This window comes from Xyrauchen texanus, chromosome 24 (assembly GCF_025860055.1).
Source record: "Xyrauchen texanus isolate HMW12.3.18 chromosome 24, RBS_HiC_50CHRs, whole genome shotgun sequence".
NCBI lineage: Eukaryota > Metazoa > Chordata > Actinopteri > Cypriniformes > Catostomidae > Xyrauchen > Xyrauchen texanus.
Window position 1 is genome coordinate 4997969 of NC_068299.1, and position 108215 is coordinate 5106183.

General features: G+C 38.5%; 5 protein-coding genes, 2 long non-coding RNA genes and 2 other non-coding genes across 14 annotated transcripts; 6 read left to right on the top strand and 3 right to left on the bottom strand.

Moving 5' to 3' along the window:
• Positions 1–14925, top strand: LOC127617824 (KH domain-containing, RNA-binding, signal transduction-associated protein 1-like). 2 transcript variants are annotated; one of them, XR_007967379.1, is made up of 11 exons: positions 1–241; positions 1586–1707; positions 1842–1958; positions 2082–2228; positions 2368–2507; positions 3387–3627; positions 4689–4762; positions 4982–5040; positions 6088–6255; positions 8503–8556; positions 14405–14925. XR_007967379.1 is itself a non-coding variant. In XM_052089921.1 (9 exons), the coding sequence occupies exons 1-9, from the start codon at positions 121–123 to the stop codon at positions 6189–6191; spliced, it is 1125 nt and encodes a 374-aa protein (XP_051945881.1). In that variant the 5' UTR covers positions 1–120; the 3' UTR covers positions 6192–8031. The 2 variants fall into 2 exon arrangements, 1 of the variants encoding a protein (XP_051945881.1); XM_052089921.1 differs by lacking the exons at positions 8503–8556; positions 14405–14925 and having other exon boundaries at positions 6088–8031.
• Positions 14926–22984: 8059 nt separating this feature from the next.
• LOC127617835 (uncharacterized) lies at positions 22985–24936 on the bottom strand. The gene is made up of 3 exons (XR_007967382.1): positions 24817–24936; positions 24572–24651; positions 22985–24314 (listed from the first exon to the last, which is right to left on the bottom strand). It is a non-coding gene; the product is annotated as an uncharacterized LOC127617835 (long non-coding RNA).
• A 13162-nt stretch (positions 24937–38098) lies between these two features.
• On the top strand, positions 38099–66441 carry LOC127617825 (CD276 antigen-like). Of its 2 annotated transcripts, none has more exons than XM_052089922.1 (4): positions 38099–38277; positions 58392–58739; positions 62029–62301; positions 65068–66441. In XM_052089922.1, the coding sequence occupies exons 1-4, from the start codon at positions 38184–38186 to the stop codon at positions 65217–65219; spliced, it is 867 nt and encodes a 288-aa protein (XP_051945882.1). In that variant the 5' UTR covers positions 38099–38183; the 3' UTR covers positions 65220–66441. The 2 variants fall into 2 exon arrangements, with proteins under 2 accessions (XP_051945882.1, XP_051945883.1); XM_052089923.1 differs by having other exon boundaries at positions 62029–62338; positions 65068–65211.
• zbtb8os (zinc finger and BTB domain containing 8 opposite strand) lies at positions 66412–75065 on the bottom strand. Its single transcript, XM_052089934.1, has 7 exons — positions 74883–75065; positions 73846–73870; positions 73459–73580; positions 70247–70329; positions 70091–70143; positions 66936–66972; positions 66412–66560 (listed from the first exon to the last, which is right to left on the bottom strand). Exons 1-7 carry the CDS (start codon positions 75004–75006, stop codon positions 66474–66476), a joined length of 531 nt encoding a protein of 176 aa, XP_051945894.1. The 5' UTR covers positions 75007–75065; the 3' UTR covers positions 66412–66473.
• Positions 75066–75514: 449 nt separating this feature from the next.
• LOC127617826 (gastrula zinc finger protein XlCGF7.1-like) lies at positions 75515–77971 on the top strand. 3 transcript variants are annotated; one of them, XM_052089926.1, is made up of 2 exons: positions 75515–75664; positions 75939–77971. In XM_052089926.1, the coding sequence occupies exon 2, from the start codon at positions 75988–75990 to the stop codon at positions 76816–76818; it is 831 nt and encodes a 276-aa protein (XP_051945886.1). In that variant the 5' UTR covers positions 75515–75664; positions 75939–75987; the 3' UTR covers positions 76819–77971. The 3 variants fall into 3 exon arrangements, with proteins under 3 accessions (XP_051945886.1, XP_051945884.1, XP_051945885.1); XM_052089924.1 differs by having other exon boundaries at positions 75515–75660; XM_052089925.1 differs by having other exon boundaries at positions 75515–75660; positions 75958–77971.
• Positions 77972–78316: 345 nt separating this feature from the next.
• On the top strand, positions 78317–84424 carry glo1 (glyoxalase 1). The gene is made up of 6 exons (XM_052089933.1): positions 78317–78465; positions 80650–80732; positions 82305–82445; positions 83602–83666; positions 83768–83857; positions 84276–84424. Exons 1-6 carry the CDS (start codon positions 78397–78399, stop codon positions 84365–84367), a joined length of 540 nt encoding a protein of 179 aa, XP_051945893.1. The 5' UTR covers positions 78317–78396; the 3' UTR covers positions 84368–84424.
• On the bottom strand, positions 84243–98187 carry LOC127617834 (uncharacterized). 2 transcript variants are annotated; one of them, XR_007967381.1, is made up of 9 exons: positions 97655–98187; positions 94254–95179; positions 93378–94077; positions 92856–93294; positions 92337–92781; positions 92139–92259; positions 91315–91892; positions 91097–91232; positions 84243–84388 (listed from the first exon to the last, which is right to left on the bottom strand). It is a non-coding gene; the product is annotated as an uncharacterized LOC127617834 (long non-coding RNA). The 2 variants fall into 2 exon arrangements; XR_007967380.1 differs by having other exon boundaries at positions 91315–91931; positions 97655–98185.
• Positions 98188–98554: 367 nt separating this feature from the next.
• Positions 98555–98627, top strand: trnav-aac (transfer RNA valine (anticodon AAC)). The gene has a single exon. It is a non-coding gene; the product is annotated as a tRNA-Val (tRNA).
• Positions 98628–99520: 893 nt separating this feature from the next.
• trnav-aac (transfer RNA valine (anticodon AAC)) lies at positions 99521–99593 on the top strand. The gene has a single exon. It is a non-coding gene; the product is annotated as a tRNA-Val (tRNA).
• Positions 99594–108215: the final 8622 nt, after the last annotated feature.

Below are 108215 nucleotides of genomic sequence, written 5' to 3' on the forward strand. Positions count from 1 at the left end.
TCTGCGCCATCTGCCATTTTCTTTGTTCCTCGAAACTGAAACGGTGCAGCTCACGCTTTGTCTGGCACGATTCTACAACTCTTTGTTTTCTTCTGAAAGTCTCCGAAAGACGTGAACAACATGGATGTGAATCTTAAGAGGAAGAATGGCACCGGCGAAAATAAATATTTGCCGGAGTTACTGGCGGAAAAAGACAGTTTGGACTCCTCATTCACGCACGCCATGAAACTCCTGACCGCAGGTCAGTACTTCTCCATTCTTTTCCCAATATTTAACTCCAAACAAAATCTGCACTCCTGACCCCAGATCAGTTTATGCTTGTACATTACAGGAAGGATGATCGAGTGTTTGCGCGTTTGTTATAGGCCGCATGGGGTGGTTTGTCTTCTAAATCGTCTATATTCGGTTGTTCTGTATTGTATGTTGTTATTTATATTATATTGTATTATAACTAGCTTTTAACGTTCGTAAGAATTGCCCAACACGTTTTTCGTAAGCGTAATCTTTCTAGGTCAACAAAGGCGCCCGCCCTGAACGGCTTTGCGGTTAGGCCACCTCATGGCAGACTTGTGACGATTAAGTTAAAGGTAGTCTTTAGTAAATCAATTTACGTAATAAATCAAACGTTTTTAACTTTTTAAAGTAGATATTTTTGAACTATTCCGATTTCGTACCTGCGACAGTGCTAGCATGCTAGTGGGAGACTGTGGGGGAGGGGATTTCGTTTTTTTTTTATCAACTTTATCTAAATCGTATTAAATATTTAACATTACCCAAGTTCTAAAAGGAATAATACCCCTACGAATAAATATCTGTAATTTTCTCTGGCCCAGATGATTGACTTTCGTTTACAGCACACAAACACGGCCATGGCCCTGTTGGTCTATACAGTTAATTGTGACCAAGCTTTGAAGCGCAAATAAATTTAAGGCAGCATAAAAGTAATCCATACAACTCCAGTGGTTTAATCCATGTCTTCTAAAGAATCTTGCTAAATATTTTGCCTGAGAATGTCCAAAATGTATAATTTTTCACTATTTACAATCAGCTGTCTCCCTGGCAAGCATGGTTTCAAGCTTTATTGCGCACCCGCGTGTCTCTATGAAGTGCAATCAAGCTTGAAATCGTGATCGTAACTAGAGACCGCAATGGCAAAATGTAAGCAAGGAATCTGTTTCATTGTCCCCTTTGTTGTATAATTACCTGCTGCTTTGACTCCCAAGCTCAAAGAAATAAAATAATTAATTACATTTTGGACATTTCAAGGTTTATGCACACATACAAGAGTTCTTAGCTCCTTTTCAGACCTTTCATGGCACAATTGTTTGTGCCACTCGAGAACCAATTGTTAGGCATCAATAGCTATGTGCATAAAAAAAAACAACACAAATGCTCAATTGAAGTGGATAATAATTTTAATTTTTCACAAATTAAATTCACAACTTAAAATGAAAACAGTTAATGATGTCAACCTGATGCAATGTGTCTAAAGTGCCAGTATTTAGATAATTAGCTCGCTTTGGTGTGTGAATAAACTTTGAGAAAAAAATAATAATTTGGTTCACTGTTTGTTTCTCTTTTGCAGAGGTTGAGCGGGTTCAAAAAGGCGAACCAAAGAAAGATGGCGAGACCTATCTGGATCTGTTCACCGCAAAGAATGTCCGGGTGAAGGAGAGAGTGCTCATTCCTGTGAAGCAGTACCCTCGCGTAAGTGTCTCCACAGTCTGTCCAAGTATACATCTTCAATTATTCAATTGCATATTTCGTTAAGAATCCTTCTGATGACTAGTAAGAATTTACTTCTGCCCATCCATTAATCAATCATTTCTCCCTTTTATCAGTTTAATTTTGTTGGAAAGATTCTGGGACCACAGGGCAGCACCATCAAACGCTTGCAAGAAGACACAGGGGCTAAAATCTCTGTGTTGGGGAAAGGATCAATGAGAGATAAGACCAAGGTAAACAGCCAGTATAGACTGCCAAGGCAGCCTTAAGAATAACTTAATTTGAATTTCTCTTAAACGGCACTTTCACTGGAGATCAAATTGCACATTAAACCTGCTGTGAATCCACTTTTGCAGGAAGAGGATTTGAGGAAGGGTGGAGATCTCAAGTATGCACATTTGGGCATGGAGCTTCACGTGTACATTGAGGTTTTTGCTCCCATTCCTGATTGTTACCTGCGTATGGCTCATGCTATGGATGAGGTCAAGAAGTTCCTTATGCCCGTAAGTATTAAAACTAGCTTATGGTTTAAATGATTGGTCCATGACACTTTCACCATTGCACTGTGTATATATATATATTGTCCTGCATCCTTACTATAAATGTAGTGTTAAATATCAGTGTGATTGACTCTGGTTTCAGGTGGATAATATGGATGAGATGCTTCAAGATCCTTACATGGATCCAGGCTATCTGAATGGCTCACAGGATGTTCCTCCCCATGGCAGAGGAGCCCCTCCAGGCAGGGGACGAGGTGGCCCACCTCCCCCAATGGGAGCTAGGTAATGGTCTCACCTCAGAAAAATCTAGCCTATTCAAGGTTTTTTCGCCTAATGAATCAGTATAGTTTTAGCTTAAAGGGGATATACCTAATTGGTCAATACAATATATATATATATATATATATATCTCTATCTCTCCATCCATTAGTAAGGTGGCCTGGGCAGCTCATAGTATTGATCCTGACTACCACCCTTGGAGTCACAAGTTCGAATCCAGGGTGTGCTGAGTGACTCCAGCCAGGTCTCTTAAGCAACCAAATTGGCCCGGTTGCCAAAGAGGGTTGAGTTACATGGGATAACCACCTTGTGGTCGCGATAGTGGTCCGTGTGTGGATATAAGGATATAAAAAAAATAAATGCATAAGTACAGTAATCAAACCACCTCACTATGCCCTTCCGAACATAGTTTAATGCAGTGCAGGAACTACAGTGTTCATGTAATAAAAAAAATTATATATAATGCAAGTAATTTCTGCCAGAAATATTAGTACAGGTGAGACACCTGCAATCATTTAGTGGGGTTTTTTGCGTGTCAGTTTAGGAAAATGGGTTTCGGAGAAAACAAAATTAAATCGGCCTAAACTTTTCAAATAGAAAGTATGTTTAGTTTCAAGAGGAAAGGGGTTAATTTAGGAATTGAACATTTCAAACCCATAAGATGAAAATAGCCAGAACAGAGTCAATGTCACTGATTGTGGCGTGGAAGGGTTTGTTTGACAAGCGAGTGACTGGATCAGACCGTTAACTACCCCTGCTTCCTCCACTCTGTTGCTGATCAGGCCCACTGAGTGCATCATTTAAAAATGTTTAAAGAATTGCACTGTGCTGAAACTGGGGTTGTTGTGACCCTGTAAGCTTATTGCATCTGTCTCTTCTCAGGGGTCGAGGTATGCCCCCTCGTGGTGGACCCCGAGGTGGTGCTCCAAGAGGAGGACCGGGGCGGGGAGCTTCAGCAAGGGGTGCCCCTGTGGGCCGAGGTGGTCCTCCACCCTCCACACAAAGCAGAGGAGGAGCTTCCTCTCGCTCAAGACCACCAGCACCATCTCAGAGGATGGCACCAGCATCTGCTCTTTCCCACCAACACCAGTCCCTACCGAAACCTGAAGGCTACGATGAATATGTGAGTCAGTATGCTCCATGCCAACATGTGCCAGCAAATGTTTTATATACATACATACACATACATTCATACACGTACACTGGCGGACAAGAGTTTGAAATGGACAGATAGGGTTTCGTGATCAGCTGTTAACAAAATATAGTATGGATTACTGATGTGAAAAGAAAACACCCCGTCACTCTTTGATAAGTCAGTTGATCAAATCTAGATGGGTCTGCAGATCTGCCATTGCTGCAGGTGGAGGATTTTGTGAACACCTGAAGTAGTTTAAGAAGTTCTGAACTTTTTGTTTTGGTCTCAAATTGTATTAGTAATTTTTTTCATGTTATTAATGTCCTGACTATTCATCAGTTGAATGCCACTTTGGTGAATAAAAGTACCAATTTATTTCCATAAGCGCAAAATCTGTACATTCCTAACTTGTGTGTAAACATTTGTTGGCAGAAATGTGTGTACACCGATCAGCCACAACATTAAAACCACCTGCCTAATATTGTGTAGGTCGTGCCGCCAAAATGGCACCAACCCCGCATCTCGGTAGCATTCTGTTATATTCTTCTCACCACAACTGTACACCGATGTTATCGGAGTTACCATGGACTTTGTCAGTTTGAACCAGTCTGGCCAGTCTGACCTCACATGGTGTTTCCATCTGCAGAACTGCCACTCAATATGTTCTCTATTTTTGTCACCATTCTGAGTAAATTCTAGAGACTATTGTGTGTGAAATCCCAGGAGATCAGCTGTTACAGAAATAAGCAAACCAGCCTGTCTGGCCCAACAATCCATGTTCTGTACAATTGTGGTTGTGACACACTTTTGGTGGCAAAAGGGGGGTCCTACACTATATTAGGCAGGTTGTTTTAATGTTGTGGCTTGTTTTTTTGTTTTTGTTTTTTTGCTGGTTTAATTAAATTGTGAAAAGTGCTGCTTAAACTTAAGTCATCTTACTCTCCTTAAAGACTGGCTGTTTGTGTAAACAAACTTCCGTAACATACTCTGCCAAACATTCGTTAGATTTACTGCAGGATCAGCATTTAATTAAGTCTCTGCTTTCTCAGGCCTATGAACAACCATATCCAGAGACCTCCTATGAAGCGTATGAAAGCTACTACAGTCAGCCTCCTGCTCAGCCGTAAGTGCCATTTACCTCTGCCTCATTTTCTCTTGTTTGGGACCAATTCCTCTCTGTACAGTCAATACATAAGCAGTGCTACTGGTGAACAGTGTAAAATGACTATTCACTAAGGCTGGGCAATTTTATATAGAAGACTACCTAAAGAGTTAGTTATAAAATGTAATGACAATCATTTAAGTGTCACTACTTAACCGGAACCCTTTCTCTTCCTTACAGAGACACAGAGTATTATGACTATGGTCATGGAGAGGCACAGGAGACTTATCCATCTTACAGTAAGTTTGTTATGTATGTATTAAGGACTAATGCATGGCTGCCAAAGATTGAATTCATGGAAACACACGCGTACTAGAACAATATTAGTGGTTTATGAAATCCAGACATTAAGCATTGCCATGTGCCTTTTCTTTTTATACAGTTCCAACGTGACCGTTGTACCTAGTAGTTTTATGAACCAAAGTTATAATTTTACTTGAGGGGGGGTTATAATTCTGTAACATTTGTGTAATACCAAAACATTACTATCTCACAGGCAGCTACTTTTCTCATTTACCTCATTTTATTTAATTAATTATTTTTATGAAGTATGTTGCCTACATTGTTGACTTATGTTGACTTATTATGGCCTTAAGTCACTTTTTTCCCTGCCGTTATTCAATCGTGTCATGATACAATCCTATGCTGACTTTTTTTGTTATCTATATGACAATGAAAGTCCTGTCATTACTCGCCCTCAAGTTTGTATGAGCACAAAAGGAGATGGAGGTTCTGGAATTAAAGTTTGATTCAAAGACAACGTTATTGATTTGTTCATCTGCTTTGATTTGGTTTACCAATTCTCAGCTAAATGTTTAAGTGAAGTGTGTTGGAGGAACTTGGAGGAATTATTAAAATCTCACACTACCTGCAATCTTGTGCTGAATATTTGGATCTGTTGGATTTTCAACAGCAGAATATTTTATTTGTGAGTGGCTTAGGGTAACACACAGTTGGTTATTTTATTTTTTCATTATTAACATTTAATTGGGCTTGTCCCATTGGCAAGTAAATACTTTCACTTGCCCCTTTAGAAATCGACTTGTTCCAGACCAGCGTTAATGTCAAGCTATGAGATCTCATCTTTGTTCTATGACAAATGTTACTCCTCCATAAAACTTTTGTTTTACTTGGTAGTGTAGGTCACATTTCAGTCAGGGTGCTGTCTTGGAAGCAAGTAGAAATGTAGCTTTGGTTTTTGGAATGGAGCCTTTCACAGATAGATGTTAAATTAAAATTGGCTTTACTTATTCTCATGTTAAGCATCTGATTTTGTTTGTTTCTAGCTGAAGATGACTGGGATGGCGGTGCTTGGGGTAGCAGTGGTGGAAAAGCCCCACCTGCCCGCCAGAGTAAATCCTATCGGGAGCATCCATACGGCAGATACTGAGAGCTGTCCGTCACTGGTTGCTTGGGCAACAACCTCCTCTCGTAACTCCTTATAACCACCTAAAGTAATTCTAGTTGTTTTTTTTTTGTTTTTTTATAATTGTTTAAAGCGCTTTAGTATACTGAATCTACCCTTAAATGGGATGCTAAACACTCTAGAGTTCGAGATGATGCATATTTAGATTTGCAATCATTGATGTGCTTACAAGTTCTTTGCGTTGCTGTTTTCTAAATTTTTTTTTTTTCTCTGGTTTTGTTTCGTCCATGAAAAATTTATACCTGAAAGCCAGATAAATAGCTAATAATCATATGTAAAAACTGCCTGGCAATGTAGCTCACTTAGGTTTGTTCAAAATGCGCTTTTGTAAAGCATAACAAGGTTCTTAAAAGATGAGGGATGCACGGAAATATTAGTTCCATTACAAACAAATGCGCAAACATTTTTTTAAGGACAATTTCCATTGGTGTAGGATAATTTTTAATTGACATTTAGTTTTTGAAAGTCTTGTAAATATGCATTTATTTTCACTTTTACAAAAGTTATGCCACTTACGGATTAGTTTGAACTTAAACATACATCCCAGAGGTTGTAGTTTCAGTCGAATAAAAGTACAGTTTACTCAAATTATTGTACGTACATATCCCAAATATTAAAAGTTGTTCTTTTGATGTCTTTAGCTTTGCAGTTTTCAAAATATTAGCATATTTGTGTGCATTGCTTAACTAGGGAACTAAAACTGTCCAAAATTGTGTCCCTATCATTTTGTCAATAAAGCATAGTTTTCTTTTACAGCTTTCAAAACTTTGTATTTGACTTATTTTAGTGAACCATGAATGACCGTAAGTCATAATCACACCCCATACAAAACTGACAACTGTTGCTTAAATTCTGCATGCTATTTGTAACTTTTCATATTTATATACTTCAAAATATTTAGAGAACTCGCCTAATGCATAACTGTTCATTATGCAAAATATATTGTGTATAAACCGTTGCTAAATAGTGTGCAATTGGTGTACAATTATTTGCATTTACTAGATCATGAGAAAAATTCTACATAGCTCTTATTGTCTTGTACAATAATAGACGTCAGAATAAAGAAATTTGTCAAATTTGTTCGCTATAATAATATTTTTGTATGATTTACTAATATTTTAAAGGGGTCCTATCATGACAATCTAATTCACCTTTTAACAGTTCTGTGTACTAAAATAAGTCAACTTTCTTGACCTAACCATAGGCAACAATACTTTGTTTTGATATCCTTTGATTTCAGCCATCGGAAACCCAAAATAAAATGCATACTTCGCCATCTAAATCTTTATGGCACTGATTTGATGTTCAGAAGAACATTTACATAAGTCTTAAAGGCACAGCTTAGACAAACAGTTTATTTCTAAGGGTCAGTGAGAGGGTGGCAAATGGTTGAGAATTTTATTGACCTCTTAACTGCAAAACATGATTAACAGTATCTCAGGAATGAAATGATATGACCCCTTTAACAGTTAATAGTAAAGTTATCAAAGTTAACAATGATTTATACACAATACAAAGTCCTGGAGTTTTAATGTGTGTATACCTGTTTTAAAAGCTACCTCACATCAGAGTCACTAAATCCCTCTGATGTTAGAGATTGAACTCACGCTCCATGTCTGTCTTCTATTGAAAAGGATGTTGAGGTAAGACCTGCAGAGTCACCTCTAAAAGAACCAATAGATTCCCTTTATAGAAGGTAAAGTATTTGGAGATTATTACAAGAAAACAATGTAGCTGTTTGGTCTTCGGATATCTGTCCTTGGGCGTGTGAAACTTTAATAAAAAAAAAAAAAAGCAAAAGAAACTGCATGATATACATTGTGCTCAAGCAGAGTTACGCTACTTTCGCTGGCTTAATAAAGCACAAAAGTGGGGAAGGCGGCGTAAGATGTAACGCAAGCTTCAAAAAGGTAACATCAACCCTAAATTTCTCTCTTTAGCATTACTGTTTCATTCACTCATTGAGTCCAATTTCAAATGTTTCCTAATTCAAAAGCCTCCAATATTCCTTACCATGGCTAATACGTATCATATAACATTAACTTTCTAAAACCACGCTTGGTAGACTTCAGTAGAATGTGTTTTTATTAAGTGCAACGCTGAAACAATATAAATTATAGATTTTAGTCCAATATTCTGTTCTTTAAAGACACGTTTTTACTTAATTCTGTTGTACAAAATGAGACTAAAGATCCTCTTCAATCTAACAAGCTGATGACATGTAAAGAGTTGGATTGAGATTTTGTATCCTAACAATTTTTTTTGTGTTGCTCAGTGACTGACGCAAAGAAGTGGTGTCCAGACAGAGTTCACAAGGCAGCTGCTACAGGTACAATGCTACAAATTTTTTTTTTTAATGTAGTTCTAATCTTGTTAATTTATGGAAACTCAAATTTGGTTTATTTTCACCAAAATATAAGACCTTTCATGGATGGTAAGCTATGTTATAGTTAATTAAAAATGCCATTTGATTGGGATAAGGCTACGTGTGTCACCAGTTTGTGTCTGATTAGTCTTGAGGTTTTCTGGAATATTTTTGGATTGGTTTGAATCAGTCTTTAATTTAGATCTGCTGTTGAAATTGGTGATTAAACACAAACCACTGGTCAGGGAAAAAATATTTATTTTAATTGCTAGGTTTTTTTATTTTAATTGTTTTACTGCTAGGTAAAGTAATTGGGAATCATAGGATTAAACTTTAAACTTTGGCTCTCCCTGTGTATGAGGGACCGCACAGTCAAGGAATAAGGGCCGTGACAAACTGTTTCCCAAAATAATCTTAATTAATCAGACCAAAATAATTCAAATAGAAACAAAAAATAAAGTCCAAATAACCCAAATCCAGGCAAATAAGAGGTCAACAGAACAAAATTAAACTCCAATAACAGAATATGAGCGAACTGAACTGACCTCATGAATGAAAAAACTGGGACACATTTATACAAACGGACTAGTCCACATTAACACACAAGGAGAAACACAAACTTCAAATACAATTACAAAATTCATAACCAGGCCAGTTAAAGAATCACAATAAAATTAAAGGCATATCTTGAAGAAATAAACAAATATCAATTAAGAAAACCAACAAATTAGAAAAGAAAATCCACAACACATCCACCCCATTTCCCCACAGTCAATCTGCTTGTTGGTAGCGGCAAGTGGAACTAAAGCAGCGTCGAAGCATCATGCCTGTCCTTAAAACACTTGGACCACAAATGCGGAAACTCACCGACCACTATTCACAGCTCCAGCCATCCACTCCTCGGCACCACAGCGGTAACTTAAACTCAGAAAATGCAATATTAATAAAAGTATAAGCCGTACACCATAAACTAGAATGTGTGCACTCCAACTAGTCAATGATGCACTAGAACTTAAATACCTAAATATAATTACCGTAATACCTGCGATATGAATACAGACCATTAAGAGAATGAAAATAAGCTCAAACAATGTGCCGGGTAAATTAGAGCAAGCATGTACATGTGTATGTGCGTGGTATTTAACATACCGCTCATTGATGTGTGGCTGCCTCGTGGCCCATCACACTAGGTTTCATTAAAGAGCTGTGATCACTTAATTCTTAAACTCATTCAATAAATGTAATCTTTAGTAGCAGTGCTTGATAGGGATGTTGATTAATCAAATTGATTTAGTCAATTTAAACGACCAGCAATGACAAGTTGAGGCTGTCTAGTGATCTGCCACTAGAGGGCACTAGCCTGCTGCATGTCATGTCTTAGCCAAACCACAGAAGAGCTGCACAGCCATAGATCAGAGATGAAGTGGGCTCAATGTAAACTGAGTGCTTTTATATAAATGGAATGTGTTCTCCACAGATTTTCATATTAGCAAACTAGTTTTGGCAAGTCGTTTAGGACATCTACATTGTGTATGACAAGTAATTGTTCCAACAATTGTTTACAGACCGATTTTCACTTTTAATTGACTAATGCAATTCTAGAGGGTCAGAAGTTTACATACACCAAGTTTACTGTGCCTTTTAAGCAAGCAGCTTGTAAAATTCCAGAAAATGTAAATCAAAGGCATTTTGCCAGTTAGCTTCTGATAGGCTAATTGCAGTCAATTGTTGGTATACCTGTGGATGTATTTTAAGGCCTACCTTCAAACTCAGTGCCTCTTTGCTTGACAACATGGGAAAATCAAAAGAATTTAGCCAAGATCATAAAATTGTGGACCTCCACTAGTCTGGTTCATCCTTTGGAGCAATTTCCAAATGTCTGAAGGTCAACATCCATCTGTAAAAACAAAAGTGTGTAAGTTTAAACTCCATGGGACCACCCAGCCATAATACCGCACAGGCACCTTGAGATGAATTTGGTTTGCTGCAAAAAGTGCAATTTCAATCCAAAAACAAAGGACATGCTGGATTAAACTGTAGACGGGGATCTATGTCCACAGTAAAATGAGTCTTATATCAACATAACCTTAAAAGCTGCTCGGCAAGGAGGAAGCCACTGCTCAAACTGCCATAAAAGAGCCCGGCTTCAGTTTAAGTGCACATGAGGATAAAGACTTTTTGTTTCATCGGATGAGGGCATTTCTAAAAATTGAACTGTTTGGCTATAACTACCATCCGTGAAGCATGAGGGTGGCAAGATCATGTTGTGGGGGTACTTTGTTGCAGGAGGGACTGGTGCCTTTCATAAAATAGATGGCATCATGAAGGAAAATTAGGTGAATATTGAAACTACATCAGCCAGGAAGTTAAAGCTCTGTCCATTTGTAAGACCCAATGCGACAATGACCCCAAGAATACCATCAAAGTTGTGTTAAAATGGCTTAAGGACAAAGTCAAGGTATTGGAGTGGCCATCACAAAGCCATGACCTCAATCCCATAGAAAATGTGTGGGCAGAACTATGAATGTGTGTGTGAGCAAGGAGGCCTACAAACCTAACTCTGTTACACCAGTTCTGTCTGGAGGAATGGGCCAAAATTCCAGCACCTTATTGTGAGTCTTGTGGAAGGCCATCCAAAACATTTGACTGAAGATAAACAATTTAAAGGCAATGCTAACAAAGTGTAAACTTCTGACCCACTGGGAATGTGAAGAAATAATAGCTGAAATATATAATCTTCTCTACTAATATTCTGACAGTTCACATTCTTATGGTGATCCTAACTGACCTAAGACAGGGAAAGGGTTTTTTTTGTTTGTGTTTTTTTTTTTTCTTCAAAAAAATGTCGTATGGTACTTGCTAGCAGAGGCGTTTCCAGCATTGAAGGACATCCGGGGCTTAGCCCAGACAATTAAATTTTCACACTAGCAACCACTTCCCTGTAGTCCAAAGCTGGTGAGAGGGTATTCTTTGAGTTTTGCTCTGGCTGGGCCTGTTTCTACAGTTCCTAAATCTTCCACTCTAGTACTATCCTCAACATCCTCTCTCCTCCCTGAATCATCTGTGATGCAAAAGAACAGATACAGCACATAACTTATTGCAAATCAGCTTCAAACAACTAATTCAAGTGCTACATGTCAAATTGTGGACCAATACCATTGAAGAAAATGTATTGGGAAGAGCAGATCAGTGGGATTGCCCTAAGATCTGTCATGATTCTTGAATTTTCATGTACATTAACAGTCATCACAAAAGAGTTATATTATAGTGAATAAAGTGAGGTAAAAAAAAAAATATTGAATATAAGTAATTTATACTTTTTTACATAAATAGTCAAAATGATGTATAAGATCCTAAGTTAAAGCAATACATGAATGACTTTAGTCTAAGTTCATTGACACACTATGGCATCGAACTGTATATAATTCTCATCTCTATGAGAATAATTCATCTGTCAATATCCTTTCATTAGGATCATTGAGATAAACAATGTTTCACTTTTAACTTTCTAAAGTAAAGTGACTGAATTGTTACCAGTTTCCATGCCTGATTCTGGCACAGCTGCTGCTGCTCAGTCTGATGCTCATCTTTGCTACACTCTACAAAACCATTTAATCAAATCAAAGTGTATATTTCCTACAAACTAATATCACAAAACAAGTCACATACATTTTATGTTAATGCTATTGGTTATCCTTAGCAAAATCAATACCTGATAAACAAGAAAAGTACGCGCCGAACGGGTCTCGAACTGCGGTCTCCGGCGTGAGAGGCGACTGCTTTAACTCAGAGCTACCAAGCTGCGTCAATCTAAACAAGGAGGTTAGAGGCTACAACTCTTGAGGTTTAGCCTACTGTGGGTGAAAGCCAGCTAGATGATGATCTTAAGACTTTAAGGACAAAAACAAATGTGAATTCTTACCCACTGACTTCTTTCGGAAAAATCCCTAAAGCCTCATTTGCTTAATTTTTGCTGTCTTTCCTGCTAATTGCCGTTAACTCGCCACTAAGTAACGTTAGTTGATGACAACGACTGTGCAAGCTCCTCCTCTACCTGCTGCATATTCAACAGAGAGGAAGAAACGGAGTCGCCCATAGGCTACCGACAGCAAAGGAACTTATTCTATAGGCTAGATTATGCCCATGTCTATTTTTACAGGCTGTATGCAGTATGTGCAAAGCCAGTGCACAATGAAATAAGGCAACTTATGATTTCGGGGGTTTACATAGGCTTTTGTCCGGTTTCATATTTGTCAGTCAGCTATTCAAAATACATTCGGGGCTACACTCAAAACATTCGGGGCTGAAGCCCCGGCAAAATCGGCTGACGCCGCCTCTGCTTGCTAGTAAGGTGTTGTCTCGGTTGGAGATGCACTTCTGTGTGTTATGGCATTGGTTTTTGCCAAGATCTTTGTCTTTCCAGGAAAGCGCCTTTTTTGGGAGTAGACATTCTGGTGCCAGCCTTACAAGCAACACATTGAAATATTTTGAAAGCTCTCTTGATGTTTGTGAGGGCTTTTAACAAGCTTCCCATGCTCGTAAGCTGAAATCTCCGAGCTGCAACAGGAAATTTGTTGATTTATATAGTTCAAAGCCGTTTATACACAACACACTGATCTGTGGCTCTGCAGATGGAAACTATTGGACTCCATACATGAAAATCAAGCTTTTACATTTATGCATTTGGCAGACGCTTTTATCCAAAGCGACTTACAGTGCCCTTATTACAGGGACAATCCCCCCCGGAGCAACCTGGAGTTAAGTGCCTTGCTCAAGGACACAATGGTGGCGCCTGTGGGACTTGAACCGGTATCCTTCTGATTTTCAGATATGTGCTTGGACCACTACACCACCACTCAAAGCAGTAGTTGTTGCATTTTTGTGTGTGTGAAGCCGCCTGTTCGTATGACTATTTAATTAAATGACATCCTGCTGCTGTTTAATGATCACATTTGGCCATATGGAGGCTTTTTTTATATTCAAATTATTTTTGATTTCAATTGAACTATTACATTTTGCTAATGGCAGCATGCATTAATATGGTACCGAAATTAACAAGATGCGATCGCACGGTTTGACATTTCTTTGGTTCGATATTTCGTTACTACCGGTATACCGCACAACCCTAATTCATAACATGACATTTTAATGAACTGAAAATATGTATATAAGTGACTATCTTTAAGTTTAACCGTAATTCATTAACGGTAATTAAACAATTGACATTCTGACCAGCATGGCCTGAATGTTTCAATGTGTATATAACTAAGAATAGAGGAAAATGCCAATACTTGCATTAATAAGTGTATTTTAATTATATATTTAGACATTGACTACACGCAGTTTGTGAATCAGTCGATTTTAATATGTAAAGCAGAAATCTAATATTTATAGAATATATTCCCATATTTTAAGAGGTTGAAATTCATATAGACTTTAGGGTAATGACGTTTCATTGTGTGTGTGTGTGTGTGTGTGTATGCACAATTAAGTCAGCATAGGATTGCGTCACATCTTGCAGGGAAACCAGTGACTGATGACCATAATGTAAGCTACACTTAAAATATAAACTTGGTAAGAATTGAGAAAATTGTCTCACTGTGAGGTTGTTGGAAAGCATATTTCAAGCCACAAGTAGAAATGAGTAATTATCTAAGGCACTTTAATCAATGGCTAGTCTGGTGGAAGTACCAGAACATCTTAATTACAGCTTTAACATGTTGCTGGTTTATACAGATTATTTTAAATGTAATGTTTAGCCTTATTTTAATGCACTATAAATTGTTTGTATTAATCAATTCTTTCTTTCCAGGTTTTTGATGCCATTTATTGTACCAAAGAGGAAAGTGAGCGAGCAACTTTTTGTATGAACTTGCCATTTTATACTTTTGTTTTTATTTTTTTAAAGAAATGAAGATGTGTTAATGCGTTGTCTCCCCATAATTTTATTGAAGTCACATTTTATTGAACAATGTATTTTTACTTCAGAAAACAAGTGTGCACAATAAAGCATGTGTTTGATATGAAGAGCCTGTCACTCTTGTGTTTAATATAATACATTTTTTTTCCCCAAACTGAGATGTTGAAAGTAGTTCCAATAACATACCAGACAAGTTTGTCAGTTTTTACTAGTGATTTTCCGTAAACCAAATCTGTTGTAATTCTTTGTGGGTTTTTGTGGTTGTTTTTCATTGTTTTGTTGCCTCCAATGTAGGTTTTTCCATGGTGTATTTTGGGAATAGTGGTTTTCATGCAAGTGCCTGGAAAAATGTGTCAATGGTCTAAATTGTATAAGATGCTAACTAGATATAGTGAAGTGTATTCCATGCCTAAATGTATTTTTAAAATGAATATATATATATATATATATATCAGAACAACATTAAAACCACCTGCCTAGTATTGTGTGGGGTAAATTCTAGAGACTTGTGGAAATACCAGGAGATCAGCAGGAAATGCAGAAACGCTAATGATAATCTAAGCAGTCAGTCGTGTGCCAGTAGTGCATAAAATCTTGCCGTTAGGTGTCAGGAGCTTCAGTTAATGTTCAATCACAAAAAAATTGATCTCCGTGATCTGGAGCATGCCATGATTGTTGGTGCCAAAAAAGTTTTATATAAAATTTAATATTTAGGGTGAAAATACAATTTTGAATGCCAAATTATTTGATTTGTAAATTTGATTATTAAACCACTAAAGCCTGCAATAACATTAAATATGTATTCTGCATGTACTGCTGTACTGGCTTCACAGCTGCTCATACACTGGAAAAAAAAACTACATGATCATCACAAATGCTCCTGTATAGATAACAGCATAGCGCTCCAAAACGTGCAGCACACAGGTGTTTACTGTAATTTAATGTCTTAAATGAGTATCTCGCTCTTTGTTCTGTTATGCAAATTTGTAATTTGATAAATCTCAAGTTTCTTGGATTGTACTGTAAGGATTTTGTCTGAAAAGCAATGCAATATATTTGAAAAATTATTAATACACATGATTAATTTGAATAGATGCCATTTTTGATAAATGTAATTAAATTGTAGAATATGGAAATTCAGAAAAAAAAAATCACAATATACATGTAATCTTGTGTGTTATTACTTGAGTCAAAATCGTGTGTAATATATTACACCCAATGTGCTGTTTAAAACAAAACTAAATTCCATTTATTTGTAATGCCTTATTCAGAGCAGCGCCATCTTTGTTTTTGGCGCCAATGAGGTCTTTTCAATGGGTTGTACAGTTGCAAGAAGTTCTTTTTTGGAACCTTCTGCAGGCAAAACATTCAGTAGACGAAAAAGTCCAGACGACACGAGTTGTGGAAAATTACTTAAATGTGATTTATAGGAGCTTATAAACACTACACGATGAGTATGTCGTCAAAGAGATAAGTATATCCCTTACAGCATCGTTTTTATTCCTGTCAAAAATGAAAGAAATACTGTGAAAAAGGCCTATAGCAATGGGGTAAACAATAAACCACACTGTCATACATTTATATACCGGTACATTTTTCACACCCTGGGTTAGTGTTGGCAAAAGTACCAAGTCGAAACTAAAAAAAGATGTAGTAAACTGCGGTCAGGCTAGCCCCCACCTGGAAAAACATGGTCAAGCCAGCTCCTGTCGTGTTCTTTTTTGAGGAGACGAAGTCAAGTTTTCAAAGTAAAAATTGTATTTATTTCCTAGAAAGAATAAGTACAAAAATCATTCAGCCAGCTGGGGATCTAGTCTGCTTCACCCGTAAGCTCCGCTCAAAAAGCCCCCGTTTCTCCAGTCTTCCCTTCTTTTCTACCTTTCTGACCCAGGATGTATTCCTTTGTTCTCAGTTTTTTAATCTTTTGATTGGCTTATTTTTGACGACGGGGCATCTCCAATATTCTAAGAGATAAGTTCCAATCATTTGGTTGGTTCGTTTTTTGCCACAGTGGGGTTTCTGGTTTTGCCTCCTATTGGTTCTCTCTTATCAGATCCTTGCTTAAAGAATTTACAATGTGTAAACTGTTTCCAGGTTCCTCTGCCTAAAGGATTTCCTGTGTCAGAAATGCAGCTGCAGTTTATCCGTCTTCACTTTCACTTATCCTTTTAGCATTTCTGGTTTTAACATATTTTTCAAGTTAGTTACACACATCATTCATCATATGTTAGCAGGCATACATTGTCTAAAATTTGTCACACACATATATACTGATTAAGATTGTAACACACAACACTCCCAATCTGTTTTGCATCATGTACTGTATATACACTTTGTACTAGAGTAAGAGCATGTAGGAACTGATTTCAAAATAAAAGCGACCTTCCATTGAATGTCATTTCACATTCAGTCAGTCGGTCAATAATGAATGAATGAAAAAAATACGTAACTACATAATGAAATGACAGACTGACATTGAGAAACTCCCGGTTTACAAAGAACAATTTCACTTCAGAAGGATAGTGCACCACCTCAGGATGTCACTCTCACAATGTCAGGGCAGTCTGCTGTTGAATTTTAAAATGAAAGCCCTCGAAAATGTTATATGCAAGATGTGTTTTCTATAAATTCAGATATTTAAAGGAAACTCCCTGTTTCCAAAGAATAATTTCACTTATGCCTCCTGCACAATACACTACTTTCAAAGACGACGGATCGTGGTACCGTTCATATTACACAACTGCCTGTCTTGTCATTGAAGTCGTGGCATTTCTTCTGTGTTTCTTCTCAGGGTGAACACATTACAATACATTTCAATATTGACGAATCCACGACAACTCTGCCTGGACTCCAAATTACGTTTCATAACGGAGCACACCTGAGAAGTGATACAAGATACGAAAACCAATGTTTATATCTTATGCATTTCAGAATATGATGTATGTTTTTAATCATATATTTTATTGATTACAATATGAAGAAGTACCTCCTACATAACAATCTACCCATTTGCTTACCTGACAGTTCAGATGTAGCATCAAATAGGCACTGGTGCTCTTGCCAATGTTCCACTAATGTTTCCTCCATTTCTTCCGTCCAATGAGACTTTCTTGATACCGCAGCCATGCTAGTTGATGTTCTGTTGCAGGTACATCAGGACTCCTCCCACTGAAACTTCCCGTGCCCCGTTTCATGCTCTCAACTGATTTAGAATTGCAGACAGGTCCAGATATTTAGCATCCTAGATATCTCATTGACATCGGTGATGCTTCTCTCAAATCACGTCTTTGAAAGGCCATACATTGCGAACATCGCTCATGGGAGCGAGCTCTGATTTGCCTATGATTTCAGACTTTTGACAGCGATCTCCACAAAACTGTCAGCGAGCGAAAATCAGGCTTAAAATCGTGTAGTGTAAACTCGGCATTAAAGGCTAGCCCAAAACAATGGGTTGTGTGCTGGGATATTTAAAATGGACAAACAGGCTTAAGAAAATATGATGCACCATAGGACAAATTATTATTAGTGACCTATGATTTATGACCTAACAGGTGTACATTTGACCTTTGCTTCCTCTACCTCCCTCCGGCTGTTGTACATGATATGATGTGTTTGGTCAGCTATTATGACCAAATGTGTGAGAAAAAAAGTGTTTAATGTCTTTTTCCCCTCTTTTGTCTTCGAAGCAAAATGTTATTAAACTGTTTTAAACATTGTTCATTGGTTTTCTCTGGAATATGTTTCTGTTTACATGTTTTTTATTACTCATCATGGCTCTGTATTTGATACATGCGTGTCTTTAATAAGCTGCGTAAAATTACATCAGCAAGAGAAGTAGAATAACAGATTTGCAACAGCTTTAATAGACTAAAATAGGTCTCTAAAGTAGAAAGTCTTTTCATGTTTAGTTTGTAAAAACGTGTGATGGTAACATTTAAATCTTAAAGCTGTACATTCCTCATTACCAATTCATAAAACTGGGGAAATCCATTTCACACACACTGAAAACTGTTTTAACTGTTGTTAAAACAGTAAAGTGAAGACACTGATTTAGCGATCAGGCAGTGTAGCAAATGCTAGTCATATTACAAATAACAGCGATATAATTAATAATAATAATGTGACATGCGGTTACATTTCTCCCTTTCTAGGAGTCAGGAAGGAAACTAACAAGCAATGAGCAAAATTTAGATGAAACATGTATGGAGGTCATCGCTCCTGTCCCAGCCAATAACAACCATATCAGATTGTCTATTTTAGTCTATAAACACAAAAGGAAGCATTGTGTCTTCAAGAGGGGACCAGACCAAAATAATAAACAAAAGGAAGCTGATGGGAGGCACAAACTACTTACCCTTACAAATAAATAAATAGAAATTAACAGAAGTTTAGTTTCACCATCCATCTAGCCATAAACAGGAGAAAACAGTTTTAACAACAAAAATGGCACCCACTTATCTACTGCTTCCATAAATGTTAATGGGTGGAAATAAGCACACACACACACACACACAAAGGATTTTATATTTACAAGATTTAAAGGAACATTTTACAAGAATGCAATTTGCAGCACTAAACAACAAAGCTACACATGTTGGGACAGGAGGAAAGAGTCTCTCCTAGCTGACTTTCCACCTGAGCTTTTTCCACATGTTCCCCATGTAGTCCACCAATCACAGCTGCTCAGCACTTGAGCTTAATCATTGGCAGCTGATGTCAATTAATCTGGTTGGGAAAATGACATAGAGAGAACATACAAGGAAAAACATACAAACACTGTATAATCAATATACAATCAACTGTTACATCCACTGGTGTAACAAGGAAATACATTAAGAAATATGTCCTGGGACGTAACACATGCATAGGCTCTGCAATGTATGTTACTCATATCGTAAATGAACGGTCTATTTTTAATTTAGAGAACACAAGCAAAAAAAAAAAGGTTTTCTTTTTGTCCATCAAGTGCTTCATGAAGCTATACTGTACACAGTATATGTGGCTAAAGAAGTATTACCCTCTGTACTACATGACAACAATTTAAGATAATAACTTTTTTTTTAATCACTTGCCAAATCAATAGTTAAAATCCCCCCCCCCCCATCCCGTTTCTTAAGTGTGAACATCATAAAGAAACGGGATGCTAGCATATTGGAAAACAGCTAATTATTATTCTTAATTATATCTCTGTTATTTTTATTTATGGTTTATAATTTATTTTATGACTAGCATTTGCTACACTGACTGATCGCTAAATCAGTGTCATCACGCTACTACTGTTTTAATTGAGTTTTCAGTGTGTGTGAAATGGATTTCCACAGTTTTATGAATTGGTAATGAGGAATGTACAGCTTTAATAAGACTGAAATGGTTACCATCACACACGTTTAATTGTACACCATGTGAACCATCACAGACGTCGAAACAAATGGGCTCCTCTAGATGCGGTGGCCACTTCCCATAAAATTTCCTTTGGAGATATTTGATTATTCAACTCTGTTTTTACAAATGAATCGTGAGAAGACTTTGAACTTTAGAGACCTGTTTTAGTCTGTTTGTTAAAGCTGTTGCAAATCTGTTATTCTACTTCTCTTGCTGATGTAAATGTTACACACCATCTTATTAATGACACTCATGTATCAAATACAGAGCCATGATGAGTAATAAATTACATGTTAACAGAAACATATTCCAGAGAAAACCAATGAAAATGTTTTAAAACAGTTTAATAACATTTTGCTTTGAAGAGAAAAGGGGAAAAAGACATCAAACACTTTTCTAAAGACTTCTCATTTTTACATGTTTGGTTGTCACAATGTTATTTAGTGAAAGGATATCTTAAAGGCCAGGAAACTCATTGAGCCATCTTGTTTTCTTGAACAGGATAACAAAAGACCCTGTCTGGTCTGATCAAGGCTCTTGTGTAAGGACTTTCATCAGAACAATGTAAGATTTTTTGTTGTAATTTAATGCCTGATATTTGATTATGATATGCTTGACAACTTTATGCATTTTGTTTAAAAATGTAATTTTTCCTCTGTTAAAAGTAAAAATGCAACATAATTTGTGTTAAAGCTACATCTAAAATGAAACAAAATGCTTCATTGTGTTTAAGTGACATGCATACATGGAAAAATATTTATCCTCTTTGTTAAATTCTTAAAAAAAAAAATAACAAACTTAAAGACACAAGTGTTAAAGATACAACTGATGCACTGAGATCCAGCAGATGGAAAATGACTTCAATAAATCAGATGATTTGTAGAAGGAATAAAACATTTTATAAATGTTTTATACAGAGGCTTTCTTAAGGAAGACTGTGTGCCAGGGGCGTTGCTAGGATCTTGATACATTGGGGGCTTAGCCCAGTCCCCCTACCCACCCCCGCCCGCCCGCAAGCCGGCCCGCTTTTGGTAACTACTTCTTCTACTCATAGGCACATAATAATAAGCAATAATAATATAAATGGGGGGTCTGGGGGACCTCCCCCAGGAAATGTTGGCCATTAAACACTTCATTTCCTGCATTCAGGTGCATTTTTTTTTTGCATTTTAAATGATAGGTAAAAAGATAGAATGCTTTATTTGTAGAACTGTAACAGCTATTCACAGAAACACAAATAAATAATACATGAATATTAAATAATTAATAATGTATCCTGAATATTACTTGTAACATTGGATAATGGGAAAAGGTAGAGGTGACTTGTTGAGTCAGTGACATTAATCTAATTATCTATTAATCTAACCAAATTAACCTCAAAAAACATGAAGTTTAGCACTGTTTTCCGAGCTCACTCACTTTGGGATTGTAGCCGAGGCCGTTTGCTGGCCTCAGGAGGTGGAGGACTGCCGTCTTGACGGCGCTTAAAAAATTGCCGGATATCCATTTTTACATTAGACGTTTGGGCTAGTGAGTGACGGATGAATCTTGATGCAGTCTGCTGCTTCCTGCTGATTGGTCAACAAGACAGCACGCTGTATATAGCTGGTAGTAGTCAATATCGATGCACGCGCATGGAGCGCATTATGAAAGACTTCGTCTTAGGTTTAAACAACCTATGAAACTATTAATGAACAATATGAAACTAAAACGACATAAGCTTAATTTAAAATGGCTTAGGAACTATCTATTTAGAGGTGGATAAACGCAATTTAGAGGTGGATAAACCCACTTTGGAGGTGGGTAAACGCTATTTCCGAATTTTGGGAGGTGCGTAAACGGCGTTTATGTGCGTTTAGCCTCCACTACATCCCTGAATAACGTTAATTTACACATCGTGTTTCAATCGCCAAATCAGATGTATAGGCTACTTCATCTACATTCCTCACGAGAAACGGATTATGGCTCACAAAATGGATTAGCTATAGGCGAAATAGTAAGGTCCCACGTACTTTATATATACAGTACATGTTCTGCATTAATACCACAGTGAGTAACTTACAGGGTTAGTAAGTTAGACCAGGGTTTGCTTAAGAGCCTTCACCGACCTGAGCTTAATGATGAGGGAACGGCGCCAGTAGATAACTCTTCTTGCCTCCCTCGTATCGTTCATGACTCCTTATTTTACTTTTTAAAAAGTGTCTAATGTCCATAATAGCTACCACCAGAAGCCACAAACAACAATGACAGTCAAGCCCTAAACTAAAGCTGTAAGTTAACCGATGACTCTTTCAGGCTCTCTCCTCTGGTGCGCACTCTAAATACAAGCATTCTGTAACCATAGTAACTTTGATCTGCTTGAACACATTTTAAAGGGGTCATGACATGGTTTTTTTTATTGTATTATTATGTTCCCTTAGGTGCAATTATAGTATTAATATATTTTATTTTAAGAAAAACTTTTAAAATCTAGTGATTTATGACCTTTTCCCACCCTGTTTCTCATCCTCTGATTCAAACAGTCTGTTTTGGGGGCGTTTTCCATTTAAGACTTCAGTGTTAACGCCCACTGTTATGATTGGCTAACGTCAGTGCCTATGTATCAATTATTGACGCCCCAGCCAGAACAATATGCAAGTAAACTAAGTAAAAACACTGTGATTATTCATAATGAATGAAATTGCGCTTTAAAAAGTAGTTTAAAGTTTAAAATAGATTACTTACAGTTTGCGTCGTCGTTGTTCCCAGAATAGTCGGCACGGACTTATCTTTGAGCAACAGTTTTCTGGCAAAGCCAGCATCATATTGAGATTTGTTCTCAAAACAGTCATCCTTAAAATGTACAGAACAAACGCTTAAGTTAACACTGCCGTGACTGGAACGTCCGCAAAAAATAAACTGCATCCATTTTTCCCTGACGTCTGGATCTTTCGGCAGCTTATTCAGAGGTTTTGTTTGACCGCAGCCAGGAACAGCACATCTGTGTGGCATCGTAATTTTCTTGTGCACAAGTAGTCTCTGTCAGAGCTCGCTGTCCATCGACTGAACACTTGTGAGGCGACGGCGATACTGAAATGAGCGTAGCTGTCTTGCGCTTAAAGCGTAGTTATCTTGTGCTGGAGGCGGTCATATGCAAACGCTGTTACGTCACTTCTAACCGACACGTCACTTCTAACCATGAATCCAGAACGAGCTGTATTTTGAGCTTGATTAAATAAATGATTCGTTTAGAATGGGGAGGACGTCTTAAAATATTAAATTTGCAGGACGTTTTAATGATACAAAGACCTCTTATATACCAAAAGATCAAGGCAAATTTGGTTTCTCATGTCATGACCCCTTTAATCGTCTTTAATACATGATTCCGAAGGATAGATTAAAAGACCCGGTACATTTTTTTAAATAAATACAAAATTATTAAAAAATAATAATAATTATCAATAAATTCAATTTTTTTTAACGACGCACCTGCTGTGTGCCCTGTAAAGTGTACAGGCCTGCATTTCTTTCTGGGAGAGTTCAGGGAGGTCAGGGAGACCCAGGCTATTGCACATCTGAGAGTGCATGTTGAGCTCCTTATTCGCCGTTTAAAGGAACACAAATTCTTTGACAGGGTTGACATGACTAAATTTTTGGTAACATTAACCAGCTCAAAGTAGTTGCATGCCTTCTGTTAAATTACCAGAGTGGCCCTCTTGTAAAAGCTTTAGATGCATCAAGACCAGTTCGCAGTTCTGTTTAGTATTTAAACTATTTTACTGTTGTTAGCTACTGTTTTGTTCATATAAAGAATGGATTTACATCTCTACAACTTCATACAGGGATCTGTATTTTTCCCTCATTTTCAGTTTCATGCTTCCAGTGAATAAACCTACATTTGTGTGTAACTGCCTTTTTTAAATGGCTCCCCAAAGCTTTGTGTATTTTATTGTGGCCATTACAAACAGCATTTAAACAATGCTATTTTAGGTACTAATGAGATATAACCTCAAACACTCACATAAATAACATTTATAGGAAAATATGTAATTTATAAATGAATGATGACATGTTCAACTACATAACATAATTTGTATACATTGTATACTAGAATTCTTTTCTATTAGAATATATTTGTGGCAGATGACAATAGTGAGCACATGAAAACTGCTCAGAAATGTAATGAAAACCAAACTATTTGAACTTCGTAAGAAAACGGATTGAAAGTTAACCTAGGAAATTTTCAAGCCAAAAGCATAGGTAGGTAAAAGTAAACGTAATCAACCTTTTGTTTGATTGTTTTTATGATTCTCCTGTCTCTGAATATTCTTTGAATAAACAATTCAATAAATGCTATTCCCATTGTTGTTGTGGGTGGAGCAGTTTCCCTTGGCATTCCTCTGTAAATCTCATTCACATGCAGTCTGGTCACAGGTTACTCCTGAAAATATACACAACTGAACAGTTAGACAAGCATGTATGTACTGTTTGTTATTATCATAAATTAATGCTTTTCATGTCAAACTCTACTTCAGTGTTGTGTGTGTATGTATATGGACATTCAGTTCAATTAGAGGTTCATCTAATTGTCTAATCTAATCTAATAAAGACTAGTCTAAAAATACAAAGTACAAGTTTACATTTCCAGTACATATTTTAATTAATGTAGCAGACATACTGCCCATTTCTACAGATTACCTGATCCCTTCAGCCAATCTTCTCTCCTTGGGCCTAGCTGACAACACCACAATCTCATTTGTTGGACCAGGCTTAAAGCCCTGTAAAGAAACGTTGTACAAGAACTTATTTACTTTGTGTAAAAGAAATTTAGCTCATATGATCACATTTTCATAAGGAAGGATGCTGCATGGAGCCTTGAAAGTTGATGCGATTTACGTGACATAACCAGGAAGAAGTGAGACAGGTAATGTTGAAAACATCACCTGGGTTCTAGGTTTTGCATAGTGCAAGCCCTGCCACACATGAGCAATGACAGGCCAACAGCTCAACGGGTTTAGACTCTTTGAGAACAACCTGTAAAAAAAAAAAAAAAGAAAAGATATTATCAATTGTTACTGTATCTCATGTGTTTTGAGATTCAGGTAAATAATTGTATTGAGAGTGGCTGAGATTACTGAAATACATATTTAATAACAGAACTACATGGAGTCACAGTGTAGCTAATTATGCGTTTTAAACATGCCCACTGTTGCTAAGGACCACATAGCAAAACAAAATGTTATGCTAGTGCCAAGCCTGGTTATGTCAAGGAGAGTAGCGGGAGACAGATCTATATATCTAAATGATGCATGAGGTGTATCCTTCGTGGGCTCTCACAACCCACAATTCTTTGCTTCAACAGAAACGTATACAGGGTTGCCAACTCTCACGCATCTGGCGTGACACTCACGCATTCAGCCTCACCGTGAGATTGAGGCTGAATGCGTGAGTGTCACGCCAGATGCGTGAGAGTTGGCAACCCTGCGTATAAAAAACAAACAAAAAAAAATTTTCCATGTAAATATAATCAAACGTAAGTGTGGAGCGGAGGGGGGCGGGGCCGGGTCGGAATATCGCGCGCCCGGTCCTCAATCGGCCTTATGAGGCGCGCGAGGGATAAATGCGGCCGGTGACGACGGTTCGGGAGAGAGAGAGAATTACGGGCTTGTCCCTCATGTGTGTGTTTGTTTATGCTTTTGGTTTAAGTTTTCATTAAAATTATGATTTATGTTGACAAGCCGGATCTCGCCTCCTCCTTGCCCATCCTTTAACTGTGTTACAGCAAGTAATATTAATTCCCAAGTTGAAGTACCTCAGTAAATGGGTGCAGAGTATATAATATGTATAATTTTATGAATATATAATTAAAATTAAGCATTCGACTAAAAATACACCTGTAAAATCTATTGTCTTTTCTCTTTACATCATTATAACTCTCCTAAAAAGTACCTCATACATTCCCTTCCAAAGGGACTTTGTTCCCTTCTCAATCAGAGCTTGTGCTTGATAAAGAGTGGGGTGCTGTCATAGCAACCATGTTACGTTACGTTTCCGTTCATCCTATGAAGACCGTTTAATTTAGACGAGACTAAAGGAGGACACTCGGTAAACTGCAGCCTTCAAAGGACGTGACCTCCAGAGGACCATCCAAACGAGACAGCAATTGACTGCATTTATACGATAGCCGACGTTAGCTAGCTAGCCAGCTTTATCAATAGCTGCTAAATTTGGTGGATGATGACAGTAGCTATTTATAAAATAGACTACATTATAAATATGTTGACACGGTTCAGTATTGATGTGATCCCTTTGCATGAAAATCAGTCTACAGGCTTTAATAGGCAACCTAGTTTGTCCGGAAAGGGCTAATTTTTTAAGTTGCATTACAAGCCGTTCACACGTTGGCAAAAAAAAGGCAAATATTACATGGAAAATTTTTACATATTGCACATTTAAGCAAAAGCAAAAATTCGAAGAGCCTCTTTTCACAAAATCCCAGAGGAACAATGATTCTCTAGGAAATATCTACAACGTATTTGAAATAAAATGTCTTAAAATACACTGTTACATCATAAATAATTAAGTAACATTTACAAACATTCCACCTCAAAGTCCAATAATTTTTTTTAAATATTGCTTTTACATTTTACATTTACATTTGGCAGACACTTTTATCCAAAGCGACTTACAAAAGAGGAAAACATAAGCGAATCATCTTAAGGAGACAGTGGTACGAAAAGTGCCATACTACAAAGTTTCACTATCATCAGAATAGTATACAAAACAGATTTAAGTGCAACAAGAATTGTAATTTTTATTTTACTTCACAGATGGAGTTGGGAAAGTCATTCCACCAATGTGGTATGATGAAACTTTAAGTCCAGGAAAGTGTTTTGGGGCCTCTTTGTTTTGGTACAAGGCGACATTCCTTAGCCGACCGCATGCTTCTGATTTGAACGTTGCTTTGGATAAATATTTTTAGGCATGCTGGAGCAGACCCAGTGACTGTATGAATGAATGCCAGCATCAGGGCCTTGAATTTAGTACGTGCCTGAACCGGCAGCCAGTGAAGAGAGACAAAGAGTGCTGTAACATCTGCTCTCTTAGGTTCATTAAAGGCCAGACGTGCTGCTGCATTCTTGATCATTTGCAGAGGTCCATCATTTTCATTAAAATTATGATTTATGTTGACAAGCCGGATCTCGCCTCCTCCTTGCCCATCCTTTAACTGTGTTACAGCAAGTAATATTAATTCCCAAGTTGAAGTACCTCAGTAGATGGGTGCAGAGTATATAATATGTATAATTTTATTAATATATAATTAAAATTAAGCATTCGACAAAAATACACCTGTAAAATCTATTGTCGTTTCTCTTTACATCATTATAACTCTCCTAAAATGTACCTCATACATTCCCTTCCAAAGGGACTTTGTTCCCTTCTCAATCAGAGCTTGTGCTTGATAAAGAGTGGGGTGCTGTCATAGCAACCATGTTACGGTACGTTTCCGTTCATCCAATGAATACCGTTTCATTTAGACGAGACTAAAGGAGGACACTCGGTAAACTGCAGCCTTCAAGGGACGTGACCTCCAGAGGACCATCCAAACGAGACAGCAATTGACTGCATTTATACGATAGCCTATGTCGACGTTAGCTAGCTAGCCAGCTTTATCAATAGCTGTTAGCTAAACTCAGAAAAACTTCCCTTTTTCAGAACACTGTATTTTAAAATAATTTTATAAAAATCCAAATAACTTTTATTAAACAAGGTTTTCCATGCTTGTTCAATGAATCATAAACAATTAATGAACATGCACGTGTGGAACGGTCGATAAGACACTGACAGCTTAAAGACGGTAGGCAATTAAGGTCACAGTTAAAAACACTTAGGACACTAAAGAGACCTTACTAATGACTCTGAAAAACACCACAAGAAAGATGCTCAGGGTTCCTGCACATCTGCGTGAATGTGCCATAGGCATGATCAGGGGCGAAAATTTCATCAAAATGTTGGGGGGGACAATAAACATAACAATTCTCATGAGCAATTTTTGAAGGGGACACCAAGGTTTTTTTTGTTGTTGACCTGTTTGCATTTGTATTATTTTATTTCTTAAACAATTATTTTAAGAATATATCATTATATTATTTACAATACACATATTTTAATTGTATTTTAGGGGGGACAACCATCAGATGGGGGAATTTCCACCTATGGGCATGATGCATGGAGGCATGGGGACAGCAGATGTGGCCACAGCAATAAATTGTAATGTCTGTACTGTGAGACGCATAATGCCTCAAACCACAAGACTTTCGTCAGATTGTGGTACCGTTCAGGCACGTGCACACATAGACATCAAAAGGGGCTTGGGCAACTGCCCTTTTTATTCCTGGAGAGAAAGTGCCCTTTTTTCTGGGGTGTTTTTTTTTTTTTTTTTTTGAAAAATAATATATATTCCTGTTTGCACAAAATGCGCACAGCTTCCCTGTCAAGCAAATATATTTATTGAATAGTGTAATATAAATATTGGGTGAGGAGTTCTGAAGCACCCCCCCCACCCGCGTCTCTGCGCAGGGGCGCACATCGGCACATCACACACACACACACACACACACACACACACACACATGTTGTGTTTCCATGTTTTATGGGGACTTTCCATAGACATAATGGTTTTTATACTGTACAAACTTTATATTCTATCCCCTAAACCTAACCCTACCCCTAAACCTAACCCTCACAGAAAACATTCTGCATTTTTACATTTTCAAAAAACATAATTTAGTATGATTTATAAGCTGTTTTCCTCATGGGGACCGACAAAATGTCCCCACAAGGTCAAAAATTTCGGGTTTTATGGGGACATTTGGTCCCCACAAAGTGATAAATACACGCTCACACACACACACACACACACACACACACACACACACACACACACACACACACACACACACACACACACACACACACACACACGAGGCAGCAGCGGCCCCTCCCAGCAGTGTTTTTCTTGGCTTGTGTTGAGGTGAGTGGCGATGAACAAAAGATTAAACTACCAGTACCTCGAATTTACTGCTGATTAGCCAAAGACGAATATAGTTAACCTGTGTCTTGCTAGCATGCATGCCTCATGAGCTAATAGCTAATGTAATAAGTTAGCTACAGTTTAGCTAAGGCAAATATATCATGGCCATACAGTGCTACTGTACTAAATGGGGACCCTACAGGTGAATACAGTGTGTGTGTGTCTAATAACATCATCACAATCGATAAACTGATATGCAAATTAGGCGTCAACTAGATAAAATGCGCATATTTGCATCTAATTGACAGGGCAATGCAGGTAAATAGGATAAACAAAATAATTAAAGCATATCACCACAGAACATCCCCAGTTAATGACTTACATACATCAAGAGTCTTTCCCCCTGAAATTTAGAAATCTAAATGGGTGAATTTAGAAGAAATCTACAGATGCAAACAGATGGAGGATAGTAGGTTTAAAACAAACTCCATCTAAATGTGGATTTTGAAGGTTTTATTTGATGATGATGATACAGTTCTCCCTCAAATGTGAAACTAAGTCCATGTCACCATCAGTTATTGTGTATGTGTGTGTGTGTGTACATGCATAGCAATAATAATATTATATTATGTACATATTATGTATTTGATTAAAGGGGTCATGACATGAGAAACCAAATTTGCCTTGATCTTTTGGTATATAAGAGGTCTTTGTATCATTAAAACGTCCTGCAAGTTTAATATTTTAAGACGTCCTCTCCATTCTAAACGAATCATTTATTTAATCAAGCTCAAAATACAGCTCGTTCTGGATTCATGGTTAGAAGTGACGTGTCGGTTAGAAGTGACGTAACAGCGTTTGCATATGACCGCCTCCAGCACAACATAACTACGCTTATAAGCGCAAGACAACTACGCTCATTTCAGTATCGCCGTGCGCCTCACAAGTGTTCAGTCGATGGACAGCGAGCTCTGACAGAGACTACTTGTGCACAGGAAAATTACGATGCCACACAGATGTGCTGTTCCTGGCTGTGGTCAAACAAAACCTCTGAATAAGCTGCCGAAAGATCCAGACGTCAGGGAAAAATGGATGCAGTTTATTTTTTGCGGACGTCCCAGTCACGGCAGTGTTAACTTAAGCGTTTGTTCTGTACATTTTAAGGATGACTGTTTTGAGAACAAATCTCAATATGATGCTGGCTTTGCCAGAAAACTGTTGCTCAAAGATAAGTCCGTGCCGACTATTCTGGGAACAACGACGACGCAAACTGTAAGTAATCTATTTTAAACTTTAAACTACTTTTTAAAGCGCAATTTCATTCATTATGAATAATCACAGTGTTTTTACTTAGTTTACTTGCATATTGTTCTGGCTGGGGGCGTCAATAATTGATACATAGGCACTGACGTTAGCCAATCATAACAGTGGGCGTTAACACTGAAGTCTTAAATGGAAAACGCCCCCAAAACAGACTGTTTGAATCAGAGGATGAGAAACAGGGTGGGAAAAGGTCATAAATCACTAGATTTTAAAAGTTTTTCTTAAAAAAAAATATATTAATACTATAATTGCACCTAAGGGAACATAATAATACAATAAAAAAAACCATGTCATGACCCCTTTAAAACATTCAGGCAATTCAGTATTCTGATGCTTGGTTGTGTGAAGCTAAAAAGTTATTTTGCTTGTGAAACAAAAAGTATTTAAACAATTAATTTTAATCATGCCTGCAGGAAGCATAATGCCAAAAAAAAAAAGAAAGGATACAGAAAAGGAAGGAGAAGGAGTACCAGGAAACAGTAAAATTAACAAAATAGCAGCAACAGCCCTCTTCAGTTTAGAGTGAATATTTGTGTTGATTTTTGTGAAAGTGTTATGTATTCTGAAAACACCAAAATAATTAAAATTATGTAGTGCCTTGTGCAAAAATAAACAAATTATTAGTAAAACACGCCCCTCTGCTTGATGCAGTTATTTAGGTTATTCTAAATATATACTTGAAACTAGTGCACATTGTGGCATGGTTTCCTTTGCTGCTCTATACACTTAGTGAATACTAAGGAGACCATGGTTTCTGTGTGAATGATTATTTTGTAGACATCTTTTGAAAATGAAACAATTGCGTGAGTGAGGAAGATAAAATTAATTAACTTTTTAAATTAATTTTTTAAAAAGGAAGTCAGAGTTGTGTTAATATATATACTTTTTCGTTTAAAAAAAAGTAAAAAAAATACGTAATTATGAGAAGTGCCCTTTTTTTCACTTGAGCCCCTGCCCCTCAAAATGTCTGTGCACGTCCCTGGTACCGTTCATATTACACAACTGTCTGTCATGTCAATTAAGTCATAGCATTTTAAAATTACACAAGGAATCAGCGAAAGGGGTGAACACATTACAAAACATTTCAATATTGACGAATCCCCGACAACTCTGCCTGGACGCCAAATTACATTTCATAACGGAGCACACCTGAGAAGTGATACGAGATACGAAAACAAATGGATGTTTATATGTTATGCATTTCAGAATATGATGTGTATGTTTTTATCATATATTTTATTGGTTACAATATGAAAAAGTACCTCCTACTGATCTACCCATTTGCTTACCTGACTGTCCAAGAGTATTGGCAATTTCTCTCCAAATCTTCTCTTTCTCCACCCGGTTGTGGGACAGTTCAGATGTAGCATCAAATAGGCACTGGTGCTCTTGTCAATGTTCCACTAATGTTTCCTCCCTTTCTTTGGTCCAATGAGACTTTCTTGAACCGCAGCCATGCTAGTTGATGTTCTGTTGCAGGTACATCAGGACTCCTCCCACTGAAACTTCCCGTGCCCCGTTTCATGCTCTCTCATTGGCTGTAGGTCAACGCTGCAATTGTATTCAGTCAAAACGTATTTCACATTGCGCGATTTGGAATCACAGACAGGTCCGTATCAGGGGCGTTTCTAGGACTTGAGGAGTTTCTGGGCTTAGCCCGGACCCATTTAAGTGGGTGTGGCTTTAGGTGACCCCTATCTATTTTAAATAAACACACTCCCCCCTTATGTTTTTTTTTGCACTCTGGTACCTTCCTTACAATCAAAGTACAGTGTTTTCCACAGGATTTAGTGAGACTATGAGGGGTGGACCTCTGATACTCTAGGGGTCCCGGGGCATGCTCCCCCGTAAGAAAATGTTGTACATTTTAAAGATAAAATACTTCCATCTAGTGCACTTTGAGAGCAAAATAATAGGTTAGTGTTGTGCTCTTGTAAACAATTTTGTGCACTTAAAGCTGCAGTAGGCAACTTTGAAATAAATGTAATTGTGAGAAACAGCGCACCCAATTTATATGATGCTCCTCACCCCCCAGCCAGGGTTTAATTGACAGCTGTTCACAAACAGAGCCAAGGTGACTGGCTAAAATTAGCCCCCATTTCAATTATGCCCTTCACCACCAGCGATGGTTTAAATTACAGCTTTTCTCAGTCAGAGCCAAGGCCTGCCCTGCCAAAAGCAACTGGCTAAACATAGCTTAACTGACACTACCGACCCACAATTTTCTCTCAGAGCTCGAGTCTGTGGTGCTAACTAATCTCTCACAGGGCCTCATTTAACTTATACACCATGTCTCTTCCTCATCTGGGGTTTGACGTCTCTTAAAATATTTTTTGTATGCTCATTCTGAAAAGCAGGGTACAAACTAGGGTTGTCAATTTCAGCTTTTTATCTTTTAACGTTACCTCAGACTGCTAACAATAGCTAGCTAGTGAAGCCGTAAGCAGTGAGACCGTATGCCAATTATCCTAGTAACACTAATTTACGTTAATCATCATGATTGTAACTTCACAGTAATATTATCGGTTTGCTCTTGTACACATATCTTGATATATTGTGTGTGGAGTAGTGTATAAATGCAGTGGATACATTTAATGTTAGTTAACGTTACTTACCTCAAAGATTCTTCTTCTTCTTTGTTACGTTTAATGGTGGGTGGCAACCAGCATTATGGTGCATTACCGCCACCTACTATGTTGGCATGTGGGCCAGAGATTTTCCTTCCCTTGAAGAAACAAAATACCTAAAACTAATAATAGTAATAATACTAATAATATTTCCTGCCCCTAAATTCTATTTATCAGTCCAGTTTCTCTCAAATAACTGAATAACTTCCCTACTTCAATATCAAAAACATTTTTCAGACTTAATTCTTCCTGTTCAAACTTTCTACTTTCCTCCCTTATCACTTCCCGCTCTCGAGAGAATTTTTGACAGTGAAGAATTACATGCTCGACTGACTCCTCTATTTGACAGTGTTCACACACTCCTGAAGGGTGTTTATTTATTAAATGCAAAGTTTTATTAAGCCTAGTATGTCCTACCCTTAGCCTTGTCAAGATGCTCTCCTCTTTATTGTTTCTTCTGGCTATCCTTCCTGTACCCACATCTTGCTGTAATATATAGAGATGTCGCCCTGTGTTTCCTGTATTCCAACTGTTCTGCCACTCCTTAATGATATTTCGTTTGATTATTCCTTTAGCTTCAGACTTATTGAGTGGAACGTACAATACCTCCTCCTGCATCAGAGCCTGGTTTGCTAATGCATCCACATCTTCATTTCCCTTAATCCCTCTGTGTGCTGGAATCCACATAAATATTACCTGCATGTTCATATTTTTAATTCTGTACAATGTTTCATAGATCTCATTTACTATATCTTGCCTGCTGTTAGATGTAAATGACTGCAGTGACATTAATGCAGAGCATGAGTCTGTACATAAAATAACTTTTTTAATTTGTAATTCTTCTACCTTCTGTAATGCTATTACAATTGCCAACATCTCTACTGTATACACTGATAGATGATCTGAAGTCCTTCTTTTACCAGAAACATGCAATGTAGGAATACTAAAACCAAAACCTGCTTTCCCTGTATTAGGATCCTTGGATCCATCTGTATATATTTGAACATATGTTTGATATAGTGTTTGTATTCTATCTTCCACCAGTACTGCAATATTTCCAAATCCTTTTTGACCCTGCATTTTTTCCAGGAAAAATACATCTACTGACACTGGAGGAAACAACCAAGGTGGTGTCACTGATAATGGCACTGTCGGGATATATCCTCCTTGATTTAATGTCATGTCTCCAGCTATTTCCCCACATCTCCATGCAAAGCATCCCCGTTTAGCTCTTTCACTCTCCCAACATGGGAGAAGTATCTTAGTTGTAGGATGTCGATCCCCAGAATGCCCTTGTAAATTTATCCAGTAGTGCATCATTAACTGCTTACGTCTAATGTGCAACGGCAATCCCCCATCTCAACCTGAAGAGCAGCCACAGGAGTTGTTTTCACAGCCCCACAGCATAGTCTTAGAGCTTGAGCTTGCACCACATCCAACTTCTTTAATGCCGCTTTTTGCTGCCGATCCATAAGCAATGCTCCTGTAATCTAATACTGATCTTATCAATGCTATATACACATTTTTACTAGCAACCCTACTTGCCCCCATTCTGACCCTGTTATGCATCTCATCACATTTAGTATCTTTTTACACTTGGTATTTATCCTTCTAATATGTTCATTCCATGTTAACTTATCATCAAACCACATACCCAAAAACCTAAAAACTTTTACTTGCTCTATATCTTGTCCATACATCTTTACCTGAGCCTCAACCCCTCTCTTTCTAGTGAACAATACTGTCTTGGTCTTCCCAATTGCAAACTTAAATCCCCATGCAATTGACCATCTCTCCACCACATTAATTGCCTCTTGTATTTTACCTTTAATATGATTAATGTTCCTTCCCCTTTTCCATAAGGCTCCATCATCAGCAAACAGTGACTGTCCAATATCCCCCTGCACTTGTGAAAAAACATAATTAATCATTATGGAAAAGAGTATAGGGCTAATAACACTACCTTGAGGAGTACCATTCTCTACCATGTATCTTCTTGAAACAGCTGTCCCAATTCTTACTTGTATACTTCTCTCATCCAAGAATCCCTTCATCCAATTATATGTCCTACCTGCTATTCCTATCATTTTTAATTTTATCATTACTCCCTCCTTCCAAACCATATCGTAGGCTTTTTCTACATCAAAGAACACTGCCATTACAGATTCTTTATTAACTTGAGCTTTCCTTATCTCGGTTTCCAAACACATAACAGGATCCATCGTTCCTCTACCCCTCCTAAATCCACTCTGATGAGGTGATAAAATTCCTCTTCTTTCCATATAAAAGGATAATCTTTCTGTAATGATCCTTTCCATTATCTTTCCTACATGTGACGTAAGTGCTATTGGTCTATAAGTCATTGGGCTTGACAAATCTTTCCCTGGTTTCCTGATAGGAATAATTACTGCTTCTTTCCACCCTGCTGGCAATTTCCCTAAATCCCATACTTTATTATAAAACCCCAGCAACTTTGTAGATGCTAAAACACCTAGATGTTCTATCATTACATAACAGATATCATCTTTACCCGGGGATGTTAATCCAGATCCTTTTATTGCCCCTCTCATTTCTTCCATTGTAATTGGCGCATCCATTATACTGTTACTATCCTCCCTTCTTTCAAGTAAATCTCCATATGCTAATCTTGTCATTGTCCTTCCTCTCTTGCCCTCCTCCGTTAAGTTATCGGAAGTATGAATAAGAGTAAGTGCCTTCGCTATCATCTCTGCCTTCTCCTGGTCAGACACTGCTGCTTCCTCCCCCATCTTCAATATTGGATACTTCCATTCCCTTCTAATTCCTTGCATACTCTTAATCATGTTCCACACATCTCCAACAGGTGTTGCTCTACCAATTTTGTTACAGAAAGTCTGCCAGCTTTGCTTTTTTGCTTTTTGTATAATTTTCCTAACCTTTGCTTGTGTTTCTTTATATTTAATCAAATTATGAAAATTATGGGTTCTTCTTAATATTCTGATTGCTTTATTCCTTTCTTTCACTATTTTCCCACATTCATCTGTCCACCAGGGAACTGCCTTTCTTTTCATTTTCCCTTTGCTTTTGGGGATCGATTCTTTGGCAACTTGTAGTATTGTTGTTCTAATACTTTTATCAATCTCTTCTATTTCCTCATTTAGATCTATTTTGTCCATTTCTATCTCACACATATATTTAAATCTTTCCCATTTTGCACTACTAAATATCCACTTCCCCACTAATTCCCTTTGATCCTTATTTGTTTCCAATAAAACACTACACCATACTAGAAAATGATCACTACCTACCGATGAATCTTCAGATAGATCCCACTCACATATTCCCGCTAAATTCCTAGAAACTAAAGTTAAATCTAATGCTGAGATGTTCCCTGTATGCACATCTATTCTAGTCCCTCTCCCATCATTTAAACAAACCATGTTTCTCTCTTCTAGCAATTCTTCTATAACCTCACCATTTGCATCTGTTCTTATTCCTCCCCATAAAGTACTATGTGCATTAAAGTCACCACACACTACCACCTTGTTACCATCCAACCCTACTATTTGTGATATCTGCCCCAACTCTAATTTCCTACAAGGATTATAATAATTTATAATTACACACTCTCCCTCATTCGTCCATATCGCTACACTAACATATTCTTGTTCTCTCACCCCTACCCTCACTTCTCTGAATGAAATATCATTTCCAATAAATGTAGCACATCCTCCCCCTGCTCCATCTTCCCTATCACACCTTACAGAGGCATATCCATCTAACCTGAATTCTAAATTTGGTCTCAACCAAGTTTCCTGTACACAAATAATGTCAGGTTTAATGGGAAGATCATCAATATACTTTTTAAATTCCTGTCCATTGGCCATCAAGCTCCTAGCATTCCATTGTAGCAAGAGAACCATTATTACTATCCAGTCCCTACTTGTTCCTGGCTTGCTTGACTGCTTAGCTCATTCCTCACCTCCTCCCATGTCAGCTCCCTGATATCTAGGTGATGAACTGCTGCTTTTACAATTATTTGTATTCTCTCCATTTTAGATTTAACCTCCATAGTTGCATTTATCACCCCTGCTATGAAAGTGACTAACTTCTTTAGATCAACCGTTACGATCCCCTCTTTTTGCCTGGTCTGGTACTTTTGTATTTTGTGTTTCATCTCTGTTTCTTTCATCACTCTTACTAACCATTTTCACAGCTTCTGCATATGATATCTTATTTTGAATTTTAGCTCGTTGTACTTCCATTTCCCTTCTCATCACCTCACATCCACTGTAAGCCACACTATGACTACCCCCACAATTACAACACTTTGGTTGCTCGTGTTTACAATGACCATACTCATGATCTTCTCCTCTATTGCGGACACTACAATAAGTCCGGTGAATATATATATATATATATATTTATTTATTTATTTAACCGAGCGCATATATACGTGACCTCACCTAATCTTCACACACAATATCAAAGCAGTATACTAAACTTTTACGAAGTGGAGGTGACGTATTTCCTGTTTGAGAGTGGAGCTCCAATCGCCCACTGTCTGCAGCCAGACCCTTCTCCTTCTCGCCGCCGAGAGACGCTGGCTGTCATTGAAAATGAATGACTTCCGGTCGATTTGACGCTCTCGCCACCTCTGGTGTGAACGCACGGTAACTGATCGTCTTTGCAGTGGCAGACCACGTGCAACAACACCTGCACAGGATCGGTACATCGGCATTTGACAGGACATTGTCAAAGAGATTTTAACCCCCATGAAAAATTAATTTTTTAAAACTAATTCCAGGGTAGCCTAATATACAACACAAAACATAATGTTATAAATGTACACTCAATATTTAAAAAAATATATTAGGCCTATATAAAAAATTGCGAGAGGTAGGCTAGTCATATTATATGTTTTGATTTATTTATTTTCATTATTTAATTGCAATTTATTTTGGCAATCAACAAAATCCTTTTTGGCAATCTTGTCAAAAGTCTTTAAAAATCCTATAGCTTCACGTTGTGACAATTTACCCCACATAGTGTCCAGATAGTTAAATGCTAACCTTTTTCCTGATTAATAACAGTGGGAAATGGTTATATATATTTTATTTATATATTTTTGGAGCAAAGACTTTCCGGTATGTAGCTACTTATTCAGAAATAAATTTGCCTTGATAATTGTTGGCTTGAGTAAATGGAGGATTACCGGAATGCAGCCCTCCTTGTGAGAGAGATCCCTTAAATAAGCAAAACCTGCACAGAGTGAAAGTCTAGTGCGTGCTGTTGCATGCGTCTCTATCGTTCTGGAGTAGCGCGTGTTTGATTTTTACGTCGAATAATGTACGTTCATGTTGCTGTTTTCACGGGTGAATGGCGTAAAGACAGAATTATGCTGTTGATTCAACTGTTTTGGATCGTCCCGCATTGTGCAGGTGTGTAAAATATTTTACAAGTGTTTCTGCGTGTGTGAGACATTTAAAATCCGGGCTGAACAATAATTAATTCCAAACTAAACAAAAATCAAGTCCTGTATGTTTGTTTGCTCAGAGTTTGTGCATATCTAGATACAATTTCTCAATTTGGTTCTCAGAAATTTATTTTTAGCATTAGTACAGATGTTTTTGTACTATAGGCTACTTTCGTGCCAACATACCACAGAGCCATTGTGCTATTGAACAAGTAATGAATCAGTGTTTCCCGGGAATAGATTGTTTAGATTTATGTTCATTCTATACTTGCGCTTTGACACTTGCTACTCCTGTACATATTTATCAGTGTAGGTTCATTTTTTTGTTGGCTATAGACACATCGGCTATGGCTCTAAAACAGCTAAAATGAACCCTTATTGCCCAGGAAAATATAACAGGTTAACTTTTTATATGGCAATGGTGTAGTCAAGGTTCTGCCTGGTCTTACCCAAATTAGACCCAAGCCAACCCAGAACTGTTTGTGTGTGGCGCTTCTCTGTTGTTAAAAGTGCAGTATATGTTGAGCCTGCCATTTTATTAGCCGACCTGCTCTACCACAGGTGTGATTATTCCCTTCAGCTGTTCAGATGTCAAATGCACTCTGTGAAGGTTACAGTAGGATATCTCAGAATCTACACAATGTATCACAGTGTTTTTTGGGCTTGTTTTCAATGGGAGAATTTGCTTTTAGTTATCACAGTTTAGTGTAACAGAAATCTCATATTCGGTTTATGTTTCATGAGAGAAATGCGACAATTAAATAGTTCGGTATAGTCGGAGCTGGACAAATTACATTGATCTCTAAGCGCAGCCGGCTGCAGAGACAAGTCCGCAAAGTGCAAAACCGAAACTAAAAAAACATGAAATAACTTCACTGTTACACATTGAAGTGTCACCAAACACTACAATGAAGTTATTGAATATTTTTCCCCAATAAAATCCCCAACATTATGCAAAAGGACATTTCTCCAAACTAAGTGTTGTAGTATAACCAGGAGGAGACCACTGATGTGTGAATGCATTTGGTGACACTTCAATGTGTAACAGTGAAGTTATTGAATATTTTTTTTAGTTTAGGTTTTGCACTTTGCGGACTTGTCTCTCAGCCGGCTGCGCTTAGAGATCAATGTAATTTGTCCAGCTCCGACGGAGGCTTATTTTGATGAAAACGAGGTTGTAGCTCGTTGTCTACATTACTGCGGTTGGAAAGAGGTGTTGTTCGTGTTTTAAGAACGTTTCACTTATGAGTTATTGATCCGGGAAGTTCAAATCTGTGAATATATGTGCAACTTTACCGAACTGAAGTGTTCATAACATCTGTAACTATGCTATGCCAAACAAACAGCTTTTAGTCTGTGAGTAAAACAATACACCTGTTGTATTCTATTCATTCATTAACATTCATCCAGGCAATATCAGTTACAGCCAATATCGGTTACGTATAAATTATGTATATAAATCACTTCGGTCTACAGATGATGAAAAAATCTGCGACTTATATTCCGTGAAAAACGGTATCTATTCATTTAGTGGAATTTACATTTACATTTACATTGATTAATTTGGCAGAACCTTTTATCCAAAGCGACTTACAAAAGAGGAAAACATAAGCGAATCATCTTAAGGAGACAGTGGTACGAAAAGTGCCATACTACAAAGTTTCACTATCATCAGAATAGTATAAGTGCAACAAGAATTACATTTGTTATTTTTTTTTGTGGCTGGTTAAGTGCTTTTGGAAAATATGTGTTTTTAGCCATTTTTTGAAGATAGAGAGTGAGTCAGCTTCACAGATGGAGTTGGGAAGGTCATTCCACCAAGGTGGTATAATGAAACTGAAATTACGGGAAAGTGTTTTAGTGCCTCTTTGTTTTGGTACGACAAGGCAACGTTCCTTAGCCGACCGCATGCTTCTGGCGGGTGTGTAGCTCTGCATAAATGTTTTTAGGTATGCTGGAGCAGACCCAGTGACTGTTTTGTATGCCAGCATCAGGGCCTTGAATTTAGTACGTGCCTGAACCAGCAGCCAGTGGAGAGAGACAAAGAGTGCTGTAACATGTGCTCTCTTAGGCTCATTAAAGACCAGACATGCTGCTGCAATCTGGATCATTTTGAGAGGTCTAATAGCACATGCAGGAAGGCCTGCAATGAGAGCGTTACAGTAGTCCAGTCTAGTTATGACAAGTGACTGAACGAGCAGTTGTGTGGCATGTACAGAGATGAAGGGTCTTATCTTCCTGATATTGTAGAGTGTAAATCTACATGATCTTGCAGTCTTTGAGATGTGGTCTGTGAAATTTAGCTCATCAATAATCTTTCATGGCACGGCACAGTGGATGGGAAACACTGATGTAACATACAAAGAGACAACGTGATTCACCGGCATCATGCTGACAGACGAGGTAGCATAATTAAAATTACACAGTTATGATTGTTTTACTACAAACTTTGAGACTGTATATTATTATATGTATATGACTCTCCGGTGCTGGAACAGGGCTAAAACAAAGTGTGGATGTAGGCCTGACTATGCGAGATTGTAGTTTGAAGTAATCCCTTTTCTTTGCATGATACATTGACTGCATTTATACGATAGCCTATGTCGGCATTAGCTAGCTAGCCAGCTTTATCAGTAGCTGTTAGCTAAATTTGGTGGATGATGACAGTAGCTATTTATAAAATAGACTGTACATTATAAATATGTTGACACAGTTCAGTATTGATGTGATTCCATCACAACTGTCATTTTGATATATCGATGCGTTATTGTTTTATAATAATAGAATGTATATATTTTCCGTATAACCAAGTTAAGTTACACTAATGAATGGATTTTTTTGCATTATCTTGAACATTGTCTAGCATTCATTTCATGAGTTATTGTAGTTTAGCTAAAATGACACAGATCAATCCTTATGGCACTATATTTCACATGCCTTGCAGTTATGTAAGTTTACCTGTCCAAGAACAACCCCAATTCAGGGTCGGTTTTGATCCCCAAAACTGAGCGAAGGTCCCAAAACGATCATGTTTTTGTTGTTGTGTTTTTGGCTTACTCTGTGTTTGTGTAGGAGTCAGTGTTGTCCTGGGAGATTACATTTGTTGGATTACATCTCTAAGATAACTACCAATGTTGCAGACTGATTGTTATCGCTGTTGAATAGTGAAAGAGAAGTAATGGGGCAAAGCTCTCGGAGCGTGCATAAACATCACATCCTTTGTATTTTCCCAGCAAACCCGACCCGCTCCCATTGCATGAAAATAAGTCTACAGGCTTGTAGAGGCAAATTTTGCAAAATAAAATAAATACATTCTTTGCACATCCAATGTGGGTATAGGCATAGATGTTGGATGTATTCCGACACTGACTGTGTTCAACGCCTGTCTTGACTGTTTATTCTGTCTTGTGTGTTTATTCTGTATTCTATCATTAAATAATCACCAAAACGATTTCATTCGTTTTTGCTGATTTGTGCCGCAAAAATTAACGTTTGCGCTGGTTTGGTGTTTGAGATATTAAGCATTCTTTTTTGGGCTGTGTGCTGGTCATTTGTGCTATTAAAGCAAACGTTGTAACTATTTTCCTTCCTTAGATATAGCAAAAATTTATAAATTTATAAAAAAATGATTAATATTCTGAGTGTTTTGCAGTTGGTTTCATATCTCTAGGTCAAACGGTCATTGAGTTTAATGGAATTAGAATATTATAAACATTTACACCACTATATTTATTTGTACACATATAGAACAGAGTCTTGTGTCATGAAAGGGATATTTTAAGAACATTTCATATTTGTTGTGATGTCATAATATCAAATGGTTAAATTGTTTAAATGATTTATAGGGCTAATAAAATTAATTATTATGAATGACCAGCACCGGGTTGGGTCGATTTGAGCGAGATGAGGTGGAGAGTGACGTTACATAGCCCAAAAAAGAATGCTTAATATCTCAAACACCAAACCAGCACAAACGTCAATCTTTGCAGCACAAATCAGCACATCAACACACAAACAAATTAAATAGTTTTGGTCAGAGGCGGCGGCAGCCGATTTTGCCAGGGCTTCAGCCCCGAATGTTTTGAGTGTAGCCCCAAATGTATTTTGAAAAGTTGACTGACAAATATGAAACCGGACAAAAGCCTATGTAAACCTCCGAAATCATAAGTTGCCTTATTTCATTGTGCATTGGCTTTGCACATACTGCATACAGCCTGTAAAAATAGACATGGGCATAATCTAGCCTATAGAATAAGTTCCTTTGCTGTCGGTAGCCTATGGGCGACTCCGTTTCTTCCTCTCTGTTGAATATGCAGCAGGTAGAGGAGGAGCTTGCACAGTTGTTGACATCAACTAACGTTACTTAGTGGCGAGTTAACAGCAGTTAGCAGGAAAGACAGCAAAAATTAAGCAAATGAGGCTTTGGGGATTTTTCCGAAAGAAGTCAGTGGGTAAGAATTCACATTTGTTTTTGTCCTTAAAGTCTAAAGATCATCATCTAGCTGGCTTTCACCCACAGAAGGTTTAACCTCAAGAGGTCCACTACCGACTGCCATTAAATTTTGTAGCCTCCGTGTAGAGATTGACGCATCTTGGTAGCTCCTTGTTAGCGCATCTGCCTCTCACGCCGGAGACTGTGGTTCGAGTCCCATTCGGAGTGTACTTTTCTTGTTTACCAGGTGTTGTTTTCGCTAAGGATAACCAATAAGCATTAGGATAAAATGTATGTGTGACTTGTTTTGTGATATTAGTTTGTAGTAAATATACACTTTGATTTGATTAAATGGTTTTGTAGAGGGTATAAGATGAGCTACAGACTGAGGAGCAGCAGCTGTGCCAGAATCAGGCATGGAAACTGGTAACAATTCATCAGTCACTTTACTTTAGAGAAAGTTAAAAGTGAAACATTGTTTATCCCAATGATCCTAATTTACATTTACATTTATGCATTTAGCAGACGCTTTTATCCAAAGCGACTTACAGTGCATTACAGGGACAATCCCCCTGGAGCAACCTGGAGTTAACTGCCTTGCTCAAGGGCACAATGGTGGTGGCTGTGGGGCTCGAACCAGCATCCTTCTGATCACCAGATTACCAGTTATGTGCTTAGACCACTACACCACCACCAATCTAATGAAAGGATTTTGACAGATGAACATTGAGAATTATACAGTTCGATGCCATGGTGTGTCAATGAACTTAGACTAAAGTCATTCATGTATTGCTTTAATTTAGGATCTTATACATCATTTTGACTATTTATGTCAAAAAATATCAATGATCTATATTCAATATTTTTTTACCTCACTTTATTCACTATAATATAACTCTTTTGTGATGACTTTATGGTAATGTACATGAAATTCAAGAATCATGACAGATCTTAGGGCAATCCCACTGATCTGCTCTTCCCAATACATTTTCTTCAATGGTATTGGTCTATAATTTGAAATATGTAGCACTTGATGAATTAGTTGTCTGAAGATGATTTGCAATAAGTTATGTGCTGTATCTGTTCTTTTGCATCACAGATGATTCAGGGAGGAGAGAGGATGTTGAGGATAGTACTAGAGTGGAAGATTTAGGAACTGTAGAAACAGGCCCAGCCAGAGCAAAACTCAAAGAATTGCTAGTGTGAAAAATAAAATTGTCTGGGCTAAGCCCCGGATGTCTTTCAATGCTGGAAACGCCTCTGGTTTTGGTGATGATTTAATTATATGGGGTGCCAACTTGACAGATGTATGTTTATTCTGTCTTGGCTCTCCCACATTCAAAGGTGTCAGTTATCTTCAAAGTGCAGGGTGGTGCTGCTCATTTTCCACTGCATGGTACAACTCAACTCGAATAGACACTGTTTGCTTTTTGGAGCTTTCCCCCTGTGGATATTTTTTAATACCACCTCGGTCGAAGTTCCAATCGAGCCAAGCCGATAGTAAATATGATGTCACATTTAGTACTTTTACCAAATTTACACCTACAAATGCAATATATTCTATATATATCAAAATTAAATATAACAATTAAAAGATAGAAACCAATAATAACACTGAAATATTTTTTTTAATTGCAAATGTGGTTAACAATATTAATACTGAATGTTTGAAAATAAAGCATTCATTTTGAGTTGGGCAGCAAAATGTACTCATATTAACTACAGAAAAACAGCTAAAGTGATTTAACAACTAATTTATCTAAGACTATGTTAACTCCGTTACATATTATTATTATCCAAAACAATCAATTGTTTTCCTTTCGCCAGACTCTTAATTATTTAAAGGTGCACTCAGTCATTTTTGCCCCTTTAAAAAAAGTTTTACTCCTGAAGTAATTAATTATAATTTTTTTTAAATGTACTTTTTTATATAGAGGTCGGGACCCACATTGATGTGGCACTAAACCGCAGAAAAGTAAAGAGAGTTGAGTCAAACCGGAACATGCAGTGGAAAAGTGCCATTTGTGGAATGATTATGTTTAATTTTTAGCTGTTTGATGTCAGCTGGTAGAACAGAATGCTTTGTGTGCAGATCGGTAGATAACATATTAACTGTTCTCAGGAAATTACTGTTTTCAATGAAACTGAACTGTTACTAGGCCATTCATTTGTCCAGACATCTCCACACTGGCCTGGGAATGCCTCGGGGTCCCCCAGTCAGAGCTGGTTAATGTGGCTCGGGATAGGGAAGTTTGGGGCCCCCTGCTGGAGCAGCTGCCCCCGCGACCAGACTTTGGATAAGCGGTTGAAGATGGATGGATGGATGGATAATTATTATTATTATTTTTGTCTAATTTGAAATATTAGAGTCTATTTTGGGACAATTACTCTTCTGGAGCAGTATTACAGAAACGTGTTTAATTAAGTCTGAGATACAAACAGAAATCACTATTGTCACTAAACAGGTCAGATCCTAAAGTTGCAATATATCAGTAATATGGCCCCAGAAGTTTCCACAGATCTATTTTCAAGAATATGAAGTGATATTTGGGTACCACCACGTTCATTTCCTATATAAATACCTTACTAACAATTACTGGAAAACTTTATGATACTCTGGTTTCTAGAAATGGGGTACCTCCTTCAGTGTATTTTAATGGGATTTTTTCCCAGCCCATTTTATTCTTTGCCAGGAAATAATTGAATATCTAATTACTTAGAAAAGTAATAGTACACCTTTTCTCAATAAGCTCCATGATTTAGGTATATTTAATGTCTGAATCTAGCTGAAATAAAAATAATCTTGAATAATTTTTCATTTCGTATTTGGAGTCTTGGTGAGTCCAGCTATACAACCCACAGTACATCTATCCCTTAATATAAATACTAAAACTACAATAAAAACTAAATGTACTGAAAAACTAAAACTAACAAAGAACTAGGGATGCACCGATACCACTTTTTCTCTTTCGATTCCAATACCGGAAATCTCAGTATCGGCCGACACATCTCAGTATCGGCCGATTATTGCATAATCAGTTTAGAATATCTTGACATTATTGTGTGGAACTAATTGGGAGTACTCTTTAATATGTAAAGAAACACAAACCTCTAACTACACATTATTTCAATATAAATGTATAGCTTAAAGAAAAACTTTATTGTTAACTAGTATACTGGATACAAGCAAAATTAACAGTAATTCCAGTATAAGTCATCAGTTTTTTTTTTTGTTCAAATATTTTTTTAACTTACATCTGGACTTTAAAGGATTCAGATCTCTTTTTTGTTCAATTTAGTTGTAAGACATCAGTCCAGTTTTCATTCACACAGTTATTTTTTTGGAACCCGTTCAACTTAAATATTATTATACATTTTAAACAAATGATAATAGTAATAATAATATATTAGAATGGTAATATATAATATATCGCAATCGTGCACCTTTAATTTTTAAACCCTCACGCTTTTATTTTGACATTCTGAACTCTCCAGGAAGTCCTGTATGTGCCGGTTTTTAGGCAAGTTCACAGTAGATTAATTCGCTTCGTATTCAAATTCTGGTAAAAAAAGAACTAAAGTTCTTAATGCATATTATAAGTGAACCAAATTATTGAACATTTACATCTGAGATGTTGTACATGAGTTGCGCTCGAATATTGCACACCGCGTGAAGGCTAAAAATAGCCACGAGTGGGTGTGTAAACAGAGCAGCACCATTCACTAACACGCTGGAGCTGCACGTGCATTTTATATATTTACTTATTAAACACAGCCTTTTATGATTCACAGAGCCATCGCACATCTTCAAGTGGCTTTGAATAAAATGCACTAGTCATATGAACTGCTTTAATTGTGTTTTTATGGTTCTTTTATGTCATTTTTTGAGCTTGACAGTAACGAACATGACTAACACACAGTACTGGTGGCGGTGTTTCTAATATGAAAAATACATATTTTATCATCTGTACCCCCCAACCAAACTTAAACATCAATGGAGTAAAAATGTAAAGTTAGAGGGAAAAATGCAACCTCTGATTTCCTGACTTCAGTGCAGATCTGAACCTGTGTCTCCCACACTGCCACAAAGGAAGGTAAACACACTGGAGCTGATACAACAATGATGATATGCCGCTTGTTGGCGAGTCATCATAATGTGGCAGATCCTATCAGAACTCTTGGAAAGAACATGCTGAATTGTGATTACGTTGCATAAAAGTCAGGTGCCTGCTCAGACCCACCTCAGCTAGTATCAAAGGCAGTTTCGATGCTTTGCTTTGGTTCTGTGTAAATGAAATTTACAGTATTAGAGCACCCTTGACCTTTGTTGTTGTCGTGAACAGTGTTGGGATAATGCAATAAAAGTAACATGCGTTATGCAATCAGATTACTTTTTCGAGTAATGAGTAAAGTAATGCATTATTTTTGTATTTTTGACCATTAAATCTGAGTTATTATTTTTTATATTATTTATTTATAAGTAACACGTTGCATTTGTACACCTCTCCTTCCCCTTTATTGTGATTAATCAGGAGTAAAAGTATGCAAAATGGGCATGATGGGCACTGTAGTTCTGTGTAATAAATACACCAAAATGCCACAATAAATGCAACAGCTACTGTGCGACCTTTGCTGTGTAAAGATGGCTTTAGGCAGGCGACACTTCCTATCTATTATTACTACACTACAGCTTATATTTAGGGTTAGAATTTTTCTAAGGATTAACATTTGTTACATTACTCGCCCTACATGCTAAAGACATGAATAATACCTCAAATCATTTGGCTTCTTGAGGAGAGGTGTGGTATTACTTTTCTAATATAACAAATGTAAGATTTATTTGGTGGATGATAAATGAGATGTTTTCATATTTTGACCTAGCAACCACTCAAAACACCCTAACATAGTGGTGGTGAATTTTGCACAATGAACAACTTTGTTCAAAAGATGTCAAATGTAGTCATTGTATGCTTTGCCAGCCATTACTATTATTATTGCCTATATCTTGAACAGCTCATGTTAATCCTCAATTTGTTTTTTGTTTTTTTTGCATTAATCATATCTCAAATCATGAAGCTGATTATAGAGAGGTGCACTATTTCTATTCTAAACCAATTGGACTTACAGTTTTAGTTAAATCTTTTTTAATCTTGTGGAGTGGTGGTGCTGTAGGTGGCTAAAGCACATAACTGGTAATCAGAAGGTTGCTGGTTCAATCCCCACAGCCACCACCAGTGTGTCCTTGAGTAAGGCACTTAACTCCATGTTGCTCCGGGGGGATTGTCCCTGTAATAAGTGCACTCTTTAAGTCGCTTTGGATAAAAGCGTCTGCCAAATGCATAAATGTAATCTTAATCCAGGTGTTTTCTGTGTTATTTGTACTGGTGGGCTGCTTTTGCATTAAATGTTTGGAAAGACTTAGCCCATCGTGAAGTTTGTTTCATTCACTCATATTGAAAATGTTCACTCGCACTGAGTGTATATCTCTTTCCAGGCAGGATATAGTTTTTCATTTCCTCAATGCTAGGGTATTTTGGGTGGTTACTAGCCCAAGGCATAAAAGTCCACCCCCATGTCATATATTTTAATAATGTATATGAATATCTTTTTATATATATATATGATATGGGGGTGGGCTTTTATGCCTTGGGCTAGTGTGTGTATATATATATATATTTGAAACACTCATTCTTTATTATAATTATATATTTTTTTCTTCACATTTTAGAATAATAGTAAAGTCATCAAAACTATGGAATAACATAAATGGAACTTTGTGAATTATGTTGTGAAATAAATCAAAACTGTTTCGTATTTTAGCATCTTCACAGTAGTCACACTTTCCCGAACAGGGGTCCCCAAACTTTTTTCTATGAGGGCCACATCATTTTTCCTTTCTATAATGGAGGGCCGTAGTCTAACAGAAAATGGCATGGGCCGGAGTGATTTATTGTGGAGATTTTATTATGATTTTAAATGGATTTGCAGTATTATGCCTCCTAATCCTAGATTAATTTATTATTTATGCACCATACATATCAAGGGATATATAGCCTATTAAAAGAGTATTATTACTATCGTAATGACATTTTTTCATATTCATTGCTATTGAAATCAAATTATTTACTTACTCATGCGTATTAGGCTAATCAGTGTGAACTATGGGCTTGTTTCTGGCTGGTGAGAAGTCCAATGTCAGGTTCCATTCCTGTCACAGCCAGTCTCAAAGACTGATGGAAATGTTCATCAGTGAGTCTTGATCTCATCGGATTTTTCATCAGTTTCATGCGTGAAAAGGTTTGCTCACAGATATACGTGCTGCCAAAAAGTGTGGACATCTTCATTGCATTCCTTCTGATGTTTGGGTAGGTCTCGTTAGGGAGGGCAGTATAGAATTCAATGAGATTGTTGGGCTTAAACGCGTCTTTCAGAACATCACAGTTCTGTAACTCAGCCAACTCAAACTGATAAGAAGGCAGGGCTTCGTCAATGTCAGCAGCAAAAGGGTTCTGAAAAAGGCGGATTTCTTTAGCGTGGACATGTAGCTCACGGAAACGCGCATCAAACTCCGCCTTCAGCATTTCCAGCGCTTCCACTGACTTTTCAGCTGGGAATGGGACCACTGGTTTCTCAGCTGAGAGGCTTTGGGTAACAGGGAGATGGGTGAAGTCTTGCTTTTGCACTTGTCCCACAAGCAGTGCTAGTTTCACCTCAAATGCTTTTATGTGGGAATACATGTCACATATTAGTTTCCCCTTGCCTTGGAGCTGCACGTTGAGGCCATTCAACATTTCTGTCACATCTGTTAAAAAGGCGAGGTTCCATTTCCATTTTGTGTCGATCAGTTCTGGGACAGTTTTGCCCTTTGTCAGAAGAAAAACATTGATTTCGGGTAGCAGCTCGTAAAAACGCCTCAAAACTCTGCCCCAGCTTAACCATCGGACTTCTGTGTGGTAAAGCACATCTCCGTGAGAAGACTCTAGCTCGGACAGAAAGACTTGGACCTGCCTGTGTTTAAGTCCGTTTGCTCTGATGAAGTTTATACATGACACCACCACTTTCATAATCACTTCAGAACTTTGCAGCACAGTGCTTGCTGGTGAATTAGGCAGTGTACTTGTAAAGGGGGCATGAGTATAGAATCAATTCCATGCCACATATATTTGCAAAAATATAAAGTATTGCAAAAGAAAAAAAGTATTGAGCAAACAAAAAAACAATTTTTTAAACAAAAATTAAGTATCACAAACGTAAAATAAAGTATCGAGAGAAAAAAAGAAAGTTTTGCAAACAAAAATAAAGAATTGCAAAATATAAATAAAATATAGCAAAAACCAAGATATAATTAATTGCAAAAATCAATGACTGTTGTAAAAGAAACTAAAGATCTTTTATCCTTTTTTATCTTTGCAACAGATTTTTAGGCAGCAATGATTTTGCCACACATCTTTTTCTTTGCAATGCTCCTTTTAATCTGCATTTCCATCACGTGTGAGCTCGTGATACCGTTTTGCCTTTGCGCTTCACTTTTCTCTGCGTTTCACTTTATGGCACTGTTTTGACGTGGCGGTGGAGTCAGGGGATTGGGCAGAGTGCGAATTACCCCACCATAATTGGGGGGTACTGCTCCTTCCAGCCAGGTTTCTTAAGCAACCAAATTGGTCCGGTTGCTAGGGAGGGTACAGCCACATGGGGTAATCTCCTCGTGGTCACGATTAGTGGTTCTCACTCTTTTGGGGCGAGTGGTAAATTGTGCATGGATCGCGGAGAATAGCATGAGCCTCCACATGCTGTGAGTCTCCGTGGTGTCATGCGCCTCACGGATTGAGGTGAGTAGCCTCGCCACCACGAGGACCTACTAAGTAGTGGGAACTGGGTATTCCAAATTGGTAGAAAAAGGGATAAAAAAAGTTATATAATAGGTGTGGGTGAGAGACAGATCAACATTTAAGTCCTTTTTTTACTATAAATCTCCACTTTCACTTTTTTCTTCTTTTGTTTTTGCCGATTCAAATTCTTCATGCATAATGCCACCTACTGGCCAGGGAGGATATTTATAGTAAAAAGCAACTGCAATATTGATCTGTTTCTCACGTACACCTTTCATATCGTATGGATTACTATTATGCTACCTTTTTTGCTTTATTGAGCTTCAACTTTTTGGTACCAATTCATTTGCATTGTATGGACCTACAGAGCTGTGCATGTACATGACTTTCTTCTGTTGAGCTCAAATGAAGATTTTCCTTCAAAGTGAGTGAGTAAATGATGTGAGAATTGTAATTTTTGGGTGAACTATTCCTTTAAGGACATTTATATTTGCTCAGTCAACACATGGAGGTTATTCTTTACATGTTCTGTTTTAATATGGACAATGACCGAGGGTCTTATTCATGGTAACATTGTTATGAGTTTACCTCAATATGCCAGCCCTTACATTCCAACTGTTTTGTTATGTGCGCTTTGAGCATAAAAAGGTCAAGAGAAATTTTTTTGAGTGGAAACATACCTGAAGAGAGAAACCACAACATAGTTCTCCACAATCAGATGATGCAAGCAGAAATATGGGCGATGACTCGTTTTGTTGTTGGGTGAGCAAAGTAAACTGTTGTTGTTTCCAGTAAGATGTGTCACTAAAGGTTAAAAGCAGGGCATGTCAACAAGGCCAACGTGTAACCATATGTAGTCAATACATTTTATAGTGGTTTATAGTGAAACCGTAATCGTCCCATCCCTACAGGTAAGTAGCCGGTAATTCAATGTATGAAGACGTGACATGAGCTATGAAAGAACAAAACACGTTAATAAATGAAGGTTGTAAAATCAACAAGCTAGACGTCAGCTAGCAACTTACAATTATCCATGCACGTCAGCAGCAAACCGTTCTCTATCTCCAATGCTTCTAGCCGCCACGGTGGTTAAAAATGGTACGGTCCACTATAGGGGTGTCTGAAATACGCTTTACATTAAAATGTTCCTACAGTGAAAATAGGAGTTGACTTATATTGTAACCGTAAATATATTTTTTCACAATATCAGAAAAATTATCTGACCCCCCCAATACTGATATTTCTGTCCCTTTGGGGGGTACTGGGTCTTCATTGGGGGGTATAGTACCCCCCAGTACCCCCTGTAATTCGAACTATGGGATTGGGGCGTGTACAACGGGCTCAGTGATGCCTCTCTGGAAGTTACGTCATTAGCTTGAGACACGGATCAAACATCACGGCTGAGCACAGGCATGCAGGTGGATCTCAGGTATATAAAGTTGATTGTTTAAGGAAACTCATTTTAAAATATTAAATGGGGTATACCAGTCAAGTGAATTTTTAAGACAACGGTTTAATTTTGAAGAAAATGCCTGTACTTTTTGTCAAATTGATAGAGACAACTGATCATCTTTTTTTTCCTTGTTTTTCTTCAAATACTTTTTGGGAAAATATGTCTTATTGGTTGAATCTAAGATTCACTCACTGCCCACTTTTGCTAGGAAACATGTTATGTTTGGAGTGCTGTTGGACGAGAAAATAAATGAATTTCTTATTAATGTAATGTTGATACATGGGCACATTTTTCATTCATAAGTCCAAATGTATGAAGACGAAACCTTATTTTTCTGTATTTAAAAGAGAATTGATTTGTAATTTCTTTCCAGCGTTGGAATGTATGAAAAGTAAAAAGGCCCAGAAATTGGCTGGAATAATAAGAGACCTTGAGCTCTTAAAAGAGGAATAAAGAGACCCCTCTGTATTTGTATTTTATACATTTAATTTATTTATTTTATTTTAACTGATATGTGCCTTGCTTAATACTCATTTACCTGTACTTACCAATGCCATTGTAGATGTACATTCTGTTTTTTGTTCTGTTCTTGGTGTTCAATAAAAGAAAAATGATTGTTTCCTTTTATTTAATTAGTATTAAATGTGCTTTAACAGCGTTTGCTTCAGATAAAGAAGTTAGAGATCAGTTAAAGCGGTGGATTTATTAGCCATACTCGCTAACATAGCCAGCATCTGCAGTTTATTCTCTCTCAATTGATTGGACTATTGATTGATTCTTATGTTTACTTTATAGATTATAATTGTCTATACCATAGTATGTTGTCTTCTAAAAAAATGTAAACTCCATATTTAGATGTAACATTATCACTGTTAAAGGAGACAATAAATATACATATAAAATGTTAAACGACCGCTTTAACTGATCTCTAACTTCTTTATCTGAAGCAAACGCTGTTAAAGCACATTTAATGCTAATTAAATAAAAGGAAACAATCAACTTTATATACCTGAGATCCACCTGCATGCCTGTGCTCAGCCATGATGTTTGATCCGTGTCTCAAGCTAATGACGTAACTTCCAGAGAGGCATCGCTGAGCCCGTTGTACACGCCCCAATCCCCTGACTCCACCGCCACGTCAAAACAGTGCCATAAAGTGAAACGCAGAGAAAAGTGAAGCGCAAAGGCAAAACGGTATCACGAGCTCACGTGATGGAAATGCAGATTAAAAGGAGCATTGCAAAGAAAAAGATGTGTGGCAAAATCATTGCTGCCTAAAAATCTGTTGCAAAGATAAAAAAAGGATAAAAGATCTTTAGTTTCTTTTACAACAGTCATTGATTTTTGCAGTTAATTATATCTTGGTTTTTGCTAAATTTTATTTATATTTTGCAATTCTTTATTTTTGTTTGCAAAACTTTCTTTTTTTCTCTCGATACTTTATTTTAAGTTTGTGATACTTAATTTTTGTTTAAAAAAAAATTTTTTTTTTTGCTCAATACTTTTTTTCTTTTGCAAAACTTTATTTTATTTTGCAATACTTTATATTTTTGCAAATATATGTGAAATGGAATTGATCCCATAGGCAGCCCTAAAAAGTCTCAAAGGTACTACGACAGGGGAGGATATTTTTGGTAAAGTGTGCCAAACGGTAGAAGAGTTGGATCTAGACTGGTCTAAGCTGGCCAGCATCACGACTGACGGAGCTCCTAGTATGGTTGGCGTGTCAAGGGGACTGATAGGACGCATGATTAGAGAAATGGAGGAAAGAGGTCTCATGTATGGGATCAATTCCATGCCACATACCTCTTTCCTCCATTTCTCTATTCATGCGTCCTATCAGTCCCCTTGACGCGCCAACCATACTAGGAGCTCCGTCAGTCGTGATGCTGGCCAGCTTAGACCAGTCTAGATCCAACTCTTCTATCGTTTGGCACACTTTACCAAAAATATCCTCCCCTGTCGTAGTACCTTTGAGACTTTTTAGGGCTGCCAGCTCCTCGGACACTTCAAAGTTTGAGCTAACTCCGCGAAGAAAAATGAGCAGCTGTGCTGTGTCCTGCACGTCATTACTTTCATCCAGCGCTAATGCAAAAAAAATCTAATTCTTTCACTTTTTCCTTCAGCTGGGCATATACATTATACCCCATTTCTTCAATTCGTCTGGTGATTGTACTTGTGGACAGACTCACCGCATTTAAGACGTCTTTCTTATCGGGGGACACCTCCTCCGCAACAGCATTCATACATTTTTTACAAACTCACCATCACTGAATGGCCTACCGCAGGTTGCAATCAGTTTAGCTACCTGAAAGCTAGCTCGAATGGATGACTGGTTCAACTGGGTTTGCCGTACAAACGTATTTTGCTGAGCAGATAGTCCACTTTTTAGCTTCGACACTTTGTCTGCTCTCATTTGGCCTTGTAAACTCGCATACTTGTCTCTGTGGCGGGTTTCATAGTGTCGGCGCAGATTGTATTCTTTGAACACGGAGACTGTTTCTTGACAGATGAGGCAAACAGCCATTTCTTTGCATTGAACAAAAAAATAATCACTTGTCCACTTTTGGTTAAATAGCCTGCATTCTGAATCAACTTTTCTCTTTCCCAACCGTTTGGCCATTGATGACACTTTAAATTTTCTTGCTGGATCGCGTGCACCCGCTCGATCACGATGGAACGGTGAATCTAACAAATAATTTGGCTACTTTAATAATTATAACTAAGGGAAATTTTATTTTGAAAGCCTATATGTATTATCAAATACAAATATGATATGATTAAAACATATTTAAAATTAAATTGTAAAAATATTTCTCTGCATGGCATTGTTCAGAGAACAGGTGTTCTGACGATTTGTGCTACCCATCGATGTGCTACTTACTGGTTATGCGCATGTGCAGACTCACAGTTTTGTTCTGCGTTACCACGCCCATAAATCTATGCATCCTTGCTGTGGAGACTTGACGGTGAGCATTGCAATATCTTTAATCCTTTTTTATTACATAATTTGACATGTGAACGTGTAAATGTTAGCATGCACACCTTATTTTCAGCATAATATAGCAATTAGCTATGAATGACCTATGTTCATCGTGTGTTCTACTTCTTTCAGAGTTTTGAAAGTTTGGAAAATTCTTGATTTTTAACCTGTTCATTTTTAACACATTCATTTTCATTGTGCCAAATATGAAAAAGATAGTTGTGCAACATATACATGCAGCCAGAGTGTGTGAAATGTGTACAAAGTAGGTAGCAGCACTTGACACGTAAGTAATCAGAATGTGCTAATGTTCATGTAGTGTGATATGCCGTGAGGCTTTAAAATAAATAAATAAATGTACTGTTTTGCCAGATTCAGAGTACTTTCATCATTTATTTAGTTTAAAAAAACTGGGAGCATTATTTGATAGGGCACGTTGGTCTATCAAAATATGCAACTCCTGACATCTTAAAGATGCTATTACAGAATATGCTGCTCCTGACATCTTTAAGGCATAATTACAAAATATCTCAACATACTCTCCATATTCATAAGGTGCATAGGGAGTGAGTAGTGATGTAAAATAAAGTGAATTTGCACTGGGAGCATTATTTGATAGGGCACGTTGGTCTATCAAAATATGCAACTCCTTACATCTTGAAGACATTATTATGTAGTATTGTTTTTTCTAATGACAGTGAACATAAGGTAAATATTCATGTGTCAAAAAATGCGAATACAGTGAGGAAAATAAGTATTTGAACACCCTGCTATTTTGCAAGTTCTCCCACTTAGAAATCATGGAGGGGTCTGAAATTGTCATCGTAGGTGCATGTCCACTGTGAGAGACATAATCTAAAAAAAAAAATCCAGAAATCACAATATATGATTTTTTAACTATTTATTTGTATGATACAGTTGCAAATAAGTATTTGAACACCTGTCTATCAGCTCGAATTCTGACCCTCAAAGACCTGTTAGTCTGCCTTTAAAATGTCCACCTCCACTCCATTTATTATCCTAAATTAGATGCACCTGTTTGAGGTCGTTAGCTGCATAAAGACACCTGTCCACCCCATACAATCAGTAAGAATCCAACTACTAACATGGCCAAGACCAAAGAGCTGTCCAAAGACACTAGAGACAAAATTGTACACCTCCACAAGGCTGGAAAGGGCTACGGGGAAATTGCCAAGCAGCTTGGTGAAAAAAGGTCCACTGTTGGAGCAATCATTAGAAAATGGAAGAAGCTAAACATGACTGTCAATCTCCCTCGGACTGGGGCTCCATGCAAGATCTCACCTCGTGGGGTCTCAATGATCCTAAGAAAGGTGAGAAATCAGCCCGGAACTACACGGAAGGAGCTGGTCAATGACCTGAAAAGAGCTGGGACCACCGTTTCCAAGGTTACTGTTGGTAATACACTAAGACGTCATGGTTTGAAATCATGCATGGCACAGAAGGTTCCCCTGCTTAAACCAGCACATGTCAAGGCCCGTATTAAGTTTGCCAATGACCATTTGGATGATCCAGAGGAGTCATGGGAGAAAGTCATGTGGTCAGATGAGACCAAAATAGAACTTTTTGGTCATAATTCCACTAACCGTGTTTGGAGGAAGAAGAATACCATCCCAAGAACACCATCCCTACTGTGACACATGGGGGTGGTAGCATCATGCTTTGGGGGTGTTTTTCTGCACATGGGACAGGGCGACTGCACTGCATTAAGGAGAGGATGAGCGGGGCCATGCATTGCGAGATTTTGGGGAACAACCTCCTTCCCTCAGTTAGAGCATTGAAGATGGGTCGAGGCTGGGTCTTCCAACATGACAATGACCCGAAGCGCACAGCCAGGATAACCAAGGAGTGGCTCTGTAAGAAGCATATCAAGGTTCTGGCGTGGCCTAGCCAGTCTCCAGACCTAAACCCAATAGAGAATCTTTGGAGGGAGCTCAAACTCCGTGTTTCTCAGCGACAGCCCAGAAACCTGACTGATCTAGAGAAGATCTGTGTGGAGGAGTGGGCCAAAATCCCTCCTGCAGTGTGTGCAAACATTTGACCTCTGTAATTGCAAACAAAGGCTACTGTACCAAATATTAACATTGATTTTCTCAGGTGTTCAAATACTTATTTGCAGCTGTATCATACAAATAAATAGTTAAAAAATCATACATTGTGATTTCTGGATTTTTTTTTTAGATTATGTCTCTCACAATGGACATGCACATACGATGACAATTTCAGACCCCTCCATGATTTCTAAGTGGGAGAACTTGCAAAATAGCAGGGTGTTCAAATACTTATTTTCCTCACTGTATATGAATATTTGTACGGTCATCCAGCTGAACAAGAATAACTGAAAGTTTCAGTTAGGAAAGGTGTGCTTTGACAGGTCAAAGATGAATATTTTATGATAATTTTTACTTTTCACACAGTTTTAAAAATAAAAACAGTACAGTATACAGTACTCATAACTTATAATTTTATTATAATTGTATTTCATATAATATACAATAATGTAATTTTTACTTGATATATAAAATGTGATAATTGCTGGTTCATTTAAAATATAAAAATATGCTCCCCATACGCTTACCCTGTTTTAAATGAAATAACGATGTCTTAATATTGTGAGATTTACATCATTTTGGAAACAGTAGCTAGAGAATGAATCGACATTCTCTCTGATCGATTCGCGCTTGGGTAGCATTTTTCGACAAGGCAGCACAAACCGTCAGAACACCGGTCCAAATGTGGGGGCGGGCCGTAGTTTGGGGACCCCTGCCCTAGAATTTGCAGTTGTAGGTCTTATCAATCATGCCAAAGAGACTGCATATCGCGAGGAGGTCATTGTCGTGACACAATGGTGTGTGGAAAACTGCCTCTCCCTTAACATGATCAAAACCAAAAAAAGCAGACAGTGGACATTAGGAAACAGAAAGGATTATACACCCCCATCACCTTGAACAGTGACATTGTGGAGAGGGTCAGAAACTTTGGAACAAGCCAGCATCAAAGATAGTATTGACACTTTCTTTTTCTAGGCAATCTACTGCCCCCCCCCCCCCCATCAGTGGAGTACATCAGTGGAGTAAAAATTAAAGTTATAGGGAAAAATGCAACCTCTGATTTACGCTCGTCACTGATTATGCAAATGCTGTTATTTCCTGACTTCAGTGCGGATATGAACCAGTGTCTCCTGTGCCGACACAATGGTGTGTGGAAAACTGCCTCAGCCCTTAACATTATGTAACATAAATGCTATATTAAAATTGTTATTAATATAGATAAACATGAAATAAGGCTTTGAGTTGAATACATATAGAACTGTGCTTCCACCACCAAACATTCTCTATTCAAGTCTAAAATTTCTCCTCCCCAGCCTCCTTCACAGTCAAAGTACCCTCTGGCCCTGTTCTCGTGGTGCGTGGAGAGACTGCTGTTCTGCCTTGTGAATTTGTTCCAGACCATAACCTTACCCACCTGGTGATCACATGGCAACGACAGGAAGACATTCGGGTGGTTCACAGCTATTACCACCAGAGGGACCAGCTAGATCTACAAAGCTCAGATTATCTTCACCGTACAAATTTAAATCACAAGCTAATTGCGAAAGGAGATGCGTCCCTGAATATATCAAATTTTGGATTGAAGGATGCAGGCAAATATCAATGCATAGTGAGCAACACAAAAGGAAATGATAGAGGAGTGGTACAGCTGCTATATGCAGGTATGCAAAGTATTTATCACCTTACACATTAAAGGAATGGTTAACAACAAATGAAGATTCTGTCATTAATTACTCAACCATTTGTGGTTTTAAACCTACATGCTGTTGTTTTTTCTGTGCAACATAAAAAGAGAAATTAAGAACAATCTTTATGCAGCTTGTGTCCATACAGCATCATTTTATGGTAAATGGTCTGCACTTATATAGCGCCTTTTTAACCTTTACGGTATTCAAAGCGCTTTACACTGTGACTCATTCACCCATTCACACACACATTCATACACCAATGGCGGCAGAGCTGCTATGTAAGGTGCTAGCCTGCCATTGGGAGCAACTTGGGGTTCAGTGTCTTTCCCAAGGGCACTTCGTCATGTCGTGATACCAACCCTGCAATTAGTGGCCTACCCGCTCTACCAACTGAGCCACAGCCGCCCCATATATTTATAATAGCCATGTCTGTCAAGCTCATAAAAGTCAATACGATAGTAACTAAGTTGTTATTCACTGATCATTTCCCACCAAGTTCTGAAATCGTATTTGCATCTGCTTTTATTTTCACAAATAGCTTTGATGTCATTGATGCCAAAATGGGAGAGGAACATTTTCAGTAAATCATGACTTAAAGGGATATTCCAGTTTCAAAACAAGATAAGCTCAGTCAACGGCATTTGTGGCATAATGTTTATTACCACACAAAAAAAGTTTGACTTAAGAGTCCCTTCTTTTATTAAAAAATGATTCGCAAGTTCGAATCCAGGGCGTGCCGAGTGACTCCAGTCAGGCTTCCTAAGCATTCCATTAGCCTGGTTGCTAGGGTGGGTGGAGTCACGTTAGGTTAACAAATCACGTGATAAGATGCACGGATTGACGGTCTCGGACGCGGAGGCAACTGAGATTCATCCTCTGACACCCGTATTGAGGCGAGTCACTATGCCACCACGAGGACTTAGAGTGCATTGGGAAATGGGCATTCAAAATTGGGGAGAAAAAGTGAGAGAAAAAATAAAATAAATAAATAAATCTGGGTTACATTGAGTCACTTACAATGGAAGTGAATGGGGGTCATCCATAAATGTTAAAAAATATATAAAAATAGACAAAAGTAAAGCCACAAGACGTAAACGGTATGCGTGTAAAATTGCTAAATACCCTTTTTTGTTTTACAACTTTGATACCATGAGAAAACTGTCAAGCATTTTTTTATTTAAACAACATTACAGCTTAAATCAGACCTGGGCATTTTACGGCCCGCGGGCCACATCCGGCCCGTTGGCTGTCCCTGTCTGGCCCGTGTGAGGTCAAGTAAATTAAAACATAAATAAAAAAATAGGCCTATTTATGCTGTGCATGAAATACGGCAGTGTTGCTTATATTTTGAAAAGACTGCCATTGTTTTATATATATATATATATATATATATATATATATATATATATATATATATATATATATATATATATATATATATATATATATATATATATATATATATATATATATATTTTATATATTTATATATATATATATATATATTTTATATATTTATATATATTATCTATTTTATATATTTACGTAGTGGCGCACATGCGTAGGCGCAGTTACATGTGATGCTGGTAAGCTAGCCCTCAACATGTCAGTCCACGGCAAAAAGAGAAAAATCGATACAGAATGTCGCGTTTTCAACAAGACATGGACTGCTAAATATTTATTTGCAGAAGTCAAAGGTAAAGCCGTGTGCTTAGTTTGTGGTGTACAGGTCGCTGTGTTCAAGGATTACAATTTGAATCGCCACTACGTGACCAAACATGAGGAGAAATACAAGAACTTGTCTGATCAAGAGCGCGCAAGGGAGTCGGATGCTTTGCTAGCTAAGCTGCAAAACCAACAAGGACTTTTTACTAAACTTTGCACATCCAGAGATGCAGCTGTCAAGACAAGTTATGTCATATCCCACAAAATAGCTAGAAAAAGTAAACCGTTTTCTGACGGGGAGTTTATTAAGGAGTGTTTGTTGGACTCTGCTGCCCTAATATGCCCGGAGAAAAAGGGAGCTTTTGAGAACGTGCCTCTCTCACGACGGACTGTAACGAGGAGGGTTGAGGACATCGCGGGGAATCTGGAACTTCAGCTGAAGAACAGAGCAGTCAGCTTCGACTATTTTTCCCTTGCTTTGGATGAGAGCTGCGATGTAAGTGACACTGCCCAGCTACTCATTTTCAAGTATTTATTGCTTTTTGCATGAAGTTGACAGTTGCTTATCTTTAACATACTGTAAAACACCTTTGCAGTATTTGGGAAGATTAACATGTTAATAATAAAATGAAACACTGATGCAATTATTGTTTTTACTGTTTATTACTTCTATAGGAGTATTTTCCTACACCACAATTTCATATATTTTTACAAATATTTACAGAATATTCTTATTCTTATGAATACCATTATTAACTAATCAAAAATATATTATTCAATGCTTTTTACAATGGGGAAAATTAACTTCAAGTTATTGTTGGTTCGGCCCTCCAACATAAGTCAGTTTTCTTATGTGGCCCCTTTTAAAAATTAATTGCCCACCCCTGGCTTAAATAATAAATGATTTTTTGTGGTAATCAACATTATGCCACTAATGCTGTCGATTAAGCTTAACTTATATATGTTTTTTGCTGTTCAAATATTTTTCCTATCCCAGCTTAATATGAAGAGATAACTGTAAAGATCTTAAAATATTTTTGTTTTGAGCGTCCCATTTTGAACCTGAAGACAGCATTATTGACTCAACAATGGTGTGAGTTGGGGGTGGGGCTATCTGTTTGTTTACTCAACAGCAGATGGGGGCATATTCTGAGAACAGTTTGAAACAATATTTAATTTTGCAATTCCATCAGCAGCTTCAAATTCAGTATGTTCCTCACACAAAGCTATCATATGGCTTTGAAAGACTCTTACACTTTTCCGCTTAATACATATAGACTACTTTTATGGTGTTCTTTTCTTCCTTCTGGGATTGACAGACATTGCATGGAACAGAATTGCTTAAAGTTTCTTCAGAATTTCTCTTTTTGTGTTCCTTTGCAAAAAATAATGAAAATAATAGTACTGTTTTCTTTTTATGGATAACTTGTCCTTTTCAGTTTTCCACATATTCATACCATTTATTTTGCATTTAAATTAATCCTGTTTTAAACACATTTACCAATTAAATGTAACTTCTAATAGTTCAATGTGAGAGACTGTGAATGAAATTGTAAAGATGTGATCAAAAAGCCTTGTGTATGGGTTGTCTATTCAGCCTTGTATTCAGAGCCAAGGTTAAGCATCCAACTGAATTCCAACGATGTCACCATCCAGTACGAGACAGAGGGCTATCCTAAGCCAGAGGTCATGTGGCTGGGGTCAGGGGGTCAGAATCTCACTGACCATCAGGAGGTCTCTTCCTTAGATGAAGGACTCTACTTCTTAAGAAGCAGTTATGTTACCCAGAATCCAGCATTTAATGTCACATTCACTCTAAAAAACCCTGCTGCTCATCAGGAACTCCAAAGGAACGTTATCATCAGCTATGGTATGAACTACCAGAGATAACACGCACGCACACACAGGTATACTTAAATCAACATTGCATGTTCATATATTTCTTCATTTGGGAAGGAGGTATGTAACAATCAGTCAGTCATTGTTGCAAAACAAACCCTTCTGGATAATACAAATATAGTTTCCTGAAATATGGCTTGAGTAATATTCCTCATGTTGCAACTTTTCCCTGTCTTGCCAACTTGATTACATTGGATGGTTAATGAACACCACCACAGTAACCTCTGCTGTGATACATCATGGGTGGATTTCAAAATGATGAACATAACATTTCTGAACAATATAATTAAATCCACTTAATTATAGTTTGGTTTCAACATATTTGGGAAATCACTAGACTAACAAAATGTTATAGAATAAAAAACAAGCCATCAGCATTTGATAAACAGTTCACCACAAAATGAAAATGTAATTTCTCACACTCATGTTGTTTTCTCACACACTATCTTGTCCCTCACATCTTTAACATCTCCTTTTGGGTTCCATGGAAGAATGTTATAGAGTTTGGAACAACATGAGGATGATAAAGTGATGAGAAATGTTATGTTTGAATGAGCTATCCTTTTTTTAAACAATACTTGAAGTACATGTCTGCAAAAACATTTTGAGTAATAGACTTTCACCTAAAAACTATGAACTCAACTTTTGCATTGTGACAGAATTTCCATGACGAGATTTAAGCACTCTTGTGCTCAGAATGTGCTGAAATCTTGTCATGAAAATAATGTCACAATGCAATTTGTTTTGTCCTAAAAAGTCTTATTAGGATTTTTATTCTTTTCGATTTTTGGGTGACATTTATTTTCAATAGATTCACCTAAAGACTCAAACCCTGCAATATAAACATTTGTTTTTAAACTAATATAAATGTGGGTATTTTTATTTTTTAATTGTCTATGTTTTATTCTAATGTTCATTAGCACCCTTAGTATTGGTACAAACGAATACAAATATATTTTAATAGATTTTTAACACTGCAAAAAGTTGTTTTCATTCACAGTAGTTAACAGGGAATAACAATAAACAATTTCAAGGAGGTAAACAATAACAGGGCAATTAGCATGTCTTGCCCTGAAGCATTTCCAGTAGCTCTATGTTTACACCCAGAACTGTCAAAGTAAAATGACTAGCATATACTTTAGAGCCTAGCTTGACCAGAACAAATAAGATATAGTACTGTGCAAAAGTTTTAGGCTCTTGTGAAAAATTTTGCATAGTGAGGATTTCTTCAAAAATATTGACATAAATAGTTTTCATTTATCACTTAATGTCATGCAAAGTCCAGTAAACATAAAAAAGCTAAATCAATATTCAGTGTGACCTGTTCACCTTTGCCCAATTCTCCTATGTACACCTGGACACAGTTTCTTTTGGTTGTTGGCAGATAGGAGGTTCCAAGCTCCTGACATGAAATGTCTCTTTATGTAATCCCAGACTGACACTATGTTCAGTGGGGGTGGGGGTGGGGGGTAGACTTTATTATCACACAATAAAGCAGAGTTGCCTACAGTGAAACCACAGTAACAACATCTCTGGGTTTGGTTTCACTTAAATACATCTCCTCAAACAAGGTGTGGCTTACACTTTTTTAAACATGCATTATCTATCATGCTCTTCATTGACTCTGGTCTTGACCATATTAAGAAGTAACAGAACCACCTTTGGAAGAGATCAATTCTCCCAGCAGTCATGAGAGCCCCCTCAAGTAATGCTATTTATGTTTCTGCACACCGGCAAATAGTCACACATATGTTTTACACACAGTAAACTGTATGTTTGCCCGTCAGACATAACTGTGGTACAAATCAACAATGTTTTCATTGATTACTCCTTATTAACTTGATAAAAATATACTACACTCCCTGTTCTTCTATTCTAATCTCTTCTATTTGCAAAAGTAATGTTTGGGAGTCTAACATTTATATTTCCTATTGACACACTAAAGCTGAAGATATAAATAACCATCTTAATACAAATGCTTTAGTGAAACATCTTATGTGCCCCTTATTAAGACTTTTGCACAGTACCGTATATGTACAAACTGAAAATAAACAATGAGGTGTCATTACCAGATCTTTTAAATAAGGCTCTGAATGAATAAAATGTCTCATCAGAACATCAGATGTTTTTCTGAAGAGACATATCCAGATGTATTGCTGATACTGAGATTCTACGTGAGGAGATGAAATATCGTAGTTGAGATGCTCACAATTATTTCCTCAGTGGAAAGGTCGGGAAGATTGGATCGCTCCTATTATATTAAATGAAGCCATTAATGCTGTTAAGTGCATGACCTGCTGACAAGGTTTTATATATATATATATATATATATATATATATATATATATATATATATATATATAACATTTCCTTCTGTGTGTGATACTGCAGATATTGTTGATTTTCTCAATCCAATCAACCCCTGATGAAAAATAATGTAGTCCTCCCTCCCCATTTTTTACTTTCATATTAACATTGAACCAGTGGTGGCTCATGCTTATCAAAAGTGGGGAAGCACAGCCCATTTTATTTATTAACTTTTTGGTATATGCAATGTTGCTCCCAGGCTAATCAGTTACTTTATATTGCATATCACTGCATGTATATCTCTGAGCCTCTGAACATTGGACTCGACAGCGGTGCTTTTACATCTTAAACACTGTCAGTCACGTACATCTGTTTCTGTTATTAAATGCTTAATCTGTCATTAAGATCCTTTTCTGTCTTTTTATTGTAGATGGGAACACAGGCTCCAATACACCAGTTGTGATTCTCTCCATACTGTGTACAATCCTCCTGTGCTCCACTGGTGTGTTATTTTGGTGGCACCGTCACAGCAAGCGTTTATCTCATACTAAATGGGACACATCTACAGCATTGCGCTCATGATTTATCAACACTAACTACTGCAAAAACAACTGAAATCATTTAGCCGACATGAAGTTTTGTATATAGCTTTTATTGTATTTTACTCCAGCTCTACCAAACTTTATGTAAATTAGGTGTAGAAGACGAGCTCAATTACGTTTAAAGGCGAAGGGTGTAATTTCAGTGCCACTAGTTGCACCAAATTGTAGACTGGGCCAGACATGACAGTATTGGCTCAGCTATTGGGGTGAGTTTGGGGCAGGACCTTCTTTTTGTTAACAAAGGTGAATGGGATGAGTGTTTTAGCCTTGATTGTTTGCTTGAGGGTTTTTACACAGACTTGTCAGAGATCCTAAGTATTGAAGAACCTTGGAGTGATCTTGGACACATCGCTACTTTTAAATAGACAGATCAGTGCTGTTTTAAAGAGCAGCTTTTTCCATCTGAGATCAATTGCAAAAGTATCCCTACACTGGCTCCCCATAAAATGGGGATTTAAAAATTCTGCTGTATATAAAGCTCTATCTGGTCTCGCACCTCAATAGCTCTGTGACCTTGTCCCTTATTCTCCTACTAGAGCACTTAGGTCAGCTGACCAACTTCTGCTGAATGTTCCTCATTCTCGCTATAAATTGAAGGGCGATCGTGCATTTGCTTTTGTAGGCCCCAAACTCTGGAACAAGAGCTTCCGCTTCATATCAGGACAGCTCCGATGCTCTGCCTTTTAAAATCTGCTTTAAAAACAAATTTTTACTCATTTGCTTTTGAATACATTTTAATTATGGATCTAGATTTTAGGCTCAGGTATTTATATATGGGAATATTATGCATATTATGTGACTGAAAAGCACTTTGGGTCAACTTCTGTTGTTTTAAATGTACTCTATAAATAAAGGTTGAGTTGAGATGATTATTGCTTTAACTTGATAGTCAATAGTATGAAATGAGATTTTAATGATGGTTATTTTATTTTTTTCCACTTCATTAAATTACAAAAGAAAAAACCAGATAATGTATATTTTTGACTGAAAATGTAAAGTTTGTTCTTTTATAATGTTTTATACAGCTTAACAGTTATTTTGTAAGCACAAACAATAACAAATAATCAAAGACAACCTAAAATATACAGTATTTCAACTATGTAAACGCATTTGCATCACAACTTTACAAAATTACATTTCTCTTATGTTCATTACACCATGAGAGTACTATCTTTTAAAATCATGTCAAATAAACAGAAGACTAAGTATTTGTTGTTTTGTGTTTCTTTCTTTCTTAAATATCAATAATGACGAAGATCTCTGGTTTCTCTATGTTGTGTACCTGCATGGCAGAGTAGGTGATTGCTTTCACTTCTGTGCCCTGTTAGAAATGGAGAACACAGAAATCTTGAAATTCTTAAAGGGGTCATATCACGAGGAATCACATTTTGTTGATATTTTGAGTTAAGGTTAATTCGCCAAGTAAACATACTGTAGCTTTAAATAAATATTCCTAATTCAATACAAGTTAAGCTCAATAGACAGAACTTGTGGCATAATGTTGATTGGCAAAAAAAATTATTCCACTCGTCTGTCCTTTTCTTTCAAAAAAGCAAAAATGCCTTAACAGTGAGGCACCACCTTGAAGGAAAACTATAAAACAATATGAGCTACTGTTCACCAGATGTGGTTTACCTCAACCTTGAAAGTAAATGAGCAATGCATATATAACACAGATGTGTTTGTTGGCAACTACCTGTGGGTGTTTAGTTAGATTAAATTCCTCACCCCACCTACAAACAAGAGAAAAGGAAAACGAAGGAAACCATTACACAATATTTTATAACAGACCGCATAATATTCTCCTGTTATTACAGTGCAAAATAGGCAAATTTATTTTGGAATTTGAGAACTGGTTCTAATTTCATTATTTCTTCATTATATCTGTACTTATTTTCAAGATACATTCTCTGAAAGTACTTCTTAATATCTTATACATTGCTACCATGTAAATGTATCTTGTTTTAAGGATTTTCTTTTACCATTTTACTATTTTTTAACAAGACAAATATACTTAGTTTTAATAATATAATATTTTGCAGTAGATTTTTCACTGAATTAAACTTAATAAAAAGTATATTTCCCCCTTTCATTCAGTGAATGTCATTTAGAGGTATTTTTAAAAGATGATTTTGTCCTCTTTATTGTTAGTAAACATGTTTAAAATAACCCTATAACTCTGGGCACAAGCCGAATATTCGGTTAAGAACTAATGATTAATCGTTGCAATAATCGCCTGAATAGTCGAATAATTGTTCTAATAATCGTTCGATTAGTCGCTTATCTAAATAATCCTTCGATTAGTCGCTTATCTAAATAATCGTTCGATTAGTCGCTTATCTAAATAATCGTTCGATTAGTCGCTTATCTAAATAATCGTTAAATTACTCGCTAATCAAAATAATCGTTAGATTACTCGATTATCTAAATAATCGTTAGTTGCAGCTTTTCTGTGTAAACACTTTTTTGTAGCATACAGAATATGCCACTTCCGCAATGCTTTTGGAATTCTTTTGGAATTCTAAATTCTTAACGATTCTCATCCCTATTTTTATCAAAGTAAATCATTCCAGTACAAGCTAGGGAGAATCAAGGCCTTGTTCGATCATACACTCAAAGTAATTTTAAGATTTACACATTACAAATTTCAATTTCTCAACAAATTCTATTAAGTTGAATTAATTAATCTTTAATAAAATTAAAATAAAAACTAAACATTTTGTTTTTTTTAACATTAGGCCCACACAATTCAATTTGATGGAATTTTGTTATGAAATTGAAATACATACATCTCAAAAACAGGCTAAAATATTGTTTTGGAGTGTACTGAACTCTACTCTCAAAATAGTTTCCTGTCTGGCCATTCAGTTTCCGGAATGGTTTCACATTAAGTAAAAGTCAACACACACCAGCTAACAAGAGCACTTGTGATTCAAATATTTTCTCTGTAAATCCCTAAAGCATGAATGAGACTATTGTACACTATAAAAACGTTATACCCCAGAAATAAGGGCCTCTTTCAGAGTGGTCAAAACCAGTGAATGTTCTTCATCCTTTTCCAAAAATCTGTTGCTGCTGGCAGTCCAGCTTTTTTTTTCTAAAGTTAACTCATATAATGTTCCAATTACAAGTGTAATCAACAGTATCCAATGTTTTTGTGATAAGAGCTCTCAAACCACATTTGGAGGTAGCCAGAAATGCATGGGAACACATCACATCTATAGTGTAAACGCAGTAACTACGCATTTTGCTAAAATAACATTTGAGATGCATGTCAATAACAGATGTAAACGATGATCTATCTCAGCTCCCCATTTGTGATGGGAACACCTGAGGCAGATGTTAATACAAGGTATAAACAGGGCCAGTGATGTGTAGCTCATTATCTGTTGTACTGTCTACACAAGTGACGTCAAAAGTGAAAAAGCAAACGTGATCTTCAGCTGGGTCACCTGGCTGTATATTGCTTTGGGCCCCTTCCCTATTAAAAAATACAGTTAGAATTTGTTGTGGGGGTCCCCTTGTACCTGTGGGCCCCTAGAATCATTACCACCTTTCACCCCTATAGCTACGGCACATGTCTTTATGTGAATGACTCTGAACTATTACATAATTCCTTCACATGACATCATGATTATATGACTAGCCTGCTCACAGATGAAAACATGTTTTCACTTATTAATCAGAGATCAGATTTAAGCCAGGATCAAGATTCCAGTGAAATTGGTTCAGCCCATTTTAGCAATAATTCATATCTAATCTCGAAAGTACAGTATGTGAATTATCACCTGCAATGAATGTGTATTGCTCATAAATTGTATTGACCTTCCTGCTGTATGGCAAGACAGATAATAGAGAAACACTCTCTGACAAAGGGTGGGACTAAACACATGATAACGTATGAATACAGCCAAAGAGACCTGCCCTATGACTGTATATGAGCTCATAAAGCACCAAGCCCTTTTGGGCCAGAAGCGTACTTTAAGCAAGTACACACACAGATGCAAGTCCTTGACAAATGCACTGCCATCGCATGGTCTGGTTGAACATACTAATGTGTGTTCTTATGTTACTGTAGTGGTAACAAACCTAGGCAAGGGGGTGATAGTTACCTCCAAAAGTCTGTGCCATTTAACTGGATGTGTTAATCAGGTAAATTGCTATAAATATATTGACTTAAACATACTTGCTCATCAATACTCTCTTCAGACTGTTGCTCCGACATTATCGTAGTTGGCTTCAAAGAGAAAACTCACAGCAGAAGCAGACAGTTTACACTAATGTCCACTACAGTGCCCCTTGTGGCAACGTTGAAAATGTGACGCATACTTGCATGGTATAATGAATTGGGGGGTCTGACACATTCTGGAAATGTAACATAGCATGAAATCGAGCATACGCCACTAGAAGTGTTTGCGTTCACACATTTGTGTAGAGTAAACTTCAGCCTTTAGTGTTCTGCTTTTTAGCATTATTCCACCCTTAGACCCACATGGCATAAACTTGTGAAATTTGGCACACTGTTGGAGAGTTTCTCATTACAAATGTTCAGCTAAATGGTTCTCATTACAACACTTGTCAAAATTGATTTCTAGGAGGATGTTTATGAGTTTATAACACTTTATGAGCTCATGTACAGACATAGGGCAGGTCTCTTTGGCTGTTTTCATTCGTTGTCATGTGTTTAGTCTAACACTTTGTCAGAGAGTGTTTCTCTATAATCAATGTTCTCAAATTCAACAACAGGGGTGCTATGAACAAAAAAATCTGTTCATCCTTATGCAACTATGAGTATTATCATAATTGCTGCTTGTAGTGACATTTTATCATTTGAATGGCATTAGAACTCACCCTATAGAGCGAATTCTGAACTGCATTCTGTCAATGTGCACAACCTTCACCTCCTGTAGGACAGAGAATGAGTTTATTAGAAACATTAATGAGTACTCTGGAAGAGAAGAGGAGTGTGTGTGTGTGTGTGTGTGTGTGTGTGTGTGCATACCTCACCCTGGGAATAAAGAATAGGTCAGCACTGAACTTGAAGAGCCAATCATCCAAAAAATGAAAGAGGAGTGACTCCATGTCCTCACCTGAGAAAAAAACAACAACCAAGCAGTCACCAAAACAAACTTTTTTAATATCTGAATTCCTGATGAAGAACTACACTTCCCATGATCCTAAAACATCCACCAATTGAGATATATTGTTTTTAGATTTAGAATCAATAACTTTACATCAAAGTTGTATCTTTTCTCTATCATTCACTATGCTTCATGGGATTTCAGTTCATTCCCTTTTGAAAGACAGTAAGAACACAGTCTTATTCCTTTTTCAAATAAAAGTTTGCAATGCTGTGGTTTCCCTGGAGCTGGTTGGTTTCGTTCATGACTTAAAAGAGAATTGGTTTAAAACCAAACTATGCAAAATATACATGGAAATTCCTTGCAAAACCAAGACTGTTGCACTCTATTGTTTTTCTTTCTTAGAGCCACTTTAAGTATGCATGCCTTCCATAACCTTGCAGCCCTGTTTGTCCTCTGTGGCTCATTTGGTCTGTGATTTCATGCTGATATAGAAAATTAAACTTTGCAGCTTTCTCATCATTTTCAGATTATGCACAAGAAGTGTCTTATAATGGATGTGTATTAGAGAAGTTCTGCTTTGTTATACATTTTTCCCAATGTTTATCTGTCTCAAGGAAGTTACGAAGAATGCCTTTGATTGGACTTGAACATATTGAGAAAGTGGATGGTGATTTAAACTGCCAAGCTCCAAAAAGAACTCCCCAAAAAAGCACCATAGAAAAGGCGTATTAGCTGTTTGGGATAGAGGTCTGAGTAGAACTGTTTTTCCCATCCTACACCTTCCTGCTCTCTAAATTTGACTCCATGTTAAGCCATTCTCCGCCCAGAATGATTTTCTTCTCATCCGATCCCATACCTGCAACCCCGCATTTCTTATTCTACATGGAGCATAAGCCAAACAAATACACCAATTTACACAAGTAACGTATTATTTAATGCTATTATCAGATGATGCCACTCTGACTTGTCTGAGGTTAGTATCTTAACACTAAATTGACCATTTCCAGTCCCAGCTTAACATTGAAGAAAACACAGAATGTAATGCTCTATGTATATATATTACAGGCAAGAGTTTAGGCACTACTCTCTGTAAGGTCAGGGACAAAACACTCAGATAGGCTTCTGATCCCATTTCAGAAGTTTCCAAAATACAACCTGCAAATCCCTGGAGCAGGGTGCTTTGCGTCTTATCTTGTTTGCAACTCTCTTCTTAGCAAATGTACAAAAACATGCATAAACCTGTGTATATAAAGCACCTATTCTCATTTGAGCATTAGACGGAAACAACGGACAACAGACAAAGTCAACAACTACGACGGATAAAACATCTCTGTGTATCACCAAGAAAAACTATATGCAATCTGATGAACTTTAAAAGCTGTTGAAGCCCAACTTCCATTTCCTGCTCTTATCCTCAACCCTGGCAACTAAAAACTTAAGAATCTGACATTTCTGGTGACGAGGATGGGATGGAATGATGGCTGAAAGTAACCGGACTCTGGGTGTTTGACATAACAAATCAAATCCTGCAGTTCTTCCTCATATCGAGCCCACTGTGCAGAACAGTATGAGTTGGTTATTTGTCATCTCCATTAAAAAACCTTTGGGTGCTAAGGGCACGCCTGATATACTGTATTTGTTCAAATTAAACACATTTTGTGTTAGGAGTCACAGTGACAACTGGAGACATTTTGGGAACTATATTAGTTGGGTTACAGTGTAGGAATTTTTGTTAGAGTCATAATGGTGATGGGTCATAATGAGTCATAATGAAGTCATAATGGAGTCATAATGGTGATGGGTAAAGTTTTAGTAGCCAAGGATTCAGTTCCAACTACAGAGAAAGGCGGTAGAGGTGTTCCTGATGGCACTCTATCTGAGGTAACGGATGTTTTATCAAATAATTTAAGATAATTCATGAAACTGGAAAAAATTGAGGCAGAAATGATTGCAAAATATCAAATTAAAGTCCAAAAGGGCGATATGTGGTGTCCAGATGATTTTTTAAAAACCATGGGGAAAATTCAATTATTCAATGGATGAAAGATAGATATTCAAGAAACACACCATGAATTATGGTTGTTTGATCACACTGTAGAAATGGGAAAATAAAACAACTAAAGTATGAAAGAGATAAACAGTGTTGGGAAAGTAAGTTAAAAGGGATTCAAACCCGGTGTGATGAATTAAAAGATCAACTGAAACAGATATCTCCTGACATACCTAAAATGTCACGAGCATTTGAATCCGATTCTGACAGTGAAAGTTTCAGTGACAGTGACACTGATGATATAGTAATTCTTTGTCCACTTCATATCAAATTTCGTAGGGGCAGGAAAAAGTCACTACTAAGTTAAACAACACAAAGTTCAAGTTCCTAGTTCAAATGAATACAGATATGAACCTCCTACTCCAAAACATGATTAGTCTAAGGAAGTAGGAAATGTTAATAAAAATCCACGCTCTGCGGAAATAACGCCTACTCATGGGTACCTATAACTGGGCATGCTGTTGTTATTTAGTGTCACTTGTCACTAATACAGGACATTTCCTGGAGAACCACTTACAACGCAGCACCATGCATGGTAAATGGTCTTTACACTGTACATTCACACACATCAATGATGGCAAAGCTGCCATGAAAGGCATGGGGAGCAATGGGAGCAACTTGGGAGCAACTTGGGGTTCAGTGTCTTGTCCAAGGACACTTCGGCATGTGGAGTTGTGTGGGCCGGGAATCGAACCGCCAACCCTGCAATTAGTGGCCAACCCGCTCTACCACCTGAGCCACAGCCGCCTCCTGATTCTCTTAGAAAAAAATGTGTAGTAAGCCGAACAAGGTCAAGTGTGATTCAACATTTTTGGATGGACCTAGCTCTGTGGTATGGTACCGTATACAATGCTCATGCGATCGACAATTTTAGTATGGAATTAGAACAGTTTGCTAATATAACAATAGACAATTTTTTGCTTATAACACAAGAAATGCTAAACATCAGACTAGTAGCTCTTCAAAATAGGGCAGCTTTAGACTTAGCTAAAGAATGTAGCATTTGTGCACTGATAGGTGACCTACGATGACTGAGACACGCACATTCTGGGAAAGGATAAATACAGACTGAATTTCTTTCCCACCTTCTGATTCTACTTCTAGAGTGTCAATGGGTTCAACTGTTTCTGTATCAGTCATGTAGCCAAACATTCCCATAGCACACTGCTCAAAAGCCTCTTCCAGTGAATCGCCCCAAGAATGAATCCTGCGGTGAAAACAAGAACTGTGTCATTGTTGCCTTTAGGATACATAATAATAGATTTATTTTGTAGTCATATAATTACAATTTATAGGTTCAGTGTGTCATTTCTGCATAACTAGTGGCACCACTCATACAAACTTTACACACTACTCCTTTAAAATTGTTTTTCCCCTTTCCATCTGCTCTTTACAAGTTATGCTAACAACATTACTATTCATTAGTTTGGATTAACTTTATTTAAAGAAAGAGTACACGGAAAAATACTCACTGGACATCTGCAGTGTGGTCAAGATCTGAAACAGGTAAAATCAAACATTGCTAAGAGGCTGATAGTGACATAATGTTGATTCACACTAAAATAAAAACTTGATAAATAACAATAAGTAATAAAATACAAAACAGCAAACATTGGGCAATAACAGAACAGAGATGTTACTTTTAACAGTCCTGTAATAGAGGCAAAAAACAACTCGTATATATTAATTATATTAAGAAGAGGTTTAAATTAAGAAAAGAGAAATACATTTATTTAAAAAAGTTAATTATACAAGATGATTAGATTCTTGATATTGTGTTTTGAGTTATATTAACCATTAACATGCTTTAGCATTTGTATTATTATTATTTTCCCTTTAATAATAATACTGATATTAATAATGTAAGGGACATGAAGTAATCTGAACTGAATGAATCTGAAATAATGCAAGTACTTTTAACAAATCATAAATCTCCTTTCTGCATTTGAACTCTCAAAAAAAAATTCCCCATTCACTTACATTGTAACCTCGTTTTTTTGTGGTAATCAACATTAGGTCACAAATGCTGACGATTGAACTTAATTTATATTCAACCCAGAATATTCCTTATAAAAAAGGATCATAGAAACTCTTATGTTAAAATAATATAAAAAGATGTTTAAATGTTTCCATAATAACTACTTAGTTAGTGCTTGTGATTAAGAATCAATCCAAGAGCATATTATCAAAAGATTCAAAACAAATTGTATTTTGGTCCTATCACTGGTTTAATTCGGACCAACCACAGCATATAGTTCATGAATATTAATTAGTTTGTGCCGAGGTTAACTACGTAGCATGTTGTCACGTGACCTAATTAATATACATGAGACACGTTCTTAGCTCTTTCCCCGTAAAGTAGTGCTCGTACATTTTTCTTTAAAATCACTGTTATGTCTATGACCGACTTTTCGGTACTTTTATGTTTACGACGTTTACGTAAGTTTTGTTTTTGTTTCTCAGTACTCGCTTTACACGACGCATGCATAGTGAATTTGTTCACACTTACACTCATACTTCTTGTTGATTGGAGGATATTTTGATTTGGTTGTTTTTTGCGCTTCCGTAAGGTCAAGTTCGCGGTCATTCATTATGATTTTACAGCTGAAAATGTATTTCCGTGTAAACAACATGCAATAATTGACAGTGGAAGTTGATACTATGAACCTGCCAGCGAAAGGTAACTGGCTAACATATTTCAAAATAAAGGTCTCCCTCTAATGACAGCTGAAAACTTGCATTACAGTTAAAAGAGTAGACATGGCTTTTATGATTTTAAGAAACTTTTCTCCATCAAACTTTTGTCTGGTACCGTATATAAATGCAAAAATGTGCATTTATACTTGTCTGAGCAATTAAAAAAAAAAAAGATTGATCAGGCTTACTAGGAATTAATTCACTTACTAGGAATTAATTCACATAATAGTCCAGTAGACAGTCTATAGTCGACACTGCCCCGCTGTGGTTATATGAGGAACAGCAGATTTACTTGATGCGGATTCATTTCTTATGTACATACCGCCATCTACTGGACTGTTATGTAACTAACCTTACTATCTATGTGGAGATGATGATGATTATTCCTCATATAACCACAGCGGGGCAGTGTCGTCTATCTCTGCTACGCTGCCAACCGTGAAATAATATAGCGGAAGTAATCGTGATAATTTTCTGAACAAGAAAATGCTTTTTTCAGGAATTGCTTTTTTGTTTTTTCCCCTCAAAGATGATAATCTTACTGCTGATTATACGTTGTTCTTTTGATCAAGAGTAAATATAACAAACTTGTAAGTAAGTGCTTTAAGATTAAGTTGTTCACCACAAAGATTCTGATTGACTTTGTTATTTTTCCCCCAACTATTTGTAAGTGCTTACAGTTGAGAGAAATAACTTGGAAATTATCATGATTGGTTTCTATGGTTGGTTAAAATATATAGATTTAAAAGGAAAGGGTAAATTTTTTGCTCGTTTTCAGTAAATGTAAATTTTTTGTTGAACATTCCATGTAGTTGTATTAAAGCAATAAGAGTGGACTATAGCTTTAGTTCTCTGTATCTCTGTTTAGAAAATCTCATGTTCCTTAGCTGATGGTGTAACGTCCTAACTGCATCGTTATGAAGCATGTGATTGAAAGGGAGATGCCAGATTGTGAACAGGACCATTCATCAGAACTGACGCTTGAGGGGACTTTTGTGGGAGTTCTGGGGTCAGAGGTGACCACAAAGGCCCCAGGTCCCACCAAGGAGGGTGAAGAGATTCTGGTGCTGAGCCAAGTGGAGGAATCAGTTGGGTACTTTTGCCATAGACTGAATTATACAAAGAAGTATATTCAGGTGTCTGATGAAAGTCCTTCAGATACTGATACAAACACTGGGCCCTCTGTCTCTCCCCCCTCAAACAGATGTGAGACTCCTGGTAAAAAATTCAGCTGTAAACTATGTGGAGTGGAGTACCGCCGCAAAGCAAACCTGGTGTCTCACATGCGAATACACACTGGAGAGACTCCGTACTGCTGTGAACTGTGTGGGAAAGCGTTTCGACGTTCAGACTGGCTTAAATTGCACTTGAATGTCCACATGGGTGAAAAACGACAGAGAGCAAAGCGCTTTGTTTGCGATCAGTGTGGAGTGAAATTTGATTGCTCTGCCGCACTCCAAAGTCATATATGGAAACACAATGGTGAGAGACCACTATCATGCCCGCTCTGTGAGAAGACATTCTACAGTGTTGTTAATCTCAGAAGCCACCAAAATGATTGTCACTCTGAAGAGAAACAGTTTTCATGCTTTGTGTGTGGACACAGCTTCGCACGCCTTCATACGCTGCAGAAACACACACGGATTCACACTGGAGAGAAACCGTTCTCCTGTTCAGAGTGTGGAAAAAGTTATCGTTATAAATATTCTTTGTTATTGCATAATAAACTACACTCAGACGAAGGCTGACCTGAATGATCGTACATTGCATTCTTTCAGTCAGAAAAATAAAATAAACTAAATAGGGTCAGTAATTTAGGGAGGCTCAGGGCAAAAATGCCCCAAAACTCAAAATGTCAAGTCACTAAATGCAATTGTAATTAATTATTATTTTTTTTTTCATCAGTAACATCTAAATTATTTGTGAGAATTTGTATTAGTGAATCAATTGAAGTATTTGATATAAATGGATGAGACACTTGTTTATGCTGTAAATGTTTAGAAAAAAATATGTTCTCATAAGGGTTACAAATTCCCTGAAAATCAATTCAAGGGGGTCAATAATGCACTTTAATATAAAAGTTAATTTCTGACTGAAATTAACACAAAGAAATTAAATAACCCTATAACCCCATATGTATCTGATTTGATATACAATGTTTGACAGCTCCTGTTTCACTCACTGTTCAAGCTGACGAATGCCCAAACAAGTGAAAAAAGTGGTTTCAATGTTTATATCGATCTATTTAAAAGGGCGGTGGACTTGCACTAAAAGTGACTCTTATCTTGGGATAAATGACAGCGTAGTTTATTGAAGTAAAAGTGACAGTAATGATTATATTGCTACTGATATTTTAAAATGAGTATTTGATGAATATAAGTGACATGTGCTTGATTAAAATGTAGTATATTATTTTATTGAAAATCCCAGTTGAAATCCATATGTATCAAATATGATACAACAGGTTTTGTGGTATATCTCTCAATCACCATTACAGTCCAACTCTCAAAAATTTTGTATCTCTGAAAAGCCCAGGGAGTGATAATACCCCAATATTTACCATTGTAGCATGTATGGGCTAAGAAAAACGTAAATAATAAATGTCCTACAAAAATGAATTGCTGGGCCTCAGGAAAACAATGACCTTAAAAGCCTAATATGTAAAATATGATACGTAAAAAAACATGTGCTTTGTGTCTATGGTATTAAAAACAGTGTAATGTAAAAAAAAAAATTATAATTAGTTTTCTGATGTCTTTCATGTGTCAATTCAATGTGGGTTAATAGTATCACTTGGGAACTGTTGCTGAGTTATAGGACACATTCGTTTGTTTTTATTCATTTGTACTCTGTTGGATAAATCCAATTTGTTCTCGATTTCTCCTGCTGAAATTTGTGTAAACCTACATGACAATAAAGAGCTTGACTTGATGTCCCCTAATTAGTACTCTCTATGCCCCCCAATCAAATCTAATAGCACAAAACACCACATCATTACAATTCTTGGAGAAAAAAATAGGCGAAAGAACAACTCCTAGGACTCTTCTCCAAATAAGAACAAGAAATATGTATTATCAATTGGCAATTAATCACTCTTGTCAGAATGAGTAGAAGCGTACACGCTTTTGAGGAAACTTCACGGAATAAAACAGAGACACTTTGGCGGCCTCTGCAGGAAGAAAGGTAAAAGTACACAAGCTTAGATGTTTGGCCCCTCCCATTAAGCGTCACGCATCTGACGAGGTGCGTATGACCACGCCCCTACGCAGTGTCTTTTCACCGGCTGTAGCCTGTTCGCACTCTCACCTGGCCGAAACACACCTGAAATGACCGACCAAGGGCTGACCAACGAAGCAGCTGCCGCTGCGTGTAAAGAGGGAGACCCCATCACTAAAGTAAGACGCCGCATTTCAGTCCAATCTGCAGGACAGGGGCGAGGCCAGAAAATCAATCCGTCCGTCATTTCCTCTTTCTCCTTGCTCACTAATTCATGGAAAACAATGTAATCAAGAACAGTTCTCGGATATGGCTGTTATGTTATAGTGCTTACCCTGCCTCTTTGTTAGTAACTCAGCTGAAGTTAAAGATTGTGTGTAAACTAAAGCGATGTTTTGCTGAGTCATATTGAGTAAAAATATAACCAGATGATATTCTGCGTGTAATGCTATTGAATTGAGTTATTGAATGGCATCTGACAGAGTGGATATGTTGACCCTAGTGTCACAGAGCACTGCACCGAAATAAATATCACCGGTATCACCTTGCAGACCCATTTTAAACCAGTAAAGGTCAGGCTGGGAAACCCATCTTATACCAGCTAATACGAGGGAAGTCTAGTGATAGGTAAATATGTCAGATTAATTGTCTGATATTTGGCCATTTTGAGATAAAAAGCATATCTGTCGACCACTACATCAGATACCAGCAGATACAGTACTGTGCAAAAGTCTTAGGCACATAAGAGGCTTCACAAAAACATTTGTCAATAGTTTTAGCTTTAGTGTGCCAATAGGTAAAATACATTTTAGACTCCCAAACATTTCTTTTTCAAATAGAATAGAAGAACAGGGAGCCCTGCAACAGATGGCATGGCACCCACAGATCCCCCCCCACTGAATATTGTCAGTCTGAGATTACAAGAAGAGACAGAAGCCATAGAGACAGCCAAAATAGATAGAAGAACTGTTGCGAATTCTCCAAGACGCTTAGAACATCCTATCTGCCAACAACCAATAAAAACTGTATCCAGGTGTACATAGGAGAATTGGGGCTGTTTTGAAGGCAAAGGTGGTCACACCAAATATTGATTTAGCTTTTTATTTATGTTTACTGGATGATCCATCCATCCATCTTCAACCGCTTATCTGAAGTCGGGTAGCGGGGGCAGCTGCTCCAGCAGGGGCCCCCAAACTTCCCTATCCCGAGCCACATTAACCAGCTCTGACTGGGGGACCCCGAGGCGTTCCCAGGCCAGTGTGAAGATGTAATCTCTCCACCTAATCCTGGGTCTTCCCCGAGGCCTTCTCCCAGCTGGACGTGCCTAAAACACCTCCCTAGGGAGGCGGCCAGGGGGCATCCTTACCAGATGCCCAAACCACCTCAACTGACTCCTTTCGACGCAAAGGAGCAGCGGCTCTACTCCGAGCTCCTCACGGATGATTGAGCTCCTCACCCTATCTCTAAGGGAGAAGCCCGCCACCCTTCTGAGGAAGCCCATTTCTGCCGCTTGTACTCGCGACCTAGTTCTTTCGGTCATGACCCAGCCTTCATGACCATATGTGAGGGTAGGAACAAAAATTTACCGGTAGATTGAGAGCTTTGCCTTCCGGCTCAGCTCTATTTTCGTGACAATGGTGCGATAGAGCGAGTGCAATACCGCCCCTGCTGCCCCCATTCTCCGGCAAACCTCCCGCTCCATTGTCCCCTCACTCGTGAACAAGACCCCGAGGTACTTGAACTCCTTCACTTGGGGCAATACCTCCTTCCCTACCTGGAGTACGCACTCCATCGGTTTCCTGCTTCCTGTTTACTGGATGATGTTAATTGATAAATGAAAACTATTTATGTCATTATATTTGAAGACATCCTCACTATGCAACATTTTCTTGTGCCTAAAGTGCCTAAAACCTTTGCACAGTACTGTGTGTTTAACTTTAAGAAATCTTTGTTCATATATTGTAGAGGTCCTGTATGAATAAGCCTAAAGTAAAAAAGAAACATGTTTTTTTTTTTTTTGGTGTGGTTTTCAGATTGTACTTGATGTCTGAAGATAACCAACGTTGCTTGAGATTATCAGTAGCATTCCAGCACACCAACAGGCCAAACATTTGGGAAAAATAACTAGTTTATTGTTTGATACATTCTCAAAGACATTAAACTAAATTATACACACGTATCTAAGTTTTTCATCAATAAAGCTTTATGGGAAGAGTAGACAGGTTGTATTAATGATTTAAGTACCTGGTTATCTATTATGCGATTCTCTATGACATTAATCATTTTGTTTTATTTGTATAATCTCACCTCTCATTTTTTTTACATTGCATTTTGACTTAAAGTTGTTCCTCTTACTGCTGTAGGACTTCATGATGCAGCAGACAATGTTGCGGGTGAAGGATCCCGTGAAATCACTGGACTTTTATACACGCATCCTGGGAATGACGTGAGTCCTCTTGTTTCATAGAATGTAATTTTTAGGACATTTGTCATTGATTTTAATTGTCAACAACTTTAGTTCACAACAAGCGTTTCACGTTATTGAAGTATTAGGTCTATTTCTTTCTTGTATATTAAATTGAAATATGTGACATAAAGACAATTTTAGACTGAAATGCAATTTCAGTTCCATTTCGGTCAAATAAAAAATAAGCCCCTTTCCCACATACCGTCCCGGTACTTTCCCTGTAGGAACTTTCTAGATGAGAACTCCTAAGAGGAGCGGCATGCCTGAAAAGTCTTTCCATCTTGCATTTGCACACACAAAAGGAACCCCCGTAATGAACCTAATGGTAAATAGTCTGCACTTGTATAGCGCCTTTTTAACCTTAGCGGTATTCAAAGCGCTTTACACTGCGTCTCATTCACCCATTCACACACACATGATGGCAGAGCTGCCATGCCAGGAGCTAGCCTGCCATTGGGAGCAACTTGGGGTTCAGTGTCTTGCCCAGCTCACCCCTTACACACACATACAGTACTGTGCAACATTTTAGGCACTCAACTTATTTATATCTAGAGAATTGGGGCTGTTTTAAAGGCAAAGGTGGTCACATTGAATATTGAAATGAAAACTATTTATGGCATTATTTTTGAAGACATCCTCACTATGCAACATTTTTCAAGTGCCATTTTTGCACAGGACTGTATGTGGCAATATTCTTTGGATACTTTGTAAAATAAATGGCTGTGCACAAAACCACGCCATGGTCAATAAACAAGGTGCAGACGTTCCTCTCGTTAATGACGAACAAAATTACACAAAACAAAAAAGTCTTTCAGGGAGTGTCTCAGCTGTTGTCCGCACATGGCTACCACCGGACCTACCAACAGTGTAGGGATAAGTAAAAAAAAACAAAACATAAACGTGACTACAGAACCATCAAGAGAAAGTGGAAGCGGTTCGATCAAATGGATGCTCTCTAAACCGGCGAGCAATGGGAGGGAGAGTGCCCTGGACTCAGCCACGGCCGGAGTCCACGATGGAGGATGCTACATTTACTCTATACTCTGCTTGAAAGCTTCACTTTATTTAGTTGACCAGCTACTGGAAAGATTTCTTCTAAAACAACCAGGTCAATTTAACTGTTACAGTTGTGTAAAATCACCATGCAACAACTGCTTTATGCAGCACAATGAGCTAGTAGCTAACAGCTAGCGGTCTTGTTATTGTTTATTGTTTTGTGTCACGTAGAGGCGGCATAACTATGACGATCAGCGTATAATCCCACCCATGATGAGGCGGCACAAAACAGCAGTGAAAAAGCAAGTTCAGAAAAGTAAAGCGAGTCGAGTCGAACCGTAGCGTGCCGTGGAAAAGTGCCAATGGCTAAGAGGAACATAGTTCATCATGTGCAAAAACAACGAAAAGTAGTAGTTCAGAGTAAAAGTACCTATAACTGGCTTTAGTTCCTGCAGTGGGAAAAGGCCTATAGATAGAAAACCATAAATAGATCTAGACCTGTCAGTCTTGTACATCAGTTTCCTGATCTTTACTATGATGTGTGTTTCATTGTAGGCTGTTGCAGAAGTTTGATTTTCCCTCCATGCGATTCTCCCTGTACTTCCTGGGTTATGAGGATAAGAAAGAGATCCCGGCAGATGTGAAAGAGAGGACTGCCTGGACGTTCTCCCGTCGAGCCACTATAGAGCTCACCCAGTAAGTTGATGCACGAGCAACTCTAATCATCATGTTGGGATGGACGGCAGATGATTTGTTAATAAATTCAGCTTCAGATGATTACATTTTCTGTACAATTTTAATATTTTGAGTTGAGGTAGACCTCATATAATCGGTGCCAATAGGTGCATTTTGGAACAATCGGTTTCTATTTTTATTCCTCATTGTTTCTCTGTCGCTGAGAGCATGCCCAAATTATTGTGACTATATGGAAATGTTGCGTCTCCAAATTAATATCTCTTGAATAATGATTAACCTTATTTCTCTTTAAACCTCATCTGGTGAAAAATATTCATAAAACCCTTCATCTGGTGAATATATTGGCTATTAAAGCCTAATTTGGTAAATACTTGAAGATAGAGGATTGTAACTGAACCAAGTCATTTCAAAATAAGAGTCCCTGGTCGGGCTCGTTTATATTTAAAAGTCCTACTTTATGCACCAAATCTTCTTCTTTTCTGGTTATTATTGGGATTCTGGTTGCACAACAAACTGCATTTGGGATTTTATTCATTTTGTACTCGTGCAGCCTCTGTGTCATAGCATGTCATAGAAAGGAGAGACTAAGACATTTTTTAAAATCGTTTGTCCGATTAATTGGTTATCGGCCTTTTCTACCACCGCAGTTATCAGTATCGACAAAATCCACTATCGGTCGACCTATAATTTTGAGTATTGAGATTACTGGGCAAACAAATAACAAAAAATATAAAAATGAACAAACACCGCTCGCACACCCGGTGGTCGTGGGCAGGTGCGTAGGACTCCATTTTTGACCATTTTGTGGCCATTTTACTTGCAGTCATTTTTATTTTTAAACTACCTGTACATTGCCATTAAGTTGATCAGCCACTCTGATCTTTAGATATTGGTATAAATGTTGGCTATTGCAAAAAATGTATTAGCCATTAAAGTTTGCCAAAAAATGATTTGCTTATCCTCATGTCGTTCCAAATCTGTATAGCTTTCTTTCTTCTGTGGAACCCCAAAAATATATCATTTTAATAATGTTGATGCTGCTCTTTTTTTTTTTTTTTCATAAAATGAAAGTGAATAGTGACTGAGCCTATCAGTCCCGAATGTTCTGCATAACATCTATTGTATATCTCTCATTTGTCTTTTCTTTATCCATCAGTAACTGGGGCTCAGAGGCGGACGATAGCCAATACCACAATGGCAACTCGGACCCACGAGGCTTTGGTAAATGCAGGATGAGAATACAGGATACAATTCTTCTCTGTCAATTTATTTCCTGACTAAAATAAAGATATGCATTAATAACATGTCATCTAAATTATTAGGCCATATTGGAATTGCTGTGCCAGATGTCTACGCTGCCTGCAAGATATTTGAAGAGCAAGGAGTGACCTTTGTAAAGAAACCTGATGATGGTAATTTATTTGAATTATTACATGGTTCTCTGGAATACTTGATTCTTATTAGTCAATTGCGGCATTCTGCGGTCAAATATTTTTGTATAATGACTGCCAAATTTGTTTAATTGACCGTTGTCCCAGGTAACAGTAATCAAAAGTACACCAGGAAATCAAAAGGAAGCTAAATCAATGTATTTATTTATTTGGCAAGTAGCCGATAATAAGCAGGATAATGTACAGTCAGATGGACATACTTTTACTGAACATACTAATTTGGCATATTTGTATTCTTACTGTATGTCGCTGAAACATTTATAGTTACCACATTTCTGTTGTGCAGTATTTAATTCATTTTTAATAGTCCTGTGATATACTTGCTTTTTATTTTAATTAATTTCAGGCCTTGATCTCTGTCAATTTTTCTATCCTGCAGGTAAAATGAAAGGCCTAGCCTTTATTCAGGATCCGGATGGTTATTGGATTGAGATCCTCAGCCCCAACAACATGGTGCCCATCACTTCTTAAAGACTTCTTTAATGCTGTGACCTGAACAGAAGAAGTTAGATATGAAAACCAAGGACTTTTGGGTGATCAAACAGAGTTATTGTTCTGTGGATAGCAAAGAAAATTAGTGCACAATGAAGACAGACAATCTTTGAGTGACAGTGCGCTAGAAATCAGGCGGGCTCAAAAATAAAAGTGTTCAATACAAATAGGTATTTGTGAATTTAACAGATATTTTTGAATGCAGTCTTCCATAGAGTTTAAACATTAAAATTCTACCTTTATTTGTTAAAATAATTTTTTGAAATCATATAGTCTTCTATAGAGTCTAACCTTAAAATCCTGCCTTTTATTTTGTCAAATAAAATAAATAACTGTTTTGTTGAATGACTCTTCTGTTGAATATTTGAAAGGTGTTTTTTGTTGTTGTTTTTTTAAGTCAGTACTTTCCAGATAGCCTGAAACATACTTTGCATGTTTAAATGTGTCAAAATGGTTTACACGTTCAATCGGGTTAAAGAAGATTAAAGACTCCGATACAGTTGACCAGCGTTAACATGTGACTTCAAGCAGAACTGGCTGCCAACAAAAGGTTTTTTGAAATAACAAAAGCACTCATGCATGACTGCAAAGCAGGTGGCCCAAAATGAGGAATCTAGCTAGGGAAGAAATCAGCCCTTTGTTTTTCTTTTGTGTCAGTGTTGTGTAAGAATATCTGAGGCATTTAGTAATTCAGCCTTTGTCCACTAGAGGTGCTGTAATACAAAATTAAATTATAAATGAGACCCAATCTCAATTTAGACGGTGTATATGAAGGTATTATTGGAGCAAATCAAATGAGTGCCTGTGACAGTGTTATTTGTAGTTGTAGAGATTAGCCACACATGTGTATCAGTAAATTTGAAGTCAGATCAGTGTGGAGTGAAATTCAGTATTAGACAGGACACCCCAACACTGACCCTCACCGTTCTAAACAGCACTGTGGCAGCAGTGGAGTCATTCAGGTTCCTGGGCACTACCATCTCACAGGAACTGAAGTGGGAAACACACATTGACTCCATTGTGAAAAAGGCCCAGCAGAGGTTGTACTTCCTTCACCAGTTGAGGAAGTTCAACCTGCCACAGGCGCTGCGGATACAGTTCTACTTAGCAGTCATTGAGTCTGTCCTCTGCACTTCAATAACTGTCTGGTTTGGTGCAGCTATGAAATCAGATATCAGAAGACTACAAAGGACAGTTTGGACTGCTGAGTGGATTATTGGTTACCCCTGTCCCCCTTCAAGAACTGTACACATCCAGAGTGAGGGAAAGGGCTGTAAAAATCACTCTGGATCCCACTCACCCAGCCCACTACCTTTTTGAACTCTGATCTCTGAACAGATGATTTGTGCATTCCTCTACAGATGCACAAATCACTTTTGCTCCATATTTTACACAGACATGTGGTGCAAAAGTTTGAGACTCATAGCTACAGATTCTTGTAGTTTTGTACTTGTGTTTGTGTGAGAAAAATATCAAAGAAAAACAAAATATATTTGTCCGAAAATATTCTACAAGTGTGCAAAGTTGGATGAATTCACATACTGATTTGCAGATGAGCAAAATCTGTCCGTGACTTCACATTTTTTGATGTGGGTTTGTGAATGTGTTTTGCACCATATTTACTGGAACAGCTGTAGCAAAAATGTGAGCGTATAAGTTTCTTAAATTGTGATTCGTAGAAAAGGATTTGTGTACCTGCAATGAAGAATTTGAGAAGGTGTGTAACTGTTGTGTTTGTGGGAGAGAAAAAAAATCTATAAGCTTGCAACTCTTAAAATAAATTCCTCTGTGACTTCAAATTTACTGATACACATGTCACAGGTGCTCATTTTATTTGCTCCAATAATACCTTCATAGGTTTAGCCCAAGACGGAGCACTTGTATTAAAATGACTGGGATAGTCAGTGTATTAGCGGAGATCCCGCCTTAAAGTTTAAAGAGCCAATCAGCTCTTAGATAAAGACATCACCTGTTAGCCAACGTGAGAATGTGCATTAGCTGGACCGGCCTGAAAAATGGCGTTTTAGCATGATCTGAGCTTGGAGCACAATTTTTCATACCATTGTTGTCAGATTTAAATTCTGATTTGAAATACTTTTATTGAATGTAACCTTGAATAACCGTTTTGGAGATGTCCTTGCTGTAATTTCTTTCTTGTTTACAGAAAAAAAAAAACAGCTGCCAGGGAATCAATGGGATGCGCGGACTAACTTGCCTTAAAAGGGACTCTTGATGCGTTATAATAATAATAAATAAGGTTTTGTTTAATCTGCTTTGATCACAAATTAACCAGCAGGGCATGGGGCGTAAATGAGATACAAGCGACATACAAGAACAGCTTCTATCCATAGTTAATAGCTGCACATGAGTATGTTGTAAAGCTATATGGTGCAACAGAAGGGTTCTGGAAGTAGAAGGGTTCTGGAAGTAGAAGCCCATGCACTCTCAAGGGATGGTTTCAATCTAAAAATGAAATGGTAGTGAATGTAATCAGAACTTTTAAGCTCAAAAAGCACAAAGGCATGATAAAAGTAATCCATACGACTCCAGTGTTTAAATCCATGACTTCAGAAGTGATATGATTGGTGTGTGTGAGAAACAGATCAATATAGAAGTCCTTTTTTACTTTAAATTGTCCTCTCTGCCCAGTAGGTGTTGATATGAACAAAGAATGTACATTTCCAAAAACAAAATAACTACTCTTAGGAGAGAGGAGTGCTTAGGAGGGCTATTTGAAAGTGGAGAATTATAGTATAAAGTTTACAGTTGTGTTTTGGAAATGTGAAATGCTGCTAGGTCCTCAGCACAGAATGCCCTTGAAGCATTGAGAATGATGTTATTGAATCAATCTCCATAAATCTTAAACTTATTTGGACATTTTGCAATAAACTTGAAGAATATTGGATTTTATACTAATGATTGATGACTTATAGCCAATAGTTTTCTATTTTACCGTTGTTTCTGATTCCATTACATAATTTTCAAATGGGATGAGTAGTTTATTGACTTGCCTAATGGTCTTGTACCTTTTGTATTTTGTACCATTTTTGTTCAAATACATTTTTGTTGCTTATCAAAGTTTCTTCTGTTATGATTTCTGTCAGAGCTGGGCTGCATTTCCAAAAGCATCATAAGATTAAGTTGATCTTAGAGACCATTGGCACCAATGGCTTCTACGATCAATTTAGGCTTACAATGCTTTTGGGAAATGCAGCCCTAGTTGGTTTGAAGCTTTGAACACTTTACTATTTTTTTTTTTTTATTTTTTTTTTTCAAATGCCTATAGAAAAATGAATGGATGAAACATATTTCTAGAAACAAGGCCACTGAAAAAGTGGGGTGTCATTGTTGCACTCTATTGGGGGTTGTGGCAGGGTGTAGGGCGGGTTGTGATTCTGCACTCCCAGCCCCTAATCAAGCCTCTGAGAGGGATAAAGGCCAACTGGAGACTGCAGTGTGGCAAAGTGTTACGGGCAGCTGTCCGACACCTGTATGTGTTTGTCTTTTTGGTTCAGTTAAATATTAAAATTATTTATATTGTCAAGCTGGTTCTCACCTCCTCCTTTCCATTAATCCCTTTACAGGTACTGAATGGGAGACCTACTGGGTCAATGCTGCTTTGCTATTGTGGGCAACCAGTTGAGAGCTGCAGGGTGATATGGCTTTAGACATATTGATGCAGTCTCTCTCTCTCTCTCTCTCCTCTCTCTCTGTGAAGGTTGCTGTTGTGGGACTGTGATGAGAGAAGGTATAGCTATTATGTGGATCTGTCCACAAATCAGCAACACTGGGTGAGAGTTATTGACCACTCTAAAGTGGCATGCAGGTCAGTGCATATGGTTTTGTTAGTTTTTTTCTTTTTTGCACATACTGTATTTCCTCATTATTTTTCTCACAGTGTTTAAATAATACTGAAATGGTTATGTGTAGTTGGTTCTTGCATAATTCTGACAGATCCTGGCAGACTCTGGTGTTTGATAGGCAGCCTGCATCCTTCATACGTATCGTGGGAACTCATAACACTGCAAACGAGGTAAGACAGTGAGATCATATAATGTAAACAACAATAGGAGACCTCCTTAATAAAAAATAATTCAGTATTATTGAGACTATCACAACTCCTGTGGATCAAAGGAGAGATCTGAATCTAAGTCTATGCGCAATGTGAATCTAAAGGTTTTCTTGCACGGTTCACTTTTGGGTAAATTAAAAGTGGTTTGACTTTAATTCTTTAAAGAAGAACAAGTGTGAACACCCTTAAATGGATAGGTCACACAAAATGAAAATTCTCTCATTTACTCGCCCTCATGCCATCCCAAATGTGTATGCTTTTCTTGCTTCTGCAGAACACAAATTAAAATATTTACGAGACTATCTTAGCTCTGTAGGGCCATGTAATGCAAGTGAATTGTGTCTAGAACTGAAGCTCTAAAAGCAGCAGAAGAGTAATCCATAAGACTCCAGTGGTTTAATCCATATCTTTAGAAACAAATGATAGGTGTGGGTGAGAAACAGATCAATATTTGAATAATTTCTTTACTATAAATCTCCACTTTCGCTTCCACGTTCTTTTTTTATATTTTGGTGATTTGCATTCTTTGTGCGTATTGCTATCTACTGGTTGGGGCTGGTCAAAGGTGGAGATTTATTGTAAAAAAAAAAAGGACTTAAATATTGATCTGTTTCTCACCCAATATTCTGAACAGCACTGATGAGGTAAAACGCCTGCCCTGCTGCACCAACATCAACACCCATACTAACACTTATCACCGTAAACTGTAACAGAATTTTTCAATACAACCGTGGAAGATGTAGCGAAGACGTGTCTCCACTAGATGTTCCATTATGTTCAATTTGAATGTCCAGCACAGGTTGACGCTGTTGTCAAAGAAGGAATTTCTGGTCCAGAGCAGCCCAAACCAGACTGCAGTACCCAGAACTCCCTTTCTCAAAGCCTGATGTCCCAGAAACCCTCCACATCATCCTCCTTGTGCACATAGACTGTGGATGTATTCTGTATGCTGCTTACTTGCATAAGTATGACAAACCACACTTAAGACAATCCTCTCACTGGCTTGTGTGTGTTAAGGTTACGTGCTGCTAAAGAAATAACCCTTAATATTTATAATGAAATACTTGAGCTGATGGATGTAACATAATGCTGAGGATAGCAATGGCTCTTTTCAATAAAACCAAGTGAGCTGCCTGATGTAGGCAGCTCTTTAAACCATGTATGCACTGTATGCGCTGTCAAAGCAAAAGTTGTTCTAACAATTGTATTTTCTATTAGTTTTTTATGCATATTAGAGTAATGTATGAGGTTCCTTATATAGGCAGCTAGACAGCAAGGCAGTTCACTCTGTTTTGGAACAGAGCTGTTGACTGTCGGTCACACGCACTAAGTTTGGAGAACTGCAAAACCATAAAAATAAAATGAAGTATCACAGACCAATTTTTGCAATGTATTTGCAATGTTCTCCTTTTGTCTTATATTTTCAGGGTGCTCACAAATATTAATGAATAAGTTAAGCTGCATTTGTAACAAGATTTACAGCCAGAATCAGGGCTGAATTATTTGAAGCTGATGGTGAGAAAGATGGAGCCAATTAAACAGATGGAGAGCGCCAGAGAGCCTCTTGAATCAGAGCACACATTAACATGTCTCCATCTCTAAGGGGATATAATGAATTTTGAGTTTCAGTCAGGCACAGACGGCGACGTGATACCATAATACTGCTTTCATTAAGCAAGCAGGAACAGATGCACCTTAACAAACTTCCTCACCGCAATCAAGAGACTTCCCCAAGGGCTAACGAGTGATGGAGACAGACAGAGTGTTTGAGTGGGATCTAACATTAGGGAGCTACCATGCTGAAAAGACCAGTGTTAGCCAGTATACATTTCTAAGCTGGATTTATGCTTGTCTACGTAGGACGTGGTGCCCAGGAAAGCTTTGGAATTTTTATCAAAGGTGCAACTAAAGGATCTTTTATAGAATTTATTTACTGTACTGGATTGAATAGTCAATTTTTTTCTATGTATTGTATTTGCAAGTTGTGTTGTATTTATGAATTGTTTGATTGCCACCTGTATTTGCCATGAAATAGCCACTGTAGCTGATATGGCAATAAACGCCAAACAAACCTAGGACTGGCATGGTCTTTCTGGAGAACAAATCTTGCTGGTTAGCCTGGTGAGACTCATCCTGGAGACCAGCATCAAACACAACATATTCTGTTACCAGATATGCTTCCATTTGCAACAGGTATACCAGGGAAAAACAAAATTTGTGTTTGAGATAATGTATTGTGTTGAGTTGTCTTCAAGTTACTTTAGTAAACTAAATTACTAGACCAGATTAAGACAACAACTAATATTTTTAAATGAAACCATGAATTTGGCTACAATACATATTTTGAAACGATTGTTCCGTACATGTCATTATTACGGCACAGCCAGAGGAAATGCATATGGAGTTTTCCAAAGATGGTTTAATGTGGCCAGTCACGTATAGGGCAGAAGTAAAGTAGGTTAGTATGTGTCCATATGAGTAGTACCCTCACGCACGTGTGTGTGTGCGCGTGTGTGTGTGCGCGTGTGTGTGCGTGTGCGTGTGCGTGTGTGTCCATGTATGCTTGAAGGGTAAAATAATTGAGGGAATATGAATGGGTCCATCCCACAACAATACAATGTGCCAACATGATTTACCTGTTTGTCTCTCAGACGATCTGCATTCTTCTTTTGGAGTGGCAAACCACTGTGAGGGCTCCACCAGCTCCTCTGTTGGTGGGAAGGCACAGGTCTCCGCACTGAGAGACATCAGGACACGTGCTACTTCCATCTCCTAAAGTAGGCTCAATAAGGTTAAATATCAATGACGCAAATCTGAAAGTGCAGGTAAATTGAGTAAATTCAGTGTGTCTTACTTGAGAGATGTTCTCTTCAGTAGGTGCTGAGGAGGACGCAGGGGCAGCAGGATGGTGGAACACCACAGGTAGTAGTGAGACCTGCTGGGTGGAGGGCTGGTCTGTCTCTTCCTCCCTAAGACGTGGGACTGTCTTCTGGGAATTGTGCTTCTCCCAGTCCAGTGGAACAGCCTGGCTCCACATACTGGAGTCCTAACCTCTCGCCCCTGTCTCTGGCTGTCTCTTAAAACTGGGTCAAACCCTTCCGGTAGGACCACGTTAGGCAGCTTCAGGTCCACCCAGCCTCTGGAAGTTCCAGTGAACCACTCCGGTCATCCCCTGGGCCTGGAATAGCTCGGTAGAGACGTTGTAGCCTGTCACCACCGAGCCTGGTGAAAGTGCTCATGCTGAGAGGTTCCTCTGACAGAGATCCAGATAGGAACAGCAGCTCCTTCCCCTTTTACGTGGTTCAGCTGCAGGGTTCCACCATTCCTGTAGAGCATCCATTCCCCCACTTCTGGGTCGCTCAGGCAGCCTCAGGATGTGGACGCGTTGTATCCTCCACTCTTTTAGCATGGATGGCTTGAACAGGAGCACATCTCCTTGGTCAAAAAGAAGTGGTGAAGCACATCTTCCACCTACGTTGCGTGTAGGTATGAGAGTAGGTTAGGCTGTGTCTATATGAGCAGTACCTCTGTGTGTGTGTGCGTGTGCGACCGTGTGTGTGTGTGTGTGTGTGTGTGCGTGTGCGTCCATGTATGCTTGTGCTTGCGAGGGTAAAATAAATTGTGAGGGAATATGAATGGGTCCATCCCACAACAATGCAATGTTCCAACATGATTTACCTGTTTGTTTCTCAGACGATGCGTATTCCTCTTTTGGAGTGGACTCTACCAGCTCCTCTGTTGGTGGGAAGGCACAGGTCTCAGCACTGAGAGACACCAGGACACGTGCTATGTCCATCTCCTAAAAAGTAGGCCAAATAAGGTTAAATATCAACAACGCAAATTAAAAAGTAAATTAGTAAATTCAGTGTGTCTTACCTGAGAAATGTTCTCTTCAGTAGGTGCTGAGGAGGACGCAGGGGCAGCAGGATGGTGGAACAACACAAGTAGTAGTGAGACCTGCTGGGTGGACAGCTGGTCTGTCTCTTCCTCCCTAAAAGGTGGGACTGTATTCTGGGAATTGTGCTTCTCCTAGTCCAGTGGAACAGGTCGACAGCCTGGCTCCACATACTGGAGTCCAAACCTCTCGCCTGTGTCTCTGGGCATGTGAAACGCTGGATATTTGGCCTGCCCAGTCACTTTCGTGGATGCCATGTTGAGCTCTGCAATTAAAATGGGGTCAAACACTCCCGGTAGGAGAGTGTATCCTCCACTCCTTCAGCATGGATGGCTTGAACAGGAGCACATCATCTGGGTCCTTGGCCAGAAAGAAGCGGTGAAGCACATCTTCCTCCCTCTTCACCGGCTCTCGGGGCTGTGGCACCTGTGATGGAAATGTATCGAGTTTGGTTACAAAATTACATTGATTTATGAATATTTATATCTAGAGTGTATTACTGTTTTGCCAAGTGTATCTTGCTCTGACAGAGGACGTGGAGTCAGAGATAGAGCCAAGGCAAGCAGCTGAGGAGGCACTGGCACCTTCACTGGAACTACGGGGGCTAATCAAAATAACATTATGAAACATTATTCAGAGAGAAATCAGTGTTTCTAAGAATAAAAGGTGGATTGTACAGAATGTAGAGCTTTCAACCTGGTAACAAATCTACAAAATGCATGCGTGCCCTCTCTGCTGTTACGTTAAGTCCTTGGAACAGTTATTAGTAGAACACAAGCATCAGAACAGGCCAGAACACGGCCAAATGATAAACTAAAATATGGAAGAATAATTCTGTTTTGGTTCAACAAAGTCACAGTCGTTCACTGAGCTGGGTGAGGAACTTTGAAGGGTACAGGCTCATCATTTCCTTCTCCAAATCCTCATCCTCCTCCATCACTGAGAAAGGAAATTTAGATGCCATTATTTATGACCGAAGGAAAGGGAAAACACCAGGAGAAGATTTAATATTTTGAACTAACCTGGAAGATCACAGGTAATGGTTGAGGTGACTGTTGGCAATGGGGCCAACAACAGTGGGGGGAGGAGCTGGAGATGTAGTCAGCAGCTGGCTCTGCCTCAACAGGTACTGCTGGAGCTTGTGCAGTTTACTGCCAGGGACACACTTTGTCATCATGATGAATGAAGCGTACCCATCAGCCCTGCTTTTGCATATCTGCTCCCAGGTGTTTTGAGCTTTGGCCCCAAAGCCAACAAGGTTGTCATCTCTTGCCACAGCAGGTGCTGCAGGTCTCTCGGAGAGGAACCCAAGAAGGACCTCAACTTCCTTGAAGCTCCTGGAGTACTCAAGAAAAGACAGTAGGCTGTCCTTTCTGTGGCCGACTTGGTTGAACTGTCCAGCATTCTCCTCCTGTTCAACCTTACCAGTCAACATCATTCTCCAGCAGCCAACGAAAGGACTTGCCTTTGTATTTGCCAAACTGGAGGATGTAGTCGCCTAACACCTTCTGCCTGTCAGATACATCATCTCCTCTCAGAAGCACTTCAGAGTGGGCATTGGCCTTGACGACCTCCTCCAGTTGAGGTGCAGATTAGTCTTGCAGGGAGGGGTTGTTTTTTATTGTCATTGCCTCAGCGGAGGGGTCCTGTCTTAAATGCCCCGATGGGCCTCTTCTAAACTGAAATGTCCTCATCCCGGGAAAGAACACCATCTTCTTCATACTGTAGATTTAAAGCACATTTTAAAAAATATGTAAAAGACTAATTTAAAGTGTTGATAGAGATAGATAAAACAAATATTAATGGAAGTAACATGTATATATCATTAATAACACATACTTCATATTAATACTGATAAATATTTAACATTACTTCCCATGTAGATCTTATTGTCTTACATGTACAAAACCTTGGTGGGACAGTAAATGTACTTTCCTGGGACTCCAGGGAAATGGGCATGGATGTGAGAGTTGTTGGGGCCTTGTTTGCGAGGCAAATGACAGGACCTGCACAGGCGACCAGGAGGATGAAGCTCTACAGATTTCCTCTTTTTCCTCTCTTGTTACCCTCTTTTGTTCTGCCCCTCTCTGTTTTGAGGTGTCGAGCTCCCGCTGGAAGAAGGCAGTTGATGCAAAATCCTCAAAGCACATTCTGGGGATTGGTGTGTCCTTCCACTGCGTAGGTCATGAAGACTTTTTTGGAGCAGTACTTCACCTCTGCTGACTGGTAAAAAAAATGGACAGAGGAGCCGTCGCCAAGGTAACGAGATTTTGGCTGCCCACAACTGAGACAAGTCCTGTTTTTCTTTGGCTGTTGTGGTTGTTGCAGCTGCTAGCTGCCTCTCCACAATCTCCTTCACCATCGTCACAAGTGTAGCCTGGGTCAGAGGAGCATCCTGGGAAGGACTCCCCACTGGTGGATTTACAGGAGCAGGTTTCAAGGCTGTGACTGGTACACTGACTGTCAGACGCTGCCAAAGCTGCTGAGTCTCCAACAGCTTCTCTGGGCTGGTGTTCAAAGAGGAGCTGGTGTTTATTAGCTTGGCAAGGTGTTTCACATACCGAGAGATCTGCTGCCTTGCGGTTGGATGGAGACAATTGGGGTCTCTGCAAGATCTGTGCACAAGGGCAGCATAGTCAGCATCCACCTGCTTCAGCATGTCTTTCTTCCCATGGTTCTTTGCTAGGAGTCCATCAATGGCATCTCTCATGGGTTGCGTCCACCGGCCATGGTCCAGTACGAAGATATGTCCACCAGTCTTATTGGGTCCTGTGCGTGCAGCACGGGGAGAGGCTGTCTGACAGTGGGGAAGTGCTTAGCAGATCTGTAGAAGAGATATAAAACAATGTTAATTGTAAGTTGTGTGTGTGTGTGTGTGTGTGTGTGTGTGTGTGTGTGTGTGTGTGTGTGTGTGATATTTAACCAGTGGAACAGGGCGACAGCCTAGCTCCACATACTGGAGTCCAAACCTCTCGCCCGTGTCTCTGGCTGACACGTGAAGCGCTGGATATTTGGCCTGCCCAGTCACCTTCATGGATGCCATGTTTAGCTCTGCAATTAAAACCGGGTCAAAGTCTCCCGGTAGGACCATGTCAGGCAGCTTCAGGTCCACCAGCCTCTGGAAGTTCCAGTGAACCACTCCGATAAAATAAAAAACTATAGCTGACACTTCACATATTTCTAGAGTTGCCCAACTTGGCGAATGAAGCCGATAAGTTAACCACGCAACAAATGACAAATTTAGAGTAGAGTTGCTTATTGATGTTTAGGAGAGCTGTATGCCGGTATGAATGTCGAAGCACATCCTGGATTGTTAAACTCTGCAAAACGTTCCCCTGCATATTCTAAATATGTGCGAGTCAGGGGGTGCTAAGGTGGGACTAGGGTTGCCACCTATGTCTGATAAAAAACCTGGACAAATCAATGACCCGGCCACAGCTTTGCTCACAAGTGAAAATGTCCATTAGACATTAGACTCAGAAGACACAATTGGTCGTTGTGCAGTAAGATTGTGCATAGTCGTGAATATTTTAAACATCTCAAGTATTCTCACTTATCTTACTTAACTTATAGCTTACCTGCTTGCTTTTGCTTTGCTAAAGAAATAAGTAGAGGGATGACATTAGATTTGCATTTACCATACCTTAGCCACATCTATAGCCACTTTTATTTAGTATGTCTCAATCAGACATTGGAATAACAAAATCATACATAAATGGGCCTTAGCTTACCTAGTCTAAGACTATGTAAGACTATGTACTAGTAGTCTTCCATCTATACTTGGCGTTTCCCTTTGCTGCAGCTATCAGTGGTTTCTGTTCTTCAATGAATGTCTTGAATTCAGTGCATGACAATTTGAAATTCAATCTGACCTGAAGCTCAGACTTCACCATTGCAAATGACAGTCTGTTTCTTTTATCAGACCAAACATCCTCCATATGACTGAACACTCTTTCTGCATAGGCATTACTGACTGGTATGGAAAAAACAAAAGCAACTACTTTCAACAGCTCAGTGGATTCAGTTGCCTTGCTAAAAAAATAGGCCCACTTTCTGTCTGGGGTAAGGTCTGTTGGAATGGTGTGTAATGCCTCATTCAGAATGATTACATCACCATACAGCTTGTCTTCTTCAACATCCAAGGCCAGTTTTTCCACTAAAACTTCCAACTCTGACCACTGGAGTGATTGTCCTCCGTGAAGGCTGAGACAGCCAATGTGTGCAAGAACCTGGTCATTGAAGTCAAATTTATCCTCAAGATACAGCACTGCCTTCTCAAAAAATCTGTCTACCAGGCTCCTGAACTGTTCCTGTTGCTGGGGTAAAAGGCTCCTCAGTATTTGTTTTGCTTTGCTGCCATAGAATTTGTCTGTGCGCTTTACGATAAGCTGACTGTGCAATCGGTTCATCACAGAGTAAACGTCAATCACAGTAGCACTGTCACTCTCAAGCACCCTAATAGATGAATCAAATTCTTGCATCACATTGTGCATGAATGCCAGGATGCATTCAGCTACAGTACAGTCCACATTTTCTGCATCACTTGCACCACACACAAATGTCCAGATGATACTTGGGCAGTCCTCCTTTCCCAGGGATACAAAATAAGACTTTAAAGCTGGCCAACACTCTAAAATCCTCTGTATCGCTGGCAGCAAAGACAGCCAGTGTGTGGGGACATGCCTCAGAATCTCCCTGTATTTTGTATTAGTAAATTCACAGAAGTCCTTAAGCAATTCCACTTTTTAGCAGAACAACTGAATTCACTATACACCTTCAGCACAAAGGCCTCCACGTTACACCCTCCAGCACTAAAGACACGATTAGCTACTTTGACAGTGTTGTTTATGATGTGACACTTGCAATTGCCCTTCACAATTTGTGGGTTAGCTTCATTGAGTTTCTGAAAAACTGAGTTGTGCCAACCATAATTAACGGATGCGTTATCTGCACCATAGGCACTGATCTGGCTGACTGAAAGTCCATTGTTCTCAGTAATAGACACTATTTGTTTGAATATGGCTTCACTGGATTCGTTGGAGTCGTCGTAAAAGTCTAACAATCCATACTTCACTCCCTCGGATGCACAGAAATACTGGACCGTGTAGGGAAACAATTTTGTGTGCCCAGAATTGGACGCATCAGAACATACCGCAAAATAGTGCGCTTTCTGCAACTCTGCAGCTAATCTTTGCTGACTAAATGGTGCCAACACATTTTCCACTAAGGCCTCACTTTTAGTTCTGCCACAAGACATCTTAGTTGCAATATCAGAGTCACTGAATATTTTTGCACTGACCTTGTTCCCACAGTCAGTTGACAGGTAGCTATGGCCATGTCGCACACCGTGATAGGTAGCTGTTAATTCGGCGACAGTAATCTTGTCCTCTGAGTTTTTTGTAATCATGAATGATGAAATTGCCTTGGCTTGTCTGGTTACTTGAACGCGACTCTGATGTTTCTTTGTTTTAGCATGGTCATCCAAAGCAGTTTTGCCTTCATGTTTAACCAGAATTTTAACTGAGCATACGGAGCAGGTAGCATAAAGTGGGTCGCCTGGTGTTGTGGAGTAATTGTCATTTTTCAACCAGTCATTATTAAAGTATGTCGAACGTTTAATTTTCTTTTTACTGGCCTGTCCGTCTTTGTGAACACACTGTCATCTTCGTCTTCCGTCTCGCCACCCATGTTAACGCTAACGAACGACGTTGACGTACAATCTTCTTCACACTGCTTCTCAAATTGCCGCCTGTAGTAACTGGCTAGCTTCCAAGAAGACAACACGTCCCGTCACGTCACACGTCCCAGAGCCAATGATAGCGGATTCTACACACAAGAGACACGGACCACTCTGTGCACAACGCATAGGCTATTTCAAGTGGAGAGAAAATAGATAGTTGAATATACATATTCACGTAGCCTTTCGAAAACCGGGACATTTAGTGTCCCGGGAGAGTGGATAAATTTCCCGGGACAGGTTATTAAAAAGAAGGACAATCCCGGTAAAACCGGGACAGGTGGCAACACTAGGTGGGACGTCCATCATATTTGCGTCCGATTAGTACTATTGAGCTCTGATGCACTGGAGCTATATGTATAAATAAATATATGTGGGAATTAAAAACTAATTCTATTTGTTTTATTAAGCCATTTATTCCTTTTCTTTCTTTTTTTACTACATTTATTTATTACGTTACAAGTTTCCGTAGTGTAGTGGTTATCACGTTCGCCTAACACGCGAAAGGTTCCCGGTTCGAGACCGGGCGGAAACATCAATTATTTATTTATTTATTTTTTATTATATATTTCATTTATTATTATATATTTCATGTTTTTGCCACATTTATTATGAATTAATTGATTTCAACTTAAGCTGACCAATGTGAAGCTAAATTCAAATAAGTTTGAGAAGGTTGACACATTTTAATGCATTAAAAGTTTATTTTCAAAGAAACTGAGATGGTTAACTAATATTGCATGTTGTTATTTGTAATAATGAAAGTGCTTAATATCGTTAAAAAAAAGCTATCATAAATATCACAATTATGGAAATGACAAAGGTCAGATAATAACTCACTGGTAAATATGTAACGTTATTGTACTTCACATTATAATTCAGGTTTCATTGTGGGTTCCCGTTTTTTTTCTCATAATTAGTTTCCCTCACATTTATTATTTATTACTTAAATAAAACTTACGCTGACGTATGTGAAGCTAAGTTTGACTTTTAAGAAGATCAGGGCACATTTTAAGTTTTGCATTTAAAGTTTATTTTTCCAGTAGCCAAATGTGTGCTAGTCTCTTTGAGAGAGAACATATTGATTACATGTCTTTTTTTACTCTTGTGGAAAGTGATAAATGTTGTTTTAAATATTGTTTAAAGTTCTTTAAATACATTTAATATTGCATGTTGTTATTTGTAATAATGAAAGTGAAAAATGTTTCCCTGCATATTCTAAATATGTGCTAGTCAGGGGGTGCTAAGGTGGGACGGCCATCATATTTGCGTCCGATAAGTACTATTGAGCTCTGATGCACTGGAGCTATATGTATAAATAAATATATGTGGGAATTAAAAACTAATTCTATTTGTTTTATCAATCCATTTATTTTTAACTGTATTTATTTATTTATTATTTATTGCAGGTTGAAGCCAACGTAAGAAGTTTCCGTAGTGTAGCGGTTATCACGTTCGCCTAACACGCGAAAGGTCCCCGGTTCGAGACCGGGCGGAAACATCTATTGATTATTATATATTTCGTGTTTTTGACACATTTATTATGAATTAACTAATTTCAACTTAAGCTGACAAATTTTAAGCTAAATTAAAATAAGTTTGAGAATAATTATGTGCATTACACAGTTTAAGTCTATTTATATTATCTAACATATCACATATATGTGTGTTTATGTATGAAGGTATTTCGCCTAACACGCGAAAGGTCTCCGGTTCGAAACCGGGCGGAAACATCAATTTTTTATTTATTTACTATTATATATTTCATGTTTTTCTCACACTTATTATGAATTGATTGATTTCAACTTAAACTGACCAATGTGAAGCTAAATTCAAATAAGTTCGAGAAGGTTGACACATTTTAAGCAATGCATTAAAAGTTTATTTTCAAAGAAACTGAGATGGTTAACTACATAAATATTACATGTTGTTATTTGTAATAATGAAAGTGCTTAATATTGTTAAAAAAAGCTATCATAAATATCAAAATAAAGCTGATTCAGATTCTTCTATTTTCTCTCTCATCGAAAGTGCTAAAAAAAAAATTTATATAATTAAAACTTTGTCCCACCGAGGTTTCTGTAGTGTAGTGGTTATCACGTTCGCCTCACACGCGAAAGGAAACCGGGCGGAAACATTTTTGGTAATTTTTTTTATTTGTTTCCTGTCTGGAAAGTTATGTTGTGTAGTGCAAGGTGATATCTCCGTTACTTGCATAACCTCGGTTCCCTGAGACAAAGGGAACGAGACATTGCGAACTCGAGCGCACTAGGAGACTCCTTGTTCTCAGTCAGAAATTCTGAGGAAATTGTGTCTGTTCACCTGTTTTTATAGCTGAGTTTTCGAGCTAAAACAGGCAGGACTCAAACACCATAGCCAATATTAGAATATTGGCGTTCCCTTACGACTTCAGTCCACTTGACCTTGTGTTACTAACGCATATGGGGAGTTCTTGCAGGTGTTCACGTCAGATTTTACAGCTGGTTATCGCTAACGTCCGTACAAAGTAGGCTAACCTAAATAGTAAAAGTAATTCCAACTTTTTTTCGGTATACTCTGTCTATATTATCTCAGAATTAAAAAGTAGTAATCCAAGTCGAGTTCGTTGACTGAGCATCTTGAGCAGTTTGGTGGCCCTTAACCCTTTAACTGTCACCCCTCCCCCTTTTTTCGCATAGACATGAAAATCACTATCCAAACTTAAATGGTTGTATTTCAAGAATGCTTTGTCATATATACCTATGGACAAGTTGTGTTCCAAATTTTAGGTTGATATCTCAAAAAATGAGCTTTCAGTAAGATTTTATTTGGAGCAGTAAAAAACTTGGAATGAGCAGTCTCTAATCTCTAATGTATTGGTCCAATGTTTAATTAATTATTACTCTATATCTTGCATTTAAATACATATACCTTTGTATTCAATTATAATTAAATTATCTTTATTGTGAAAATATGTATTGTATTTATTCATACTGTACATACTGTACTGCAAAGTAACTTATCTGTTATACGGTTTAACTTTGTTAGTGTTGCCGCACTATCCTGATCATTATAGCACTAAATAGGAACAACCAAAGGTCTTCTATATAATTTAAAACAAATACCATGATGACTAGACCTTGGTTAGGTGTTCTTATAATGGATGTAAGTATGGTGAACAGCAAGTAAATATTGATTATATGTCAGTTACGGCCTTTTGCCTTTGCATGACTCCTGATTTTTGGCACATGATACAAAGGCAGAGTACAGTAACTGCCAAACAAGGGTCAAAGGTCAATTTTGAGCTCAAGATTTTTTGCATACAAACATTTCTTCAGTATAGCAACTAGTTGTGAAATTGTGGGAGTCCTACCTATAATACTTTTGTCTGGACAATACAGAAACTTTAAAGTCATTTTTCTCAGTTTCACACTCTAGTGAGTTAAGGTCTTTTGCTTTTGCAGGGCAGTATAAAACAGGTGCACACACACCATATCCTCAGAATTTCTTCCTTCAAGACAGCGATTACCTCTTGTCTCGAAGCCCTCTACCTTCGCCGTCGATTCACACCAGTCAGCGGACGGAATCTTCATAGCAGAGAAGAATCTCCGCTCCCCTGCAGTGCTCCAGCGAACATCACTCCACCTCGCCGCTTCGCTGGTGAATGGACCTCAGTATCCTGATTCTCCGCAGCGCATCGGCAGGTGTAGAGTATCCTTTTAAGCAAATACTTGTGTTATAAATATAAATTATATGAGTTATATAAATATAAATCTATATTTATATATCTAGAAGAGCCACTTACGTGTTCGCGTCTTTTTCAAGATGTCGTTCCGTAAGTGTTCCTTGTGCAAGAGACACATCCCGCCGTCAGATAAGCATGAGAGCTGCGTTTTCTGTCTGGCCCACGCCCACGCAGAGTCGGCTCTCATGGAGACAGACTGTCCTCACTGTGGGGACATGAGTCTCAAGTTGCTTCGCTCACGAATCGCCCTCATTCTGAGGGACGATTCAGCCTCTCGCGCCCTCCCACCAGCCTCTTCTGTGATTCCCGAGGGTTCACATGAGGGGGCACGGCGGGGCCGCGAGGTCGAGCAGGATGAACTTGAGGTGGATTTCGTTCCGGCACACGCCCCACGAGCCCCTCAATCTCCACGAAGCGCATATTTCCCCATACGCTATGTGTGAGACGAGCTCTGGCCCTCTGAAGGACCGTGCGGCCTCGTCTTGTTTGGTGGATCTGACGCTGGGGATGATAAGTATGATAATGACGATGTCATGTTTCTCGCTGCATCAGGCGACTGGTCAATGGATGATGCTACCGCCCCTCCCCCCAGCGAGGGCGAGGATCATGTGCGCACCACTGACAGGGAGATGCTTCGCGTCCTTGCAAGGGCGGTCGAAGAACTCAATCTCGAGTGGTCTCCCCCAGAGGTACCTGGACAGTCTCACCTTGATGAGTGGTTCTTGCAGTCCGGACGCTGTGAAGCGGCCGTGCCCCACAGAACTGCCCCGTTCTTCCCTGAGGTGCATAGCAAACTATCTAAGTCCTGGCACGCGCCCCTCTCAGCACGCACGCGCAGTGACTACGTTCTCTCAAACGTGGACCACGGGGAAAAGAACGGCTATGCTCCACTACCCCCAGTGGAGGAGGCGGTAGCAGCACATCTCTGCCCAACGAGTAGCAGGGCATTGAAATCACGCCCCATTCATCCTTCTAAGCCATGTAGGCAGACGTCCACACTGGCAGGGAAAGCCTACTCAGCGGCAGGAGTAGGCAGAGGAGCTACGTCCATCTCCTAAAAAGTAGGCCAAATAAAGTTAAATATCAATGGCACAAATCTGAAAGTGCATGTGAATTAAAACGTAAATGAGTAAATTCAGTGTGTCTTACCTGAGAGATGTTCTCTTCAGTAGGTGCTGAGGAGGACGCAGGATGGTGGAACACCACAGGTAGTAGTGAGACCTGCTGGGTGGAGGGCTGGTCTGTCTCTTCCTCCCTAAGAGGTGGGACTGTCTTCTGTGACTTGTGCTTCTCCCAGTCCAGTGGAACAGGGCGACAGCCTGGCTCCACATACTGGAGTCCAAACCTCTCGCCCGTGTCTCTGGCTGACACGTGAAGCGCTGGATATTTGGCCTGCCCAGTCACCTTCATGGATGCCATGTTGAGCTCTGCAATTAAAACGTCAAAGACTCCCGGTAGGACCACGTCAGGCAGCTTCAGGTCCACCAGCCTCTGGAACCACTCCGGTCATCCCCTGGGCCTGGAACAGCTTGGTATAGACGTTGTTGCCTGTCACCACCGAGCCTGGTGAAAGTGGAAGCCCTCTTGCTGAGAGGTACCTCTGATGGGGATCCAAATAGGAACAGCAGCTCCTTCCCCTTTTACGTGGATCAGTTGCAGACGACCTCCTCCAATTGAGGTGCAAATTTGTCTTGCAGGGAGGGGGGTTTTTTTTATCATCATTGCCTCAGCGGAGGGGTCTTGTCTTAAATGCCCCGATGGGTCTCTTCTAAACTGAACTGTCCTCCTTCTTGGAAAGAAATCCCATCTTCTTCATCCTGGAGATTTAAAGCACATAAAAAATGAATAAATGTAATCAAGACTAATATAGTTAAAGTGTTGATAGAGATAGATAAAACAAATATTAATGGAAGTAACATGTATATATCATTAATAACACATGCTTCATATTAATACTGATAAATATTTAACGTTACTTCCCATGTAGATCTTATTGTCTTAGAATTATGTTTCAGCTAGAATCTTATAATATATTTGTATTAATTATATTGAAAGGTGCAATAAAGCTAAATTAATTATTAAACATACAAAGTTGAAAAGTTGTACCAGTACCAGAACAGTGAGATAATTGCGGTCATTGCAGACAAACAAAACAGTAACGTTATCAATATGAGCTAATGTCCTATATATGTAGCGATGTTTAACAGTAACATGGCTTCCATTCACAATTATGGAAATGACAAAGGTCAGATAATAACTCACTGGTAAATATGTAACGTTATTGTACTTCACATTATAATTCAGGTTTCATTGTGGGTTCCCGTTTTTTTTCTCATAATTAGTTTCCCTCACATTTATTATTTATTACTTATATAAAACTTACGCTGACGTATGTGAAGCTAAGTTTGACTTTTAAGAAGATCAGGGCACATTTTAAGTTTTGCATTTAAAGTTTATTTTTCCAGTAGCCTAAATGTGTGCTAGTGTCTTTGAGAGAGAACATATTGAATACATGTCTTTTTTACTCTTGTGGAAAGTGCTAAATGTTGTTTTAAATATTGTTTAAAGTTCTTTAAATACATTGAATATTGCATGTTATTATTTGTAATAAAGAAAGTGAAAAATTCAGTCTCGTGGTATTACATAGTTATGGAGGACAAAACCTGCAAAAATAATAAATAAATACATAAATAAATGTAATGATGAGAAAACATATAAAGTAATAAATGTCTTGATAAAGCAAATATAATTAGTTTTTAATGAAAGTTATTCCTGAATGTATTTTTGTATGACTTTTTTTCCTTTTTTTTTTTTTTATTATTTATACCCACATGTATTTATTCTTACATTTCTGTCTCTTGTATGATAATTATGGTCCTGCTTACCATTTGCTTATTGTAGATTGAAGCTGTCACGGTATTTAATCCTATGTCTCTTCCTTGTCTCGTGCCTTGTTCTTAGTGTGTGTTGTGTGGAGTGCGTGAATGTGTGGGCGTGTTGTTTGTACCATGATTAGCGCTCTGCACAATCACTCCTCTCACCAGCTGTTACTCATTCCCATTCCTTTAAATTCTCACCACTCTCTCATCTCCTTGTCAGATCGTTGTTTGTGATGTCGGTGTTGTTAAGCTCTTCAGAGTTCCAGTCCAGTTCTCTCGTTGTCCCTGTTTAGGTGTCCTGTTTGCTGTTACCGGATTAGCCGTGTCTGTTCAACACTTCTCTTCACTCTTCTCACCACGATCATCTGACCATTGGAGACTCTACGCCACTAGACCATCACCCGGACTTTTCCCTATCTTCTCAATTTGACTGTCAATAAACTAATTGTCAACTTGCAACTTGCTTCCTAGCTTCATTACGTCACAGAACGATCTGACCACAAGATGGAAGCAGCGAGTAACAATTCAGACAGCCTAGAAGAATTAAGTGATGAACAGCAGACTTCGTATGGAGAACCAGGAGAAGAATCTCAATGACACGGCTCAGCTGTCCAGGCTCTAGTGGCGCAGGTGTCGGACTCACCCAGCAAATTCAACTTCTGCGAGCTCCCACTGCGCCACCCGCGCCGCTGATTCCTCAACCACCACCAGCGCCCCCTCCCAGTCGGAGCCCGCCTACGGTTCCAGAGCTATATTCAGGTGAACCTAATTTTTGCGAGCTTTTCTAACCACGATGCTCAATGCATTTTTCTTTACAACCCAGAACATTCTGTGATGAAAGAACCAAGGTAAGCTTTTGTCCTGGCGCTACTTTCTGGGAGAGCGGCCCTTTGGGGAACGGCGGTGTGGGAGAATCAAGATGAATGCTGCACCTCTTTTCAAGCACTCTCAGCGGAGATGAAGCGAGTTTTCGACCGTGCTGTCTCGGTAGAGAGGCAGCCAGAGTGCTGGCCGACTTGCGTCAGGGAGAGATCTGTATCAGACTTTTCTATCGAGTTCGGGCCTAGCGGCGGAGAGCCAATGGAGCGAGGCGCAGTGGGACATGTTCCTGCATGGGCTGGCTGATCGGCGTCCAAAAGGAGATATCGCCATGGATCTCCCCACCAAGCTAAGCGATTTGATCGCCTTGGCGCTAGAGTGGGCGCAAGGTTATCCAGAATGGAACAGCGAGTACAAACCAACCGCCCCTTGAGAGGATTAGGCGGTCAATGTTCTGGAGGCGGGGCAGCGTTCAGCCCGTCTGTGATCGAGCCCATGCAGGTGGGTCGAGCCCGGCTTTCCGGGAGGAGAAGGAAAGGCGGAGATCCCAGGGACTGTGTTTGTACTGTGGTGGTGCTGGACATTTTGCCTACAACTGTCCTTTAAAAGGATCCGCCCGATAGCAAGTATGAGGCTACTATCGGGTGGGATCTCCGCCAGAAGACCTCATCCACATCTACCCTCCTTCGGTAAGTCTTCAATGGTCTAATCACCGTCCACGACTGTCGAGCACTTCTGGATTCTGGGGCGAAGGAAATTTCATGGACTACACTTTTGCACTCAACCACCAAGTCCCCTCAAGTCTCTCACTCACCGGATCGCTGTTCACGCCCTCAATGGCCAGAAACTTCCCACCATTTCCCTAGCCACTGAAGACATCACTCTCGTCCGTCAGGCAATCACACGAGACCATCTCCTTCTACATACTGGACACTCCTCTTGCCCCCATCGTCCTTGGTCATCCCTGGCTCACCCATCACAACCCTAAAGTGGACTGGCAGTCTAAGTCTGTGTCAGCGTGGAGCACTCAATGTCATAAGTCTTGTCTTGTTTCTGCCTGTTAGGTCTGTTTTTGTCCCTGTTTTTCAGGAAGAGGCGGTGGATTTATCTAGCGTGCCCATGAAGTACCTGGACCTGAAGGAGGTGTTCAGTAAGTCTCGGTGGCTTCTCTCCCTCCACATCGTCCCTATGACTGTGCCATAGAGTTATTGCCAGGTACATCTCCGCCTAAGGGCAAGTTATATTCACTCTCGATTCCAGAGAGGAGGCTATGGAGAAATATATTTCTGATTCTCTAGCTAATGGATTCATCCGCCCTTCCTCTTCTCCAGCGGTGGGATTCTTTTTGTGGGGAAGAAGGATGGATCTCTGCGACCTTGCATTGATTACGGGGCTGAACAACATCACGGTAAAGAATACTTATCCTCTACCGTTGATGTCTTCAGCTTTTGAGAGGTTGCAGGGAGCATCTATCTTCCGCGAAATTGGATTTACGTAATGCTTATCATTTGGTCCGCATCAGGGAGGGATGAATGGAAAACCGCTTTTAACACCCCAGGAGTCACTTTGAATACTTGGTCATGCCGTTCGACTTGTCCAACTCCCCAGCGGTCTTCCAGGCACTTCGTCAATGGCGTGCTGCGAGACATGGTTGATCAGTTCATATATGTTTACCTGGATGACATATTGATTTTTCTTCTTCTCTCCAGGAACATGTGCAGCACGTCCGGCTAGTGCTTCAGAGATTGCTAGAGAATGGGCTTTTTGTCAAAGCGAGAAATACGCTTTTCATGCACAGTCTGTTCCTTTCTTAGGGTACATCGTAGTCGGTTGAGGGAATGCGCATGGATCCTGAGAAGATCAAGGCTGTGGTAGATTGGCCAAGTCCAGAGTCTCGTAAGGCCCTACTGAGATTCCTGGGGTTAGCCAATTTCTACCGGCGTTTCATTCGCAATTTCAGTCAACTAGCCACACCTCTGACCGCCCTGACCTCCCCAGAACAACGTTCAGGTGGTCAGAGCGCAGCTGAGGCTGCGTTTGCCAAACTGAAAGGTTGCTTTGTTTCAGCCCCCATCCTGATAACCCCTGATCCATCCGTCAGTTACGTGGTGGAGGTCGATGCATCAGAGGTGGGGGTAGAGCGCAGTGCTATCCCAGCGTTCTCCTTCAGGCGACAAGATACACCCTTGCGCGTTTTTTCTCATCAGCTTGTCCTCGGCGAGCGTAATTATGACATTGGTAACAGAGAGTTGTTGGCAGTCAAGTTAGCTTTGGAGGAATGGCGCCACTGGTTGGAGGGTTAGGGGTACCTTTTATCGTCTGGACCGATCACAAGAATTTGGAATATATTAGCACAGCTAAAGATTAAACTCCAGGCAGGCTCGGTGGGCTCTTTTTTCGGTCGTTTTGATTTTACTCTCTCGTACCGCCGGGTTCCAAGAACATCAAACCCGATTCTTTATCACGTATTTTTGATCACTCCGAGCGCCCGTCTACTCCGAGTGCATTTTACCAGAGACTCTATTCATCTCTACACTCACATGGGAGATCGAATCGAAGGTCAAGACGGCCTTAGAAGAGTAGCGCCCGGCTCGGTGCCCACCGAACCGTTTGTTTGTGCGGAGGGTTACGGTCCAGCGTTATTCAGTGGGGACATTGTTCTAATGTGGCTTGTCATCCAGGAGTTAATCGAACTAAGTTT

Excerpts from the sequence above, each read along its gene's own strand:
- LOC127617826 (XM_052089926.1), top strand. The coding sequence starts at position 75,988 with ATGAAGCATGTGATTGAAAGGGAGATGCCAGATTGTGAACAGGACCAT.
- glo1 (XM_052089933.1), top strand. The coding sequence starts at position 78,397 with ATGACCGACCAAGGGCTGACCAACGAAGCAGCTGCCGCTGCGTGTAAA. Across the intron at positions 78,466-80,649 it reads AGGGAGACCCCATCACTAAA|GACTTCATGATGCAGCAGAC; the intron begins GTAAGACGCCGC and ends TTACTGCTGTAG. Across the intron at positions 83,858-84,275 it reads TGTAAAGAAACCTGATGATG|GTAAAATGAAAGGCCTAGCC; the intron begins GTAATTTATTTG and ends TCTATCCTGCAG.
- zbtb8os (XM_052089934.1), bottom strand. The coding sequence starts at position 75,006 with ATGTTGTTTACACGGAAATACATTTTCAGCTGTAAAATCATAATGAAT. Across the intron at positions 73,871-74,882 it reads AATCAACAAGAAGTATGAGT|ATCTTGACCACACTGCAGAT; the intron begins GTAAGTGTGAAC and ends TACCTGTTTCAG. Across the intron at positions 66,973-70,090 it reads TTCAGAATTCGCTCTATAGG|GTGGGGTGAGGAATTTAATC; the intron begins GTGAGTTCTAAT and ends TCTTGTTTGTAG.
- LOC127617825 (XM_052089922.1), top strand. The coding sequence starts at position 38,184 with ATGTACGTTCATGTTGCTGTTTTCACGGGTGAATGGCGTAAAGACAGA. Across the intron at positions 38,278-58,391 it reads GATCGTCCCGCATTGTGCAG|CCTCCTTCACAGTCAAAGTA; the intron begins GTGTGTAAAATA and ends TCTCCTCCCCAG. Across the intron at positions 58,740-62,028 it reads GGTACAGCTGCTATATGCAG|CCTTGTATTCAGAGCCAAGG; the intron begins GTATGCAAAGTA and ends TTGTCTATTCAG.
- LOC127617824 (XM_052089921.1), top strand. The coding sequence starts at position 121 with ATGGATGTGAATCTTAAGAGGAAGAATGGCACCGGCGAAAATAAATAT. Across the intron at positions 1,959-2,081 it reads CAATGAGAGATAAGACCAAG|GAAGAGGATTTGAGGAAGGG; the intron begins GTAAACAGCCAG and ends CCACTTTTGCAG. Across the intron at positions 3,628-4,688 it reads CTGAAGGCTACGATGAATAT|GCCTATGAACAACCATATCC; the intron begins GTGAGTCAGTAT and ends CTGCTTTCTCAG.